The 144,179-nt window shown below is 43.2% G+C and overlaps 1 protein-coding gene across 2 annotated transcripts; it reads left to right on the top strand.

The window, feature by feature from the left end:
• Positions 1 to 28,633: 28,633 nt before the first annotated feature.
• Positions 28,634 to 138,361, top strand: cdh17 (cadherin 17, LI cadherin (liver-intestine)). 2 transcript variants are annotated; one of them, XM_078540754.1, is made up of 18 exons: positions 28,634 to 28,743; positions 32,559 to 32,628; positions 58,553 to 58,654; positions 63,281 to 63,415; positions 73,617 to 73,755; positions 81,111 to 81,269; positions 84,282 to 84,472; positions 89,630 to 89,767; positions 90,819 to 90,969; positions 92,735 to 92,965; positions 94,027 to 94,103; positions 95,678 to 95,869; positions 97,678 to 97,922; positions 104,404 to 104,531; positions 126,888 to 127,118; positions 134,066 to 134,185; positions 137,840 to 137,956; positions 138,079 to 138,361. In XM_078540754.1, the coding sequence occupies exons 2-18, from the start codon at positions 32,572 to 32,574 to the stop codon at positions 138,186 to 138,188; spliced, it is 2,523 nt and encodes an 840-aa protein (XP_078396880.1). In that variant the 5' UTR covers positions 28,634 to 28,743; positions 32,559 to 32,571; the 3' UTR covers positions 138,189 to 138,361. The 2 variants fall into 2 exon arrangements, with proteins under 2 accessions (XP_078396880.1, XP_078396879.1); XM_078540753.1 differs by lacking the exon at positions 28,634 to 28,743 and adding an exon at positions 28,752 to 28,883.
• The last annotated feature ends 5,818 nt before the right edge of the window (positions 138,362 to 144,179 follow it).

Here is a 144,179-nt window from a genome sequence, read left to right as displayed (position 1 = left end):
GCAATGCATGCAGCATTGCTGCTGCTCAGAAGATTCAGGTCCATATGCCCAACAACAGTGCCAAATAATTTTTTTATTTTAATAATCAAAAAATGTAACTAGATCCGGGTATAAGATCACGCGAGATGACGTTGGTCAAGCGTCCCGACATCGCGAAGTTGCGCGATATTTCGCTCGGTGGGTGCACCCAAAAGTCAGAAGAGCGCCTGCCGACAATTAAACGGGCAATTAAACCCATTAACAGCCCAACTGAAAGCGATTTTTTGTGGCCGGTCCAACCTTACAGGCCAATCGGCCAAGTGGCCTTTACATTTTTGATGAAACCTCATCCAAGGGAGGGATGAAATCTCTGTTAGGATTAAAACTAAAAAGAAATATCCAGGGACTGTTTTTTTTATGAGGTCTGCTTTCAGGTGCTTGATTGTGCTGCATGGACATTTTTTGCAGCATTTTTGTGCTTTCTTTTATTATTTGGAGGTCTGCAGCTCCCTGAGCAAGCTGTCTGCCTTCAGGGAGCTCAGTGGAAGCGCTCACCAGCACCCGCAGTGATGTCGGCGCCCGCCATCTTCCCGCCTGTGCCGGCAGTGCTGAGCCTTTCTGCGGGCGGGTTTCACGCTGACCGTTAATTGGCCAGACAGCGTAAGATCGCGTTCACAGCGCAATCTCGGCCAGGAATAGGTTTTACACCTGCTTCCGGCCGTGTCAACCTTCGGGTGCGCTCCGTGGATAAAATTCAGAACCATGTGTACAACAGGAGTTTAATTTGCACCTGTTTTTAAAATCTCTGCTCTTATGCTTAAGCTCCTTCTTTCAGGTTAGTTTCTCTTTCTCAGTGTAACCACACCTAGGCTTTTCTAACAGCACATAGAATAGAGAAGAGTCATACATAATCAAACATTGAGCAATTTAATATTACACTAGGAGTTATTTCAGAATTCTCAGGAATGATATATCCTAGTGAGAAAGATTCCAAGGGAAGGGCGTGCCATCCATGGTTAACTAAGGAAGTTAAAGATAGAAACTTCCCTATATAAAGAAAAATCATATAATTCTGCAAAGATGAGTGGCATGTCAGAAGATTGGACACAATATAAAGAACAGCATGAATGGTGAAAAGATTAATAAGGAAGGAGAAATTAGAATTCGAGGGAAAGTTAGCTAGGAATGTAAAAACAGATAGTAAGAGTTTCTACATGTATTTAAAAAGGAAAGCAAGCATTGGGCCTCTGGAGAGTGAGTCTGGGGAGTTAATCCTTAGTAAAAAAAAGAAATGGCAGATGTATTGAACAGATATTTTGCACCTGTCTTCACTGTAGAGGATACAAATAACACCCAAGAAATAAATGTGAATCAGGAGGTGAAAGGGAGGGACGAACTTAAAACAATCACAATCACCAGGGAATGGGCACTGAGAAAATATTAGAACTAAAAGTTGACAAGTCCCCAGGTCCTGATGGACTTCATCCTAGGGTCTTAAAAAAGTGGCTGCTGAAATAATAGATGCATTGGTTTTAATTTTCCAAAATTCCCTAGATTCGGGAAAGGTCCCATCAGATTGGAAAATAGCAAATGTGGCTCCTCTATTCAAGAAAGGGGGGAGACAAAAAGCAGGAAACTACAGGCCAGTTAGCTTAACATCTGTCATCGGGAAAACATTGGAATCTATTATTAAGGAGGCTATAGTGGGGCTAGAAAATCTCAAGACAATCAGGCAGAGTAAACTTGGTTTTGTGAAAGGGAAATCATGTTTTACTAATTTATTAGAGTTCTTTGAGGAAGTAACAAGCAATGTGAATAAAGGGGAACCTGTGGGTCTGTTGTACTTAGATTTCCGAAGATAATGTGCGACATCAAAAGATAATACACAAAATAAGAGCTCATGGTATAAGTGGTAACTTATTAGCACGGACAGAGGATTCGTTAGCTAACAGGAAGCAGAGAGTAGGTGTAAATGGATCATTTTTGGGTTGGCAAGTTGTGACGATTTGAGTGCCACAGGGGTCAGTGTTAGGGCCTCAACTATTTATAATTTATATCAATGACTTGGATGAAAGGACCGAATGTGTGGTTGTTAAATTTGCTGATAACACATAGATAATGTCATGAAAAGCCAATTGCAGCCACAAATTACTTACGGGCATATTGAATTTTTTAAGGAAGATGTGTGGGTTTTTAAAGAAATACAAGCAAGGACACTAAGCAAAAGATGGCTGATAATGTAAAGTGACCACTTTCTGGAAAATTCCTATGTGGATTATACTGACAGACCTGTCCTGAGAGAACATGGAATGTCACACATGACAAGGTGTTATGCCCTTCTTCAAGCAGAGACACTTAAAAGGGAGATAGGAAAGATGCAAAAGACTGAACTTTAATCTCCCGTGGTTGCAGAGACAAAAGACTGATTACCATGTCTCAGCAGGCATCAAAAATCCATCTCCTGATGATTCATATCTCATAATGTGTAAAATGGTCAGAGATCAAAGAAAACTAGACCCTTAGGGCAAGACATGGATTTTTTTTCCCTTACAGGAATACCCAGGGAAAAAAGGGTTCAAAAGCTAGCTACAGAGCAGTGCAATGTGTGCTAGTGTGTTGGTGCGCTCTGTGTGTGACAGCAAGAAGACCAACTAGTCACCCCTGCAGTTGCAGGCGAAGTCTCTCTCTCTCTCTCTCTCTCTCTCTCTGTCTCTCTGTTCCTGGAGGGAAGGCTCAGCAGAAGCCACAGTCAAAAATGAAATAGGACAGCTTCTTCAGCTATCCTGCAGAACCAAGTGTCTCCAAACCCACTGCTCAACTGCCAAAGTCAGCTCTATTGGAATCACCCAACTTAATGGTTGCAACGTTTCACCATTGACACCTCACGGGCAAGCCAAAGACTGATTTGATTTATTTTTAAACTTTTATTTGGACTTCTAACTTCTCATTTCTGATCTGTGTGTATGTGTTTTTATTATTTTTCTCAGGTTTTTAGTTACTAATAAACTTACTCTTTCTTTGAATCAAGAAAGCCTGGTTAAATTGGCTCCTTCTAAAAAAAATACATTTGGACCGGGAAGAGGTATCACAGGGGAAAGGATCCCTTTTAAATTAACCTTGTTGCGACCAACTGAGGGGGTTGAACAAAGAACAGGAGCCAGCTCATTCCTCCTCACCTGGGAGCATAACAAACTTGGGGCCCCATTCGGAAAGTTAAAAAATTGGGGGACTTTGCCTGGGGATCAGTTGTAAGAATGGGTAGGAAAGTAAGATGTAAAGAATACATAAGGAGTCTGCAAAGGTACTTAGGTAGGTTAATTGAATGGAAAAAACTTTGGCAGATGGAGTATATTGTGGAAAAATGTGAACTTCTCAATTTTGACAGGAAGAATAGAAAAGCAGCACATTATCCAAATGGAGAGAGATTGCAGAACTCTTGAGGTACAGAGGGATCTGGGTGTCCTGGTACATGAATCACAAATTGTTAGTATGCAGTTACTGCAAGCGATTAGGAATGCAAATGGAATGTTGTTGTTTATTGCAAGGGGAATGGAATATAAAAGTGGGGAAATTTTGTCAAAGTTGTACAGGACACTGGTGAGGCCACAGCTGGAGTACTGTGTACAGTTTTGGTCTCCTTATTTAATGTATTTGACATATTAGAAACTTATAAACGTGTTAGAAGCAGAGAACATTCACTGGACTGGGATATGGGTGGTCACCTTATGAGGAAAGGTTGGACAGGTTTGGCCTGTATCCATTGGAGTTTAGAAGAATGAGAGGTGATCTTATTGAAATATCTGGATCCTGAGGGGACTTGACGGGGAGGATGCTGAAAGGTATTTCCGCTTGTGGGAGAGGCTAGAACTAGGGGACACAGTTTAAAAATAAGGGGTCTCCCACTTAAGATGGAGATCGAAAGAGTCTTTTCTCTCAGCAGGTCGTGAGTCTGTGGAACTGTCTTCCCCAGAGAGCAGGGTCATTGAATATTTTTAGGGCAGAGGTAGATAGACTCTTGACCAACAAGGGAGTCAAACGTTATTGGGGGTAGCCGGAATGTGGATTTGAGGCCACAATCAGATCAGCCATGATCTTATTGAATGGCAGAGCAGGCTCAAGGGGCTGAATGGCCTGCTCCTGCTCCTAATTTGTTTGTTTGTATGTTTGTACGTTTATTCCACTGTTCTCAGGTGTCCTCACCTAAGTAGGTATTCTTTATGTGTGAACTCAGTGTAACAGTTGGCTGTTTGACTGTGGAAAACATAAGAGCTGAATCCAACTCTGTCCTCACCCAACATTCACACACCTGAACATTTCAGCTGTTGTCATTCAATAGCAATTGAAAGATTAGAATCTCGCTGATTTTTCAAATGTCATCTTTAATCCCAATAAGCTGATGGCAATTCTAGTGTGCCTGCTAAATTCACCTAAAAAGTGTTTCTCGCCATGTATAAAAGGTTCAATTTCCAAGAAAATGTACCAAATGCAGTAGCTGAAAACAGCTAAAATTACTTTTATGTTGAGATGGCATTAGGAAAAGGAAAGTGGGCAATTGTAGTAGTGATGGTAAGTCTTTAATAAATCATGTCAGTAACTGGCATAGGTACTTTGATAGATTTGTCAGGACAGGCTAGGAATGGAAATGAAGATAAGCTAAATAGATATTTTGCAATAGTCTTTACTTATGAAGCCAATGGCACATTTCCAATTTTCTATGAGCAGCTTAAATCACTTCAGTAGAATTAACAGAAACAGTTTTAGCTAAGATTAACGTGCTTAAACCTGATACTGCTGCTAGACCTAATGCATATATATCCCTGAGGAACTGGGAGTTCATATGTGTGATGCTGGCTCATTAAGGTAGTTCCCATGGATTAGAGGATGGCTTAGGTGGTCCCATCATTTAAGGACGGGAATAAGTTGGATCCTGGAAATTAGAAGGTCGTGTGTTTGACTTCATATATATGCCAGCTGATCGAAATTCACATTGGCATTCAGTGGTTTGGGAATGACCCACACCTCAGCTTTTGCTGACAAAAATCAGTGTCAGCCTTGCCTCTGTTCCTTGAACACTGCTCCTAACAAAACCCTGCTTTGAAATGATTCCCACAGTGGAGATGGAAACTCTCATGAGAACAGATGTTTACTATCCATTGACAATATTCCTTCTGCAGCAGCAGTCAGACCAGTTTTCACAAAGAGGTGAGGTAAAGAGAAAAATGGATAGCGAGGAAGGGACGGAAATACATTTCAAAATGCACCCTGGAGAGTTGAAGGAGGTGAAGGCATCTCTATGGAATAGTAGGGAGTTTAATGGGCTGCATTTTTAAAAATTAATTCATGGGACTTGGGCATCGCTGGCATGTCCAGCATCTATTGCCCATCCTTAAGTGCCCTTGAGAAGGTGGTGGTGAGATGCCTTCTTGAACCGCTGCAGTCCATGTGGTGTAGGTAAACCCACAGTGCTATCAGGGGTGGAGTTCCAGGATTTTGGCCCAGCGACAGTGAAGGAACGGCGATATATTTCCAAGTCAGGATGGTGAATGGCTTGGAGGGGAACTTCTAGCAGGTGGTGTTCCCATATGTCTGCTGCGCTTGTCCTTCTAGATAATGTAAGGAACATATATTTTTATTTCTGTGCTCAGCAGGTGCTCAACCAGTTGAACTAATTACTGAAAGTGCTGGGAAGACCACCTTGTGTCATCAATAAAGAACTGAAAGGAATTTGGAAGACATCTATCAAAATCAACCCATCAAATCCTGTACTCTGGAATTGGTGCTATTGAACTGTTTTATCCCACCCTTAAAATCCATAACAAAAATAAAAATAGCTGGAAAAACTCAGCAGGTCTAAGAGCAATGGCGGAGAGGAATACAGTTAATGTTTCAAGTCCATATGACTCTTAATGTTTTGTGTGTCTAATGTGTCTTGTATGTGTTTGGGGATTTAAAAAGGGGGTAGAGTTTAGGTTATTATGTTAGAAGGTAGCAGCTCATTTTTTATTTGCCACTGGTTAAAGACAATTTGTTCAATAAACAGTTATTTACTTATTAAGTTTACAAACCTGGTGCTCATATTCTGTTAACCTAAATTAAACAATTAGGTAGAATTGGAGCAATCTGGTGGTTTGGTCAAACTTTTCACATTTGTGGCGGTTCGGGGAACAGTGGGGCTTGATATTACAGCGCACTGTCCCAGTGAGTCATGACAATAGTAGCAGTCGTGGGTTTGAAAGTTGCTACCTAAGGAGCCTTGGTGAGTCCCTGTAGTGCACCTTGTAGATGGTAGGTACTGCTGCAACTGTCCATCAGTGGTGGAGGGAGTTTTTGGATGGGGTGCTAATCAAGCGGGCTGCTTTGTCCTGGATGGTGTCAAGCTCCTTGAGTGTTGTGGGAGCTGCACTCATCCAAACAAGTGGAGAATACTCCATCACACTCCTGACTTGTGCCTTGTAGATGATGGACCAGCTTTGGGGAGTCAGGAGGTGAGTTACTCGCCACAAGATTCCTAGACTCTGACCTGCCCTTGTAGCTACTGTATTTATATGGCTAGTCCAGTTCAGTTTCTGGTCAATGGTAACCCCCAGGATGTTGACAGTGGGGGATTCAGCATTGGTAATGCCACTGAATGTCAAGGGGCGATGGTTAGATTCTCTCTTGTTGGAGATGGTCATTGCCTGGCACTTGCGTGGTACAAATGTTACTTGTCACTTGTCAGTCTAAGCTTGGATATTGTCCGGGCCTTGCTGCATTTGGACATGGACTGCTTCAGTTTCTGAAGAGTCACGAATGGTGCTGAACATGGCTGAATTTGCCATTGTTGTTACCGGTGTCTGGGTCAATGCCGGGTGGTCCAACTGGTTTCATTTTGGATTCATTTTCTAGTGTTTTGATACATCTGAGTGGCTTGCTTTAGAGGGCATTTAAGAGTCAACCACGTTGCTCTGGATCTGGAGTCACATGTAGGGCAGATGAGGTAAGGACAACAGGTTTCCATCTCTAGGGCATTAGTGAACCAGATGGGTTTTTACGGCAATGATTTCATTTTTTAAAATTCCTTTTAATTCCAGATTTTTATTAATTCACTGCAAATTCCACCATCTGCCATGGTAGGACTCAAACCTGGGTCCCTAGAGCACTTGGACGTGGGGGGGGGTGTCTTAATGACTACATGAAGGCTGAATGCTTGATGTCACTTTTTATTATTTTTCTCAGTTTGAGTGGTTAGTAAATTTGCTCTTTCTTTGACTCAAAAGAACCTTGTTTGATTGGCTCCTTATTGCTCACAGCTTTAAATAGTTAAATACATTCTGATTCGGAAAAGGAATATCCTTGTAAAAAGAAGCTTAAACCTTTATTGTGACCAGCTGAGGAGGTTGAATAGGGGGGAGCCAGTTCACCCCTTCTCACCTGGTTATAAAACCACCAATTTCCACCTGCAGTATTTGCATTCCCCACTTTAGAATTTTATGTACTGTGTGTTTTTGTTCATCCAATATCAGTGCAGGATTGACAAGAGAATATGTTGCAAATATTGAGCAAATCAGGCAGCATTTGCAAAGAGGCAGATAAGTTCATAATTCAGGTGCAGGTAAGTTTTTTTTCTACTTGTTTATACAAGTGAGAGAATGTTGTGTTTCATTACTGCCTAAGTTACAATATCCTTGTAATGATGTGTTTCGACATGTTGCAGGTTTACAATCAAGGCAAGGTTTTTTGGGTTAGCAGCAATTTTGAAGTCTGCTGCTTGTACAGGCCCAGCTCTGTCCTCCTTCCCCAGCAAAGTCACAGGGATCTGGAGGGGGGTGGGGGTGTTGGGTGTGGGAGGCAATCTTAAAGGGGCAGAGACTCAGCAAAAAGTATCCACCCTTTTATTATGGACTTTGCTCCGTTGAGGAAACGAGTGCTTCTTGCTGAAAGGGTCAGGAATCCACCCTTATATCTTTTCAATTATACAGAGACCAAAGACTGAACACAGTGCTCATGGTAGAGCCTCATGAAAACCAGGTGCAACTTCCTTGGGTTTATAAATTACAGTCTTAGTTACTTAATAATTTATAGGTTATAACCCAAACTTTTATTTGCTTTCTTGACTGCCACTTGAACTTATCTCTATCCTGCTCTGTTATTTCAAGCATATTCACACATAATCCACATATCACTTCTTCAACCTAATCTCAGGATTTCACATTTTGGATTCTCATTGGTTAGTTTAATTGATCACTGCAATCAATTTGGTATTATATGAAAAGTTAGACATCTTGCATAATATTCCATCCTGCAAGATTACAGGTGGATCATCCTCTTCTAAACATGTAGGATAAGGTGATTCGTGTCGAGGAAACCAATTGGTGCCAGTAATAATGCTGGAGGTATAAAACAAATTGCAGCAATTGAAATAAAGGATAGTGGCAGCCTGAGGTAACAGCACAACAGTAAATGAAAACAAGGATGTTATAAAATGACTGAAATACATTTTTTAAACTTAACGGGCAGAATTTTCCCGGGGCGGGCCCCGCACACACGCGTGTAAAATGATGTGCGGTGATGTCGGGCAAGCGTCCCAACGTCACCATGCGCCATCGCGATATTTCATTGGGCGGGCACACGATGCTCTCCGATGTGCGCCTGCCATTAATCAACGGGCCACTTTAGGCCCTTGAGGCGCCAATCAACCACGATTTTTCGGCACCCGTGTAATCTTCGGGTCGGTGCACGGGCGCAATGGGCAGGCGGGTAGGACACATTTGTATAAACCTCATCCACGGGCGGGATAAGGGGGCTCAGTGGGGTCGCGAGTGTGCTCTGTCAAATATTGATGTTTCAAAGTTACTGATACTTGCCTGTGTGACCTGCAATACTTCAAAACTCATACCAGTTGCTTGGTCTGAACTAGAAAAAAAACACTTATTGATTAAAAAACATTTAATATATTGAAATTCCTTCATTCCTTATGAAAATAAACATTTCACTTAAATACTTAATCTCTTATGAAAAGAAATCTCATCTTGTGCTGTCAATCAAACTGCTCACTTAACAGGCACCCCACTGTGATAATGTTAGATTGCAAAGTCAATCATGCAGCACAAATCCCATAATGATGACCCTCAGGCTTATGTCAACAGAATGAAAAAGCAGCAATTAAAAAAAAAACTCCACACATTCTTTTTTTAAAATTTAAAGCCCAGCAGAGTTAAATCCCTTGATGGCTTTGACAGTTCTTTGGAACTGTCAAGCTGTCAATGGGTTTATACACTTTTTTTTACACAGATTTGTGGCTACTTTTAACAATCTCAAAGGGCATCTGACCTCTCCCAAAGGCGTCCCAGGGCCATATCTAAAGGGTTACCTTACCTCTCCAAAAGAGTACTGTGGCTATCCAAATGAATCCACAAGGTTCAGACTTGCTCCTACCAGGTCTAACATGCACACTTCAGGTTTCAGGCACCAACCTCACCAAAATCACACATGAGTGGAGGCAGCTCTTTATTTATAAGGGCAGCTGCCTCCGGGAAATAAAATGTGTAGTTTAGAACCTCCCCCCATTCCCCCCGGCCCCCAAACCCCCATGTGAAAATGACAGAGGGCTGGTTTGGGGGCAGGACTTCTGATTTTTGGCCTCTGGCATCTTTTCCTTCTGCGTGAAAATTCAGGCTGTAGCGATTGATGAGATGCTTCACAAGATCTTAGCTTGAAATTCGATTGGTCAGCTAATATCTGCCCTGATGTAGGCTGTCCATGCAAATAATTCTCTTCAAATAGTTTCACGTTTTCTGTGCACTTGAATGAAGAGTTCAGGAGGGTATGCCATGAGCAGCACCAGGCATACCTAAAATGAGGTGTCAACCTGATGAAGCTACAACACAGGCCTACTCATGTGCCAAACAGCATAAGCAGCAAGTGATAGACAGATATAAGCAATTCCACAACCAACAGATCAGATCTAAACTCTGCAGTCCTGCCACATCCAGTCGTGAATGGTGGTGGACTCCACAGATAACCCCATTCTCAGTGACAGGGGAGCCCAGAACATCAGTGCAAGAGATAAGGCTGAAGCATTCACAACAATCTTCAGCAAGAAGTGCCAAGTGAATGATCCATCTTTGCCTCCTCCAGAAGTACCCAGCATCACAGATGTCAATCTCCAGCCAATTTGATTCACTCCACGTGATATCAAGAAACAGCTGAAGGCACAGGATACTGCAAAGGTTTTTGGGCCCTGACATCATTCTGGCAATAGTACTGAAGACTTCTGCTCCAGAACTTGCTGCACCCTTAGCCAAGCTGTTCCAGTACAGCTACAACACTGGCATCTACCCGGCAATGTGGAAAATTGTCCAGGTATGTCTTGTACACAAAAAGCAGAACAAATCCAACCCAGCCAATTGCCGCCCCATCAGTCTACTCTCGATCATCAGTAATGTAACGGAAGGTGTCATCAACAGTGCTATCAAGCAGCGCTTGCTTAGCAATAACCTGCACACTGATGCTCAGTTTGGGTTCCACCAGGGCGACTCAGCTCCTGACCTCATTACAGCCTTGGTTCAAACATGGACAAAAGAACTGAACTCCAGAGATGAGGTGGGCATGACTGCCCTTGACATCAAGGCAGCATTTGACTGAGTGTGGCATCAAGGAACCCTAGCAAAACTGGAGTCAATGGGAATCAGGGGGAAAACTCTCTGCTGGTTGGCGTCATACCTAGCACAAAGGAAGATGGTCATGGTTATTAGAAGTCAATCATTTCAGAACCAGGCCATCACTGCAGGAATTCCTCAGGATAGTGTCCTCGGCCCAGCCATCTTCAGCTGCTTCATCAATGACTTTCCTTTCATCATAAGGTCAGAAGTGAGGATGTTCGCTGATGATTGCACAATGTTCAGCACCATTCACGTCTCCTCAGATACTGAAACAGTCCATGTCCTAATGCAGCAAGACCTGGACAATATCCAGGCTTGGACTGACAAGTGGCAAGTAACATTCGCACCACTCAAATGCCAGGCAATGACCATCTCCAACAAGAGAGAATCTAACCATTGCCCCTTGACATTCAATGGCATTACCATTGCTGAATCCCCAAATATCAACATCCTGGGTGTTACTATTGACCAGAAACTGAACTGGACTAGCCATATAAACACTTTTGTTACAAGAGCAGGTCAGAGGCTAGGAATCCTGTGGCGAGTAACTCACCTCCTGACTCCTCATAGCCTGTCCGCCACCTACAAGGCACAAGTCATGTGTGTGATGGGATATTCTCCACTTGCCTGAATGAACGCAACTCCAGCAATGTTCAAGAAATTTGACACCATCCAGTACAAAGCAGTCCGCTTGATTGGCACTCCATCCACAAACATTCACTCCCTCCACCACCGGCGCACTGTGGCAGCAGTGTGCACCATCTACAAGATGCACTGCACCAAAGTTTCTTCGACAGCACCTGACAAACCCATGACCACTACCATCTAGAAGGACAAGGGCAGCTGACACATGGGAACACCACCACCTGGAAGTTCCCCTCCAAGCCATTCACCATCCTAACTTGGAGATATATAGGCCATTTCTTCACTGTCGCTGGGTCAGAATCATGGAACTCCCTCCCTAACAGCTCTGTAGATGTACATGGACTGCCGCGGTTCAAGAAGGCAGCTCATCTCTACCTTCTCAAGGCAATTATGGTCAGACATATGATGCCACATCCCATGAATGAATTTTAAAAAAGCAATACCTTCCAAGCAGGGAGAAGGGCTTTCAACATGGCAGAAGTTTCAGAGAAAATTCGGAAAACCTTTTGACATCGCATAAGACCAGCAGAGATAAATTTCAATCCTGGGGATTTAATATACTATAAAGGAGAAGGTCAGAAAGAGTGGAAAAGTCTGGGTGAAGCCATAAGGTGTGATGTGAAAACAGTAGTTCTCTAACATGGTAGTCAAACTATTAGGGTACGTTCATTTAGGTTAATTATAAACTTGGAGAATCTGAGCAATTAGTAGGGGGTGACAAGGCATCCTGCATTTCACATACTCATGGCCTGAATTTCACACTTGGCGTGTGCACCAAATCAGTGGGTTGGGAAGCAGACACAAAATGTGCTTCCGCCCGCGATCGGCCCCCTGAACGCAATTTCATGCTGGCTGGCCAATTAACAGCCAGCCAGCGTGAAACGCGCACTGTGAAAGCCTCTGTGCTGCCAAGGGGTGGGGGGGGGGGGGCAGGAAGAAGGCAGGCTCTGAGAAAAGTGAGATGTGCGCGGGCAGACAGCTGCTGCGGAGCTGCCTCAGGGAGCTGCAGACCTGGACAGATTAAATGACAAGAAAAAGATGCACCAAACTGTATCTATGCAGCACATTAAAGCACCTGACAGCAGAGCACAAAACTACCTCAGTCCCCAGATATCTTTTTTATTATGTTTTATCCTGGACATTTCATCCTACCCTTGGATGAGGTTTTGTTAAAAACGGGCTGCCCACCTGCCCGTTTTGCCCATGCAACGAGCGCGAAATCGCACAGGCAACGTAAAATTGTGGACAATATGGTTTTCAATAGCCTTAATTGGCCCTTTAATTGTTGGGCGCAGCTGTGACTCCTGCACGCGCCCGCCGACATTTCATGCAATTTCACATGTGTTCAGGTCAGCCGCTGAATCAACGTCAAATTCTGGCCAATGTATTTGACAGTTATGAGGAGCAGAAGATGGTAGATAAGGGGCTGGGTGACAATAGACAAAGTAATACCGATACACTGGATATGGCTATTTATCCCAAAGGACAACTACCAAACATCGACTCTAGGATAACATACGTGCCAGCAGAGTCCAGTGAATGGAGGAATGTAACCATTGTAGGGAGAGCGGCAAAAATCACCAACAAATTCAAACATTGGCTAAACGTTCAAGATGATGGACAAGAGGTAAAACTATGGACTGGCAAAATGAGATGAAAATGTGGAAAGCAAGAAAACGCAATGCAAATTCCCATAGAGGATCTGGAAGTGACTCTGGCCCTAGGAAAAGATCATGTACTGGCAACAGACCTCTGATCGTGGGAGGCAGAGGTCATGTAGTAGTAGTAGTAGTAGTCCAGAACAAGATAGAAGGGCAAGTAGAGGCCATAGTTTAACTAGAACAAGGACTATAGAGCAAACCACAATGCCACTAGAAGCAGAAACCCTAGTCAGGTTGTTTTGATGGCTACAAACAAATTAGAAGATAATTCGATAAGAGATGCGAAACAAAAAGAGTTGGATAGTTGGAAAGAAATTGGTGTATACTCTGAAGTGCAGATAGGGTACACCCAGCCTTATCACACAGGTGGATTTGTATGAAAACAGTATTTCCTGATGGGACATATGAGGCTAAAGCTTAGGCTTAGGGTTCAGATGAGATACTTAGTGATCAAGATGTTAGCGTGGACACCCTCAATGCAGGAAAAGTGATCTTGAAGATTTTCTTAGCTCCCTTAGCCACATGTTCTTTGGAATGCAAGTTGATTAATATAAAAGCTGCTTCAGGGCGGGTGAAAATTTTCAAAGAGAAGTGCTTTTGAAACCATCCAAAGAAGCAGGTGATGTGGAAGGGAAGCTATGGAAATAAATCAAATATATTTATGGATTAAATGATGCATCAAAGCTATGCTATTTCTTGGTTAGCTTCATCTTGCTGAAAGTAGGTTGTATTCAGCTGTAAACAGACTCAGCAATAATCAACTGGTATCACAAAGAGAAACTTGCAGACATCTTTATGATGCATGTTGATCATTTTCTTGAGGGAGGTTCTTCAGATTTTGAGCAATTTGTTATAGATAAGATAAAAGGTAAATTTAAGATTGGAAGTCATGATTTGGGGGCCTTTAAAATATATAGGGTTAGACATTAATCAGACTATCTGGAGTAACCTTGAATCAACAATCATATCTAGAAAGTGTTAAATGTATCCCGATAAATCGGGCCAGGACCTCACAGAAAGATGACCTTGTATCCAAGGGAGAAACAGAACAGTTAAGAAGTTTGATTGGACAGTTAAACTGGCTATGCACTCAGACAAGTCCTGATGCCAGTTATGATGTATTGGAACTTAACACTGTGATGAAACACACTGCAGTTGAGGAGGTTTTGAGGTCAAATAAAACCATAAATATTACATTTTGAGAGAAGTGCGCTCAAGTTTCCAGCCTTGGATGATCTGAATGATATGAAGTTAATCCTTTTCAGTGATGCTTCCCATGCCAATCTTGCAGATGGATATACAAGTATGGCTAGGTTTATCGTATTTTAGTGGAGAAAAATGGAAAGTGTTGTCCCTTGGCCTGGGAAACTAAAGGCAAAATTTTTAGCTCAGCAGGCGAGTGCGTGCCCAACCCACTCAAGAGTAAAATGATGCACATTGACATTTGGCGAGCGTCCTGACATTAATGTTGTGCGGTATTTCATTTGGTGGGTGTGACCTGGAGTCGGCAGTGCACCCACTGGCAATTAAAAGGCCTGTTAAAGCCATTAAAAAAAATCAACAACCTTACGGTTGGTGGGCAGGCGAAGAGGTCAAGCAGCCTTTGTACTTTTTAGGAAACCTCATCCATGGGCGGGATGAGGTTTCCTAAAGAAAATAAAAATAAAATTAAAATTTTCAAACTTAATTAATAGCATTTCCCTGCTCATGTGACAGAGTCACTAGGGGACGTGTTTTATAACATCTTTGATTTCTTTATTCTTTTTTAAAACCCTGGGCCTCAGGGAGATTATGAAGCAGTCGCTCACAAGCATGCGCGAAGGTTGCACTTGACCCACTCGCACTGCCCCCTGCCCTGCCCGCACAGGCAGTGCTAAGCACTGCTGCTCGCGTTTCACGCTGGGTGGGCCTTAATTGGCCCGCCAGCATGAAATTGCCTTCCGGCCTCGATCATGGGCAGTGGTTGGCTTCCCGACTGCCCCTGCCGAGCCCGCCCGACAACGGCAAGATTCTGCCCTAAGAAAATAAAAAGGGTGCTGTTTCTGCAGAAACTCTGGCGCGAGTAGAAACAATTGAAATTGGATTGTATTTATCTAAGATTCTGAAAGAAATCCTATTCTGAGAAAAGCTTACCCATAAAATGCTATGCGGATAACTGTTCTCTTTGGGATAATGTTCATTCAACAAAGGGTGTCACCTTTGCTAGTATAAAGGAAATGTTGGAAAGAAAAGAGATTTCTAAAGTAAAATGGGTCAACACAAGTCACCAATTTTCAGACTGTTTTACAAAGGGAAATGCTTGCTCCAAGGAATTATTGGATGTCCTAGAAGAGGGACATCTTGTGTTATGATGAGTTGTAAGAATTATGGAAAACCAGTTTTTTATCTTTGCTTTGTATCTTAAGTATATTATAAAGTTCTTTTGTTTAAAGGGAAAAAAAGGGAATCTGTTAGTGGTTGGTTGATTATGTTAAGATACACAAGTGATGGGCATTGTTTGATTATGGGCTGGGATCACATACAACGCGAGTCAGCTGGGACACGGGGGTAGTAGTTACGAGGCATCGATCTATAAGGCTGCATCCTGTAAATAAACCTACTATCAAGGAAAAGAATTGTATCTTGTTTTGTACTTTACTATGTGACTTGGATCCACTTAACACCCCTGATTCCATCGTAGTGAATTTTGAACAAGAGCTTTTCATGAGGAACTTGGGTGAAGGCAATTGCTATGAAAGTAGTTTAATTTCTTTCGAGACTTGAAGCTAGGTGAATAGGGTCTAAAAACTGTAGATCTTTTGGTAGATCTTTTGGACTGAAAATCATGCTGGCTATCTTCCACTGCCTTGTAACCTTGAGCTGCCAATTTACATGGGTATGATGATCTTATCTGGCAATTGGGCAGATCCATTCTGTTTCTCTATTTATCCATCTACATAGCTGTCTCTGAGTAATGAGGCTAGATTTTAACCCCTGAGGGCAAAGTTGAAAATCTCCACAGAAGGACTCAGCTGATTTTAACAAGCAGGCCTCATTTACAATGTGCTGGTCAGCTGCTTGCCTGCAACAGATGGAGAAAGGCAGCTAGCTGGATTCAAGGAGGTCAAAATAATGGGGCAAGATTACTGCCTGCCAGCACCAAGGTAGGCTCAGAGGTAGTGAAGCAGGTGGGGAGGGGGAGGAAACATGAGGCAGCAGAGGTCTGCACCTTTTATTGTGGTACCTGGAGGAGCACTTGTCTGCCTTCTGACCCCACTAAAGTTAAGTGTCTGACCTATCTTAGAGTGCCTCCTATCCCCCACCTTGCCAGGTGTCCATAGCATTAGGCTGTAAATATTCCAACAAGGTCCTATAGATGTCATAATAGTCCAAGTAGCATATGCTAATGAGGGTTTCATTCATCAGACAGATGCTTCAGCAGCTTAAGAAATGGGCCTGGATGAAATGGCAGCACGTGGAAACCAAACAGGAATGGGCAGAAACAACTTTTGTAACCAGATGCGGTGAGTTCAATTTTCCTCCATGCTATACACGATGGGCGGAGTGACCTCCTTCTGTGCCGTAAATGTTTCTACATTTTCTAAATATCTTGGAGGGGGGAAAGAGCAGGTTGTGGGATGAGGGCGGGGTGAGTGGCAGTATGTGAATTGCTCCTTAGGCGAGCCAGCATGGACATGATGGGCCAAATGGCTGCTTTCTGTACTGTCACAATTCTATAATCCTATTCTATCTGATCTGAAGCTTACCAGTTCGCAGTGTACAGTAGCTTATCTGGGAAAATACATTTTACTGTTGGTTTCAAATAACTGTGTGGAGATGTATCCTTCCAATTTAGGCAGCCTGCACCTTGTGCTGACAGGATCTCATTCATGCATGAGAGAAAATTCTGCGAAGGCTGAGTCTGTGCCACCTCCCTGCAGCTAACAGATTAATAGCTCTGTGTCAAAAGAAAGTCATGGCTTTTGAGAAAGGTTGAGGGCTTCATAGAAAATATAGTTAATGAAGCTATTTAAACATATGAGAGACAGTGTTATAGATAACCTTAATCAGGCTCCTGTGAAATAATTAGTAGTCAAAAATCCTTGCAGGTGGTGGGAGGCATATCCAGATGTAAGTGGCGGAATGCTCCCAATCAGGACCTCGGAGGTCAATCCTACCTAATTTTCAAGAATGGGGGGATTAGTTTAAATGCCTGGATTCATTGTCATCACAGTTGATCTTGGGTGGCTGCCTACTTGGGAGAGGCCAGAAATTCTAGTTTATGCTGACCACTCTGGGAGGGGTGCATTGCAGCCTTCCCAACAACATGTTAACAATGTCCTTCATTATTGGGCCCAAAAAAAATCATCTGATTTTATCTGAATCTTCAGGCGTTCAGGACTCAAAGGTGGGCCTTTCCTCGAGGCTGATATGCTTTGTGCTTTTGCTGCATCAGATCCTCTGACTTACATTTCACAGGCTGAGGGTACAGGATCTCCCAGACAGAGAGTACAAGCTCTTAGCCTTACCTCCTCCCATGCTAATTGCCTTTGTTTAGGACAAACAGAGACTTGCCTCGAACAAAACCAAGGGTGGGTTTTGAACCCTATAATTATTCATGTTTTTGTTATTAGGACCTTTGAGACTGAAATTCCTGAGGTTTAGGGAGAGCGCAATGCTGGTGGTCCTTTGCCAGGGGTGGTCTGGACTTGAGGGCGGGAACCAAATCAGCTGAATTTCTGCCCCAATTAAATTACATCACAAATTTTACTGGCAGTGAGGGCGGAGAGTAGATATGACACCTCCCTGCAATAAATTGTTCAAGGGACCAAGGGAATGAACTCGCTTCTCCTAAGTTCCCAACCTCCTCCTAAGGAGCACCTGTGTAAAACAAACATTGTTGCTGGGACCAGCTGATGAAGACAGGACTATAGTCCCAAAGGCATTGTTACACATATGAGTTCTGCCTCTTAAATATTGGCCCTGACCTTTTCAAGGAGGCAGGCAAGGAGCAGAAGGGGCGGGGCTGAGGTTTTAGTGGCCAGGAAACCTGAAAATGAGGGTAATGCAGAGGCTCTGTTAAAGAAACTCATTTTAATTTTTTGTTCCATTTCCCAGCCTGTGACCAGGCAGCCAGCCAGCCATATTGAGAAAGAGACCATAGTTAGGGAGTGGAAAGGAGAGAATGAAGGACGGGAAGGTGGGGATTAGCATTACAGAGGGAAGATTGCGGGTTGGTGAGATTGTGGAGCAGGGTGGAGGGGCTTCAGATCCTGGTCCTAGGCTGGGGAAGAAATTGCTGTGGAGGGAGCTTCAGGTTTTGAGACCAGGGGAAGATTGTGAGCCTGCCTGGAGATCAGGGTAGGGGAGGGTGGGGTGTGTGGTGAGGGGTAAGCAGGGTGTGGAAGACGGAGCAGTCAGCTCATTGCAATTGTATGGGGTCACCGATCACGGCAATGTAACCTGGAGGCTGGGGGAGAGGCACTCCTGCTCACCTGGCCCACAAACAATACTGGAAAAGTACCTTCTTATGGATCCTGTCTCTCTCACCTCCACTCAAACACTGGTAAATAGGACCTGCAGCAGTTAAATTCTATACTCAGCCTGCTGCAACGTTCCAATGAAGCTCAAAGCAAGCTTGAGGAACAGTGCCTAATTTTCCAATTGGTCCTTCTGGACTCAACATTGAGTTCAACAATTTCAGACCATGAACTCTGTACTCCATTTTGATCCGATTTTTAAATCATGTGGCGGTTTCAATCTTGATTTCATGCTTTAGCTTTTGGATAGAGCTGTTCATTATTCTGGCATTTACACTCACTCTGGACAAAGGCTCTGTTGCTTTACTACAACCCTTCACATTTTGTTCCATGACATCTTTGTCATTTAACCTTTCCTGCCCTCTATGCTATCCCAGACCTTCCCTTTTGTCCTTCCTTCACCTCCCCCACTTTCAACGACATACAACCCATCACATTTCTACCCTCCTCCAATTCTGAAGAAGTCACATTTGACACAAAGCATTAACTCTGTTTTCCTCTCAGGATGTTCCAAGTTATGTCACAGCCAATGAATTACATTTGAAATGTAATCACTGTTGTAATAGAGGGACATTCAGGAACTAATTTGCGCACAGCAAGATCCAACAAACATCAATGCTATAAAAGATGTGAGACCAGTGATCCAAAGGTTGACACCAGTGAAGACCCCAAGTTTCAGAGACAATGGCTACCCTGAGCCTTCATGGTTCATGACGTCAGAAGAGAGATACAATGTTTATCATATAAGATCAAGAATTCAAAGAGAGCAGTTAATAGGCATTATTAAGGACAGGAGGGCATTTAATTTAAAGCAGCTCTGATTTCTGCTCTCACCACCCGTCCGTAAACAGAAAGGTGTTTTTTGAGTTTTGATTTCCCCCTTTATAAACGATGGCATATTTCCCCAACACCACAGTTTGGAGTGGTTCAATCCTCTATTAATATCCCCACAGCAAACTCGAGATAGGGTAAAATCAGAGGGTTAGTTTATTTTGCACACACTCAAAACATGGGGAGGGGGTGTCATTACATAACCCAGGTACTTTCACAATAAAAGAGGATAACAGAAAGAAAGAGGTACAGGACAAAGACCACAGACAAAATAAGAATTATGGTTTCACATGAGCCCAGAGTCCAGAATCAAAAGTCCAAAATCAAAAGTCCAATGCTGTATTCCTTAAGAGAGGTAAACTGGATGAATCTAATGCATGATGATCCACTTTTCCAATATCGCTGAATTCCACGATGGGAGAGGCATGCAGAGATGAATCAGTTTTGCAGTAGGCACTGGTGTGGAAGTTCAGACGTTCTAGTAGAAAACTGTGGATGAGGGCCAGGTAATTTAAATCTGGACAGAGCTCTCTTTCTGCTACTTTGTTGCTAGAAAATGGCAGGCTGCCTGGGTTACACTCCACAAGGCAATATTACAGGTTCTAGCAGCTTGGGGAGGTGTCATGTGACATAACTTGGTTTGGACAAAGGATGTATATTCCCGGTCTGGGTTCCTGAGATGGTTCATGTTGCATCCATTTATAAGTTTCAACAGTTTCAGGGCCTTTCGTACTCGCAGGCATATCACCTCCACTTTGCCATTAAGGGTCTTCATGCGTTTCCTTGGAACTTAATTGCTGCAGTTACAGGGGGCATTAGCACCTCATTAGAGATAACAAGATCCTTGCTGTTTTCTGAAGGCTAGACATTCCTTTCGTGTGAGCTGTAGCTAGTCAGGCTTCAGTCTGCTGAAAGGAAGATTCAGTTTCCTATATAACCCGGGGGCTGTTATACAGTACGTTTCCATCTTTTCTCAAGAATTATTCCAGCCTTGTTGTGTTCTCTTTGTTCAGAAAGGAGGAGATATTATAAAAGCAAAATACTGTGGATGCTGGAAATCTGAAATAAAAACTTAAATGAGTGGGAAAACTCAGAAGGTCTGGCAGCATCTGTGGAGAGAAAACAGAGTTAACATTTCGAGTCAAATATGACTCTTCATCAGAACTGAGGAATAGATATTGATAAATCAGAGAAGGAGGAGGAGGGAAAAGCAGATAGAGACTCCGTAGAGGCGGATCCTTCGGCAGAAGAAGTAGTCAACAGTAAGAGCAACAAGAATACTGCTAAAGATACATGCAAAGGATACCTTCATGAAGCCTACAGTTCTGCTGGTCAAATCATTTTTCTCTTCATAGGGAAGTCCTATTTTGACCCACCAGCCTTATTCTAACATCATTCCATTGCTTCTTTTATGTAAATGTATGCAAAAATCAAAGTTGACACATTACAGTCACCACAAAGGAGTTATCCCTTTATAATATTTCCAGAAAATCATCAATTTGCAATATTAATCTGAGGGAATGACAGTGCCGCAGAGGCAAACACTGTACATTGTTTTCCCATTCATATACCTTACTTCTATTCAGAGGTTACATTGCCCCAGCAAATGCATTCGATCTATGTGCAAATATCCTTTTCACGGATCACTAAGATTGTCATCCACACACTTCGCAGCCAAAGCTTGACATCCCTTTAATCTGCATTAAGTAGCATCAGATTTGAATTCCACACAGTCATCCTCTGGTTCCCCTGTGCTTCACCCAGTGACATTTTCTCTTATAAACTATTTTGATGATCCCCCATCTAGGCTGGTGATTACAAGAGGAAGTGATATGGTAAGCAAGATTCTATGTGCGAGAACAGATGTAGATGGATTTGATATCTCATCACAAACTATTTCCAGTGCTGCTTCTTTGTCTGCTGATTTGGAAGATAAAGAGGATAAACAAGTGCTATCAAAGGTCTGCGATGGATGCACAGAATGCTGCTCCCCTGGTTTTGGTTAATCCGCTGCTTTATTCTGTTCCTGCCACATGCATTTGAGAGCATTGCCTCCCTTCCTCTGCCAAGATTTCTGAGCCTGCTTTGGTAAACCTGCCCTATTTATGAGAGAATTCATATCTTGTCCCGTGCAGCTATATTTGAATTAGCTGATCCCGAGATTTCTGATGTGGGTGCCCATTTTTAACAGACCAAGACAAAAAAGATGACATTTTTTCAAGTGTTTTGACAGACCTGTTTATATTCTTCCCTTTGTTGTTAGGTTCTCCTCAATATTGATTGATATGAGGATCGTTAGCTATTTTGAATCTTTGGTAGCTTCCTATTAGTGGGTTTTTTTCTTGAATAGTCACTTTTGATTTAAATATTACGGGCAGAATTTTGCCATCGGCCAGCAGGGGGCGACGCGTAAAATGATGCGGGGTGATGTCGGGCGGCACCCCCGATGTCATCCCGCACCATTTAAATTTTCAGGAAGGCTGGGGTGCAGCAAAATCAGCAATTGAGGCCATTGACAGGATCATTTAAACAATGAAAGGACCTGCCCGACCAACCTTAAGGTTGGCGGGCAGGTCAGGAGCCCCGGCAGCGAATAGAAAAAACATGAAACCTCATCCACCAGTGGGACGAGGTTTCATGCAGGGTTTTAAAAAGTTTAATAAAGATATAGTATAAATTATGAACATGTCCCATCTCATGTGATATTGTCACATGAGGGGGACATGTTAGGGTTTTTTTTTCTATTTTTAATCTTTTTCAAAGTGGAAGCGATCTGCCTGAGACAGCACTTTGCCTCAGGGAGATGTGCTCTATTTCGTGCGCATGCACAAAAGACGCACTCTCGCTTTTGGGGATACCCCCCCCCCCCCCCCCCCCCCCGCCCGCATAGGAAGCGCATAGTGTTTCCTGCCGGACGTCACGCCTTAATTGGTCTGCCCACGTAAAATGGCGGTGTGGCCCGTTTCTCCGGCGGTGATTGGCTCCCCGCCCGTCGGAGATTGGGTCAGCCCTGCTCGCCTGGCATAAAATTCTGCCCTACTAATTGAGTTCTGAATTATATGAAAGTGAAACTTGACCCAATGAAAAAGTGCAACAGCAAAATGTAACACTAAATTATATTTCCCAAAGTGTGGTGCCCAAAACGTGATGTCAGATTCTGAGCCAAAAAGTATGACATGCTGGACAGTAAATGTGGATCACTGTACTAGTTGTAATACATTCACAAGAATGGATTTCCTGTCGTACTGCTCATGGTAAGTCACAATATGTGCAACTTTAGAAAGACAGGAGAATTATAACATTTAATGCAAAATCTTGCTGCTAATGTAGGCTTGGGCTTGGTTAAACCATAATTGTTTTATATTCTTAAAGTGGTTACAGGTCAGACTGCCATTGTTTGTCCAATTTTAAGGCTGTAAAGTTTAGTAGTTATTAAGTAAATGAAAATGGATCTGATTCAGAGTTTAATTGGTGAAGCTACATGGAGATTGGAATGCGGTTGTCAGTTTCAGGCTGCAGCTGAGAAACACGTAACATTGTAAGTTGCTCTGTATTGGTAACAGAATGTGACATTTTACTTGAACAGGCAATCCACAATGAGAGCCTTGAAGGTAGTAAAACCACCCCTTTAAAATTTAGTTGCTGTGCATGGCCGTTTTTTTAAAGTATGGTGGTATTTTAAAATTGTTTACGCAACTGCAAACATGTGTTACTTTTTACAGAACAAGATGTGTGCTGTACCTGCCAGGCTGCCGCATGGATGTGCACCTGCATAGCTTAGCGGGAATATTAGTCCCGAAGCACTTCATAGAAATGTTCCAAACAAAATTTGACATCAAGCCACACAAGGAGATAATAGGACAGATGATCAACAGCTTGGTAAAAGAGTTGTGTTTTAATGAGCGCCTTAAAGGAGGAGAGAGAGGCAGCGAGGTTTAAGGAGAGAATTCCAGAGCTTAGAGTCCAGGGGTAGAATTTTCCCCCCATCGGGGGTGGGGGGGGGGTTGTGCGGGGGCGTGCGCGGGTGGGCGTGGACCCAATCAGCGCCCCCGATAGGGTTCGCACCGCCATTTTACATGGGTTGGTCAATTAAGGCCCGCCCAGCGTGACACGCGCCCGGAAGCACTGGGCACTCCCTGTGCGGGCAGGGGGGGTTTCCCTGAGTTGGGAGTGTGCTCTTTCGTGCATGTGTGCGAAAGAGCGCAGAAATCTCCCTGAGGCACCCCAGTTTAAAGTTTCTAAAGTTTAATAAAGGAGAAAAAATTCTTTAGACCATGTCCCCTCATGTGAAACTGTCACATGAGCTGGATCATGTGTATTAATTTTATTAAAAATTCTTCCAAGGGCAGGACTTTCCCCCCCATTGGGGGCGAAGTTGAAGTGTGGGCGCGCCTCCGATCGGCTCCCCCGATTGGGGGCGCGGCACCATTTTACATGGGTGGGCCAATTAAGGCCCGCCCAGCGTGACATCCGCAGCAAAGTTCTATGCGCTCCCTGTGCGGGTGGGGGGGGAATCCCTAAACCTGAGAGTGCATTCTTTCACGCATGCACATGAAAGAGCGCACTGATCTCCCTGAGGCTAAGTGCTGCCTCAGGGAGATTGGCTCTACTGTCAAAAATATTAAAAATAGAGAAAAAAAAATTCACTGACATGTCCCCTCATGTGACACTGTCACATGAGTTGGGACATGTCCATAATTTTTACAAAAACTTAAATTAAATTTTTAAAAACCTACTTGAAACCTCATCCCACCTGTGGATGAGGTTTCATGCTTCTTCTAATTCCTGCCAGGGCTCCTGGCCTGCCCGCCAACCTTAAGGTCCATTAATTAGTTAAATGACTCTATCAATGGCCTCAATTGGCCATTGACAGGTCGGCGGGCACACAGCTGATTTTGCTGTGCCCCCACCTACCTGAAAATTTAAATGGGGCGCGGTGACATCGGGAATTCTGCCCGACGTCACCGTGCGTCATTTTACATGCCAGCGAGCGGGTCCTGCCCCCGCTTGCCAATGGGAAAATCCTGCCCCAAGATCTCAAAAACATTCATGAAACCTCATCCCGCCTGTGGATGAGGTTCCATGAAAAATGCGAAGGCCACCTGGGTTCTTCGCCTGCCCACCAACCTTAAGGTTGGACTGGCAGCTTTCTTAATAGGGTTAATTAGTTAATTAATGGCCTTAACAGGCCTTTGACTTTTTGGCGGGCGTGCAGCTAAGTCGGCTGCACACCTGCCAAACTGAAAATCTAAGTGATGCTCGGTGGTGTTGGGACACACGCCCGACGTTACCCCGTGTCATTTTATGCCACGGCGAGCGAGCCCTGCCCCTGCTCGCCGAGCCAAAAATTCTCCCTCAGGTAGCTGAAAGTACGACTGCCAATGGTGGAGCAATTAAACTCAGGGATGCACAAAAGGCAGAATTTGAGGAGTGCAGAGCTCTCAGAGGATTGTAGGACTGGTGGAAATTAGAGAGATAGAGAGGGATGAGGCAATGGAGGGGTTTGCAAGGTGAGGATTTTAAAATAAAGGCATTGTAGGGTAGGAGCCAATGTAGGTCAGTGAGAGCAGGGGTGATGGGCGAATGGGGCTTAGAGCAAGTTAGGTTGCAGAAGCAGAATTTTGGATGAGTTCAACTTTCTGGAGGGTAGAAGATGGGAAGCTGGCCAAGAAGGCATTATATAGTCAAATCTAGATGTAAAAAAGTCATGGATGAAGGTTACAATAAATCATTTTACAGTGGGTGCTGCTCAGTGAGCTATAAAAGCCTTGCAGACCACACTCAGATTAGCATGAGTAGTTCTGGGCACCAGTACTTAGGAAGGATATATTGATCTTGGAGGGAGTTCAGCATAGATTTACCAGAATGATAATTGGACTCCAAGGGTTAAATTATGAGGAGCGATTACACAAGCTAAAATTGTATTTCCTGGAAGTTAACGGTTTGGAGGATGATTTGATCAAAGTTTCAATATATTAAGGGGAATAAATAGGGTAGATTGAGAGAAACTATTGCTACTGGTTTGGGAGTCTAGAACTAGGGGCCATAGTCAAATAATTAGAGCCAGGCCTTTGAAATATTTCTTCATGCAAAGGTATAAGTTTGGAACCCTCTTACGCAAATGGCAATTTATGCTCAATTATTAATTTTAAAACTGAGATTAATAGATTTTTGTTAGCCACAGGGATCAAGGGAGATGGGGCAATGAAGGGTATATGGAGTTAGGGGCAGAATCTTTTGTTCTGCGTGCAGGGGGGAGGCCCTGCATGCCGACACGTAAAATGACACGTGGTGTGCGTCCCGACCTCACCACGCGTCATTCTGATCTTCCGTTCAGCCGGCAGGCACCGGAGTCAACTGCGTGCCTGCCGAACTGTTAAAGGCCTGTTAAAGGCCTGTTAAGGCCATTAATAAAACAATTAACCAATTTGTCAGGGCTGCCCGTCCAGCCTTAAGGTTGGCGGCGATCACATCCTCATTACCAGGGTAAGGGAAGGCTGGCTGATACCTGGAAGGGCCCACACGGTCTGAATCCTTTGGGGGCCTGGCAGACACCAATGAGTCCTGAAATGACGCCTGGAAATGCTAAGAATGAAGCCCCAAACAGAGATGAAGCTGCCAAGTATCTTCAAAACTCCTCACTACTTACACCGGCAATGCTGCTGACCCTTTTTATCCCGCCCTTGGATGAGGTTTGTGAAAATTTGGCAGGTGAAGAGCCCAGGCCGCCTTCGCGTTTTTCATGAAACCTCATCCACAGGCGGGGTGAGTCTTCATGAAGGTTTTATTAAATTAATAAATATTTTTTAAACATTTGATAAACATGTCCCAGCTCATGTGATGCTGTCACATGAGGGGACATGTGTAAATGATTTTTACTTTTTTTTATTTTGAAGTTTGAAATTAAACTTAATCTCCCTGAGGCAGCTCCTTAACTGTCCTGTCATTAATTGTAAAATGGCGGTGCATAGCTGATCGTGCCTGCTCCCGATCAGTCCGCCTGATGGGGAGAAAATTCTCCCCAGGTTGCAGATCAGCCATGATCTCATTAATGGCAGGACAGGCTTGAGGGGTTAAATGGTCAGTTCTGGTGCTATGTTCCAAGGATATGCTGTTTTATACAATTAGGGAAATTATACCAATTATGTGTCCCTTTAAAGTTAGAGTATAATTGTTAATTAAACAATGAGTACATGCAACAGTCAATTGCGAGGCTGATGCTGTTAAGTTAACAATGGGTGAGTTTAGAGAAATATTCATTTAGATAATAAAAACAGGGATTGAAAATCCAGCAGAACTTTGAACGTAGAATAAATGATGAGATCTGCCTGGCTGTGATCTACAAAACTATCATTGCAATGGTTTGCAAGAAGAATAAGAAGTTATCCAATTGACATCTGACCACCCTATTTGATAACATTGCAAGTTTCTGACCTCATGTGCCCTTCATCCCACTATTGGTGGCTGTTACATCAGCCATCTGGACCCTCAATTCTGTAATTTCCACATTGACTCAATCCATCTCCCATTCTTGCTCCTCCATTAAGAACCTCCTTTAAATTCACCTCTTTGACCAAGCTTTTAGGATCACACTGTCCAAATATCTCCTCCTTTTGATGGTTTGTCGTATTTCACTCCTGCAAAGCACCTTGAACCGTTTCTCTATGTTAAAAGGCAAATTGTTGTTATAATTGCTATAAATGAAGGTTACCTTAGATAAAACTCATCAAATATTTGCTGATATGAAAAGTGAATATATGTATATGTGGTAGTGCCAAGTTGGAAGATTCCTTCACAAGACCATTTTCAAGGCCAGTCAAGATGTCACTGGGAGATCTCAGAAATTAATTTAATATTGAACATTAATATGGAACATTCCAGCTGCTCAGATCTCCATTATGTGCACAATCAGCGTCCAGGTACTGAGAAACTGCTATTAGTTTGATTAATTACTATTCACTCACTCCAGTCTCTGCTTACATTGGCTTTAGTCTTGAGAGCATTATTTAAAAAGATCAATATTTTGAAGCTCCGCTATCTCGTATCTGGCCTTTTGTGTTGACTTGGCTGGAATTGATTAATCCACTGAGAGCAGGGTGACCCCCTCTTCTCTCTCCCCCACCTACAATTCACTTCTCCCAACCAGAGATTAAGGTGTACCTTGAAGTAAATCAATGATGTCAGTCATGGGCTGCCTTTCCTCACACTGTTGACCAGCTTCCAGGTTTGCCATGGGACCAATCATCCCTCACCAGACTTTCCATTTGTGTGTTGTAGAAAAGTGAAAAGTGGCTGCTTTTGAGGATTTTTCTTAATACAGAATCAACCACTTTATAGACCCTGAAACTTTTAGGGCTGGGCAGTATGGTTTGCCATGCCACTGGCAGCAGTGGGACCGAAACTTGGGGCGGACCTATCAGTGTTCTGCCTCTTTTCAGCTCCATTAGAAATTGAAGGCACTTTCACGAATGAATGTAATATAATGTAATTTAAATGAGGGAAATACAGCATGCAACATAACTTATCATTTATGCGCAAATATGAGTGATTAGAAAGCACACTATCCACCGTCTTGAAGTATACACACTTGCTGGAATAGTAACTGGCTTGGACTACAGCTGCAAGTGACATGGAATTGAAAACCTCTTGACTGTAGTGACCTTAGGAAAAGACCAATTTCCAGTCTTCAATTTGGAGTTATAATTTTCTAAGGCATAATAACTAATTAAGATATGATGACATTTTTCATTCCCAGAGACCCTTTGAGCTCAGTGATGTTGCATTAAGGTATGACAGCAAGTTTTCTTCTACGTAACTTCCATTCCCCCGGCCTAATTCAGACCCCAATCCATCCCCTCAGGTGGGCACTTAAGTTATGTGAACAATGGCTCAGGTGCCTACCCAAAGTATTTTGATGATGCTGACCCCAGGATTTCAGACTGAGCAGGGACATTGACAGTAGACAGGAAGGAATTCTTTGCTGCCCCAAATCTCCCCGTGTTCCCCATGACGACCCTGGAATTTGAATGCTATGATTTTTTTTTGAATGAATGGTAGATAGGAAACTCTGTTAAACAAAACAAAAACAAGGTGAGTGCTATAAAAAAAAGGAGATGAGCCTTTAGATAAAAAGGAGATGGGAAAATGGCTATTTTCATTCAGGAGAAAAGAAACTGGCTTTATTTGCAAAAAAAATGAAGAGTATTATTTGTTATTTTACTTAGGTTAAAGGAATAATGCAAATTGTGCAACTGTGTTTGCAAAGTTTTGAATAGTTAAGCAATATGGAAATTCAAAGGGGCATGGTAATAGCAAAGGGGCGTGTCTTAACATTGCTTAATATTTGTACTGTGGGGTTTGGCGAGACTGTAGATTGACTGTTGCTGCACTTTTGTATATGACCGAAATGATTTGAATCAGGAATCTTTCCGCCCTATTTGTTCAAACGCTCCAGTTGTGTTTTATGAGGTATGGATTGAGAAATCATTAGCTGCAATATAGTGACGGTTAAAGTTTGACAAAGTCTATTTGGTATCAGGTTCTCATTTTGTTACTTTCAGTCTCTGAACTATTGAAGTTAAAGGAAAAGCCAACAGCTTGATTGACAGGTAACCAAAACTTTACTTTAAATATTGCAGCTGCTGTTTGTGTGGTATGAAAATTTAAGATTTTCTGTGAGGTAGTGTTTGAACTTGTATTATCTGCTTCTGAAACACAGCCCTGTATCAGGGTAAATGGTTTTCCAAAGCGCGTAGTTCTTGGTTGATGTTATGCAGTTGACAGCTGGTGGCAAGCTTATAGTACCACCTATGTTATATAAAAGAATGTTTGTCTCTGTTTTGGACTAAAACTGTATATTTTAAAATAATTTTATCTAACAATGTGGAAGCACACACTGCAAAAAATAATCATTTCACTCATTTGTCTCAGTGATATCTTCAGTAATTTATTTGTAAAGAAGAAAGTTAGTTCCCTACAGTCTTGTGACCGATTTGTGCTTTTGTTCAGTTTCTTATTGAGGTTTCATTGATTTGACGGCAGACAGAGGAGCTGATTTGAATAACAGAATCTCCAAAGCTCTTGTACGATGTAAAAATGGTGACTGTCTCAGGCTTTTAGTGAGACCCACCCAATTAATGCAACCTGTTACAATCAGGTCTAACAGGTTCATTGAAGTTTGCTATGCTTTTGCATGGACTCTCATAAAACATTCATTTATATAGGAGTGTATCATCCACAAATTGCTCTGTTATAAAGAGTGCTGCTTGCTTTAATCTAATTATGAGGTACAATAATATATTTGAGAATAGTTTCTGTGTTTTTTTGTGCTTTAAAAGCAAATAGTCCAGAAATTATTCTGTATGCTATTATATTTGCATAAACAGGTTATTATCTGCCACAAAGTAGCAAACAGAAGGCTTTGTACAAACATTGAACACGAGAGTGTTCTGAGTTAGGACAATATTGCACAGTGTAATTTCCATGTGACAGATCAATTAAAATGATTTTAGTTTTTATGCTGTCACTGTTTTTAAGCACTTTTCAAAATGGCCCAGTTTTTAAACATTAAATAATTTGTCAGGAGCCTGACTCTTTTTGATTGATTTCTTTAGAAACTGTGTAAAATGTATTCAATTGCGTACAGAAGTGTGATAGGTTTTCTGAATAGGAACAAAAGAATGGCTTAAAATTTAGCACCTATTAACATTGGCAGGACTGGCCTCTGATATAAAGACGCTGAAGGTGAAGGTGACACAATCAGTTGGTCTATTTACTAATATGGATTGAATGCAGAGCTGCCATTGTCAATGAGTTCTTGATTTTTGTACATTGTCAGGAAAAGGGAAGAAAAATTAGAATCCAGAAAAGATTTCTGTTTTCTTCTCCATAAAAACAACTCATCAATGAAACTGTGCATCAATGCCATGTATTAACTATTTCGTTAGTCAATTTTTAAGTAGAGAGAAAAGCAAGCTTCCTCTCATAGCTGGTTTAAACATGGGACTTCAATTCCATCCCTCCGCATCCCCAAGGAAATCAACCTGAGGCTGTCCTCACACACCTCATGGTGATTTAAAAATTCACTGAGACCTGGGAGTAGTGACTCCAAATGGCCATTGTTATCTGGGATACGATGTGCGGCAGGAGAAGCCTAAAGAAAAGGTAAAATTAATTTTAGAATTTTCTGTTGTTTATTTCCCGAAATCTGATCTTGACAAAATATGTACTCAGTATGTCATGCTTTGAGTTAGATAGTGTAGATACATTCAGGTCTGACATCGCTTTTGTTTCCATATCTCACTGCCACCATGTTTATGCACAACCAATTGATTGGAGTGAAAGCATTGAGCAATATGTTTGGTCACCTTTCTGCGGTAAACAGGAATCTGTTATTGTAATTAAACCAGGCCCCGTTCAAACAGTGAAAAGATAATTTTGTCAAGTCGGCCCTGCCAGTTGATTCTGTTTATATGTGGCATTGCAACTAGTGTTGTATCCTGCTGTGTGAGGGTATCTTCCACGGTGTTGAAGAATCCATATCACAAAAATGAATTGCAACTCTCTGGTTCGTTGGATGTGATGAAGTAGCTGGGAGTTACCAGGCAGATTCTTTAACAATGTCATTACACACAAAAGTGAAGGGCAAGCAATTTGCAAATAGTGGTAGTTCCTTAGAAAGGTTAACTGACTTGTAACACAATGCCACTGATTTATTATTCTTGTAATTAATATCAGGTATAGTATATTTGTGTTTTAACATAACTGTTTTTGATTCTAAACTAATCATAGTAGATGAAATGCAAATTAACTTGAAGAGTTGAGGGTGATGTGCGAATTGAAGGGACATTGGTCTATAAGTTCAGCCAAACAATGACTATTTTTCAGGATCTAACTTGCCTACCAATACCCCAATATGGCAAGAAGGAAATGTGCATACATTTCTGCTGGAAATGGGCTATCCATGACATTGGAAAAGGACAAAAAATAGGCATTGATCAACACCCAAAGCAGGCTTTGGGCCTTTTGTATATCAAGTAAGGATCTAATTCCTGCTTGAGGCCTCCACCCTAGGATCAGTTTACCATGAAGTAGCCAGTGGTTGAAGCCAGAATCACTGGCTGGGGAACCATCCATTCAGATCACCTGCCAATCAAGAAAGATTTAGCTGAATGTGGAGCCTCTCCCAATCACAGACCCCCAGCATCCTCTGTCAAATTCCAAATCTGCACCTGTGATTCTCAGACTCCTGTGCCCAGTCCAACATGATCGTGGGCCTGACTCCCAGCCTGATCTAATCTCAGCTTCAACCCCCAGACCTATGCACCTGAAGCCGACTAACAGTAGCCCAATGATGACTAACTCTTTGCTGGCAGCCATCGCATTGATTCCTTTATAGAGACCTGTTGATCAAATATCTGGGGAGCCTCAGGCCTCACCATTCAGGAATCATAAATGTCCCATTTGTGCCCAAAAATGGGCACTTCCAAATTTCTGGGCCTTGACTCTGTTCACCTTCTGTTTATGTCCCTTCTGCTTATATTTCATCTGCATCACTTACTCATTGGCTCCATGTTCTTGGGCTATTGAATACAAACACTTGTCCTTATTTATAAATTATATGACATTATTCTACAGTATCTCTACAATTTCTTCAGCCCTATGTTTAAGCTCACATCCCATCTCTACATTCAGTAGCAGAGCCTTCACTCCCATCACATACTCATGTTCTACCACTCTTTTTAAATGTTCTTGTTCTGGCTTGTTCTATCTCTATTAATCTTTAAAAGCCTTTCCACATCTCAACTCTCCTCCTTTTAACTCAAGTTTCTCCATTTGTCTTTGTTCACCTTTTCGCTTGTAAGGTGTCTTGGCAATTTTGTATACATGTTGAGTGTTATCTGTATTGTATATAACATAATATGATTTGTAGTTTAAAAATAAAAGGGTGGATATTCGTCTTTTGAACCTGGTTGATAATCTGGCAAGATAATTACATACTCTTTTCAGAACCTGCTTGGTTTCCTTTCCATTTATTTCAATGGAATGAAAATCAGGCTAATTCTATAAAGAGGCTGTGATACATCCCATCAAATAGAAATGGAAACCTACCCCAAAATTATTTTCAACCAGCACAAGACAATAAATTGTGCATGTTTTATGCAGTTTTGGCGTAGAGTATGCAGAATTTGTTTTAAACTATCCTGATGAGATGTAGAAGATTCTTTTACCATGCTATCCTTTTTTTAAAGACATTTTATTATTCATTTACATCCATGTTACAGACACTGAGACATCATGAGGACATCCAATCACCAGCACAATGGCAAACTGCTTTTATTTTTTATTGCAATGGTAAGTTTTCATATTGCATCAGTTTTTATTTCATAATTTATATTATTAATTAACATTTAATGATCTCTTAATGTGAATTGAATTATATATTTGATGTGACAAAATTTTATTTTTGTTGAGTGGAATTGTAGCTGAGTACTAGCTGTTCTAATGTTCTCGGGATTTATTCGCAAAGTAAGGTGGCCGATCCCCTGTTTCTAGTATTGTAGTGAATGTTTCTTGCACAAATATTTACCGACTTAGCTTTTGCCACACCTTCAACACTGGGAGCCAGGAATACATTGCTTAACTGGAATTTGAATTCAGAGACAGACTTCTTTGTTCAGATACAGGAAAGCGGCAATTGAGGAACAGTTTGCCTGAGGAAATAATTTAAAATTTCAGCAGCTAACAACCGGCTGCTGGGATGACTCATTGGACCCCACCAGCTAAAAAATTGACACAATTTCCCTTTTCAGATTGCTTATGTCACCTTTAGTTGCACTTAAATCAGCAAGGAGCAGTAGGTATTTTATTAAGCACTGAATTTATTGGTAGGTGGGAAAGTTATTAGAAAGTTTGAAGCCATAAACATACTTATACACCTGAGAAAACTAGCAAAAGCTGCTCAGTTGTTTCAAAAGAGCTGACAATTCTGAAAAACAGTTCTAACTATAGACCTATTAACTATAGACCTATGACATTCATAAACAAGTTGTTGCAAGTGACTCTTTCACAAATTAATGCCAATAACATGGTTATGTAGAGAAGTAGCAATTAGTCAACGAATGACACAGGAGGACAAAGTATTCTCAAAACAACACATTATGGAACCTACAGGCTATTCTGGACCTGGTACTGTGTAATGATTCAGGATTAATTAAAGACCTCAGTAAAGATTCATCAAGGCAAGGGTGATCATATCATGATATAATTTCACATTCAGCTTGAGAGTGAGAAATGTGGGTCCATAGTTAGTGTCTTAATCATAAAAAGGCAATTACAAGGGTGTGAAGACAGAGTTGGCTAAAGTGGACTGGCTACATAGGTAAAAGGGAAGATGGTAGAGAAGAAGTGGCAGACATTTAAAGAGATATTTCAAAACTCGCAAGAAAGATATATTCCATTGAGGAAGAAAGACTCTACCAGAAGGATGTTCCATCCATGGCTAGCTATGGAAGTTTAACAGTGGAATCAAACTGAAAGAAAAGGTGTGCAATTCTGCAAAGATTAGTGGTAGGCCAGAAGATTGGAACATTTTAGAAACCAGCAAAAGATGACTAAAATTAATGGAGGGAGAACTTGGAGTACAAGAGGAAACTAGCAAAAAATGTAAAAACAGACTGTGAAAGCTCTTACAACTGTTTAAAAAGGAAAGGAGTAGCTAATATAAGCACAGGTCCCTTTGAGAGTGAGTCAGAGGAAATAATGATGGAAAATGTGGAAATGGCAGAGGCTTTGTACAAGTATCTTATACCATCCTCACAGCAGAAGACACAAAAAACATCCCAAGAAGAGTAGAAGATCAAGATGCAAAAAGGGAGGGAGGAACTTAAAACAATCACTATCACTAGAGAAAATTTAATTGGAAAACGAATGGAACTTAAGGCTGACAAATCCCTTGGACATGGTAGTCTGCATCTTGAGGTCTTAAAATAAGTGGTTGCAGAGATAGTGGAGGTATTGGTTGTAATCTTCCAAAATTCCTTAGATTCTGTTCAAGAAAGGAGGGAGACAGAAAGCAGGTCAGCTAGCCTAACATTTGTCATTGGGAAAATGCTACAACCATTATCTAAGTAGCAGGACATTTAGAAAATCAAAATACAATCAGGGAGAGCCAACATGGTTTGTGAAAGGGAAATCGTGTTTGTCAACTTTATTAGAGTCATTTAGTTACAAGCAGGTTGGATAAAGGGGAAACCAGTAGATCTTGTGTATTTGGATTTCCAAAAGGCATTTGATTAGGTGCCACATCAAAGGCTACTACAAAAGATAAGAGCGTTTGGTATTGTGCGTGATATATTAGCATGGATAAGATGACTGGTAACTAACAGGAAACTAGAGTTTAGATAAATGGGTTATTTTCAGGATGGCAAACTGGAACTAATGGAATAAAAGCAAAAAACTGCAGATGCTGGAAATCTAAAACAAAAACAAAAATACCTGGAAAATCTCAGCAGGTCTGGCAGCATCTGCGGAGAGGAGCACAGTTAACATTTCGAGTCCCTTCCTTAGTTCTGTTGAAGGGTCATTCAGACTCGAAACGTTAACTGTGCTCCTCTCCGCAGATGCTGCCAGACCTGCTGAGTTTTTCCAGGTATTTTTGTTTTGGAACTAATGGAATGCTGAAGGAATCAGGGCTGGGGCCTCAACTATTTACAATCTATGACTTGAGTGAAGAGACTGACTGTACTGTAGCCAAATTTGTTGACAATATGAAAATGGGTAATAAAGCAAATTGTAAAGAGGATACGAAGAGTCTGCAAAGGATTATAGATGGGTTAAGTGAGTGAGCAAAAATTTGACAGGTGGGGTACAATGTGGGAAAGTGTGAGGTTGTCCACTATGGCAGGAATAATAGAAAAGCAGAATATTATTTAAATATACAGAATGCTGCAGTACAGAGGGATCTGGGTGTCCTTATACATGAATCTCAAAAAATTAGCAGCAGGTACAGCAAGGAATTCAGAAGGCAAATGGAATGTTGCTCTTGATTCCAAAGCGAATGGTGTATAAAAGTAGGGAAGTCTTGCTACAACTATATGGAGCATTGGTGAGACCACATTTAGAGTACTGTGTACAGTTTTGATCATCTTACTTAAGGATGGACTTAATTGCATTGGAAGCATTTAAGATAAGGTTCATGAGGCTGATTCCTGGGATGAAGGGTTTGTGTTATGAGGAAATTGAGCAGGTTGGGCCTATGCTCATTGGAGTTCAAAAGAATGAGAGGTGATCTTATTGAAATGTACAAGATTCTGAGTGGGCCTAACAAGGCAGATGTTGTGAGGATGTTTCCTCTTGTAGGAGAATCTAGAACCTGGGGACACAGTTTCAAAAGAAGGGGTTTCCCATTTAAGATAGAGATGAGGAGGTATTTTTTTCTTTCAGAGGCTCATTAGTGTTTGGAATTATCTTCCTCAGCGAGCAGTAGAGGCTATATTTGAGGCTGAATTAGATAGATATTTGATTGACCAGGGAGTCAAGGGTTATGGGGGGCAACCAGGAAAATGGAGTTAAGGCCACAATCAGATCAGCCATGATCCTGTTGAATGGCGGAGCAGGCTCGAGGGGCCATATGGTCTACTCCAGCCCCTATTTCTCATGTTCTTATTAGAAGTTCTCAATACTGTCAGATTACCCTTCATTCCAGAACAGACAAACACGTGTATTTAAGATTGATGAAACCTGCTTATGAAATCTTTACATGATTGGGAAAGGTGGATGATTCTAATTGTCAGCAGCTTGCTGATTGCATTGATTTCAGTTAGATTCCCACACGCATAGCAGAATGGACAATGATATGAACTACAGGCCACTAGACAACTTGCTGCATGGAATGAGCAGGGAGCAGCGCTGGCCTTTAGAAATTTGGGTGGCCCTGAATGTCCATTAGCACTCGGGTAAGAGTGGGGACCTGGAGCTTGATTTTCAGTTTGGGGTCGGGAACCCGATGCCCAGATAATTTCCAGGTCTTAACCATGCCACATCTGCATTGCTCATGGGACGCCATCTTCAAATGTAAATACCCCAATTGGGCTGGCTGTGTGCTCAGTGCCAACTAGCAGTACCCAGCATTAGCGGGGGCGAGCGCTGCCTGCAGAGCATGAACCGTAAAGGCAGACGGCAGCCTTGATACTGCTTTGCAGAAGAGAGGAGGCAGTACCTCCTGAAGGCTGTGCACAGAAGTGAGCAAACGGCCTATTGAAAGGTACAGCAGCCGATACCAAGCAAAATCCCCGGTTACTAAATTTTTTCAACTTAAGAAAAACCTTGAACTTCAGAGCACATTGAACCCAGTTCCCACATTGACTGTTCGAGTTTGGCAACTTATAAATTGAAAATCATTCTCTTGCACTCCCTGGCCTGTTAACAAGCTCCTCAAGGGGCTTAACAGGCTGTTGTAGGATGGCTGAGTTGTATTATTAGTGATAGAGTTGAACTGCAGGCACTTCTTAAGTGGAAACATTGGCCAGAATTTTGACCTTGATGGGCGGGCGGGCCCCACCGGCTCGGCGGTGGGCGGGCAGCCGAACCCCGCTGCCAATTAAGGCCCGCCCAGCGGGTTGCCTGACAGGAAGCGCTATGCACTTTCTGTGCGGGGGGTGGAGGGATTCCTTATCTGTCAAAGTGCGCTCTTTTATGCATGCCCAGGAAAGACGCACATCTCCCTGAGACGAAGTGCTGTCTCAGGGAGAGCGCTGAATGTTTAAAAAACTTTAAAAATAAAGAAAGAAAAACATTATTAACATGTCCCCCTCATATGACACTGTCACACGAGATGGGACATGTTAATAAATATGAGTGAAACTTTAATAAACTTTTTAAAAACTGAGATGAAACCTCATCCCGTCAGTGGATGAAATTTCATGTATTATCAGAATTCCGCTGGGGCTCCTAGCCTGTCCGCCAGCCTTAAGGTCTTTCAATGAGCTTAATGATCCTCAATTGGCCATTGACATGTTGGCGGGCGAACAGCTGATTTCGCTGTCCGCCTGCCTTCCTAAAAATTTAAATGGACAGAGATGACGTCGGGGGTTCCTCCCGACGTCATCCCGCGTCAATTTCCGGTCGGCAAGTGGGCCCCGTCCCCAAATCTGGCCATTAAGTTTATTTACAATACACTCAGCAGCAACTACATGTGTGCTTTCACCTCCAACTCTATCTCTACACTGTCTGCTGAGGTAGCCCATGCTACTCTCCTGTTGGTTACTACAGATCATGTGATCTTCCCTAACAAGTATTATTCTTAAAAGTACATTACACATTAAATAAAACCATGATTACTACATCTCCCCCTTTAACTCAGCTATACATATTATATTTCCAAGTACATATTTTTTCAAGTCAACATAATAATTACACTGGGTAAGGAATTTACAAGTTCAGTCTTTCAGGTGGTTTCCTGGTACGTGTGGAAAGTCACAGCTCCACAACTTCAGATTCTTTGTCAGGAACCTCCTCTTCCAGAGTTGCTTGAACATCAGGTGCTTTGGTGGGCACTTGCAGCTCTGTATCCTCAACTCTTATGGGAACATCAGACATGTCAGTCCTGGGTTGAGTATCTTCAATTGGAAACACAGACCCAGTCATGGTCACTGGTGGAACCATATCTTGATAATTTGTGTCTCCCTTCCTTAAATGGTCCACATGTTTATAGATGATCCAGTGCCTTCCACCTTCACGTGGTAAGATAGAGGTCCAATCACCACACTTATTTCACCCGGTAACCACTTTGATCCTTCCCTGAAGTTTTTCACGTATACCGGCTCTCCCATGGTAAATTTCCTTTTGCGACTATGCCAGTCGTGTCTAGTTTTCTGGTTTCCCTGACTCCTTTCCACCCTTCCCCTCTAAATTCAGCATTATTAGGCTCAATCTTAACAATAACTCCACAGGTGTAATACCGGTTGTTGTATGAGGGGTAGTCCTGTAATGAAAAAGGAAGTGTGCTAGCTTGGTTGCCAAGGAATCAGCAGTTAGCTTTTTCATGCCTGTCTTGAACGTTTGAACCCCCTTTCGGCCAGTTCCTTTGATGAAGGGTGGTACGATGCATTTTTTACATGAATGATACCTTTGAGGCTGATAAACCGTTGGAACTCAGCACTCATAAATGCCATGCCGTTATCAGAAATGACTACTTCTGTTGTCCATGAATGGCAAAATCCCGACATGGTTTCTCAATTGTAGCGCCCGAGGTTGGTGAGTTCACCTTATATACGTCCAACCATTATGAATGGGCATCGACAATGAGCAGAAACACTGTTCCCAGCAAAGGTCCAACATAGTCAATGTGTAACTGCACCAAGGGTCTATTTGGCCACTCCCATGGCAATGGAGCTGTCACTGGCAACTTTTACAGTGGCTGGCATTGGACACAATGCTTTACCATACTCTCTATTTCATCATCCATCCCTGGCCACCATAGATAGCTGCGTGCTAAGGCCTTCATTTAGGAAATTCCTGGATGGGCACTGTGTAGTTCAACTAAAAGAGGCTCCCCTTTGGAAGAACTATCACTCGTGCACCCTACAATAAGATGCCATCCTGACTGGTTATTTAATGTCTTCTGTTGAAGTACAGTTTAATTTCACCAGATATAGGCCCCTGTGACCTACCATGAAGCACTTGTTCTCATACTTGAGATAGGACTGGGTCCTGACTTGTCCAGTCTCTGATCTGTCGAGCACATACTGGCGAGGAATCTAAGAAATTTAACAGTAAAACAAGTTCCTGTGGAACTGGGATGTGCTCATAATTTTCTTGTAAAGGCAAACAACTAAGAGCATTGGCATTTGCGATTTGATTGCCAGGCCTATATATGAAAGTGTATTTGTATGCTGTCACAATACTTCTGTATCTTCTTTCTACATGCCTTTTTCTTTCTAGCGCAGAATCTTGGCCTTCTTTTTGACTTCACTGTTGGCCAGACTTCTCTCAGATGCAAGCTCAACTTGTCTGAGCTCAGTGGCTGAGTCTCCTAAAACTTCATTGTCTGTCTGCTTCTTGGGAAATTCTGCGATTTCTTTCTTCCAAAACCTCTTTGGCTTCATTTAGCTGATTCTTCAGCTCTTCCATCTCTTTTTTGTATTTGTTTGCTGTCTCCTGGAGAATTAAACATTATTGTGTCTTTTCTGCCAGCTCATTCTTCAGTTTGTTCAGAGAGGTGCTAATTCCTTTCTGTTCCTCTTCATACTTTTCCAGAGGTACAAACTTTGACCTGAGGGAATCTTGTAGTGTGTGAAGGTCTTTCAACAGGTTTTATTTTTCCCTGTGAAGGTCGCTCGCCTCATCTCGAACTCTGTCATCAAGCTGGGTCTCTTCAAGTTTCTTCTGCTCTTCTTGCAAGGTTTGGCTCAAGACAGCCTGCGTTTCTTCAGGTTGTTGAGTCCTTACGCGCTCCTTTTTCAAAACAGGAACACTTCCAATCGATGTTGCTTTCCTTTAGCCAATTTTGCCCTAGAAGGCTTGGTCCTCTGCTTCTCAATACCAACACTGGTAGCTTTGCCGATTGGCTTCCATAATGGACAGTTATTCTGATTATGCCTTTTACTTGAATGTCTTCACCCATATATGTTTTTAGCTTGGCAGCTGCCTATTCTAAACTTAATTGATGTTCACTATTATTCAATATCTGAACTGTTATGAAGAGATATTAACATGTATAATGTTATTGGAAATTATTTTTAAATTGGACTTGTAGTAGGGTCTGTGTCTGTGTGTGGCTTAATTTGGTTTAAAGCCAGCTAGTCTGGTGCTTTGATGTATAGTAGTTTGAGATGTTAATTAGATAAATGGAAGGCTAGAAAGTAAAGAGTGCATTTGCATTTGTTGAATGAACCATTCAAAAGAAGTGAGTAAAATCTTGCAGGGAAACACCAAGAAATGTGTTTATACTAATAAAATTTGCGCTATGAAAGGGGTTTTATTGTTAGAAGAGGTGGAGTTCAAAAACCTAGTGATACAATGAGAATTTACATTCAAAGAGAAGGCTAGGTATAAAGAGAAAGGAGTTTTGTGTGTGGAGGTCAGAGGCATCTAAGATCTAACCAACCTGTAAGCCAACAACTGTCTGCAAAGGAACCACATTGCAAGGGACCTCATTTTGAATTTGTAAGGTTAAATGTGCTTTGCCTGATGTCTGTTTAAAGTCTATGGGTTATTGTTGTCTTGGTGAAGATTTACCTGGGAGTGATTAATTTGCGGATTTGTTTAAAAGTTATGGTAGTAATTTGTAGATATCTGTATGTGTTTAATTTCTTGTTAAATTAATAAATGTTTAGTTTAGTTTATATAAAAAACTGTTTGAGGCTTGGTGGTTTCATTTCTGAATCACAGCTGCATCTCAAATATACCAATTGAAAACATAGGTCATGACAGTTGTTCAAGTTTCCCTCTGAGATTTAACCAACTCAGCCTTTATCAACTGCTGTGTCATATCAGAACGTATGTTCCCCAATTACTATAGTGGAAGCTCCCCTGTCTACTCCCATTTTAACAGGTTTGCCATTTACTTTCACTGTGACAAATATTGGTTCTGTCTTTCCAACTTTCAGATTAAACAATGAGTAAATGTCATAATTTGTTGTTTCAGGCTCTTCTACATTGTAGATTTCATTGGACTTCTTCTTCTGTTTACAAGCCTGCTTGAATCTTTCCTTGCATTGCCTCATTATATGTCCATTTCTGTGATAATCGTAGCATTCAATTTTTTAAACTGCCAATTAAAAGACTGCTTGCTTCCACCGCTATTAAGATTATTCTTCGATCTCACTGCTAAGTTATTTTTCTTTATTCTTTGGCTAGCGGGGCTGTCTCCCGCTTCCTGGCTGAGTCTTGCTTTTTCGCACCCTTTTTGGCTGAGGTTTCCCACCCAATGTGGAAGATGGTGCCATTTTGCACACCCTGTATTGTTTGTAAATCTCTTACAGTGCATTCCATGGCCAGCGCAATCTCTAGCGCCTCCTTGAAATCCAAATTCACTTTGGCAATAATCTTTTCTGAAGAGTGTCCTCTTTCACACCACACACTAAACAATCTCTGAGCATGTTGTTCAGAGTCATACCAAACTCACAATGTCCCATTAGCTGCTTCAAATTTTCCATGTAGCATGCAGTTGTCTCACTTAGAGCTCTATTTCATGAATTAAACCTGAACCTCTGCATCGTGACTGAGGGCTTGGGTTAAAAGTGACCCTTCACAAGGTCCACCAATTCATCAAAATTTTTTGAATCTGGGGCACAGAGTGCTGTCAAACTTCGAATCATAAGTTTTGCTCCCGCAAGTACTCAAGAGGATTGCTCGCCTCTTCTCTTCTCCCATAATCTCATATGGTTGAAAAAAGAATGTGAGGCATTCTATGTATTGAGACCAATCATCTGTGGCTGGTTCAAAAGGAGCAATTCTCCCAAATTGTGGCATTTTGAGAGAGAACTTCAATTCTAACGGAGCTTGCTACTTACAATCATTGGGTGAGGCACAGTGCCGATTTCTTTTTAATTTGATTTCTTCTGTTAAATCCTGTTTTATCCTTGTCACCAGTTTGTTGTAGGGTGGCCGAGTTGTACTATTAGTAATAGAGTTGAACTGCAGACACTTCTTAAGTGGAAACGTTAAGTTTATTTACAATATACTCAGCAGCAGCTCCACATGTACTTTCAACTCCAACTCTATCTCTACACTGTCTGCTGAGGTAGCCCGTGCTACTTTCCTACTGGTTACTACAGATCATGTGATCTTCCCTAATAAGTATTATTCTTAAAGGTGCATAATGCACTAAATAAAACCATAATTACTACACAGGCTGTGAATTTGAGATAAGCGAATTCCTGACTCCCACCCTGGCCCTCATTTTGAAAATTCCAACATGTTCCAGAGATGTTGGAACACTGAAACGCCATCCAAGAACAATATTTTCAAAGTGCATCTGCTCCAGTTCTTGCCCTCACAAGCAATTGAAAACCTTGGGTTCTAGGAGGGGTCTGGGGCATGGCAGTCCTGCTCCTCCTGCCCCCACAAGTTAATAAGTTAGCTTAATGGCTCCTTCTACTTCCGATTATTTTCTCATTTTATTTCACCTGGCGGGAAAAGTTGCAGTGGTTTCCCTACTCACTCCAGGGTTAAAATCATTGTTAGATCCCACTGACATCATTGCACACCAAACTTCATATTTAACTGACTTCAGATGAATGCTTTAACTGCCTGTACAGAAGAGCTGGCTAAAATTTAAGCTGGTGAGACCCAAGTGAGACATTGGTGGGTAAGTCACCCGATTGATTTTAACTGACCACCCGCCCAGTTCCTGTAGTCAGGTTCAAATTTGCCCCTATTAAATTAATATTCCCGCAGTTATTCAATTTAATTTCCCTGCATGAGCCCTGACGCGTTTCATTCCTCGAACATAAATGAAATGGAAACTTCATTATCCTTCCTTTCTGCTCCGTCTTCAAACTGTTCAAAATTTGAAACTCCTCCCCTTTTGAAGATTGTTATTTCCACCTTTTTTTGCACTTAACCTAGCAAGGGCTGTTTCTATTTATAGCCAACAGACATTTTATCAAGCTTTGGATTTATTATTAGGTGGAAAATTGGTTAGAATGCTTGCTAAACGTTTGTCCCCTCTCCCCCTAAGCTGATTCATCTCTTTGTGACAGTCCTTCAATTAAAGGGTCATTCTCTGACTCAGCTTCCATGTCTTTGCAGCCTGATTAGGCTTTCTTTGCCTCAAGCAGTACAATGATTTGAATTTCCCTTCTCAGCACGATCCTGAATTTTGCCCCCAGCCCTAGTCTCTTTGTCTGTTCAGTGTGCTCCACCTACTGCACTCTACCAATAACTTGGAATAAAAACTTGCAAATATGTAGCACCTTTCACAACCTCAGAACATCCCAAAATGCTTTACAGCTAATAAGGTAGTTTTGAAGTGCAGTCATTATTGCAATGTAGGAAAATTATGTGCATTCCTTTTTACACATTATAGTTTTATTCATATTCTGCATTACATTTTTGATTTCTCAATATTGCTGAAGTTTCACACCCACTGTTCACTCTCACATGTCAAATTTGCTCTAAATGTGGGGTAGAGTTTCCACTTTGAGCACATTTGGTGATCCAAGTGCAAATCGTGTCCAACATTGTGCTAGTTTTGAGAGGAGTTTTCTTTTATTTGAGTTTCTGCTCAAACTCATATGTATACCCCTCCGACACAAAAGCTGCCATGAACCCATGCAATTGGGCAGCATTTTAAAACACAAGTTATTCAAAATAGATTGCTTGAAAATATGTTTATTGATACATTTAAGAGCGGTAACTGGTGCAGTTGCATTAACATAGTTGCAAATGGTTATGCACGGAAAAAACCCTACAAGATTGACTATAATGGACCATTCTCCAAAAGGATGGAAGACTAAAACAGTATCACAGTCCAAAGGATAAAATCAAGATTTTGTAAAAAAAAAACCTCCATATTCAATTAAATAAAAATAATAATCAAAACTATGATTTTTTTTTGGGATGTGGGCATCATTTACTGCCCACCCCATATGGCCCTGAGAAGGTGATAGTTGATATTCCTTTTGAACTTCCTATATTTCTTTTGTAGTGGTTTGTTATAACTGATTAGCTTGCTAGGCCCCTCCAGTGGGCAGTACAGGGCTGAATGTTACCTATGTTGGGCGGGCTGGGCGGGGGTGGGCGTGGATCGGCTGCGCCCTGCCATTTTACGTGGGCCAATTAAGCCCTGCCCAGCGTAACGCGCAGCTGGTAGCGCTCAGCACTACCTGTGCAGGCAGGGGGAGTAGGGAGAGCCGGGGCCTGTGCTCTTTCACACATGCGCACATAAGAGCACAATTGTCTCCTTGAGGCATGGAGCTGCCTCAGGGAGATTAAGTTGATAGTAAAATTTTTTAATAAAGGAGGAAAAAAATTATTTAAACATGTCCCATCATGTGACACTGTCAAATGAGCTGGGATATGTTTGTGAATTTTGCAAAATTTAATTAATAATTTTATGAAACCTCCAGGAAACCTCATTCCGCCCATGGATGAGGTTTACTGAAAAATGCAAAGGCTGCTTGGGCTCTTCGCCTGCCCACCAACCATAAGATTGGATGAGCAGCGTTGCTAACAACTTGAATTGGTTTTTTAATGGCCTTAATAGGCCGTTGACACTTCGGCAGGCGCGTAGCCGCCTCCAGCGTGCGCCCACCGAAAAAAATATCTAAATGATGCACGATGACGTCGGGCGCATGTCGGGCCAGCCCCTGCACGCTGACCGCAATATTCTGGCCTAACGATGTTGATGTGGGACTGGAGCTACACAAAGATAGAGCAGCTAAGGACAGCAGAATTGTGAAAATTCTGGAGAATATCGACATGTTAAAGGAACAGGCAGACAGCTGGCAGATGTGACTTAATGTGGATAAGAATGAGGTAATATGTTTTGGGACTGAAGACAAAAGGTAGGAATATATATGAATTGAAAATATGTTGGAGAGTGCTCATGAAAGAGCGACCTAGGAGTTCACATATATAATTCCCTGAAGGTACAAGTGCAGCTAAATGAAGCCATAAAAAATATAAGCAACATTTTGGCTTTATAAAGAGGGACATGGACTACAAAAATAAATAAATAAAGATAAATTTGTATAATACTTTGTGCAATTCTCGGCATCTTATGAAGAAAATATATTAAAGCCATAGAGCACAAACAGTCTGTTGATGTTTAGGAAGGGTAGCTGATGAGATTAGAGGTATTTAGACTATTTCCACAGGAGTAGGGAAGACAAAGAAGAGATTTAATAGTTTTTAAAATTGTGAAGGATTTTGATAGAGTGAATAAGGAAAGATTATTTCCTTTAACTGAAGAGTCCGTAATAAGGGCTTATTTGCTTAAAGTTATCACTTACATGAGAAGAAAGGTCAGGAGAAATTTCTTTTTTTAAATTGTTGGATTGTTGAAGCATTTGCTACAGAGAGTGGGAGAGAGAGTGATCTTTATCTTTATCTGCATCTTTATGGGAAAATTGGATAAATATTTGAAGCAGAAAAAGGTGTAAAGCGAGAGGGAAAATTCAGGGTAATGAATGAGAGTTGGATTGCTCTAACATAAAGCTGACATAGGCATGGTGGGCCAAATCTCCTCCATCTGTGCTAAAAACCTCTATGCTTCTATGAAGTAGGGGCTGTTTCAGGTTTGCTGATTTTCAGCAAAGATAGTTGACAAACATGCATACTCACCTGCTGTATTCATTGCAAAGCACTAAAATCGTATTTACAAGAATCTATCGTTGATCTCTTTGAAATCAATATCCTGTTTGTACTTGTAACTTGTGTGAAACTGAGGCAGCACCTGCAGTTGCCAGTTTGAAAATGTTTAATGTAATGACTGAGATAAATATGGTATAAGAACTTGTGTGATTAGTGATTGTTCACTTATCTCTACCACCTACATAGAGGTAAGTCCTAAAATATCAATCTATATATCCTTCCTCAATTGAAGTTGTGATTCATCACAATCTCCTCCTCTAATTCATCCTTTTCTAAATTTTTGCCACCCTAGTCTTTCCATTCTCTTACAACATTCAGGCACTTGAAACCCATGATAGCTCACCCACTGCCAGCACTTCCAAAACTTGTAAAGGTGATGCTTTTCTAATGTGTACTGGCAGCAAATGAAGTTCTCTGCTGCCAGCTTGTACTCAGAAAATGACCCAATCTGACTTATCTCAAATTCCCTCTTACTACTTTCACCACTGTGGGTCCTGCACTTTTGGTCCCTGACAACTTTTCCTGGTTTGAAGTAAAAGCAACATGGCTTAGGTGAAAGCATAATAAAATAGTAACATGGGCTTCTGAACAAATATGGAATCAGTTACTGACATGTATCTTCAAGTTCTACATCAGTGTCAAGGGCAGTTAGGTTATTTTAAGCCTATAGTACTAGGGCATAAGACCAGGAACTAATTCCTTCATTAAAATATTTGCCTAATGGACAGCAAATTGCAGATTAATGAAAGCTAAAGTAGAAAAGTCCGATGAGATATTCCTTAGCAGTGGAATAGTATACCATGTAAAATGCCTCCTTGTAAAACATTTTAAATCCGTCCAGTAATAAGAACAGGAGGTTTTGGAAATTATCAGCAAGTCTGGCAGCATCTGTGAAGAGAGAAATCAAGTCAACAGGCGGAATCTTGTTGCGGGGGATCTTGCAAGAGACCTGTGCTGCCTCTTTTTTGGGAAGGCCTGCGAACCACAAGGCAACCTGGCAGTGCTGAGGCCAGCAGCGTGCATTCCCTTGGAATCAAGACCCTGGGAGCCAGAGCAGCTAACCAATCAGATGCCTGTAGTTCTTGTGCTCAGCTGTGCCACTGGGCAAGTGGTGGCTGCTCATGGAAGCACAGGCACTGGAGTCCCAGGATTACGGAGCAACCCAGGCCATGCGTAAGTAATGTAGGTGGGGGATGGTTGTGGTTTTGCCAGGTGGGGATCGTAGGGAGAAGGGTGCTGGATGGGGTGGGCTGGCAGCAAAGGCAGTGAGGTGGCTCTCAGCAGGCACCCCGTTACCAATGCCCAGTCCCTCGATCAGGAGCGCTTTTGATTGAGGGACATCTCTCCTTCCTGGAGGTGACAAGCTGGTTGCCTGATGACAGGTCCACCCGCAGCTGGGTTAATGCCAACAGCAGTGGGATGAGGCCCTTATGTGGTCATTAATGGCCATTAAGGGCCTCAATATGCGGAGGGGTGGGAAGGTTGACAAGGGCCTTCTTATTCAGAATTCTGGCAGAGGCTGGAAGGCGGCAGGATTTTGGTACGCCACCATCCTGCCTAATTACATACACTTCACGCCTCCAAGCTCACCACCAGCGAGACCAGGTGATTCTGTCCGTTTAGTGTCAAATATGACTCTTCTTCAGAACCATTTCTTGATTTAAGAACTGTCTGAATGAGCACTTCTTGATTGAGGGACATCTCTCCTTCCTGGAGGTGACAAGCTGGCTGCATGATGACAGGTCCACCCGCAGGTGGGTTAATGCCAACAGCAGTGGGATGAGGCCCTTCTGTGGTCATTAATGGCCATTAAGGGCCTCAATATGCATAGGGGTGGGTAGGTTGACAATGGGCACCTTCTTGTTGAAGTGCCCTCCCAGATACATACCTTGTACAGCAGCGAGGTGCTTCCCTGAAGCAATTGTTTTTGGTCCCTGCCCCAAACGCTGTTCCCTAGCTACCAACTCCATCCGTCTCCCCTGGCAATAATCCGAGATTAAGTCAAACTGCTCAATACCTTGGTGCTACATGTGATCCCAAAATGAGCTTTCGACATTGTGGCATCAGTAAGAACGCAATTTTCCACCTCTGTAACATTGCCCAACTTCTCCCCTGTCTCAGCTCATCTGCTGCTGAAATCCTCATTCACGCCTTCATTACCTGAAGACTCGACTATTCCAACCTACTCCTGGCTTGTCTCCCACATTCTAGCCTCCGTAAGCTTGAGGTCATCCAAAACACATCTGCCCGTAACTTGCAGCAAGTTCCATTCCCCTATCACCCCTGTGTTTGCTGCCCCACATTGGCTTCCTGTCAATGTCTTGACTTTAAAATTCTCATCCTTGTTTTCAAATCCTTCCATGGCCTTGCCTCTCCCTATCTCTCTACTCCCCCCTCAGTCCTACATACCTCCCAGATATCTGTGCTCCTCTAATTCTGGCCTTATGTACATTTCCAATTGTAAATGCTGCACCACTGGTTTTTATGCTTTCAGTTGTCTAGGCCCTAAGTTTTGGAATTCCATCCCTACACCTCTCTGCTTCCCTACCTTGTTTTCCTCCTTTAAGAGGTTCGCTGTCGCATTTTGTTTATAATACTCCCGTGAAACGCCTTGGGATGTTTCATTATATTAAAGGTGCTACATAAATATAAATTATTGCTTTTGTTGTTGGAAGACCTCTGATTGGCCCTTCAGCTTCAAGAACCTGCCTACTGCCCTTAATTGGACAGGAGAGATGTCTCCATATCAATTAAGGGCTCACCCATGTGAAAGTTTGAGTTTAATCAGTTTCCCACTGGACGAAAACAGTCCTGACTGCTGTTTCCTGCCTCCCTGAGGAAAATTCAGCATGTGTATCCACTCCTCATATAAACCATCTATATCTACTGAGTGCCTCTGTCTGGGGCCGAGAGTGACAGTGAGAGCATGAAATATGGCATGGGAAATTCCTGTGTTTGAAGGTGCTGCCATTGGACAATTATCTATCTCTGCTTCTTTCTTGTTTCCTGCTCTTATGGAGAGAAATGGTCCAAGAAATGCAACGAGTTTCCTGCTATCCATATTTTCCTCACCCTTCTCTTTGGACTCAGAAAACAGAAAATTTGATTGTTGATCACTAGCAATTAATTTGCACAAACCATCTGCAGGTGCAGTCTTTCCTGGTGTGAAATTGGGCATTGTAGTGCATGCTTTTTGGTGCTGTTCAGGGACCAAAGCAATATCTTTGGTCAGACCACATTTAGAATATTGTGAGCAATTTTGGGCCCCGTATCTCAGCAAGGATGCGCTGGCCTTGGGAAGGGTCCAGAGGAAGTTCACAAGAATGATCCCAGGAATGAAAGGCTTAACATATGAGGAACGTTTGAGGACTCTGGGTCTATACTCGATGGAGTTTAGAAGGATGAAGGGGGATCTGATTGAAACTTACAGAATACTGAAAGGCCTGGATAGAATGGACGTGGGGAAGATGTTTCCATTAGTAGGAGAGACTCAGCTTCAGAGTAAAGGGAAGACCTTTTAGAACAGAGATGAGGAGAAACTTCTTTAGCCAGAGAGTGGTGAATCTATGGAATTCATTGCCACAGAAGGCTGTGGAGGCGAGGTCATTGAGTGTATTTAAGACCGAGATAGATAGGTTCTTGATTGGTAAGGGGATCAAAGGTTACGGGGAGAAGGCGGGAGAATGGGGTTGAGAAACTTATCAGCCATGGCTGAATGGCGGAGCAGACTTGATGGGCCGAATGGCCTAATTTCTGCTCCTATGTCTTATGGTCTTATGGTCTTATCTGCAGTGTACATGGACACTTTGTCTTTGAATCAAGCTGGATACCTCATTGGTGAAAGCATTCATACATGTAAAAATAAGTAGAGCAAGTAGATCATGACATCAGTGTGCAAGGCTGAATTAACAATGCCACTGTCATTTTAAAGCTCCATGCTCCAGTCAATGCTCTCTTTTAACCTTGCACAACTGAACATGTGTTAAACAGTATGAAGAAACACCCACCAGTGCAGTTTAAAAGGGTCTAACCATTTACAGGTTAATTGGCTGGTTGATTTTTCTTCTGCCTGTTGGTACAATTCTACAAGCATTTGGTACTTTCCATTGTTGTTTAGAGTTGCAAAGGTCTAAAGAGAGTGGCGTCACAGGTGCTGTAGGATGTTTTGCTGACATAAAGGCTTTGCTACTGTTCCCATAGAGATCGATAACAGATGCATTTTCCAGTATCGCAGGACAAGAGTTCATGTTTTAAGGCTAGAGTTCATGTTTTAAGACTTTTTTACTTTTACTGTAGGAAATAACCTAAAGACAACATGGAGTAAATATTACTTGACAGTCAACTAAGTCATCAAAGTATAGAAAAAGTACTTCCTATTAACTAACTAACACAACAGGGATACTTTCTGACACTGTATGCCACACTCCCAACAGATTTGTAGCCTTGAAGATTAAGTTCCAGATTCCCCCCAGCTTTTCAGTTAGCCCCTTTCTCCCTGCCACACTGGAGTGAATCTTTCACTGTCCTTTGAAAGCCATTCCCCTCAGCCTACTGAGTATCCCTGAACTGACTTCTAGCAGTAAGGCCTATTCCAGCAACTCCTTGGCCCTTAAATCTGCACAAGTCTCACCTCTTTGAATAGCGAACTAGTGCTCACCAGCATTTTGCTTGGCGGCTAACAAAAAACAGTATCTCTGCTTTTCACAGCAGCAGCTGTTCCTGTCTCCCTGTCTGTGTCTTGGTGCCTTGGTGTCTGTGTGTCCTGAAGACCATCTGCCTCTCTTTTGTGTCATGATGTGAAAACTATCACTTGACTTTCTATAAGTTTTGGTTACAGATCACATGGGCCAGTCTCCGGGCAGAGTTTACTATGATCACCATTTCCTTCTTCAGGGCATTTTATTTTGCCTTGAGTTAAAAGAGACATTTTAAAACATAACTGTCTTGCAAAGTCTCACATTTGTAACAGCTTCTACTCAAATCATTTGTTCCTAGGGATGGATGGCCTAGTAGGGATTCCTTTTGAGCATGACTGAGTTAACAAACAGAGGCTATGGGAGCAGGACAAATTGCTAGAACAGAGAAGAGGAGGCAGGGGGTAAGAAGGGCTTTGAGTTGGAGGCCATAGTGACAGAGGGTCTTTAGGGAGCAGATGTTTTGGAGAGCAGACTGCAGGAGTACTGTGAAACATTGGGAACCTCTTTTCACCCTCATATCTGGAGCCATGATTGAAGAAGTCTGAGCTTCCACTACAGCACTCAAATGCTGCTTGTATTTCAGTAGAAGCTGAGACATTGGCTATTAAATGCTGCACCATGGTTGGGTCCACAGGTCTGCTAATGGAGTTGGCCGTTTGACCCATTGAGCCTGCACCGCCATTCAATAAGATCATGGCTGATCTGATTGTGGCCTTACCTCCTTTCCTGCCTGTCCTCCATAACCCTTGATGCCCTTGCCAATCAAAAATCTGTCCATCTCAGCCTTGAATATACTTAATAACCCAGCACCTATTGCTCTTTGTGGCAAAGAATTCCAAAGTTAAATGATCCTTTGAGAGAGGAAATTCCTCTCTGACATCTGATGTCATGAGCTCTCCTGTCTTAAGTGGGAGATCCTTTATTTTTAAACTGTGCCCGCTAGTTGTAGACTCCCCCACTAGAGGAAGCATCCTCTCAGCATCAAGCCCCCTCAGAATCTCCTATGTTTCACGACATCTACCATCCAGAAGGGCAAGGACAGCAGATGCATGGAAACACCACTACCTGCAAGTTCCCCTCCAAACCCCATGATATCCTGACTTGGAACTATATCGCAATTCCTTCACTGTCGCTGGATCAAAATCCTGGAACTCCCTTCCTAACAGCACTATGGGTGTACCTCCACCACATGGACTGTAGTGGTTCAAGAAACTGGCTCACCATCACTTTCTCAAGAGCAATTAAGGATGGGAAATAAATGCTGGCCTAGCCAGCGACGCCACATCCTGTGAACAAATATAAAAATTTTTTAAAAAATGTTTCAATACGATCACCTCTCGTTTTTCTAAACTTCAACGAGTATTGGCCCAACCTGCTCAACCTTTCTTTTTAAGACCACCATTTCATCCCAGGAATCAGCTGAGTGAACTTTTTCTGAATTGCTTCCAATGCAACTATTTCCCTCCTGAAGTAAGGGGACTAAAGTACTCCAGGTGCGGTCTCACCAATACCTTGAACAGTTGTAGCAAAACTTCCCTACATTTATACTCCAACCCCCTTGCAATAAAGGCCAACATTTAATTTTCCTTCCTAGTTGCTTGTTGTGTCTGCATGCTAACTTTGTTTGATTCATGTACAAGGACATCCAAATCCTTCCGCATCATAGCATTCTACAGTCTCTCTCCATTTAAATAATATTCTGCATTTCTATTCTTCTTGCCAAAATGTACAACTTCACATTTTTCCACATTATACTCCATCTGTAAAAGTCTTGCCCACTCATTTAACTTGTTTATATCCCTTTGCAGATTCTTTGGTCCAGGTTTTGTTCCCAGGTTGGGTGTGCAGAGATGGGACAATTTCTGGCTCTGTGAACCCAACCTTTTAAAAATGGCTGCCAACTGTTGGGATTTTCATCTGGGGCTGGTGGTGGGAGGGGAGGGGGGGTGGGGGGGTGGTGGTAAGGTGGCTGGACTGGAAGTTGGGCCTCCCGCCCCTGGAACGAGTGTGGAGGCAGGCTCAGGCTGGGTAGAACATCTGGCTCTGTGTTCCAGCACTTTGTTTAAAGTATTTAAATAAAGATTAAAACAAAAAAGCCCTCCAGCCCTCAACCCCCACACACTCGCCATGCCCAATCTATGCCATCCCATGCCATCTTTTTCCCCACATTCCTCCATTGCCCCCTCATACCCTGATGCTAACCTATCACCCCACAAACCCTACATGCCAACCCATGCCCCCACCTACTCTCCATGGCTGCCCATGCCAACTCATACCCCCTCTATCCAGCATAATGTCCCTCATACACCCTATTCCTCCCACATCTCATGGCCCTTTATAGCTTCAATGCCAACTTAGTGCCAACTCATGCCAACCCATGCCCCCATCTACCACAATTTGACCTTACGCACTTCATGCCAATTCACCTAAAATCCTTTGACAGTTCCTCAACAGCTTTGGCAGTTCTTTAACAGCTTGACAGTTCTTTGACTGTTCTTTGACAGTTTGACAATTCCAATGAGTTTATGCACTTTTCATGCACCATCATGTTTACTTTTAACAATCACAAAGGGTGCCTTACCTCTTCAAAAGGTGTCCTGGGACTATATCAAAAAGGGTACCTTACCTCTCCAAAAGGGTACCCTGGCTATCCAAATTAATATACCAAGTTCTGGTCTAATCTGCACACTCTGTATTTCACACTCCTAGCTTACCAAATTCCCATTTCAGCGGAGGAAGCTGGTGATTTAAATGGCCAGCTCCCTCCATTAACTGTGCATGCACGAATCCTGGCCCAACCCAGTCCTGTCCCTGTGAAAATGGGATATATCATGTTCAGGAGTGGGACTTAGAATTTCTGGCCATTTCTGGGATTTTTGTCATGACGGAGTGAAAATCTGGGCCTTTGTGTCCTCCTCACAACTTGCTTTCCTATCTTCGTATCATGAGCAAATTTGGCTCTTTATCTATCCTGCTTGTTACATTCTCAAAGAACTCTGATAAATTTGTCAAACATGATTTCCCTTTCACACAATCAGGCAGAATCAACATGATTTTATTATGATTTTCCAAATGTCCTGCTACTGCTACTTTAATGATGGATTCTAGCATTTTCCCAATGACAGATGATAGACTAACTGGCCTATTGTTTCCTGCTTTCTGTCTCCCTCCTTTCATGAACAGTGGTGTTACAACCACATTTGTGGTTGTCCAGTCCACTGGGACATTTTCAGAATCTAAGGAATATTGGAAGATTACAACCAATGCATTTACTATCTCTGCAACCACTTCTTTTAAGGCCTTAGGATGCAGGCCATCAGGTCTAGGGGACTTGTCAGCCTTCAGTCCCATTAGTTTTCCACAAAGTTGAGCATGTGGTTGGGGGAGGGAGGAAAGTAAGAGGTGCATGTTGACACCACCTGCAGCTAGTAAGTCAGAAGAGATTGTTGGGGGAGGGATAAGTGGGATGTGAGGAGGGTTAGGTATAGGGATACCATCATCTTCAATGGTATCAGCTCCTCCATTAACCACTCCTTCAGCAAGGGCCATTCCAATAATGCACAACATCCCCAGGATTTCCTTGGGGGTTGGGGGCAGAGGGTTAGCATATAAAGGTGCACTTGTCCTTCTCTGATTAGTTCCTGCTGCCTTCAATTTTGCTCCACCTTGTCCTGCAGGACAGAGGGAAAATTGTCAGTGAGTGTTGTGAAATCTTTTTGGGTGATGTGGTTGCCATGGTTAAACAGCTGGCAGTAAGAACATGTTGTGCATTGTGTGTGTGTGTGAGGCTTGCAGCAGTCCTAAAAGTATGAGGGTGCAGTGGAGTACATGCATGGGAGGCATGAGTCCTAATTGATAGCGATTGTTGGTAGTTGAATGATGGGGCTGTGATGAATTAAGAAGTGACTGAGGTTGGTGGAGCACTTGATAGGATATGACAATTGAAGATTCATTTACTGACCTTCTCCATTCGTGTGAGGCAATTGAACTTCTTGTGCCACTGCATCTTTGTCCTCGGGGCTTGACTCCTGACATTGACCTCCATGGTTATCTGCTCCTACTCACTGCCATTTGATCGTTAGTCTCCTGGCTATCTGTGGACAAAGGATATCTTTCCTCCTTTCCACCTCCTCCACCAACACCTCCACTGAAGTGTCAGAAAACCTTGGAGCCTGTGCTCTCCTATGTTGAGTCATTCTTATTGTTTTGTGGGTCTGATTCGCTACCTGCATGACTCCTAGCACTTGCTGCAGCCACAACACACTTCCCCTTTAAGAGGTGTGAGCTAGCTTTAAGCAGTGCTAGGAAGTAATAATTCTGAGCATCCTGCAAGTTCATATAGCCAATGAACAGCACAGTTAGTACTGGCTGCAAATAGAAATCATTTAAGCAGGCAGCATGAGAATGCTGTTTTCAGGAGATATCCAATGTATGTCCCTTGTCCCCTCTCCTACTGACTGCACTGAATGGGATCCCAGTATCTCTATCACCTCCTTCTCCTACAGCATTAATAGATGAATGGATAAAAGAGCTTGCATTTATGTAGCACCATTCAAATCTGTCAGATCCACTCCCTCAAAGTTCTTCACAGTCAATTAACTTCTTTGAATGTAGTCACTGTTGCTTTAAAAGGAAACATTGCAGTTAATTCTTAGACATCAAGACCACACACAGCAATGAGATGAATGACAAGTTAATCTGCTCCTATTTTTTTGGTGTTGGCCATAAATTTTCCATTGCTCTACAAATAATACCATGGGATCTTTTATATTGACTTGAACAGGCATTTGGTGCCTCAGTTTAATACTGCATCTGAAACCTCCAACAGTGAATACCAGTCTTGGCTCAGTGATACAATCAGCAGTTCATGTCTTACACTGGGACTGAAGCTTAAAATTCAGCTAACACTGCAGTACTAAAGAAGTGCTGCACTGTAGGAAGAGCCATCTTTCAGATGAAATGTTCAACTGAGACCCTGTCTGCCCTCTTGGTAGAATTAACATTTTTATGACACTATTCTGGCATGGATTCGATGGCGCGAATGGCCTCCTCCTGTGGTGCAATGACTTTATGACTATCCAAAGAAGAGCAGGTTTGTTTTCATGTGCTCTGCTAATGTCTACTGAAAGAGATTAACTGGGGTCAGTTATCTCATTATTGTCTGTAAATCCTTCCTTTACAGAAATTGGTTGTCATGCTTGCCTATGTTATTGCACTAGATTATATACTCAGAGCCAGGAACAGGGGTTGAACCCATTAATTTTTGATTAAGAAAGCTACAACTAAGCCAAGGCTGAAACTTGTCTCAGCGATGCCAGTTGTATGTTTCCCTGTAACTTGTCATTCATAGGAATTATGTACCAATTATTCTTCTGGGAAGATAGAAAGCTTGTCATTTTCAAGCGTAGACAAGTTTATTTCACAACTATTGGAAAACTTATTACTTTTCTCATAGAGCTTCCATAGTAAAAGATATTGCCTCGAGGGGTTTACATGCATTACAGGATTCTACAGACATATACTTTACTTCTTTGGTGTGAAGAAGTTTCTATGGTAGGGTATTAGGGTAGTGTTGCTATATGGATCTTTAGTGTTAACAATAGATGAGTAGTAGCTTGCTGTCATCACATTTATCTTTGCCGACCTTGTGAGATCATTAAATTTCTTCCTGCAATAGAGAAGGGCTTTTCAGGGTTAGGGAGTATCCACCTACTGCCTGCTTGAGTTCCTATTGTTTACAACTGTTATAAAAGACTTAGTTTACAACTGTTATAAAAGACTTAGAGGCAGGAATTGTATCCGAAATGTCCAAAGTTTCAGAGAACACAAAATTGAGTGCAATGGCAAATGATGAATACCAGTATGCAAAAATGCAAAAAATAGGCCTTGATGAGCTTAATCAGTGGTTGGAGAAATTGCAGATACAATTTAATGCAGGAAAATGTATGGTTGTGAAATTTAGCAGAGGAAAGGTTAAAGTTAATTATGTGTTCTAAAGGTGAATGTATCAGAGGAGAAGATGAGCTTGAGATTACCAGGCTATTAACAAAAAAGCAACAGAATGTTTAGGTACAAAAAGAGTGCAATGATATAAATTAAGAGAGATCATTTTAAAACTGTCCTTAGACCTGGTGAGACCACATCAAGAGTACTGGGCTGAATTTTACAGCCCATCCAGGAGCGAGGTGGTGGGGGGGTGTGGGGGGGCGGAGGTGGGGATGTGTAAAATTGGGTGCCATGGCAACAGTGTCGTGCCTGACGCTTGTCTGGCCCCGTCCACCTTGTGTGCATTTTACTTATGGCTGTGGAAGTATGGGTGGCCCGTAATCAAAGCCCTTAACTGGCCAATTTAGCCGCTCAGATTTTACTCGAGGTGGAGCGGCCAGTACCAAGCATCCAGCCTGGCAGCATCATGCCCCACGCCAGGCGATTGTCTCCTGTTTGGGCACCTGTGCTTATCAGAGGCCCCAACACCAAGCACCCCTCTCCTGCGTTTCCCCTTCTCCCCACCCTGTCAATCCTGGCACCCACCCACCCAACTCAATCCTCCCGCCAGGTTATTAAATGACTGGGGGCCATGCTGGTCAAGCACAGATGGGCTACTCTCAACTTTTACATGGGAAACCCTGCCCTTGTGTAAAATTCAGCCCACTGCGTGTAGTTTTGGTCTCCCTATTAAAGGAAAACAGGAAATGCAGGAAGATTTCTTTTGATAAAAGGCTGGTAAATATGTGGAACAGATTACCAGCATATGTGGTGGCGCAGTAAACTTTAATGGTTTCAAGAAGAAGCTAGACAGATTTTATCAACAAACAGTCAACAGTTCAAGGTTATTAGAATTTCCCTATACTATGGTTCCAAGACTTAGAACATGAGTTGAGGTTACATAAACCAGGCTTGTACTTCCAGAAAGTTAAGGGGTGATTTAATTGAGGTTTTTAGAATTTTGAAAGGAATAGAGGGAAACCTTTTTTGCTGGGAAAGTCGAAGACAAGGGCACATAACCTTAAGATCAGAGCCAGGCCATTCAGACAAGAAGTTAGGAAACACCTCTCTGTGCAAAGTGCAGCTAACATTTGGGACTGTCTCCCACAAAAGCAGTAGATACTAGATCTATTAATAACTTTAAATCGACAAAAATATTAAGGGATATTGAGCCAAGGCAGGTGGATGGAGTTAAGACATAGATCAGCAATGATCTCATTGAATGGTGGAATAGGCTTGAGAGGCTGAATGGCCTACTCATGTTCCTATAAGTGGGCTAGATGGACCCTCTGTGCCAGAAACTGTTATTTTGTGTTGGTAAGTGTCTTGTCATAGCCACAATTCTATCCCTTCCATGCCTTGTTTCATTAAGAAGATTATTGAATGTCACTCTCAGAAGGTTGCTGTTCTTCTTTTAGTAGTTTCCATTAATAGTTCTGCGTTTTTTGCTTTAAGGGCAGTTCGGCTTTAATTCCTGCACCTACACCTTCAGAACAAACTCCTCCAATTCTGCACTGGCTCCCCTCCATTAGCCAGCTCAGTGGCGATTTCCCTCAATTGGTTCCACTTACCTATCTAATTTTAGCCAAAGCATCTCCAGTAATGGCTTTTCTTCCTAGCCCATACTGTTACCTCTTTGGGTCCCCCTAAGATCTATCATTAGCTCCCTCCTCTTTCCTATTTGTATTTGATGACCATTTGTTGGACATTCAGTCATGGGAGAGCCACAATTTCCTTCAACTTTCTGCCAGCTAATGCAGCTATGACAATAAACTGATGCCATTTTACCCTCTTGGGTGGATGTAGAAGAGCCCATGGCACCATTCAAAGTTGAGCAGGAGAGTTACCCTTTGTGTTCTGGTAATATTTATCCATCAAGCAAAATCAGTAAAAGAAATTGCCTGGTCATTTACCTCATTGTCGTTTCTGGGACATTGCTCTGTACAAATTGACTGCTGCATTTCTGTATAATACAACAGTGAGTACACTTTAAAAGTTGTTGACTGTGAAATGCTTTGGGATGTCCTGAGATTGTGAGCGGTGCTATATAAATGCTAGTCTTTCATTTTTTCCTAATTTAGCTTCCCTTGGTGACTTTCACAAATACACCTGCATCCTAAAGTGACATGGCAAAAAATCTATTTTATAAAAAGGGTATACACTTGACAAAATAAGATGGTCTGATTTTTAGCAGTGACATTTGGATTGACATTGGCACTTTGGTATAGAAATAGCTTCTGTACATGTATAATTTCATTTCTTTATATTAACTGCAGGTTTTAACGACTGGAAATAGTGCAAAGCCACGCAAAGGCCCATTGCAGCCAATAACACTTACGTCTACTGAGGGAGCTGATGTTCCTATTTATTTTTATGAGGTAACACTCTTATAATTTTGGTTGAAAATGTTTCTAATCATAATAATGATTAAAAATAATTCTAAACAGCAAATAGTAAACAAAAGGTTTAAGATTTTATGTAAAAAAAAAATAAAGAGCAAATATGTTTGCTGGCAATCAGGAGCTGACATGTTTTACGCCTCTCCTAAGCTACGCCAGACCCCACTTCCAAAACTGCATCTCATGGTTTCCTTATGACTGGTGTCACCACGTATCACTTACGCTATTTGTATTGCCTTAAGTGAGTGCCTAGGTTCCTGAATCCAAGGTAAAGGGTGAGTGACTGGGTGGGCAGGCGATTGCTGGTGTTTCTAAAAGTATGATGGGACTCATTGTAAATTAGGGGGTGTGAGTTGGAGGTGATGGTGTAGTGGTACTGTCACCAGATTAGTAATCCAGAGGCCCAGGCTAGTGATCTGGGGATATGGGTTCAAATCTACACCACAGCAGGGAATAAAAATCTTGAATTAAAAGTTAATAGTGACCATGAAACCTTGCTGTAAAAACACATCTGTTTCACTAATGCCCTTAGGGATGATCCCACATGTGACTCTAGACCCACACTAATGTGGTTGACCCTTAAATTGCCAAGCAAGCCACTCAGTTGTATCAATCTGCTAACAAAGCCTAAAAAAGGAATGTAACCAGATGGATCAGATGCATAGACCTAGGCACTGACAACAACAAGGGCACACCCAGCTCTGTCAATACTGCAAAGTCTCCCTTAAGAACATCTGTGGGCTTGTGCCAAAGTTGGGACAGCTGTTCCATAGACAGCTCATAGATATAGTCATACTCACAGAATCATACCTCTCAGACAATGTCCCACACACCACCAACACCATCCCTGAATATCCCTGACCCACCAGAGGTGGCGACACAGTGGTGTACAGTTGGGAGGGAGTTGCCCTGGGAGTTGCCAACATCACCTGTGGACACCATGAAGTCTTATGGCATCAGGCTAATCGTGAGCAACTGCTGCACCCTGCCCCACCTCTGCAACTGATGAATCAGTGCTCCTCCATGTTGAATGCCACTTGGAGGAAGCACTGATCATGGCAACGGCACAGGAGACAGGTTAAGTGAGTGGGCAAAAATGTGGCAGATGGAATATAATGTGGGAAAATGTGAGGAAAGAATAGAGGTGCTGAATATTATTTAAATGGAGAAAGACTGCAGAAAGCTGCAGCAGAGGGATTTGGGGGTCCACGTGCATGAATCACAAAAAGCTAGCATACAAGTTCAACAGGTAATAGGTAAGGCAAATGGAATGTTGGCCTTTATATCAAAGGGAAAGGAGTCTAAAAATATGGAAGTCTTGCTAAAACTATACAAGGCACTAGTTAGACAACACCTAGAATACTGTGAACAGTTTTGGTCCCCTTATCTAAGGGAAGATATACTGGCATTGGAGGCAGTCCAGGGAAGATTCACTAGGTTGATCCTGGGGATGGAGGGATTTTCTTATGAGGAGAGGTTGAGTAGGTTGGGCCTGTACTCATTGGAGTTTAAAAGAATGAGAGGCGACCTTATTGAAACATATAAGATTCTTAGGGGGCTTGACAGGGTAGATACTGAGAGGTTGTTTCCCCTTGTGGGAGAGTCTAGGACCAGATGGCATAATCTCAGAGTAAGGGGTCACCCACTTAAAACAGGGATGAGGAGGAATTTCTTCTCTGAGGGTAGTGAATCTGTGGCATTCTTTACTGCAGAGGCCTGTAGAGGCTGGGTCATTAAGCATATTCAAGGCTGAGACAGACAGATTTTTAACCAGTAAGGGAATCAAGGGTTATGGGGAGAAGGCAGGAAAGTGGAGGTGAGGATTATCAGATCAGCCACGATCTCATTGAATGGCAGAGCAAACTCGATGGGCCAAATGACCTACTTCTGCTCTTACGTCTTATGGTCTTAATGTACTCTGGGTGGGTACTTCAATATCTATCACCAAGAGTGGCACGGTAGCACCACTACTGACCAAGCTGGCCAAGCTAAAGGATATAGCTGCTAGACTGTGCCTGCGGCAGGTGGTGAGGAAACCAACAAGAGGGGAAAACCTACATGACCTCGTCCTAACCAATCTACTTGTCACAGATGCATATGTCCACGACGGTATTGGTAGGAGTGACCTCCGCACAGACCTTGTGGAGCTGAAGTCCCACATACACATTGAGGATACCCTCCATCATGTTGTGTGGCACAACCATCATGCTAAATGGGATAAATTTCAAACAGATCTAGCAACACAAGACTGGACAAACATGAGGCACTGTGGGCCATCAGCAGCAGCAAAATTGTATTCAACCACAAACTGTAACCTCATAGCCCAGCATATCCCCACTCTACTATTACCACCAAGCCAGGGGATCAACCCTGGTTCAATGAAGAGTGCAGGATGGCATGCCAGGAGCAGCACCAGGCATACCTAAAAATGAGGTAACAACCTGGTGAAGCTATAACACAGGACTACTTGCATGCCAAACAGCATAAGCAGCAAGTGATAGACAGAGCTAAGCAATCCCACAACCAACGGATCAGATCTAAACTCTGCAGTCCTGCCACATCCAGTCATGAATGGACAATTAAACAATTCATTGGGGGAGGAGGCTCCACAAATATCCCCATCCTCAATGATGGGGGAGCCTAGCAAATCAGTGGAAAAGGTAAGGCTGAAGCATTTGCAACAATCTTCAGCCAAAAGTGCCGGGTGGATGATCCATCTTTGCCTCATCTGGAGGTCTCCAGTGTCACTGATGTCAGTCTTCAGACAATTCAATTCACAACATGTGATATCAAAAACGGTTGAAGGCACTGGATACAACAAAGACTATGGGCCCTGACAATATTCCGGCAATAGTACTTAAGACTTGCGCTCCAAAACTTCCCGTGCCCCTAGCCAAGCTGTTCCAGTACAGCTACAACACTGGCATCTACCCACCAATGTGGAAAATTGCCCAGATACATCCTGTACGCAAAAAAGCAGGTAAATCCAACTTGGTCAATTACTGCCCCATCTACACTCAATCATCAGTGAAGTGATGGAAGGGGTCACAAAAAGTGCTATCAAGCAGCACTTGCTTAGCAATAATCTGCTCACTGACACTCAGTTTGGGTTCTGGCAGGGTCACTGACCATGGTTTAAACATGGACAAAAGATCTGAACTCCTGAGGTGAGGTGAGAGTGACCTCCCTTGACATCAAGGCAGCATTTGACTGAGTGTGGCATCAAGGAGCCCTAGCAAAACTGGAGTCAATGGGAATCAGGTGGAAAACTCTCCACTGGTTGGAGGCATACCTATCACAAAGGAAGGTGGTTGCAGTTGTTGGAGGTCAGTCATCTCAGCTCCAGGACATCACTGCAGGAGTTCCTCAGGGTAGTGTCCTCAGCCCAACCATCTTTAGCTGCTTCGTCAATGACCCCGCCCCCCCCAAATCATAAGGTCAGAAGCGGTGATGTTCGCTGATGCTTGCATAGTGTTCAGCACCATTCGCGACTCCTCAGATGCTGAAGCAGCCCATGTCCAAATGCAGCAAGACCTGGACAATATCCAGACTTGGGCTGACAAGTAGCAAGTAACATTTACGCCACACAAGTGACAGGCAATGACCATCTCCAACAAGAGTGAATTTAACCATTGCCCCTTGATATTCTATGACATTACCATCGCTGAATCCCCCCACTATCAACATCCTGGGGGGGGTTACCATTGACCAGAAACTGAACTGGACTAGTCATATAAATACTGTGGCTACAAGAGCAGGTCAGAGGCCAGGAATCCCATGGCGACTAATTCACCTCCTGACTCCCCAAAGCCTGTCCACCATCTACAAGGCACAGGTAAGAAGTGTGATGGAATACTCCGCTTGCTTGGATGAGTGTAGCTTCAACAACACTCAAGAAGCTTGATACCATTCAGGACAAAGCAGCCCACTTGATTGGCACTCCAGCCACAAACTCCCTCCATCACCAATGCACAGTGGCAGCAGTGTGTACCATCTACAAGTTGCACTGCCGAAACTCACCAAGGTTCCTTAGACAGCACCTTCCAAACACACCAAGCACTACCATCTAGAAGGACAAGAACAGCTGACACATGGGAACACCACCGCCTGGAAGTTCCCCTCCAAGCTTCTCACCATCCTGACTTGGAAATATATTACTGTTCCTTAACTGTCGCTGGGTCAAAATCCTGGAACTCCCTCCCTAATAGCACTGTGGGTGTACCTACAGCACATAGACCTCAGTGGTTCAGAAGGCAGCTCACTACCAACTTCTCAAAGGCAAGTGGGGATGGGCATTAAATGGTGGCCTAGCCAGCGACGCCCACATCCCATGAATGAATGAAACAAAAGTAATGCCGCTTCCAGCGTTTTGCTGAGGGACAGCCATTAGCTAGTGGGTGGGCTCCCCCCAACTTTTAACTGGGGAGAGTGCGGGGACCAAGGCACCCTGTAAAATTCAGCCAATTAACTACTAAGCTACTCTTATAATTACAATAGAGTTTTACTTTATTTATTTGTAAGTTAGAGTAAGATAACCCATGACTGTATATTTGATTGTAATGCACACAAACTAGATCTTGTATATAAAATTTCCTTTCATTGTAGTTTACAGCAACCAACAATGCTGTGAAGTTGTTTAAAGTGACTGGTGAAACATACGGGAAGTTCTCCATTTCAGATGGATGGTTGACTTGCAACAAGAGCCTGGACCGTGAAGAACAAGCAAATTACAAGTTACAGGTAAACAGAAAAGAGAAGAAAATTCCAATATGAAGTGAATTATGACAATTGTATCTGATTATGCAGTTTATGCAGATTTGCAACTTTGAAATTTATAGTTTTGAATACAGTGCAATTTTTTTCAATTAAAAATTGAGAACTTTGTGTGGCTGCAAACAACAATTTAGAAAAGCAAGAGATAAGGTACCAAGTTGAATTAAAACTCTGAACTCGCCCTGACAGTGCAAAAGATCAGCCTGAAGCATCTGTTACAATCCTCAGCCAGGAGTGCTGAGTGGATGATCCATCTTGGCCTCCTCTGGAGGTCCCCAGCATCACAGATGCCAGTTTTCAGCCAATTCAATTCATGCCACATGATATCAAGAGACAGCTGAAGGCACTGGATACTGCACAGGCTGTGGGCCCTGACAATATTCCGGCAATAGTACTGAAGACTTGTGCTCCAGAAATTGCTGCGCCCCTAGCCAAGCTGTTCCAGTACAGCTACAACGCTGGCATCTACCAGGCTATGTGGAAAATTGCCCAGGTATGTGCTGTACACAAAAAGCAGAACAAGGGAAACTAGTGATGGGCAATAAATATTGGTCCAGCCAGCGAAGCCCAAATCCCATGAATGCATTTTAAAAAAAATTGGTTTACATGGTAAGTTCCGCTAAGTTCTCAAGTTTAAGTGGTTGTTGGAGGTCAGTTATCTCAGCTCCAGGACATCATTGCAGGAGTTCCTCAGGGTAGTGTCCTCGGCCCAACCATCTTCAGCTGCTTCATCAATGTCCTTCCTTCCATCATAAGATCAGAAGTGGGGATGTTCGCTGATGATTGCATGATGTTCAGCACCATTCATGACTCCTCAGATACCGAAGCAGTCCATGTCCAAATGCAACTAGACCTGGACAATATCCAGGCTTGGGCTGACAAGCAGCAAGTAACATTCGTGCCACACAAGTACCAGGCAATGACCATCTCCAACAAGAGAGAATCTAACCATCGGCCCTTGATGTTCAATGGCATTACCTTCAATGAATCCCCCACTATCAACATCTTGGGGGTTACCATTGACCACAAACTGAACTAGACTAGCCATATAAATACTGTGGCTACAAGACCAGGTCAGAGGCTAGGAATCCTGTGACAAATAACTTACCCCCTAACTCCCCAAAGCTTGCCCACTATCTACAAGGTACAAGTCAGGAGTGTGATGAAATACTCCCCACTTGCCCGGATGAGTGCAGCTCCCATAACACCAAGAAGCTTGACACCATCCAGGATAAAGCAGCCCACTTGATTGGCACCACATTCACAAACGTTCACTCCCCCCATCACCGACACACAGTAGCAGCAGTGTGTACCATCTACAAGATTCATTGCAGGAACTCACCTAGGCTCCTTAGACAGAACCTTCCAAACCCATGACCATTACCATCTAGAAGGACAAGGGCAGCAGGCAGATGGGAACTCCACTACCTGAAAGTTCCCCTCCAAGTCACAACCACCCTGACTTAGAAATACATCGCTGTTCCTTCACTGTCACTGGGTCAAAATCCTGGAACTCCCTCCCTAACAGCACTGTGGGTGTACCTACACCACATGGACTACAGCGGTTCAAGAAAGCAGCTCACTACCACCTTTTCAAGGGAAACTAGTGATGGGCAATAAATATTGGCCCAGCCAGTGAAGCCCAAATCCCATGAATTAATTTATTTAAAAATTGGTTTACATGGTAAGTTCTGCTAAGTTCTCAAGTTTAAGGCTGGAACTTTCCGGTCCTGCCAGCGGTTGCAATCGTGGCAGGTGGAACCAGAAAATTTGGAGTTGAGTCAAATATCAAAAATCAAAAATCCGCTGGCAGGAAAACATGTTGCAACCGTCCCCTCAGCACGTCCATGGCGGGTTAGCCGTCCCGCTGGTGAACGTTGGAATTGTAATCTGCAAGTGATGAATGCTCACTAATAGGGCTACAGACCGGAATCTCCCACCCTGCCAATGGGGAATCAGGCCTTTCTGTTTCCCGATCTGCAAATCTGGTGTGCACCCGGCACGGGAGATATCTTTTACTTACCTGCCACTAGATTCTGCCCTTGCCATTCGCATCACCCTTCTCCTGGGCGCTAGCAGTACATCGAGGGAGGGGGGAGGTTTGAACACACTAAGGAAGGGGGGAGGGGACGTGAGGTCCAAGGGGCGGGGTGGGGGTGGCATCCCGGGGAATGGCAACTCTGCAGGGGTGTGGGTCCGGGAAAGGGCAACTCTGCAAGGTGGGGGGAGGTTGAAGGGGAAGGGCAACTCTCTGTAAGGGGAGGGGCTCCACGGTAGGGCAAGTCTGCAAGTGGGGGGGCAGGTTTGAAGGGAAAGGGCAACTCTGACAGGGGGAGAGGGGTTGAAAGGGAAGAGCAACTCTGCACGGGAGGGGTTGAACGGAGGGTATGGTGGGTTAAGGGTCGGGTTGGTGGAGCCGACATCGATGTCCTGGTGGGGGGGGGAAGTGAGGGCGCCATGGTTTGGAGGGGATGGTCACAGTTACAGGGGAAGTTGGACGCAATAGCCTGTCTGTAGACTCCCCAGGGTTATGTAGGTAAGAGTACTAGCATGATAGGGTGCCTTCTCAAACAAGGCTGTCATCAGCCTTGCCAAAAAGCCAGGGATCCATGCTCATGCATGTATAAAGGACAGGGAGACCCATCCTTTGTCCCCAAAATTTCCTTCACCTGGAAGAGATAGAGTGTACCAGGTACCTTAAAGCAACTAGCAGCTACAAAAAACCCTGAAAACTTTCAAACAGCGCAAGTGGACCTATGTTTACAAGTGCCAAAACTATATACAGTGGTTGTACACCTGTGCCACCAGTGTTCATTCAGAACTTCGTATCTTTTCTAACCCCACCACTTTGTCTCCGCACATTCCTGACATCTGTAGCAGAGGTATAGGCAGCTTGCTTACTACTATGCCCTCTTGTCTCTGATGACTTTGGCAGGCATCCTCTGGAGGGCTGAAGCCTGGAGGGTCCTGGCCTCCTTTGGGTCTCCTGCTCTGGTGCAGGTGCACCCTCTGTGGTCCCAGAGGCTGGAGCTGAGGGGGTCACAGCCAGAGGGGACTCAGAACACTTGGACACCCTTGGAGAGTCCTGGGTGGAAGCCCCAGGGGTATTCACTTGATGCTTCTCCTCCCTTTGGGTGCCTGACGGCCCCTCCCTGACTCCTTGAGGGAAAGAGGCACCTGGAGGAGGTTGAAGTGCCCCGTCCTTCTCTTGCATAGTCACTCAGAAGATCACCCATGGCTACAGTGATGGAGTGCAAGTCTGAGCGCATCTCTGGCAGAAACTGGGAGTTCTGCTGGACAAGGCTCTCCATGGTGTCGCCATTCTCCCGTGGAGCTTTCCATGCGCTCACATGTCATAGCCGCAACTCCAGAGAGCACCCGCACGAACTCCTCCGCCTCACGTGCCACTCTTTTAAGGGCCTCTGACACCTCTACCTGATGTTGCTCTGTGTCTCGCTGATACTCCAGCATCTTCTCCATTACCACTTCCAGAGGTTCATCATCTGACTCAGACTTAGCAGGGGCCTTTTCTCCAGCAGTCTTCTGAGTGCCGGGGACCATGGCTGTCACTGCCTCCACCTGCTGTGGACATGTGTCTGTGCAGTGACCACCAGAGTGTGAGCCCGAGCCTAAATCAGATCTATGAGCCACCGAGGGTGAGCCTCCGGGCCGGCAGAGGGTGAAGGTGAATTATGTGATGGCTCTACAGGTGAGAAATCGTCCTCATCCTCTGCTGAGGTGTCATGTGGGCTGGGCTGATTTCAGGTGTGGGGGCTGGCCTCACCCTTTTCCTGCTGGCACCTAGGACAGAGAGAGGAGAGAATGAACGACTGCCTAGGCTGCCTCCTACATTGCACACTGCCTCATGCTCTGGCTCTAATTTGCGGAGATTAGCATGCTTCCTCACTGGAAGCTTGGGGGAGGCCAACCTCATCACCGGCATAGGCACTGTCTTGTCCCCTATGAGTTCTACTGTCTGCTGCTCAAATTGAGTGAGGGGTCACAGCATGAGCTGTGAAAACCGCATGGAGTAAGGGGACACACACAGATGAGACTATACCAGAGTGGGACACAAACTGAGTGTGAAGTTGGGAATTTGGTTCGCGTGGGAATTCAGTACAGAGGGGCAAAGAAGTATCCCTTCTTCCAGCTCCTTCAGCCTCCAGTAGCTATAGAAGATATAAGTTGCTTCCCAGAAATAAAGGGTAACCTAGAGACAGTGGCAAGAGTTGGAAGAGCTGTGGCAGAAAGGGTGGGTGAGTGTCTGGGTCCAGGGGTGGGTGAGTATGTAGGTCTGAAGAAAATCAAAGTGTGATGTAACAGGAAAGAAGGTAAGTGATTGATTGGTCAGAGAACATTTTCTCTTTTTCTCTTATCTAAGTTAGGGAATTTTAAATGGGGTAAGTATAATATTAATTGAAATAATAAGAATAAAAGCACAAGCAGGACTGAAGGCATTAATTAAAATTTAATTAATAAAATTAATTCATTAATTAAAATACAATAAGGATGGCAGGACAGGTGATGTGTTGCAGCTGTAGCATGTGGGGTCCCATGGACCCCAGTATGATCCACGGCAACCAAGTCTACAGCAAGTGGCTGCAGCTTGAGGACATCTGGCTCAGCATTAATGGCTGGAGGCCAAACTTCAGACACTGTGATGCATGAAGGATGGGAACACTTTGCTCTAGAAGGCAGTCACACCCCTTAGGCTAGGGTCTTCTGATTTGGTCCATGGTCAGGGACAGGAGAGTGTGATTGCGAGTAAGGCAGGTATGGGGATCAAGAAGGTAGAATTGGAGGAGCCTTAGCCCTTGCAATTGTCCAACAGGTTCGATCATCTTGCAGCTTGTATGGTTGATGGACGAACTGAGCATGGCACCTTGGTGCAGGAAGCGTTCAAGTTGGGAGAGTAACTCGGACTGTAGTGGTAGTAGGGTACAGTATAGTCAGGAGGATAGACACAGTTCTTTGCAGCTGAGGGCATAAGTCCAGAAGACTATGTTGTCTGCCCAGGTTCAGGACATCTGCTCAGGGCTGGAGAGGGCTGAGACATCTGCTCAGGGCATGTGTGGTCCACATGAGGACCAATGACACAGATAGAACTAGGAAATAAGTTTTGCTTTGGAAATATGAGCAGCTAGAGGCTAAATTTAAAAGAAAAAGCAGCCAAAAAGGTAATAACCTCTAGATTACTATCTAAGTCACAAGTGAATTGGAGTATGGTGAATAAGATTAGAGAGTTGAATGCATGGATCAAAGATTGGTGAGGAAGAAATGGGTTTTGATTCATGGGGCACTGGCACCAGTACTGGGGAAAATGGGAGCTGTACCATGCAGCGGTTTTCACTTGATCTGTACTGGGACCAGTGTTCTGGCAGGTTGTATAACTAGGGCAGTAGAGAGGACCACTAGATAGTGGGCGTGAGGAATTGTATGAGGTAATACATTTAAGCAGATATGTATTCCATTGAGAAAGAAAGGCCCTATTAGGATGATGCACCATCTGTGGCTAACAAAGGAATTCAAGGATAGTATCAAATGAAAGAAAAAGCATACATTAATGTGAAGATTAGCGGTAGGTCAGAAGATTGAATAAATTTTAGAAACCAGCAAAGAACGACTAAAAAATAACAAAGAGGGAGAAATTAGACTATGAGGGAATGCTAGCTAGAAATATAAAACAAATGGTAAGGGGTTTTACAATCCTACAAGTATTTGAAAAGGAAAAAAGTAAAGTGCACATTGATCCCTTAGAGGTTGAGACAGGAGAATTAATAATGTGAAACAAGGAAAAGATAGAAATATTGGACAGATATTTTGTGTCTGTCTTCACTGTAGAACACACAAAATAATCCCAAGAATACTTGCAAATCAAGAAGTAAAAGGGAGGGAGGAACGTAAAAATTTCACAATCATGATGGAGAAGGTACTGGGAAAACTATTAGAACTAAAGTTTGACAATTCCCTTGGACCTGATGGCTTTCATCCTAGGGTCTTAAAAGAATTGGCTGCAGAGACATTAGGTGCATTGGTTGTGATCTTCCAAAATGCCTTAGATTCTGGAAAGGTCCCAGCGGATTGGAAAATCGTTAATATTATACATCTTCTCAAGAAAGAAGGGAGACAGAAGTCAGGAAACTATAGGCCAGTTACCCTAATGTCTGTCATAGGCTAGAAACCATTATTAAGGAGGTAATAGCAGGACATTGAGAAGACCATAATGCAATCAGACAGAGTCAGCATGGTTTTGTGTAAGGGAAATCTTGTTTAACTAATTTATTAGAGATCTTTGAAGAAGTAACAAGCAAGGTGGATAAAGGGGAACCTGTTGATGTGGTGTACTTGGATTTCCAAAAGGCATTCAATAAGGTGTGACATCAAAGGTTACTACACAAAATAAGAGCTCATGGTGTAGGGGGGTAACATGTTCACATGGATAGGGAATTGGTTAGCTAACAGGAGGCAGAGAGTAGAGATAAATGGGTAATTTTTGGGTTGGAAAGCTATGACTAGTTGAGTGAAACAGGGATAAGTGCTGAAGTGTCAGCTATTTATGAATATTTATGAATGACTTGGATGAAAGGACCAAGTATATGGTAGCTAAATTTGTTGATGACACCAAGATAATTAGCAAAGTAAATTTTCAAGAGGAGGTAGAGAGTCTGCAAAGGGATATAGATAGTTTAAGTAAGTGGGCAAAAAACTTACAGCTGGAGTATAATGTAGGAAAATGTAAGGTTGTCCACTTTGGTAGGCAGAGTAGAAAAACAATACATTATTTGAATGGAGAAAGACTGTAGAACTCTATTGTACAGAGGGATCTGGGTACACGAATCACAAAGAGTTATTATGCAGTTACAGCAAGTAATTAAGAAAGCAAATGTAATGTTGGCATTTATTGTTAGGGAAACTGAGCACAAAAGTATGGAAGTATTGTTGTAGCTCTACATGGCCTTGGTTAGACCGCATCTAGAATACATTATATAGTTTTGGTTTCCTTATTTAAGGAAGGTTATGATTGCAATAGAAGCAGTTCACAGAAGGTGCACTCATCTGATTCCTGGGATGAAGGGGTTATCTCATGAGGAAAGGTTGGACAGGTTGGGCTGTATCCATTGGAGTTTAGAAGAATAAGAGATGATCTTATTTAAACACATAAGATCCTGAGAGGACTTGACAGGATGGATGTTGAGAGGATGTTTCCCCTTGTGGGGGAGTCTAGAACTAGGGGACACAGTTTAAAAATTAGGGGTCTTCCATTTAAGACTAAGATAAGGAGAATTTCTTTCTGTCAGTGGGTCAATTTCCTCCCCAGAAAGCAGTGCAGGCTGGGTCATTAAATACATTCAAGGCTGAATTAGATAGATTTTTGATTGCCAGGAGTCAAGTGTTATGGGGGATGGACAGGAAAGTAGAATGGAGGCCACAATCAGATTAGCCATGATTTTATCAAATGGCAGAGCAGGCTTGAGGGGCCGAATGGCCTACTCCTGCTCCTAATTCTTGTGTTATTGTGTTCTTGTATCTGACCTCTCCTGAGGTTTCTGTTTCTGCACCGCCCTGCACCCCCAAGGGCACTAAGGTCAACATTTCAGGCATGTGACCTCCCCGCCTCAGGGCTTCCAATTTCCCTCTCCAGCCTGCTGTCACCTCCTTCTGAAGCATCTGACTCCCTATGTAGCCTCCCAACCCCCCCGCCCCGAACCTCAATTTCTCCTTTCATGCCTGTGATTCCCATACCAACCCACCCCATGAGTCCTCTTAACAATCAACCCCGAGGCCCCAACCTTCCTCCATGGAATTGACAATCCACTTGATAGACCCTTCTCGTCCCTTTCCCCCTCCTCCTTCTCTGCACCCCACCAACACCCCCACCCTCCTCCCCACCAAACTGACCGTCTGATCACAACCCCTGCTCCCCTGCCTTAACACAGGTTAACCGGCTCCTGTGGCCTTCATCGATCGGTTCTTTGACCAAGGTTTAGGTCATTTTCTCTACTTTATTGCCTGGTGTCAGATTTTGTTTTATATGTTAAAGGCACCATGTATATGTGCGCAAGCTGTTCTCTGACATTCTGGTCATAATTTTAAGAGAGCTTATACATGTACCTTGTACATGAAGCTCTGTAACTTTGGGCAGAACCATGCAGTTTATGCAGGGAGATGCATTCAGGCAGAGAGCCATGAAAGATTGAAGAGATTTGGGCATGTTGTATTTACATGTGTAGTTCATCTACTTCCAGAATGTCACATCTTTTAAGCTGCACAATTGGTTTGCAATCTGGTTCTGCATTGTGCCCAGCGACATGCACAAGAAATTCAAATTGATTTTTTGGCTTTAAATGAAGACTCTGTCATAATCATGAGTTTAATTAAATGCCTTCATCCTCAGAACACTGTGGTCATTGAGCTCGGAAAACTTGCCTTTCATTCAGTTCTTATAATAGTCTATCACCGATGCACTTCTAGGCCCTCACCCAAGGAAACCTTGGGCCTCTCCTGGCCTTGGCTTCCCCTCCCTTCCCTCATCACGACTGTGATTTCCCTCTCAGAACCCTCACAGCCACTTGCGCTGCAGACCATTTCCTGGATCACCCTCCAGCTTTTATCAATTTTAATGGGCAGCCACTGCTTTCCACTGACTTCCTGGCATTTTGATCAGAAGTCAGAAGTGACAAACTAAATAGGCAACAACACAAACTTGCATTTATGCAGCATCTTTACAGTAGTAAAATGTCCCAAGATGTTTCACAGTAGCCACATCAAACAAAATTTGGCATTGAACCACATAAACAGATATTAGCTCAGGTGGCCAAAAGCTTGGTGTGAGAAGTAGGTTTTAATTGACTTAACCTGCATTCTGCTCTTGGATGCTTGCTTTGCTGAATTCCTGCCCTTGGGTAAACATCAAGGCTGTTATTGTCCAAGTCAAGTTGAAATCTTGTATAACTATAGTAGATCCCTGATTAGTTGCTAGCCTTGTCATCCTATAGTTCCCGTTCATGGTTTAGAATCGCACTGGAGTCTAGAACATACCCTCAGTAATAGGTTACCTATGTTACTCTCTATTAATTCAACCAAAAATGGTTCTGTGTCTGTCACTTCTTTTTTTTAAACATCTCCCACCCACTCTCACTCTTGCTCTTTTTTTATTCTTTTGTGGCATGTGACCGTCGCTAGCTAGGCCATCATTTGTTGCCCATCCCTAATTGCCCTTGAGAATGTGGTGGTGAGCAGCTTTCTTGAACTGCTGCAGTCCTTATGGTGCAGGTACACCCAGAGTGCTGTAATGAAAGGAGTTCCAGGATGTTGATCCAGTGACAGTGAAGGAATAATGATATAGTTCCAAGTCAGGATGGCTGTGGCTTGGAGGGGAACTTGCAGATGCTGGTGTTCGTTGCATCTGCTACCTTTGTTCTTCTAGGCGGTTGAGATCGCTGGTTTCGAAGGTGCTGTTGAAGGAGGCTTGGCAAGTTGCTGCATTGCATCTTGTAGATAGTACACACTGCTGCCACTATGGAGAAAGTGAGTGCTTGAGGTGGTGGATGGGGTGCCAATCGAGTGGCTGCTTAATCCTGGATGGTGTTGAGCTTCTTGAGTATTGTTGGAGCTGCACTCATCCAGGCAAGTGGAAAGTATTCTGTCACACTCCTGACTTGTGCCCTGTAGATAGAGGACAGACATTGGGGAGATGGGAGGTGAGTTACCTGCTGTAGAATTACCAGCCTCTGACCTGCTCTTGTAGTCTGAGTTGCGAATGGTGCTGAACATTGTGCAATCATCAGCAAACATCCTCGCTCCTGGCCTTATGATGGAGGGAAGGTCATTGATGAAGCAGCTGAAGATGATTGGGCTGAGGACACTACCCTGAGGAACTCCTGCAGAGTTGTCTTGGAGCTGAGGTGATTAGCCTTGAACAACCTTAACCACATGTTCTGATACATAGAATTTTAAAAGTAGTAGGCAAGGTTGATAAAACTGTTAAAAAATGTGGTCCTGGATATTACAAATAAAAGGCAGGGGAATGGAACTAAGTGGACAGCTTTCCAAGGCATTTTGAGCAGGAGTGCCAGATTTGAATGGCGTTCTTTTATGCTTTTATCAATTGTAAAAAGAAGGATTTAACTTTGTAAATCACTGTTGCCTTTGATTTCTTTGTTTTTAGATAGAGGGCCTAAATGAAAATGATGAGACGATTGAAGGACCTGAATTTGTGACAGTAAAAGTTCTTGATATAAATGACAATCAACCTTCATTCACAGAAAATCAATATGAAGGAGTTGTACGCCAGAATTCCAGGCCTGGTATGTAACGTTTTGATAACTTAAGATACAATCATAAATTCTAATAAAGTTGCTCTGTTGTTAGGAGAGGTGGGATGGAGAATCCCAGGTCCAATTATGAATGATGAAGTAAGGTCATTGGCATCCGTCGGAAAAATCGGAGTTTGTGTGGAGCCCTGGAGAGAGACAATCATACTGAATATCATAACTCCACTCGAACTAAAGCTACTTATTAGCCCAAGCCTGAATGTTGTTCAAACCTTGCTGCATATGGGCACAGACTGCTGCAGTATCTGAATGGTGCTGAACATTGTGCAATCATCAATGATCTTCCCCACTATTGATAGAAGCAGCTGAAGATGATTGGGCCTACGACACTACCCTGAGGAGCTTCTGCAGTGATTTTCTGGGGCTGAGATGATTGACTTCCAACAATCACAACAATCTTCCTTTGTTCTAGATATGACCCCAATCAGTGGAGATTTTATCCCCTTATTCCCATTGACTCTAGTTATGCTGGATCTCCTTGATGCCATACCTCTTGAGTTCAGCTCTTTTGTCTATGTTTGGACCAAGGCTGTAATGGGATCAGCAGCTGAGTGGTCCTGGCAGAACCCAAACTGAGCATCAGAGAGCAAGTTATTGCTGAGTAAATGTCTCTTGATAGAACTGATGGTGACAATGCCTTCCATCACTTTGCTGGTGATTGAGAGTAGAGTGATGGGGCAGAAATTGGTTGGGTTGGATTTTGTCCTGCTTTTTGTGGACAGGACATACCTGGGCAATTTTCTACATTGCTGGGTGGATGCCAATGTTGCAGTTTTACTGGAACAGTTCTAACCAAATCAATCTGTCCTCGACACCTTGAAGATATTCTGTCTCTCCAATACTGTAAATTACCCTTGATTAATCCTGCTGCCCCTTCTCCTTTCACTCCTTCTATATCTTTCCTGAACACCTTGAATCCAGGAATATTTAATACCTCGTCCTGTTCTTTTTTGAGCCGGATCTCGTTATTGTCACATCTTCAACAGGGCCTACAGCTCACCAGCCTTATTGACCACACTCTGTGCATTGAAATACATGCATTGTAAAATTAAGTTAGACCTTATTTCATTCCCTCTTGTTCTGACCCCACATAATACTTTACTATTTTTCACTCTAGTGTTGTCTGTCTCCCCAAATTCTTTGTGAACCTTGTTTTTCCTCCCTCATATTATCTCTCAGTTTCCAACCCCTTTCAAGTTAGTTTAGACTCTACCCAATAATACTAGCAACTCATTCTGCAAGGGCATTGGTCCTGGCTCTGCTTGGGTGCGATTCATCTTGCTTATAGAGGTCCCGTCTCTTCCAGAACCAGTCCCAGTGTCCTCAGAATCTAAAGCCCTTCCTCTGCACCATCTCGCCCGGGAGAGGGAGGGGTGGGGGCACACTGGCATAGTGGTATTGTCACTGGACCAGTATTCCAAAGACCCAGGGCAATCCTCTGGGAACCTGGGTTCAAATCCCACTAGTGGAGGTATTTGGTCTTGCTGATGTTGAGTGAGAGATCAATCCTTTTGTATGTGCAGTTGAAGAGTTTGGAGGTGGTCTGAATGCTGCTTGCAGTATGGGGCACAACTGTGCAGTTGTCAGCATGTTGTAAGTCATGGAAATGCTGGATGGCCCCGTAGTCTTGGCTGTCAGCCTGTTGAATTGAAACTCAATCATAACTCCTTGTGGAAGTTGTCTACATTATCAGCTCAGTTCCATGACCAGGCTGAGGTTGGTAGTGAAGTGAATTGGTGCAATCACACAGTCTTCCTTAATGGCCATCCGAATACGAAAGGGCTTGGCCTCCAATCCATTGTAAAGGACCGTTGCTGTCATACTGTTGAACAAGAGTTGCAGGGTAGTAACAACTTTTGCTGGATATCCAAGTCTCTGGGGGACTTTCCAAAGGGCTTCCAAGGGTGACTAAAAGAGCAAGGAGGGCAGGGGCAGTAGAGGGTGGTGTTGCTGGTGAACATAAGAGCAGGGTTCAGTCTTCCACGGGCTGTCCTAGAAGGGACAAAAGATGTCCCTTAATGGACACAGGACAAACAGTCAAAATAAGGGACGATCCATTAAAAGTTGGTCATCCTGCCTTTGATAGATCAATAAAGGTCAGTAGAGCTCTTTGCTGTTGTTCTAGATACTTTTCTTGGATTTGTTGAGCAACAAATATCGTATCTGTGGTTCCCTTGAATGACTGGAAACCACATTAGGTCTGTGGAAGTATGACTTCTCTGATAGATAGGAGGTTGTTTAGGAGGATTTTTTTGAGAATCTTCTCCACAGTGGACAGAAAAGATATGCATTTATAGTTCCCATAAATTGATTTATCACCCTTGTTGAAAATGGAAGCCGAAAGGTCGTCCCGCTTTTTCCCAGATTTTTGTAAAAAGGTCCAAGGGTTGGAGTGAGAGTTCATGACCACCAGCTTTATAAGTCTCTGCAGGAATGTTGTCCAGACCACATGCCTTGTTATTCTTCATCTGTTGGATAGCCTTCGTAACTCAGCAAGTGTTGGCAGTATACCCAAATTTGATATCATGGATCTGCTGAGGGATTGTTTTGATTGTTTTGTCTGATACTGCAGACTCCCGATTCAGAATGTTTTGGTACCACTCCTTACAACGGTCTTGGATATCTGTTTTATGCTTGGGAAAAGTATTGCCGTCTTCAGCTCAGAGTGAAGAAGGACCATTTGTTTTTGGTCTGTAGATGGACTTGGTGACCTGGAAGAAGCTGTGCATGTTGTGCAGGATCACAGATTTGATCTTGCACCAAAACCTTTCCACACTGGCATCATTGGAGCCTGTGAGAGCAAGACAGGAAGAAAGTTATAGCTGGAATTGTTCTCATTTCTATATCCTGGCGAACATGGATGTCAAATCCACTCCTCGATCTCTTTGAGGATCTTCATTGTTTAGGTGCCAGGTGTATGCTCATGGTGGAATTTACAAATTTGCGATCTGTCCAGCAGTTGTTTGTACACTGACTGGTGCGGGCGATGTGCACATCCTTCCTATCCCACACCCAGACACTGGTGTAGTCCAGGAGGTGCCAATGCTTCGATTGGGAATGTTTGCATGTTCCTCTTCCAAAATATAGTGCCCCCACCCCTTTTCTCTTTAAGCTGGGCTTCCACAGGGAGTCGGGTTTCACTGAGAGCAGCAACATCGATGTTATATCTTGCAAGCTTCCACAACCATTCTTGTAAATCATTTTTTTCATCCTCCCCAGTGCCTTTGTAGCATCTTTACAATATGGCGACCAGATGTTTACCTTCTCTATTTCGCTATCCCTAAGGATTTTATCATTTCCATTCTTTAGTGGCCCTATTCTTATTCCAACTTTCCTTTCCTTATTTATGTGCCAGAAAAATATTCTGCTATTTTATTGTTTACACAAAATAATGGCTAATGGGGTTGAGGTAAGATATTAGCATTGATAGACGATTGGTTATACAACAGGAAACAAAGAACAGAATTAATCGGGTCATTTTCAGATTGGCTGGCTGCTGCTATTGGAGTGCCACAAGCATCACTGCTGGTGCTTCAGCTAACAACTTAAATGAAGGGACCGAGTACAATGTATCTAAGCTTGCTAATGAGACAAAGCTAATGCTTAATGAGGCTTGGCTGAGAGCCCAGGCTCCATTACATTGTTGAAACAGGTGCACAGAAGGAAAAACATTGCTTGATTGATAACTTTCCACCTTATTTCTGTGATTTTTTTTTGTCATTTGCTCAATGCTTATTTACACAAAGGTGGTGACAAGTGCTTATAGTTTCTGCTATTAATACTTTAAAGCTTTGGTTGATTGACACCTTCACTGAATTGCAGCAGGTTTTTTAAAAGCTTTTTTAAAGCATTTCCACACATGCCATTGTTACTATGGGGCTCACTGGTTCTCTACTGAGTGTATACTGGGTGAAAGGGCATGGAAGTTTTATGATTTGAAATGGAAGGTAATGAGAAGCCACTGGGGTGAGTGGGGGGGGGGCATGGGTTGGCATGCAGGGTATGAGGGGTCATTGGGGGATGGGTGGGTGATGTGGATTGGCATGGAAGGTGTGCGGGACTATTTGGGGTGGGAATTTAAAATCTTGCATTTCCCCTTTTCTCCTTTACTCTCCTGCTGCCATGCCTCCTTTCATTTCTTTGCCCTCAGTACTATGCACTCTCAAACCTCAATTCCTTCAAAAGTTTCGCATCCAGACTATGGTTCACAACTCTCCTAAGAGGCTGTGAACCATGGGTCCTTGAGAAGCTGGCCTGACTCCATGAAAATTGCAGGGGGCCAGGAGATGTTTACCCCCGCAATGGAGCCAGCCAGGTTGGGAATGCAGGGTATGGGCTTGCTGCCTGCACCCTTCTCCTGAGTCAGCAAAACTTGGGGACGGGAATCCTGGAATCTGGTCCTGTCTGCCATTTTTAAAGGTCCGTGGAGTCTCCACAACTCTGCCAAAAGTGGGGCCCATTAATTTTTTTTGAGAATTTAAAAATTAAAATTTAAAATTTAAAATTTCGCATTTCCCCTTTTCTTTTTAACTCTCCTGCTGTCATGCCCCCTTTCATTTCTTTGCCCTCGGGTAATGTACACTCTCAAACCTCAATTCTTCAGTACTCATTGTCTTTCCTACTCTCATGCTGCTAGGTTTGACCCCCTCATTTATAACTCTGCAGCTCCCCTCTGTGCCTATCTTGGCAATGTCAGAAAAGTCCATTGAAACACTTGTCACTGCCTCTTAACGAGCAACAGTCCCAATTGCCCTATCCCATTCTCTCCAAGCCCCAACTGACCTGTGGGCAATTTTTGCCAACCTCCTTTCTATCCCTCTCATTGCTCCCAGTTCTGTCCTGGTGGACTAGAAGGTTGGCTATCAGTATTCCCTGCCTCACCTCCCTCCAGAATTAATATTCCCTTGTGAATAAATCCCTAGCTATTCATGAGCTTATTGTGGAGGATCCCATTGACATTATGGCCTTGAGGAAACATGGCTGAGAGATGCCCTTAATGAAGCTGCCTGGCTATACCTTCTACTACTTGCTTCGTTCAAAACATTGTGGCAGGGTTAGTGTGGCCCTTATCTCCATATCACACCTTGGACTGTCTGCCTACTCCTCTGGCAATTTCTCCTCCTTTGAGCATCTCAGCATGTTCTGTCTTGTGCCTTTCATTTAAAATCTTTGTTCTGTGCTGTCCACCAAAATATAATTCGAAATTTCTGAGAGATATTTCCTCTGCTTTTCTTCCTCAACCTCTCCAGTGAGGGGTTACTCAACTTCTCACTCTTGATGATTTCAATCTTAATCTCAACTCCAATTGTTCCCTTGCCTCTGAATTTATTGCCCTACTTTCCTCCCTAAATCCCACCCTTCATATAAACTCTTCTACCCAGTTACACAACAGTTTCGATACCCCTTTTGTTGATATCATTGATAAGCCCATCTCTGATCACTTCTCCCCGTTCCCAAGCCCACTTACCACTACTCTCAAATTTCCAACCATTTAGCATTTGGCCTTCAATTCATCGTGACACCTCAGCAGCTATGGATTTGATAAATCACATGCTCTCCATCACTTTTCAATGCCATTGTATACACTGGAACTATTGCTCTTTCTCACCCTAATCATTCCCCGGCATACCCATCATCTCCACTCCTTTAAGTCCAAGGGACACAGACTAGAATGTCTTTCTTGAACAACTGGTTTAACCATTCATCGCCAGAGCTGGCTAGACCACTTGAAGCATTATTGGGCCATGCTCTCTGATTTATTATCCAAAGATCACCCAGGAAAGCAAAGAATAGGGCCACTAAAGGATGGAAATGATAATGATAACCTTCTCTTCTCTATTACAAATGGTCTTCACACTCCCCTGCCTCTTCCACCCTTACCTCTGACAGTAAATGCAAGGAGCTTATAAATTTTTTTGACACAAAGATAGATACAATCCATTCAGCTGCTGCAAGCCCACTGGGACAAATTTCCTCCAAAATTCCCCACTGCCCTAGCCTTGTACTCGAGATCAAATCTAGAGAAAGACTTATGTCCTGAAATGCTCTCCCTGACCATATCTTATCCATGAGATCTATCTTCTTTCTCGATCCTATTCCAAACCGGTGCCCACTCAATTTCCCTTACTGGGCCACATTCTAGGTGAAATTATCAACAGCTTCCTTTCCTCAGACCCTTCTTCCCTTCAAATTTACTGTCATCACCCCTTCTTGAAGCCTCTGCAACTGCAAACTACCACACAATTTTCCAACCTGTCTTTCCTCTCCTTGTTGCTTCCCAAATCCATAACTATTTTGAGCTGAGTAAGATCATTTGCAGTCTCAGTGTTGAATTTGACCCCAACTTGCCGAACTACTTATCCATATCTTAACCAAGATTGCCTACTTCCACCTGTGTAACATCCTATGACTTCAACTTTCCCTCAGCTCATCTGCTGCTGAAATCTTCATCATACCTTTGTTACCTCTAGATCTGAATATTCCAATCCACTCCTGGCTGGCCTCCCATCTTCCACCCTACATAAACTTGTGTTCATAAAAAACTTTTCTGCACATATCTTAACTTGCTCCAAACCTCATTCACCCATCACCCCTTTGCTCATTGGCCTTCAATGTCTCTCAGTCTGACAGCACCTCAATTTTAAGAACCTCTTCCTTGTTTTCAGTTTTGTCCATTGTCCTCTCTTCCCTATCTGGGTAGCCTCATCAGCCCCAAAACCTTACAAGGTTCCTGCACCCCTCTAATTCTGTCTCTTATGCATCCCCAATTTTAATCACACCACCATTGCTTTCAGGTGTCTAGGTCCTGAGGTCTGGAATTCCCTCTCCACCGTCTATCCATTTCTCCGCTTTTAAGATACTCTTTAAAAACTACCCTTTCTATCAAGCTTTTGGCCATCTTTTTTGATTTCCCCTTCTATGGCTTGGTGTCAAAAAATGTCAAAAATGTTTTTTTTAATTTATATTACACTTGTTGAGGATGTTGGGACATTTTACTACAATAATGTGCCATAAGTTGTTGTTGGTGAACTAAATAGTTGCTTGATGAAGAGGGAAGTGAGCACAACAGTGGGATTAAACTACGGACTGACTTTATAAATGAATGCTGCCATGGAGATCCACAGTCATTGGCCATGCACATCAGCAAATTGCAAGCCTGGCACCCACCATACTCCATTCAGATTTTCGCATGATGAATGGCCACCTGGATGAGGTATTGGTGAGGTCACTGGCATCTGTGAAGCTGTACAAAGTGGAGCTTTCAAAGGGGGTGGGGAAGTAACATTTACACATTTATTAAGTAAAAACAAATATTTTTCTATTTACAGGAAGGCCTTTCATGTATGTAAATGCTATTGATTTGGATGACCCTGAAACTCCTAATGCTAAAATTGAGTACAGCATCTCACAGCAGGTACCAATCAGTCATGGTGCAGTGTATTTCCAGATTGATAATGAAACTGGGGCAATCTCCACAACTGAAGACGGTATGTTGACCATAAGATGAAGTATTTCTTTTACAAACATGGCAATTTGAATCTATATCATCGTTTTTGAGAATGCCATCTTTACATTTAAATGTAGACTGTTTCAAAAGATACTGTGATATCAGAATGTATTTGCTATTGTGCTATCACATTTAAAATATGAAGTTATTAAAGTATCATATCAGTTCAATAAAGTCATGTTAAAACACACATGCATGACATTGTGTATGCAAAGTACAATTAATCAATACTGTGTTAATTATTGCCTGAAACACTGTAACTAGAAATAACGTTGGTTAATCTCCTGTAGATCACAGGTAGTGGAAATTTTAAGGGTAGAAATTCATCTTGGGCAGTGGTGCAAAATGGTCGGTATCCCATCAAACGCCTGTTATATACCCTGCCTGATGGTGAAAACAATAGGGCCAGCCATGGCTCAGTTGCATCTGAGCTTGAAGGTTGTGGGTTCAAGCTTCACTCCAGAGACTTAAGTACAAAAATCTAGGGGAGTGCTGCACTGTTGGAGGTGCCATCTTTCAGATGCAACATTAAAGCAAGGCCTGCACTCTCAGTTGGACATAAAAGATCCCATGGCATTATTTCAAAGAAGCATAGGGGATTGTTATCCCTGTTATTCTGGTCAATGTTCATCCTTGATTTAACTTCCTTAAAACAGATGAGCTTGTCATTATTACATTTCTGTTTGTGGGAATCTGCTATCTGCACATTGGCTGCTGCATTTACCACACGATTACAGTGACTGCATTTCAAATAAGTACTTAATTGGCTGTAAAATACTTTAAGACTTCCTGAGGTTGTGGAAAGTGCTACATAAACACAATATTTTTCAATGTAACTAAATGTCAGGCGGATTAATAATGGGTGGCTGAGACAATGTGCCCTTCCCATAACTTAAATATGACAGCAGTTTGTGAAACTGCAAATGCAACTGACTCAGGTTAAGCAAATAGTACACCTTCCAAATACTGAAATGCAGTAAAAATATTATGTTTTATTGTTCATTCACGGGATGTGGGCTTCACTGGCTGGGCCAGCATTTATTGCCCATCCCTAGATGCCCTTGAGAAGGTGGTGGTGAGCTGCCTTCTTGAACCGCTGCAGTCCATGTGGTGTAGGTACTGCGACAGTACTGTTAGGAAGGGGGTTCCAGGATTTTGACCCAGTGACAGTGAAGGAATGGTGATATATTTCAAAGTCAGGATGGTGAGTGACTTGGAGGGGAGCTTCCAATTGGACCTTTCCTACCCAAAACCATTTCTGTCTTAGTTGTCTACATGCATTAACAACCTCATAGATTTATAATATTTGCTTAAGATGCAATTATTTTATTTATTTGTTTGTTCTTCCTTCCTTCCTCCATTAAACTTTCCTCCCATAAGACAGAATTGCTAACTTAGTATATTGAATTTACTTTTAAATGTTTTTCCACCATTTACTCTTAAGCTATTTTCTTCTTTCTTTCCTCCTACTTTTCACCTCCATCCCTTCTTACCACTCTGCAATCAACCCACTGTACTATATTCTATTCTCTTCACTCTTGGCTCTCCCTCTTTCCACCCTCCTCTCCCCTTTTCTCTCCTCTCGCCTCCTCACCACCTCCGCTCCTTATCTCCAACTCCCTTTTCTCTACCATCTCCCTTCCTTTCCCCCACTTTTTCTCTTTCCTTACTCTTCTGCCTTCCCCACATCTTACCTTCCTTGTTACTCAGACCCTCCCCACAGCGCTTACCCTTTCTGGGATTCCTCCAGTTCTCTTTCACTCTTCTATATTCTCAGCCCCCTTTTCCCCTTCTTTCTAAAGTCTCCTCTCCTTCCCCTTCCCTATCATTTTCACTCCCTTTCTTTTCACTCCTTTCCATCATCATCCCCAACTTCCTGCCCCCAACCCCAGCTCCTATGTATCCCATCTCTCCCCAGGAGATCCTATTGATGCTTATCATGTGATGTGATGTGTTCTGGTACATTCTGGATATTTTTGTTTCAGAGCAGCAGAATGTTTTTTTATCACTACCTGCAACTCAGTTATGTTCTGCTTGGTTGTTATAGTATGCTATTTCAATCTCTCTCTCTCTCTCTCTCTCTCTCTCTCATGGACACTCATCCATGCAGTTGCACACATTGAATTTGTCCATAGCAGTTGGAAATCATCAGCATCGCAATAAGATGAAATTGTTAATTTAAGTCTCAGGCTTTGGCTAGAGGGGCAGGAAATGTGGAGGCAACATGTTACATTCATTTCTAACATTAAATAATTGACTTTCTAGTTAAAATTTGCAATACATTTTCAAAATTGTTGATATTTTTTGTGTCACAATTTACGCTAACCCAAGTGAAAAAGGAAAATCATTAACACAAATTGTGGAAGAATTTTTTTGAATAATTTATTCCTTATGGGCACCTAGCAATTGAATCAAACTGCTTTCCATTAGTTCATGTTTAATCAAGTTCGTCTCCAAGCCACACACTGTCCCGACTTGGAACTATATTGTTGTTCCTTGACTGTTGCAGGATCAAAATCCTGGCACTCCCTCCCTAACGGCATTGTGGATGTACCTGCAGCAGTTCAAGAAGGCGACTCACCACTAGCTTCTCAAGGGCAATTAGGGGTTAGCAACAAATGCTGACCTAGCCAGTGACGCCCGCATCCTGTGAAAGAATAAAAAAATCAATTGTATATTTGCCAACTGCATGTTTAAGGCCATCATTAAATAGACATTTGTAAGGGTACAGAATGTTACACTATTTAGATATTGAGACAAATTTTTGCCATCAGATTTTAAAAGTGTTGCCTTTATGAAAAAGTTTTCACCAAACATTTTATGTTTGTTTGCAAAAGCACAATGCATTATTGTGCCACTTGCACATTGTCACTGTGAGGAAAAGATCCATTTACATCTTTCTATTCCGTTGAAAGCAAGAGATTATTGCCAACTGGTCTTTCATAAAGATGTCATGAAGAGTAATGTTTTATTAGAAATATATTTTTTGCAGGATATAACTCACTTGATCCAACAGTGGAAGGTGCCTACCAGCTGATAGTTAATGCAAAAGATTCAGCTGCCTTGCCTCTGACCACAAGCTCTGTGGTAAAGATTACTGTAAAAGAGAATTTGTGGAAGTCACCTGGTAAAATAGAAATTACTGAGAATTCTACAGACCCTCATCCCAAGATAATCACACAGGTAAGACTTTCAAGTACTGTAAATAACAGAATTATTTTGTGTCTATCCCTAAGTCCAGCTGAAATGCACTTTATGCATAAATGAGTGGAAACTCTACATCACAGGTCTCCAGCCCTTTTTCCCGACTGTTATGCCCTATGTACTGAAGCACTTTGCTGTGTAATCATTATTAAAACTGAAATAGATTACTGTAGTAATATTAGCTCAGATTTTGCTGAAAAGATAATGGTGCTTGAATGGTACGTGCCATTATTAATGCACAAATTGGCCAGCAACCTGAGGCGAGGAAGAGGTGCCCTGTGAATTGTTACAAGGTACTTTACGAAAACTGCATCATCCACTTAACCTCCCTGTGATTTTCATGAAGTTGCTGCATTCATACATTAATTATCTATTAAACTCACTCAGTTGTCTAGTTGTCCAGTAATTTACAGCATAAGTACCCTTATCAACATGGTAATTGTTAATGATTGCCAGTCAAAATCCTTTGCTCAAAAAGTAAATAATCTTCAGGTTTTGAATTGTTGGTGATTTACAAATGTCAAATTTTAAGCTTTTATTTCCTTAACTTACTTTTCTTATCATTTTTCCCTCTCTCCTAATCCAATTTTTCCTTCTCTTCATTTTTCTTTTCATGCATAATTTGGCATTGAATTCACCTACTCTAATTCATTCTCCTTTTCAGTCTTTCCTCTGTTCATTCTTCAGTCCTTTAGTCTTATTGGTTAAGAAGTTTGACCCATTGTTCACGAAGGTCCCAGATCGCCCATTCTGCACCATTGTCAGCTTCTAACTACAGTAACTGTGTAAACTAAATTTGTTAAAACCTAAAAGTGCACGAAAAAGTCGAACAACCCAGGGCATGCTGCAAGATGCCCTACTCCAGCAAAATCTGGGCCATAGTTTTGGTCCCTCTTGCTTGAAATGCGCTGAAACTGCACAGGAGTTCTCCTGGTCGCCAAACATAATTCCAACCATTTACACTATTTTCCTGGTGAATCTTCCAGAATTACAATGGGCCATTGGAGAACACTTGCAGAATTTTAGTGCTATTGTTTTTCAGTTGCTGTGATTGTCTGAGAAACAGATCTACAGTTTTCCCTGTGAAGAAATCCTTGGAAATACATAAGTGTTGCAACATAGAAGCACTCCATTTGGCCCAACAAGTCAATGTTGGTCTTTACTCTCCAGGAGAGCAAATATTCTTAAATACATTTACCACTCTGTTACATATCACTTTCCTCTCTTTTTCTTCATCCACCTATCCAATCTAATTTTGAATATTGGTATAGTTTTTCCATTGATCACTAGCCCTGAAAGTGAATTCCACAGCTTCGAGACTCCCTGTGTAAAGAAACATGTCTTGCTCTTTGTCCTGAATTTCTTATTTTCAGCATTATGTCTATGAGCCCTTATTCTAAGACCTCACAACTACTGAAAACAATCTTTTATCTATGGTTTTTCCTTCTTCTCATAATTAAACATTCCTACCATATCATCTTGCAATCTGTGATGCTCTAATAGAAACAACCCCTATTTTTCAATTTTGTGTTTATATTTATATTCCTTATAGCAGGCTGAATCCCATTGAATCTGCATTGTACCTTCTCTAAAGACTCAATATTCTTTCTATAGTGTGGAGCCCAATACTGTACACAGGATGAATAAAACACTGAGGCCTTAAGGTTTTATTTAGATTTACCTATTGGCTTATATATCCCATACCTCTTGAAATAAACGTAGGGTCATTTTAACTTAAATGGAAAGTCAAGTCAAACAGAGTGTTAAATGAAAAGCTGTTTTGATTCCATCAGTTTCCTGCTGGGTGGGTTGGGTTAATTATTAACTCCCTAGACTTCCATTAATTTTTTTTATGACATTATCTGTTGAAGGTAATGTCTGGCAAATCTAACCCCAAGAGCCTCAGTGTTCCACTGCACCAAGTCTAATTCAGAGCATAATTGCAACTGTTGTCTATAACCAAAATTTATTATTACGCACGCACATACTGTAATTGAGCTACCACTTTTTAGATCATTGCTCCATCTCATAAATATTCCCTTTGTAGTTTACCTCAATACACCCAAGACACTACTTCTAACCCGCCTTTGCAACACACCAGGAACTCTCTTTTCAATAAAACTACTGAATTTCTCCTTTGGGAAAAATGTGGTAAGTGTGGGGATTGGTTAAAACAGTGAGACTTCGGGAGAGAGAGGTTAAAACAGTGAGACTTCGGGACAGAGAGGTTAAAACAGCGAGACTTCGCGAGAGAGAGGTTAAAACAGCGAGACTTCGCGAGTGAGAGGTTAAAACAGCCAGACTTCAGAACAGAGAGATTAAAACAGTGTGACTTCCGGAGAGAGAGTTTAAAACAGTGAGACCTCGGGAGAGAGAGGTTTAAACAGAGAGACTTTGGGACAGAGAGGTTAAAACAGTGAGACTTCTGGACAGAGAGCTTCAAACAGTGAGACTTCAGGACAGAGAGGTTAAAACAGCGAGACTTTGGACAGAAAGCTTCAAACAGCCAGACTTTGGGAGAGAGAGGTTAAAACAGTGAGACTTCGGGACAGAGAGGTTAAAACAGTGAGACTTCGGGACAAAGAAGTTAAAACAGTGAGACCTTGGGAGAGAGAGGTTAAAACAGCCAGACTTCAGAACAGAGAGATTAAAACAGTGTGACTTCTGGAGAGAGAGTTTAAAACAGTGAGACTTCGGGACAAAGAGGTTAAAACAGAGAGACTTCGGGACAGAGAGGTTAAAACAGTGAGACTTCGGGAGGGAGAGTTTAAAACAGCAAGACTGTGGAACAGAGAGGTTAAAACAGTGAGACTTCAGAACAGAGAGCTTCAAACAGTGAGACTTCAGGACACAGAGGTTAAAACAGCCAGACTTCGGGAGAGAGAGGTTAAAACAGTGAGACTTCGGGAGAGAGAGGTTAAAACAGCGAGACTTCGGGAGAGAGAGGTTAAAACAGCGAGGCTTCGGGAGAGAGAGGTTAAAACAGTGAGACTTCGGGAGAGAGAGGTTAAAACAGCGAGACTAAAGCCTGCTTGCTCCTGGCCGTCTGGATGACCATGTATGCAGGAGGTGCCTCCAACTGGAGCAACTCGAGTTCCAGGTTTTGGAGCTTGAGAGGTAGCTGGGAGCACTACGGTGCATTCACGAGGCTGAGAGGTTTGTGGATAGCACGTTTCAGGACGTGGTCACTCCGCAGCTCAAGGAAGTGAAGCAGAGAGGGAATGGGTGACCGCCAGGCAGAAGAAGGGGACCAGACAGGTAGTGAGGGAATCCCCTAGTGTATCTCACTCGTATACCGTTTCTCGGCCTTGGAAAATGGTGAGATTGACGGTTCCTCTGAGGAGGCCAACCAGAGCAAATGCCATGGCATTTTGGGTGGTTCAGTTGCTTGGGGGGGAAGAAGTCTGGAAGGGCAATAGCAGTAGGGGATTCATTAGTGAGGGGAGTGGACAGGAGCTTCTGTGGCCGTAGATGTGACTCCAGGATGGTATGTTGCCTCCCGGGTGCCAGGGTCAAGGATGTCACAGAACGGCTGCAGGACATTCTGAATGGGGAGGGTGAACAGCCAGAGGTCATGGTTCATGTTGGGACCAATGACATAGGAAGAAAGAGAAATGAGGTCCTGCAAGCAGACTTTAGGGAGTTAGGTAGGAAATTGAAAAGCAGGACTTCAAAGGTAGTAATCTCCGGATTGTTCCCAGTGCTGCACAGTGGTGAGTATGGAAACAGAACGATAGAACAGATGAGTGTGTGGCTGGAGAGATGGTGCAGGAGGGAGAGCTTTAGATTCCTGGGGCAGGTAGGACCTGTACAAGTTGAAGGGGTTATATCTGAACAGGAACGGGACCAGCATCCTCGCGGGGAGGTTTGCTAATGCTGTTGGGGCAGATTTAAACTAAATTGGCAGGGGGATGGGATCCTGGAAAGTAGTTCAGAGGGGAGAGAAGCTGAAATGGAATTAGAAGTTAAACTGCTAGTAAGTGAGTCTGGAAGGCAGAGGAAACATAGGCTAGAGTTTAGCAAGGCTAAATGGAATATTTTAATGCAACGAGCCTGAGGAATAACACAGACAAGCTGAGGGCACAGGTAGGCATGTGGGAGTATGATATTATAGCTATGACCGAGGCTTGACTCAAAGAAGGGCAGGATTGGCAGCTCAACATTCTTGGGCCTGAATCTTCCGGTCGGCGTGCGGGGGCGAGCCCCACTGACCGATGCGTAAATCGATGCGGTGTGCGTCCCGAGATCACCGCGTGTCATTCCGATCTTCAGTTCGGCGAGCGCGGGCAGGAACCGGCTGTACACCCACCGAATTGTCAGAGGCCTATTAAGGCCTTTAATAATCTAATTAAGCTGGTTGTCTGGGCTGCCCGTCTAACCTTAAGGTTGGGGGGCAGGGCGAAGAGCCCAGGCGGCCTTCGCCTTTATCATGAAACCTCATCCACGGTCGGGATGAGGTTTCATGAAGGCTTTATGAATTTAATAAAATTTTTCATTAAAATTCATTGACATGTCCCAGCTTGTGTGACACTGTCACATGAAGGGACGTGTCTGAATAATTTTTTTAAAATTTCAATTCATAATAATCAAACTAATCTCCTGAGGCAGCTCTGTGTCTTAGAGAGATTTCTGCGCGCAGGCCCCGACTCTCCCTCCTCCCCCTGTCTGCACAGGGAGTGCTTAGCACTTCTGGGTGTGCATCACGCTGGGCGGGTCTTAATTGGCCCGACCACGCAAAATGGCAGCGCGCAATCGATCGCGGGCAGTGATTGGCTGCACGCCCACCCACGCCCGCTCCTGCTCAGCCCCCCGTGATAGGGAGAAAATTCTCCCCTTGGTTATAGAGCATTCAGATGAGATTTCACAATGAGATCACCAACTCTTCACCAGCAACTCAATGGCATTTTATTAGCATTAGATATCTGAAATGAATATTACTATGACTGGCTTGTTTTGTATTGTTCCTTCTAAATAATTCACATTTTATGAAAATACCTGGCAGTAAACCATATGGACTGGCAGCTGTTAAAATGTATATACAAAATTATAGGTCTATTTACTACTTTTCCACCAATGAAGAAAATATGGGCAATAGTTCCTTAAGTTTTATGGCCCTGCATTATTTCTCTAATTTAGGTGGAGTGGAATGAACCTGGTGCAATATTTGAACTCAAGCCAAAGAACAAGATGGCTTATCCCAAATTTCCATTTGTAATCGATGCCACTGGTAACATTAGTGTAACAGAACCATTAGACAGAGAGGAGATTAGTGAGGTAAGTTCCTGTGTTCACAGGTTACAAAACATACTTTCTTCGAAGGATGGTACTAAGATTTTAAAGGGGGTTGAGGAGAGAAACCAATAGGTGATTTTGTATCTAGAAATATGGCGGGTAACTTTCACCTTCACTGCATGTGTGATAATATGGCAGAGAGAATTGCTGGCTCATCTTAGAATCTGCTTGATTTTCACTTCATTGATTTCAACATAAAGACTTTGAGTGTCCTATTCCAAGAAAGATATAAAAGCATTGGAAAAAAGTTGAATGATTTTGAGTAGGGCACCGAGGTGTTACAAATGTGACATTGCCCTGAGAGCATGTCCATCATCAATGCCATCTTCTGTCAATGCTTTCTATGCATGCTCTGAGATCTGTGAGGGAACAGGCATCTTGGTTAAAATGAAATTGTTGAAGGCAGCTTACCACCACCTTCTTGAGGGAAATTGGGGATAGACAGTAAATGCTGGCCTAGCCAGCGATGCCCAAATCCCATGAATGAATGGAAAAAAGAACTCTGCATTATGACTTTCTCAATCTGATTAACCAACTTTCTTGAATCAGGAAAAGAAAAAGCCCCATGTCTTCAGAGCTCCTATAAGTATTCATTATGGAAACTATCCCCACTCTTAGAACCTCAACCAAGGGCCCTTCACTACATATAAGACTAGAATGGACACTTTCTGTCTAATGGGCTGCATCTTGGTTAGATTGTCATCATGCATATCTGATACATGGCTTGGGGACTTCTCCAAAAGCTTTGTAGACAGCCTGGCACATTCTCAGATGACTGTATAAAATACTGATGCTGAACTAGCAAACTGTTCTGGTTGGCAGGTCCTAGGAGAATAAAATCCTTGGGCTTAGTAACTAAAGGAGCCTCCAGCCCAATATGTTGAAACTCCTGAAATGCAACCTCCATTTGCTCCATTAGTTAATCTATAGAAAAGTATACTGTGATCTGTAAAAGGCTATATTTGGTGATGTGCACTTTTCTATCTACTGGTTCAAATTTCCCATTATCTAGTATTTTTTTATGTGTGTTTAGTATGTACTGTTGGCGTATGCTCTGGATAAAAATAGAGAGCCACTGGAAACACCATTGGAAATTGTGATCATCGTAGAAGACATCAATGACAATCACCCAATTTGTAATGATGCAGTAACAATGATTGAGGTGCAAGAAAATGAAGATATAGGTGAGCATAATCACATTAGAAAATGTGAGGTATCATGTCTATATGGAAAAGGATTGGGCTACTATTAATCACATTCAAGCCCACTAAAATGAATAACTGAGTAAAAGAATAAACCATTTAAGAAGCTACAATTCTTTTTCCACTTTTTCCAATGATCCCTGTTAAATGAATAAAATATTTGAATGAAAGAGTGATTGATTGGGTGTAGTATTGACAGCAGCCACCGTCAGCCTCATGATACTGCCAAGCAATGAAGATCTGCCAGCCTCTGACTGGCCAGCAGCTCTCAGTGGCTGGGACTTGCAGCCGCGGGGTCCTTGAACCCAGGGAAGGCCCGCTGCTACTGTGTTTGGCACTTAATTCAGCAGGTTTCCCTGAAAATAGGCAATGTGGGGCTGTCTAGCCTAGAATTACCCCTGTCTCTACCTCTTTACATGATCCACTTGACCCCTGTATCCCTGCTCATCCTCGCTCCATTGTTATTCACCTCATTTCTACCCATTCACTCTCACTGACTGCCTCCAAGAATTGGTGCTGAGCTACAAGGAGCCCCCATATTCTTAATAACTTTCTCTACTCTCCTTCTTGGTAATCATTCCCGTTGACACCTTCTCTACATCAAACGTTTGTTCTTCTCCATTACCACTTCCATTTTCCTTGCACCAACATCGTTTTGTTATTTAATCTCTCTTGCTGTCTACTTTTTCATACATCTTCCCCTTCATTCTTTCCCTCTCCCACTTTCCCTGCCACTGTACTTGCATAAAATGTGTTACATCTCTAACTCTGCTATTCACTGGAGATAGGTTACTGACCTGAAATATTAACTCTTGGCTGAATAATAAGGCGCGGTGGGGGGGTGGTGGGGCATGGACGGCAGATGGAAAAGCCACCCATCCCCTCCACCCCACCCACCGAAATCATGTTGGCGTGGAGCCAACACACCCGATGCTGACCCGCCCTGCAGCCATAAAGCACTGAGGGGTTGACTATTGAGGGCTGAGTGGGACTCCCGCGGAAGTCCTGCCCTCTGCTGCCGGCTAATCTGATTGGCCTTAAGCTCTATAAGTCCCGGCAGTGCCAGGAGGGCATCACAGTGGCTGCTGCTGGGACTGCAGGTGAAGAGGGGATCCTAAGACTTTGGTGAAGAGGGGATCCAAAGTCTTAGGATCCCTGGAGCAGGTAAATCCAGGGTCTTGGGCTAGGAAGGTTTGTGTAGGTTAGGGAGAGGGGTAATGGTGGGTGGGGGGGGGGGTGGGGGTAGGAAGGAGGGGTGTGGTTCAACCTAAGAGGGTGCAGCCCCATGATCAGAAAGGGGCAGCCCCTGAAGAGCAATACCCCCTTCTCACCCTTTAACAAGTTGATGTGAAAAATTGGGCTCCCTGCTGCCCCTGCCAAACATTTTATGGTGTGGCCAGCCTATTATCAGGGTCAATTGGCTTGATAACGAGCCTAATTGACCCTTAATTGTTCATTTAAATATGGTGGGTGGCCTACTGATTTCAGCACCCACCTGCCCGCTGTATTATGGGGGTGAGCTTGGGGGTTGGTGGGAAGGTGGTGAGATGGGCGCTCGCCCCATTTTACATGCCACCCCCACCATAAGAAACAGGCCTGCTGGAGGCACATAAAATTCAGGCCTCTTGTTTCTCTTCCCACAGGTGCTGCCAGGCCTGCTGAGAATTTCTAGCATTTTCTGTTTTTATTTCTGGTGAACTTTAATGTATACATTTCTTTATGTCACTGATACACTTTCTAAATTCAGGAAGCTTTATCGGAGCTGTGCTTGCAACAGACGAGGATGAAGGGGGAACATCCCATTCTTCATTGAGTTATGCAATTGTTGACCAAGACCCGAAGATTCCAGATGACAACATGTTCACTATTGATCAGTACAATGGAAAAATCCAACGTTTCAAAGGGCATCTGCAGAAGCAAAATGCACCAGAATATATTTTAAAAGTCCGAGTCACAGACCAACTGGGGCAGAAAGGAGGTCTGTATAAATCTCACCAATCCAAAAATTATATGACATGGTATCTGTAGATATCCACAGACATTCAGAGGATCTCAAGGCCCATTACAAATGCTTTGCTTTTATTTGTTTCATAAATGCCTGGGCATATTGGAGACGACTCAGGCCATGCCTTCCTTCCTTTTTAAACAACAACAAATGGGATGATTTCACTTTATGCAGTGAGGTCATCATTGGATATTAGGGGCATCAAGGGGTTTGGAGAGAAAGCGGGAATATGGCGTTGAGATAGAGGATCAGCCATGATCATATTGAATGGTGAAGCAGGCTCGAAGGGCCAAATGGCCTACTCCTGCTCCTAGTTTCTATGTTTCTGTGCACAGGCACATGGGGTGTAATTTTATGGCACTGTCGCGGCAGGGGCGGGGCCGGAAAACATGGTGAACCATTCAAAAGCCCATTGACTTCAGCAGGACCAGAAGATCCTATTGGCAGGAGGGGCTGTAAAATTCCACCCCTGATGTGGTGTTCCCAGCTCCATTTCTGAATCCTGTTTTAATTGCCAGTTTCTTATCTATCCCTTGTTCTACTCTGGGCTCCTGTGGCTCTCAGTTCAATTGGAATTTTTTTCTTCTGGGCAGGGTTAGCAGTGAATTGAATTACTTTTGTCTTGTATATTCTTCCACAGTGTGGTAAATATTCCTGACTAAGTCACCCAGTTTAGGTAAGAGAAAGGGGGTCAGGTTAGAGTCACACACAGAAATAATTCCTGATGTCTGGATAGCCGCATCACAACTGGAGGCTTTGGGTTAGGTTTAAAAAAAACTTGCATCCTGCATTTGATTCAAAATTCAATAACTGTTCAATACTTCACTCCCTGTCCTCTGTGCCCTTTGCCACCTATATCCTAGCCCTGCCCTTTATTCCCAAGTCCTTCTCCTTGTCTAAAACTTGAGTGCTCAAGTATTGGCAAGGCAACATACTATACCAGACACAATTTGCTGAAATTTATAGTTTATTGATAGTCATTCAAATCAAAGTTTGGACTATTTCATAATTTAAGCTTTTTGTTTCTTTTATAGGACTAACCACTGAATGCATGGTCAATATCTCTGTTATTGATATCAATGACATGATTCCTATCTTTGAGAAATCAGAGGTAAAAGTAAAGTAAATTTCACCACGCCTGTAATATTTGAAGAACTCAAAGGATATGTGTTGCTGATGCTTTATGCAGCATAATGTGGGACAGGGCCTGATTGTGAATTAGAGTTTGTTTATATTTATGTTTGCGGATATACTTTTGTCAGAGTGTTACAGCAAATCATTATGGTGTTATCCTACATACATCAATGTGACTATTGAAGTACAAGCTGTTGTTCTTCACATTTGAACCCAGGCAGTAGATGTCAGCTATTCAACTGTGATGAACTTTGCAACTGAGGGTGATCCTATCCTCACTTGTACACATTTGGGTTGAGTAGCGACTGGGGTCAACAAATAGCAAGGACATGAACTTTGGCTTGTTTTTCTTTTCCTAGTCCAAAGACCAGAATTTTACGTCCTGCGGGCAGGTGTGCACCTGACCCGTCCGGCCACGAAATAGTGCGAGATGATGTTCGGTGAGCACTCTGACGTCATCGCACACTCGCATGATATCTCGCTCGGCGGGCACATGTGGTAGTTGGGAGGGTGCCCGCCGACAATTAAGTGGCAAGCCATTGAAAGTGATTTTTCGTGGTTGGCGGACGAGCCATTCGGGCAGGCGACCTTTACATTTTTGCTCAAATCTCAATCCAGGGCAGGATGAAATCTCCGTGGGGAAATTAAATTAAAGGAGGTATCTGGGGACTGTTTTTTATGAGGTATGCTTTCAGGTGCTTGGTTGTGCTGCATAGGCATATTTTGCAGCATTTTTGTTGTTTTGTTTATTCCGTGGACATCCGCAGCTCCCTGAAGCAGCTGTCTGCCTTCAGGGAGCTTAGTGGAAGCGCTCACTAGCACCCGTGGTGACGCTGCTGCCCGCCATCTTTCTGCCCCCACTGGCAGTGCTGAGCCATACTCGCCAGCTTGAAATCGTGGTTGGGGACCGATCACATTAAGTCCGCTCCCAGGCCCGCCGATCACGCATGCCTGACGAGCGAAAAATTCAGGCCAAAGAAACTGAGGCCGGTTGCATTTTCCCCGTGGTTGCTTTTGATAAGGTCATTGATCAATGTTAAGACCTTGTTCTTTGCTGTCACACTGCATGGCATGTTCACCCACTAAACAATCAGAGCTACTCTCAACATTTCTCTCGATAGTGTTTACCATTCCTTGGCTTAAACAAATTTGTAATATTTGCAGCTTGGATTCTTAAAAATGTGTTATTTAACAAATACAACCTTATGCGGCAGTTGGTTGACTCATATTTAGTGGGATTGCTTCTGAAGACTGATGTTTTTTGCCTGAGAATTGTGGATTATGATTGAGTCACCAGTCATAAAGCTCATATGTTCTCTACTAGGTAGCAGGGCAGTAGTCTGTAAGGTCCAAATGAGTTTCTTTCACCACAAAAAAAAAATTGATGAAGCTCATTAAAATAGTTCATTCATAAATCTTTCAGTTGAGAGCTATCTCATTCAGGCTTAATATACCCTGGGACAGGGTGTAACATATTCATAATTTTCAATGCTAAACCATCCTTGTAACTGTGTCCTTACCTGCCATTGTTTTGTGTTTCATGTTTGCCAGTATGGCCCCATCACCTTAGCTGAAAACACTTCATTGGATACGGTACTGATAGAAATTCAGGCAACAGACAATGATGAGCCTCTCACGGGCAGCTCTGAGATATTGTACACTGTTGTAGAAGGTGATGAGGAAGGAACTTTCAAAATAATAACTGAAGAAAGTACAAATAAAGGAAAGGTGCAGCTGGCTAAGGTAAAGTTTTGAAAAATTATCATAGCTTCTGTGGTTGCAAAGTAAATTGGGTTTAAAAGGCTGTATTCCTAGAATGTTGTATTATCAATGTTTTCCTGATAATCAACCCTTGAATAAACCAAGTCCTACATTGTAATACGTGAACCAAGGTTAGGTAGTACAATGTAATACTTTAAACCTTTAGCTCTTGAGTAATATTATCTTTTTCTCTTTTGCATATTTTGACTTATCTGTACCACATGCAGTGCACAAAAAAAAAATCAAATAACAAACACACTATGCAACATAAGCACTATCTGCAAAAGCAGTTAAGCTAATTAGCTTCTTCAAGAACAAGCTCGTCCAACTGCTGGCCTAAGGTCCAGATCTGGCCTACTATGCCCCTCTATCCTGGCCCGTGGACACAGTGTTCAAAATGCCAGGAAATAGAGTGGAAGGTTCTGCAAGGAGCTGTTCCTGCTCCTCTAATCACAGGTGTATTATCTCTTACGTTGGCTGCTGATGGGCTCAGAAGAGTGCTACATTCAGCCTGAGGCCTAAATATTGGTGGCAGCTGCGGGTCTGGGGAGAAAGGGATGTTTCCAGGGGGCCGGGGGGAGGTGGAGAGAGAGAGACAGAGAGAGATACTGGCTGCTGGGCTAAGGGGAGAGAGACTGGCTGCTGGGCGGGAGAGGAGAGAGAGACACTGGCTGGGAGGGGAGAGAGAGACACTGGCTGCTGGGTTTGGGGGAGAGAGTGATACTGGCTGATAGGCAATGATGAGGGGAAAGAGACTGACGGCCGAACAGGGTCGGAGAGGGAGACTGGCTGCTGGCTGGGCCGGGGGCGGGGGAAAGAGAGAGAGAGACTGGATACTGAATTTGGGGGAGAGAGAGAGATTCTGGCTGCTGGGCGGTGTTGGGGGACAGAGACTGGCTGCTGTGCAGGGTTGAGGAGGGAGACTGACTGCTGGTCGGGGACAGCATATGTGATAAGGTGCTATATAACAGAAAATATTTCTTAAACAAGTGTATCTCCATGTACCATGTAATTTATCAAGTAACATGCACTTGTATTATGATTTCAGAAGGTATGTAATCTTTTTACACAGCACAAAAATAAAATAAAGCAAAGAATAAATTTAGGGCTGACTTCAATGAAGATGCAAAGTACATTAATCAGTTAGTCTGGTATAGCTGACCTTAATAATAAAATCAATCTAACAGACTGATCTGAAATGATGTTGGATAAAATATTTTGTGCCACTGAAATCATGTGTAGATCAGACAGTGCTTATACAATCAACACTTCTTAATGTAATTCTTCTAAAATGTTAATCTGCATCTTTTATTTTAAATCAAGGGTGATATATACTAACTTATACAGCACCACCAAGTAAGCCCTCGGTGCCAAGTGTATCTTCAGGGTGAAAAGCCAAGAAGCAGGTAGAAACTCCTCCAGAGGAAAATCACGTAATGAATCACTGATCTTTGCTTGTGCATTTCCTGGTTGCCAGCTATGGAAAGAGAATGGCAGTAGTTGAGGGACAAGTGCCTTATCCAATTCTTTAGATAGGGATCGTGTGTGGTACAAGGACATTCAGATAGAGAGAATATAAAGTTCAAAGATGCAAAGAATTAGGTAAAACCTATGCTTGTTTTATCAATGAGTATTGGTTATACTTACTGAGTAAAACACATTAAATGAACCAACATAAAATTTGATATGTGAACTTAAAAGACATCATTAAAATTTACTTCTCTTTAAGAATGAAGAGACTCATTCTGTCTTGAGTCATTTAATTGTTTCTCCTACATCTGTTCCCTTAGCCACTAAACTTTGAAGATTATTCAGCTTATAAATTAAAGATCAGTGCCACAAATCCAGAACCACTAGTAAAAGGAGTGGAGTACAACTCAAGCTCGTTCACCTACTTGTTCGTTAATGTGACCAATAATGATGAACCACCACAGTTCTTAGAGTCTTCATATCAAAAATGGATATTCGAGAATGCCTCCAAGGGTGCTATCGTGCTTAAAGTGGAAGCCAAAGACCCTGAAGGTGCTGGAGTGAGGTACTAAATGAACAAAGTCTGTTTACTAAAATGTATGTAAAAGTACACACAAACACAATGCAAGTGGTTATTCAGGACCACAGCCTTGTAGAAGTGAACACAGTTGGTTAAGAGTGGACATTTTAAGAATTATTGTTGAGAAAGTTAAGCAAAGAGCCAAAGCCTTAATAATAAGGCTAAGAGAGACATCCCTCATTAAAAGTAGTCCATGATACATTAACTACTTTGTTACAAAGGAGTGGAATTACTATCAATATTGTTATGATCCCAATTGATGTTAATACTGGACAGTCAGACCCCAGAGTGAAACCTGGCTTGATAGATCCTAACTTTTTTTTAGGAATCGGAATGTACATAACTGCACAAATTCACAGGAGTCTGCAGATGACCTTTTAACACAAAGAATAAAAAATTTATTAGACAAGAAAAATGAACTATATTATACCAGACAAAAAGGTTGGAAAGATCTCAATACAAACACAAGAAAACGATTCAAACATTCATTATTCCTTCACCCCAGCTATATCTTTACAGACACATACAAATCTGGAAAGATAAAACAATTTACCATATCTATTTTATACTTAATATTCAGGTTAAGTATGCTGTACATGTGATCCAACTAGCAAACTGTGGTCAGACACTCCACACTCCAAATAAATGACAGATGCGACCAAAGTAAATTCTGTGGATTTCTCAACAATCCACCCAGATGCTTGTCACACCTTGAGCCAACCGGTCTCACTGAAACTGTCTTTCTCACAAGGGTTTCCAATCTCCATATTTGAAGAAATCGCCTTGAAATTCTCTCCAGAAGTTGCTCCCACTCGGACAGCTTCAACAAGGATCCACCTCCAGGATTTCAATCTCGCCTTCTGAGATTCCTTCGCCTGGATCTCCGCGTACACTCAAGCTTCACCATCAAAGCATGCTTTCAGATCTTCAGCCGTGCCAAGCAGAATACTGCTCCAAAAGGCCTGCAGCATGGAATTACCAACCTTTGGCTGCCTGCTCAGATCTTCAGGGCTTGTATCGAGCCAAGTTTGCTTAAAGTCTGCTGCTTGCAGCTGTCTTTAATTTGGAGCCTATTTCTCTGCTCCTTTCTTTCAGCTTTAGTTAACAGGATCTGTTTCCGATCTCTGCCTTTGTCCTTTACCTGGGACTGTCTTCTAGGACCTTTTTTCTGCCCCACTCCCTTGTTTGGGACATTCTCCCTGTCCCCCTCCCCGTGTCCTGCTCTCTGGGACACCTTCTCTGCAATGGTGCTCCTCTTCAGGTCACCTGACCTGCAGTTTCACTTTTCCTTTTTCTCCTGCGGGTGCGCAGGACCGGTTACCGGCCTGAAGAACGATAAAAGCACTAACTGCATATGTGTGGCCATCTCCTGGCTGGTGCATGTGCAGGGGGCCCAGGGCCTGCTGGGAACTGTAGTTCCTGGCCTCCGAACTCTCAGACTGCCAATTAATGTAATGATCGGAGTTCGTCATAATATATACATAGCTTTGAACATTATAGGAGCAAGCATTGGGAGGCTGTCCAGGGAAATACCTGTTTAGAACACTGTCTGGGTAAGGAAGCCAGATGGTTCAGGGCATGTTAGAGGGTGCAGCATGTCATCCATGTCTTGGTCCTGTTGTTGGGCGGATGAAGGTGCCTCTGGGTAGTGACAACATTTTCCAGCTTCTCCAGGATGAGCTGGGGCAGCAAGGACTTGGAGGGTATCCTATGCTGGTGGCATTGAAGATCACCGCAGCCTTGAACTTTTTTTGCTAGTGGATTCTTCCAGGACTCTACTGGGGACATGTGCAGCATCCCCCAGTCAGCCGCACACCAGGGTGTACAGGAGATCAGCGACGCCCTGCTCATGGGAGCACAATTCCACATGGATCCCGAAAACCAGGTTCCCAGAGTGCTGGATTTGCAGCAATCTCTGGTTTCCTGCAAGTGCAGGGCGCAATTGGCTGTACATATGTTGCCTTGAGAGCTCCATGGTAACAGCCTGTGACATTCATAAATTGAAAAGGATTCCACGCTTTGAACATTCAGCTAATTTGTGATCATAGGAGACAAATCTTGCATGTTTGTGCTCGGTACTTACGGAGCTCTCCCAACTCTTACATTCTGAGCCCCTCGCAGGTGCCACAGGTTTTTAAAGGACCCCGATGATTGCACAGCTGGCTCCTCTGGGACAAAGGATACCCCCAGAAAATGTGGCTGATGATGCCATTTCACCATCCACAGAGTGCTACTGAGGAGAACTACAATGCCGCACGTGCCTCCACAATATTCGTGATAGAGCAGATGATCGGTCTCCTAAAGATGAGATTCAGATGTTTGGACTGCTCAGGTAAGGCTCTCCAGTACTCACCACAGAGTGTCCCAATCAACGTTGTTTGCTGCACCCTGCACAACCTTGCACTGCAAAGGGGAGTTGTCTTGTCTTGTCTGAGGGAGATATGGAGGAGCAAAATGTCTTCTCCAAGGAGGAGGACATTGAAGAAGATGGAACTGACTAGGGCCAGCATGTTGCTAATCCACATGCAGAGGCCATAGCCAGAGTAAGATGTGGCTGACATGCCTGTGACAATCTGATAGCTACCAGATTTCTGGCAGAGTAAACTGCCGACACATTTGTTGAACTTTTTGGTTTCCTCTCCTTTGCTGGCTGGAAGGCCTCAGCACCTTTTTGTTCACAGGCATTACTTCTCTCCAATGTTCCATTGTTTTGAGAGATGAATTAAATAGTACTACTTACCATCAGCCCTGATGTTGGTTTGATCATTTGAATGCTGTTAGGAAATAGAGAGAGTTTATGTAAGTTATATGTTTATTTGGGTGCGTTAGGAAAAAGGTCTATCTTTAAGTTAAGTTTGATTTGTATTTTTGTATTTCTGTGTTAAGAAAAGGAGAAGTTGAGTTTTAGTTTCACTTTAAAAGGCGCCGGCATTCTAATGAGATTTTTACGACTCTTGAAGAGAAGTCAAAACAAACGAGTAGAAAAAAAACTCTGCTGTTGCCTAGTAACAGGGGCCCAGAAAGGGAGATCGAACACACACACGCACACACACACCAAAGAGCAGTTTGAGATGAGTTAGAAGCCGTTACCAGCAGAAGAAGGTTCCAGAAACTAAAGAATAAAGTCCCCAAATCTAGGAGAATGGAACAGGAAAGGTCCCATGAGGACATTCTAGTCAAAGGACAAGAATCTGGCAAAGATTCTGTGGAAGTGACAGTGAGGAGCAGAGAAGAAGGCTCAAGTTTCAAGCTTAAAGAGATGAAAGCTGCAAGACACAGTTTAAAGCAATATAAGCATGCGAGAAGCCAGAAGGTCCAAGGAGACAGCTAAAGGTCTGTAACTCTTTACTATGGGCATGTGAAGCAATGATGTTCTGTTGATGGCTGAGTCAGTGAGAGAGAATGTGTGGTGATCCAGAGAAGCGGACCATCAGAAAGAGAGTTCTAAACCCAGGATGTGGACCCTTGTGGAAGGTGTCTGAGAGAAAGCATCAGTTTGGTAGAAGATTCCAAAATGAGTTCTTGGAAAGTGTAGATTGGAAACCCTCATGCGAAAGACGGAGTTCCGTGAGACTGGTTGGCTTACAGTGTGACAAGCATCTCTGGGGAGTTGATGTGGAATCTGTAGCATCTGTTTGGGGTGGCTCGGTTTCAGAGTGTGGTGTGTCTGACCACAGATCGCCTATTGGTTTACATGGACTGTGTACTTACTGTGAACCTTAGAGTATAAGGTAGCTTTTGTAACTTGTATTATCCTTACAAATCTGTATATATCTGTAAAGTTATAGTTGTGTGCGAAGGAGTATTGTGATATAATTCATCTTTTCTGGCTTAATAAATGTTTTATTCTTTTGTTAAAAGTTTATCAGCTGACTCCTGTGACTCTGTTCAGTAGCCACTCTCAACGTATCTAAACAAAAAATAAAAGTTAGGATCTACCAACCTAGGCTGCACCCTGAGATCAGACTTGTCCTGTAGTAACATCAGCTGGGATCGTAACAATGAACAAAGTTATGGGAAAATGCAAAGCCCTGGCTGCTTTAGAAGTAAATGGCTGCTTTAGAACCTAAACAGCTCTTGCTACCTCAGGCACCTGTAAGTGGAATAATGATTTCACCCATGTCTTCACAAAGGCCTTGTACATGACAACTAAGAAGCTATTTGAAGTCAAAACTCACCAGGGATACACTCATGTGGCCCTGACACCTGCCCCCAAAGAGGGGGGGCAACCAGGCAGAGAGTTCTTTCAAGCAGAACCAGATAGGTGCATCCACAGAGAGGTGCAGCGAAATAACACCATTTTTCCCCTTGAGATCAGCCTCAATGCAGATTGATGAGGGATGATCATGGTCCTGCCCCCCCGATTTGCACTTGCACTTGCACATCATAAACCCATGTCGCTTGACATCTTAATCATTGAGAATTTTCCAGGTAAATTTATAGTCCACTCACTGAGAGTGCCTCACCTACACTGTGGTTTTGTGAGGTACAACCACTCTGGACCCTTAAATCGCATCCTCTGAGGATTCTGAGGCATTCTCAGCTTGGGGCTGGGCCTCTGACTGGTCCAGGTTGCTGTCCTCCCCTGTTTCTTCCTGGTACCTGGAATAGAGAAAAGAGAGATTTAGTGATCGACTAAGCAGACTCGTAAATTAAAAAGATCTCCCAGCCTGCACATGCATATGGCATCTGCAGATAGGATGCATCCTCACTGGCTTTCTGGGGGAGCCCGATCTCACCTTCAGCACAGGCATGGTCACGTCCCTCCCTGGCTAGCTCAGTGGTCAACTTCCCAAATGGGGTGAGGACCCAAATCTCTGCCATACCCACTCCCACCTTGGCCTGCTCCCTTTTGTTGTGGGCATTTTGTCCTGCAGAAAGACAAAAGGATTGATTGTGATCCCAATGGTTGCATCAGTTTGCCCTGCAACTGGTATAAGATCGAGAGCTTATGGTGCCTGGCACTCATTTAGTGCTGATATCCAATCTACTGGCCATGTGTGACATCCCTGTGTGTTCTAACGCTTAGATTGTCTGATGCCATTATGAGAGTGTCAGTTTGCAGTGAGTAGATGGTGCACTTACCCTGGTGGAGTGCAGCAGATTATTCATTTTCTTGTGACACTGCTGGCTGGTTATTTTCTGCGTCACCTGGGCGCTAACCAGTCCCGTGACCTCCTCCCAGGCTGCTGTGGTCAGACGGGAGGGCCTCATGCTGCCATCCTGGGGAAACAGCACCTCCCGTCTTTCCTTGACAGCCTGGAGGAGGATCTCCAGGGAAGAATTGCTGAATGGTGGGGCCAGAAGTTGCTTTCTTCTCTTAGACATTGCAGTTGAAGCACAATCAGATCTCCCGGCCTGCAGTGAGTGAATGGCTGCCCAAGTGCCCTTTAAATAGGACGCCCAGACCTTCAACCCCATGAGACAATGGTGGGGCAGGTTACTTCCTGCCCATCACTGCCACAAGTTTCGCCATGCTCCGGATGGATGCATAAATGATGAGCTGAACAGCATAAGATTACACTTGCTCAGCCATACCCGCCGCCAACGGGAATCGCTTCCTCTTCCGTGCCTGCCACCCGACTCAGTCTTCAGAGCAGAAGAATTCTCCAACGGTCATTTCTACACTTAACATTGGAAGATCTTCACTACATTATAAGATTGCTATTCTGGATCAATGTGTTTGAAATCTGATATCCTTGAAAACTGCATTTGATATCTGAAGGTCAAATAGTTAAACAGTGACTCAGGCATATGGGGGTATATTCTCAATGCACAACAGGTTGTCAGTGGGCGGAACAGTCGGAACACTCACCCGATATACTATTTTAGAACTATTTTAATATTCATGCCAACAGACAGTGACAGGCAGCTTAGCAAAGGGGAGGAGCAAATTCTCTGTGGACCCAAGTAGGTATTTTCCAATTAAGGAGTTGGCATGCATGTCAATGAGAAGTAAGATATGAGTCATTCTTCTGTGACAAACTTAATAATACTTTATGTGAGTCAGGTGACATTCCTGTACACTGGTGATTTTGATCGGCCAGGCTGCCTCATTGATAGGACCTGGTGGGGTAGACCTGTCACTGAGATTTGGAATTCTTCCCATTTTAATCCTCCGGAGGCCAGTGCCCTAATAGATAGAACTGGAAATGTCCTGGGAAGCTTATTGGTGGTCTGTGCTGGCAAACTGCCTGGATTTTGTTGCTTCTGCAGTATATAATATTATTAAAAATAAGGGAAATTGTAAATAAGAGAAATGTTTCAAATTGAAGTATTACTCATAGTAACTTTTATCATAAATCATCTTATCCTTTGGCTATTCATTTGTTGTCAGAGTACCATTTCAGACTAGAGGGGAAAATGTACACATAGCTGTTTTAAATTGTACAGTTTGACTGATGCTGGCAGATGCACATTATTCTGACTGAGGAATAAGACTAATGATCTGCTTCTGATTGATTAGCTACAAACTATATGATCCAGATAAACGATTCAAGATTGACTCTGAAACTGGAGAGATCTCCATTGAAGGTGAATTGGATGCGGAGAAGAAAAACCGTTATGAAATTAATGCCATTGCAATGGAGAAAGGTAAGCACCGTAAATTGATTCTTGAAAGTGGAAAGAGTAATAAGAATATAAGAACATTAGCACTGGATCAGGAGAAGGCCATTTGGCCCTTTCAGTCTGCTCCACCATTCAGCAAAATGATGGCTGACCTTTTACCTCAACTCTACCATCCCTCACTATCTCCGTATCCCTTCCCTTCATTTCCTTAGAAGCACGAACAAATTTGGACTTACACTCGAGAGACCATTCTGCATTCCTAATCAAGGATAACATTATAGAGCAAAAATAGGGAATTAACATAAAAATAACAATGTTCTATGGCAGTGCATATATAAGGTAGAAGAAATTTCAAAGCATGTTGATTTTTGCATTTTATTCAGATTTCTGCCCCTGCCACAACCAAAATGGCTCTTATCAAAGTCACAAATTCTCATCCTTCATTTCAAATCCCTTCATGGCTTTTCTGTTCCATCTCTGTAATCTCCTCTAGCCTCACAACCCTCCGAGACATCTGTGCTTCTCAAATTCTGGCCTCTTGTACATTTCTCATTGTAAATGCTCCGCCGTTGGTGGCTGTGCCTTCAGTTGCCTTGGCCCCAAGCTCCAGAATTCACACTACATTTCTCAGCTTCTTTACCTCACATCCCTCTTTTGATCCTTAAACCCTCCCTCTTTGTCCAAGATTTTGGTCATCTGACTTAATATCTCTTTAGTGCCTCGGTGCCATATTTTGTTTTGTAATGCTCCTGTGAGGCGCCTTGGGACATTTCATGGCGTTAAAGGTCCTATTTAAATATAAGTTGTTGTTTTTATTCAGTTTGTCCAAATATTCTTGATTAACACAAACAATTATCTGTTACCTAGGATTAATTGATGATCTCACAGTGAAGGTGCCCCTAGGTAGCAGCGATCATAATATGACTGAATTTTACATTCAGTTTGTGGAAAAGAAGAGTGGGTCCAAGACTAATGTTTTAAACTTAAATAAGGGTAATTATGAGGGCATGAAAGCAGAGCTAGCTAAAACGAACTGGAAAATTAGGTTGAGGGATAGGCCAATAGAGATGCAGTGGCACGCATTTAAGGGGCTAGTTCAGAATGTGCAGAATAGATACGTTCCAACAAGAAAGAAAAATTTCAAGGGGAGGACCCACCATCCATCAAGCTTAAAGAAAAAGCATGTAATTGTGCAAAGATGGGTGGCAGGTGGAAGATTGGACAGAATGTAAAAAACAGCAAAGAATGACTAAAAGATTGATAAGGAGAGAAAAATTAGAGCAAGAGACAAAGCTAGCTAGAAATATAAAAACAAATAGTAGGAGTTCCTACAGATATTTAAAAAAGAGTTACCAAAGTGAGTTTTGGTCCTATAGAGAATAAGTCTGGGGAATAAGGGAAAATAAGTAGATGGCAGATGAATTGAACAGGCATTTGCACTGGTCTTCACTATAGAGGATACAAGTAACACCTCAGAATAGCTGTAAATCAGGAAATGGAAGGGAGAGAGGGACTCGAGGAAATGACAATCATCAGGGAAGTGGTACTTTTGGAGCTGCGGGCTGACAAGGCCCCCAGGTCCAGATGGACTTCATCCTAGGGTCTTAAAAAAGTGATTAGTGAGATATTGATGCATTGGTGATAATTTTCCAAAATTCCCTAAATTCAGGGAAGGTTCCGTTAGATTGAAAAATAGAAAATATAACCCCTTTATTGAGAAAGGGAGGGAGACAGAAATCAGGAAACTACAGGCCAGTTAGTTTAACATCTGTCATAGGGAAAATGTTAGAAGCTTTTATTAAAAGGTACAGCAGGGCACTTGGAAAAATTCAGGATAATCAGGCAGAGTCAACATGATGGTCTTGTGAGAGGGAAATCATGTTTAGCTAATTTATTGGCATTATTTGAAGAAATAACATATGATGTGGATAAAGGGGAACCAGGGAATGTACTGTACTTAGATTTCCAGAAGGCATTTCCAGAAGGCCACATAAAAGCTTATTGTGGAAAATAAAAGCTCATGTTGTAGGGGGTAGCATATTGGCATGGATAGAAGATTGGCTAGCTAACAGGAAACAGAAAGTAGGCATAAATCTGTCAATTTCCTGATTGTCAAGATGTAATGAGTGGTGTGCCACAGGGATCAGTGCTGGGGCCTCAACTTTTTACAATTTATATAAATGACGTATATGAAGGGACCGAAGGTATGGTTGCTAAATTTGCTGATGACACAAAGATAGCTAGGAAAGTAATTTGTGAAGAGGACATGAGGCTACAAAGGGATATAGATAGATTCAGTGAGTGGGCAAAGATCTAGCAAATGGAGTATAATGTGGGAAAATGTGAAATTGTCCATTTTGCCAGGAAAAATAAAAAATAAGCTTATTATCTGAACGGTGAGATGTTGCAGAGCTCTGAGATGCAGAGGGATTTGGGTGTCCTATTGCATGAATCACAAAAGGTTAGTTTGCAGGTACAGCAGATAATTAGGAAAGCTAATAGAATGTTATCATTTATTGTGAGGGGAATTGAATGTAAGAGTAGGGAGGTTATGCTTCAGTTATACAGGGTGTTGGTGAGACCACATCTGGAGTACTGTGTATAGTGCTGGTCTCCTTATTTAAGGAAGGACGTAAATACATTGGAAGCAGTTCAAAGAAGGTTTACTAGACTAATACCTGGAATGGGCAGGTTGTCTTCTGAGGAAATGTTAGACAGGCGAGGCTTGTATTTGCTGGAGTTTAGAAGAGTAGGAAGCGACTTGATTGAAACTTATAAGATCCTGATGGGTCTTGACCGGGTGGATGTGGAAAGCATGTTTCCCATTGTGGGAGAATCTGGAACTAGGGGTCACTATTTAAAAATAAGGGGTCGCCCATTTAAGACAGAGATGAGGAGATTTTTTTTCTTTCAGAGGGTAGTCAGCCTTTGAAACTCTCTTCCTCATAAAGCAGTGGAAACAGAGTCTTTAATTATTTCTAAGGCAAATGTAGACAGATTCTTGATTAACAAGGGGGTGAAAGGTTATTGGGGTAGGCAGGAATGTGGAGTTGAGGTTACATTTGGATCAGCCATGATCTTATTGAATGGCGGAGCAGACTCGAGGGTCCTAGTGACCTACACCTGCTCATAGTTTGTATGTTATATGATGGAGCAATTATGTTTCAGTCTTTCACGCATGTATTTAAAAAGAGAGATTTTTGTTTTTAGGTTTTTACTTTAGATTATTTTCTTAGGTTCAGTATTACTGTTTAATCTAAATGGAAATTACATACTCATGAATCCAAATGTGTTTTTAATTTCCCAGCATGTAGAGTGCCCATTTTATATCAAGTTTTGGATGAGTCATAACTGTCGAATTGTCCTTAAAAACCCAACTGGTCCTTTAGAGAAGGAAATCTGCCATCCTTACCTGGTCTAGTTTCAGTGTGACTCCAATCCTACACCAGTGTAGTTGGCTCAGCTTCATGCTAAAATGGCTCACCATGCCACTCAGTTGTATGAAACTGGTTCACCATCTTTTCAGGGTAACTGGGGAAGGACAATAAATGCTGACTTTGCCAATGATCCGGCAATCTGAGAATGAATAAAAGCTTGGCCACATAATAAACTAGTTTTACCTCATTGTCATAGCCTTTTACAATGTTAAATGTCCCGTGTTGCATTACCCATTACCAGCTCTGCATTTAATTACTCAGAATCAGCTTGCAGAACAATTACAAAGGCACCCTTCTTCTTACTGCCTTGTCATTCCCCACAGTGGCTGGGACCTAATGGGGGTGACGGGGGTTTCGTCTACCGTTTGGAGAACTGGTGGGAGCCCTGACTTGCTTTACTCCAGGAGGCCCAATGCTATACTGAGGTAATCAGGCACCTACCTGTACAGCGTCAGACCTTGCACGCAATCAAGCCCCACCCAGTGTGGCGGAAATCCCACCCCGAGAACTGCTGGAAGGGGAAGTCAGTTCAAAATGTTCAAATCCCAGTGAAAATCACCAATGCTGGCATCAGCAATACTGGAGTTCCACCTTAATGTATACAAGACCAGTTCAGACACGTTTTACTAGTATTGTTCTATTCCAAGTTTTACTGGTTTTTCATTTTGGAGGTTAGTGACATGTCTGAATGAAATGAAAATGGTGGAAGTGGCCGAAAATCGTTAAATCTCATCCACGAACACGGCAATTCCAATTTTCATGGGAATGGGGTGTGTTTCACGTATGCACGTTTTATGGAGACAGTTGGCCATTTAAATCATCAGATGTCTCCACTCAAATGGGATTTTGATAGCATTGAAGTATGAAACCTGAAGTGTGCAGATTAGACTTGTTAAAAGCAGGGCTGAACTTTGTGGAGTCATTTGGATAGCCAGGGTACCCCTTTGTGGAGATAAGGTACCCCTTTGGATCTGGTCCTGGGACACCTTTGACGAAAGTAATGTACCCATTGGAATTATTAGAAGTAGACCTAAATATACAGAAGAAGTGCATAAACTCATTACTGTGAAGCTCACTGGAACTGTCAAGAGAGCTGTGCAAATCAGCTGTCAAATCTGTCAGAAGCTCCTGCCAAAGGAACCTGTCAAAAGGGTCAAGAGGAGCCATCAAGAGGAGTTGTCAGAAGCGTCAAGAGAAACTGTCAAAGGGAGTTGTCAAATGAAATTGTCAAAAGTATCCAACAAAGGGAGCTGTCAAGACATTTAAAAATACTGCCCTCTAAGTCTTTGGAAAAAATGTCTGGAGTGTTTAAAAGAATCATTGCTCGCTATTTCACTCTGTCTGTTGACATTAGATTGAGGGCTTGCGTTATTGGATTTCTGCTGCATGACTGATTTCATAACTATCCATTATCACAGTAGGGTGCTGTTTTGGAGTTGATTTTCCAGGCAACTTTTCCTGGAGGAAACATTGAACTTTATTTACAAGACAGCAGCAGCAGCTACATGTGTGCTTCTAACTCTATAACAAAAGAAGAACTCCTTCCTAGAGGTTCCCTGTGCTACAAAATATCACATGTGATCTTACAACAGAGGATTATTCTTAAAGCTACAGTCCTATGTTTATCAAAACTATAATTTCTACATTCCACCCCTTTAACAATTCTGTACATTTTGTATTTATAAGGATATTTATCTCATGACATCACAATAAATACTTACACAGGTCATGAAATTATAAGGTCAGTCTTTTAGGTGGTTTCCTGATCCGTGTGGAACGTCGTAGCTCCATGACTTCTGAATCTTTGGCAGGAACCAAATTCTCTGGAACTGCTTTAACATCAGGTTCCTCATTAGGCATAGGCAATTCAGTGTCGTCCACTTCCACAGAGACATTGGGCATGTCTATCCTTAGTTGAACAACTTCACCAGGGACCACAGGTTCAACAATGGTTATAGGTGGAACATCATTTTGTTGGGGTATCTCGCTTCTTCTTAAATGACCCATGTGCTTGCGGGTGATCCGGCCCTCCACTTCTACGTGGTACAGCAATGATCTGGTCACAGAGCTTACTTTACCAGGTAACCACTTCAGTCCTCCACCAAAATTCCTTATGTATACTGTTTCACCAACAGTAAATTGTCGCTCATGACTATGCAAATCATGAGTCGCTTTTTGGTTCCCTTGACTTTTCTCCACCTTCCCCTCCAAATTGGGAAGCATCAGGCTTAGTCTTGTTCGAAGATGGCGCCTCATCAGTAATTCAGCAGGTGTTGCACCTGTCATGGTGTGGGGGTTGTTCTGTAGTGAAATAGGAAATGAGCAAGTTTAGTTTCCAATGAGTCACCTGTTAATTTTTTCATTCCCGCCTTAAAAGTTTGTACGGCTCTTTCCGCCAGTCCGTTAGATAACGGGTGATATGGTGCAGTCTTCACGTGGTTGATACCATTTAGGCTGACAAATCTTTGAAATTCAGTGCTAGCAAATGCAGTACCATTATCCGAGATGATCACTTCTTGCAATCCATGTATAGAAAAGCTTTGGCATAACTATTCTATAGTAGCAACTTGACCTCATATATGTCTAACCACTTGGAATGAGCATCTATAATCAGTAGAAGCATGGTTCCAAGGAAAGGACCAATGTAATCTATGTGAATCTCACCCAGGGCCTACCAGGCCACTCCCCTGGGTGTAATGGGGCTGCCAAATGACATTGCATAGAGTTTAACCACCTTCTCAATATCACTATCCATTCCCGGCCACCAAAGATAACTTCACACGATCATCTTCATTCTTGAAATTCCCGGATGGGCACTGTGCAACTCTACGAAGAGCACTTCCCTGCCTCGTGAAGGAACTACTACTCGCGCACCTCATAATAGGATCTTGAGTGCCCATCTTGTGTCTTTGGTTGAAAAGTGGCTTCAATTCATCAGAGACTGGTTCCTGGGACCATCCATTTAATGCTTGGTCACTCACTCGAGACAGGACTAGATCACGATTCGTCCAGTTTCTTACCTGCCTCGCACAGACTGGTGAGGAATCCAGGAAATTCATCACTAATATGATTTTTTGAGGAATTGGGACATGTTCATTGGTCTCTTGCTAAAGGAAGGTGATTTAGGGCATTGGCATTGGCTATATGCATACCTGGTCTATGCACAAAAGTGTATTCATATGCAGGTAAAATTAGGGCCTGTCTTTGAATTTGTGCAGGAGCTATGGGAGGTACGCTATCGTGAATTGTCATCTATGAATGTATTGGTGGAACTTTTTAACGCCAAAAATAATTGATAGGCCTTCCTTTTCGATTTGTGAATACCCTTTTCGGCTGTGGCAAGTGTCTTGGATACATGGCCTATCGGCCTCTCTGCACCGTAGTCTATCTTGTGAGATAGTACGGCTCCCACTTCATAGGGGGATGCATCGTAGGTTAGCACCAATTCCTCAGTTGGGTCGTAGTGCACCAACAAATTTGAAGAGTGCAAGAGCTGTTTGACTTTCATGAAGGCTTCTTCTTGGGTGACTTACAAACCCAATGCTGGTTTTTCTTTAGCAGTGAGTGTAGGGGGGCTAGGACCATTGATAAGTTGGGTTATAACCGACCATAATAGTTTACCATCCCTATAAATGATTTAAGTTCAGAGAAGTTCTTAGGTGCAGGTGCCTCTCTGATAGCTTTAACCTTCTCTTCAACAGGGTGTAACCCTTGGGCATCTACCCAGTGGCCCAAATAAATGACTTCATTTGCCTGAAAAGTACATTTGTCTTTCTTTAGGCACACTCCTGCTTCCAAAAATCGTTTCAGGACTTCCTCCAAATTAGCTAAGTGCTCCATTTCCATGAATCTAGTTATTAGTACATCGTCCAGGTAGACCACAACTTGAGGTGGTCTTTATAGCAAGCTCTCCATCATCCTCTGGAAAATGGTACAGGCTGAAAAAACACTGAAGGGCAGGTCTGTGTATTGATATAACCTTTTGTGGGTGTTTTATGATCACAAATTTTTTGGAAGCATCATCCAATTGCTGATATGCATGACTCATATTGAGCTTTGTATACGTTGCCCCTCCTGCTAGTTTGGCATAGAGGTCTTCAATCTTGGGAAGAGGGTACCTGTCCAGTTTTGGCTGTTTGTTGACTGTTAGTTTATAGTTCTCACAGACCCGGACGGTCTGATCCGGTTTTAGGACAGGGACTATAGGTACTGCCCACTCTGAGAACTGAACCTCTTTTATGACACCCAGTCTCTCGAGCCCGTTCAACTCAGCGTCAACCTTCTCTCTCAGAGCGTGTGGTACCGGTCTTCTTTTCAAGAAGCAAGGTGTTGCTACTGAGTCAGCCTAAACGTTGGCCTGTAGGCATTTGATTTTCCTCAGTTCATCCCGGAAGACGGTGTCATTTCTTTTAGCAGCTCTGGAAGCTACTTGCAACTGGAAGATTTCAGACCAGTTTAATTTAATCTCTTTCAACCAATCATGACCTAGAAGGCTTGGTCCTTCACCTTCTACCACCATCACTGGGAGTTGTGCTGTTTGGTGTCTATAATAAATTGGTACACTGGATTTCTTTGCCTGTGTATGTTTTTAACTAAACTAGAAAGTGGGGGGGGGAGGGAAGGGTAAAACTCCAAGAAGTATGACCAATGGGAAACAAAGCAGCAGGTTAGCGTGTGGGGGGGTGTATTCAACTTCATGGAAAATTATGAAAAAACTGAAAAGAAAGGAGAGCCCAGGAGAGGCTATTAAAGTCTCCAGAACACAAAATAGGACAGAGTGTTTGGAAAGGGCTAGGAATCTAACTTCAAGCACATCAGATAAAGGGACGACAATGAGAAAGGGGATGGGAAATACAGGACTGAAGGTGTTGTATCTGAATGCACGCAGTATACGAAATAAGGTAAATGAGCTTGTGGCGCAGATTGAAATTGGCAGGTATGATGTGGTGGGCATTACGGAGACATGGCTGCAAGGGGATCAGGACTGGGAGCTAAATATCCAAGGATATACATCCTGTCGAAAAGATAGGCAGGTTGGCAGAAGCGGGGGGGATGCTTTGTTAGTAAGAAATGAAATTAAATCGATAGCAAGAAATGATGTAGGGTCAGATGATGTAGAATCTGTGTGGGTAGAGTTGAGGAAACGCAAAGGTAAAAAAACCATAATGGGAGTTATGTACAGGCCTCCGAACAGTAGTAAGGATGTGGGGCACAAGATATGCCAGGAGATAGAAAAGGCGTGTAAGAAAGGCAAGGTTACAGTGATCATGGAGGATTTCAATATGCAGGTAGACTGGGAAATCAGGTTGGTAGTGGATCCCAAGAAAAGGAATTTGTGGAATGTCTACGAGATGGCTTTTTGGAGCAGCTTGTGGTGGAGCCCACTAGGGGACAGGCAATTCTAGATTTAGTGATGTGTAATGAGGCAGATTTGATAAGGGAGCTTAAGGTGAAGGAACCCTTAGGAGGAAGTGACCATAATAAGAATTTACCCTGCAATTTGAGAGGAAAAAGCTGGAATCAGATGTAACGATATTACAGTTGAATAAAGGCAACTACAGAGGCATGATGGAGGAGCTGGCCAGAATTGACTCGAAGATGAGCCTAGCAGGAAAGACAGTGGAACAGCAATGGCAGGAGTTTCTGGGAGTAATTTGGGAGACACAGCAAAAATTCATCCCTAGGAAGAAGAAGCATACTAAAGGGAGGACGAGGCAACCATGGCTGACAAGGGAAGTCAGGGACAGCATAAAAGCTAAAGAGAAAGCATACAATGTGGCGAAGAGCAGTGGGAAACCAGGGGATTGGGAAGCCTACAAAGACCAACAGAAGACAACTAAAAAAGAAATAAGGAGGGAGAAGATTAAATATGAGGGTAAACTAGCCAGTAATATAAAAGAAGATTGCAAGAGTTTTTTTAGATATATAAAGGGTAAGAGAGAGGCAAAAGTGGACATTGGGCCAGTGGAAAATGATGCTGGAGAAGTAGTAGTGGGGAACAAAGAAATGGCAGAGGAACTGAATAGGTACTTTGCGTCAGTCTTCACAGTGGAAGACACGAATGACATCCCCAAAGTTCAAGAGAGTCGGGGGGCAGAGGTGAGTATGGTGGCCATTACCAAGGAGAAGGTGCTAGGAAAACTAAAAGGTCTGAAGGTGGATAAATCACCTGGACCAGATGGATTACACCCCAGAGTTCTGAAGGAGATAGCTGAAGAGATAGTGGAGGCATTAGTGGTGATCTTTCAGGAATCACTGGAGTCAGGGAGGGTCCCAGAGGACTGGAAAATCGCTAATGTAACCACCCTGTTTAAGAAGGGAGTGAGGCAAAAGACGGGAAATTATAGGCCGATTAGCCTGACCTCGGTCGTTGGTAAGATTTTAGAGTCCGTTATTAAGGATGAGATTTCAGAATACTTGGAAGTGCATGGTAAAATAGGGCAAAGTCAGCATGGTTTCATCAAGGGGATGTCATGCCTGACAAATCTGTTAGAATTCTTTGAGTAAGTTACGAGTAGGTTAGACAAAGGAGAGCCAATGGATGTTATCTACTTGGACTTCCAGAAGGCCTTTGACAAGGTGCCGCACAGGAGGCTGCTCAGTAAGATAAGAGCCCATGGTGTTAGAGGCAAGGTACTAGTATGGATAGAAGATTGGCTGTCTGGCAGGAGGCAGAGAGTGGGGATAAGGGGGTCCTTCTCAGGATGGCGGCCGGTGACTAGTGGAGTTCCGCAGGGGTCAGTGTTGGGACCACAACTTTTCACTTTATACATTAATGATCTAGATGAAGGAACTGAGGGCATTCTGGCTAAGTTTGCAGATGATACACAGATAGGTGGAGGGACAGGTAGTATTGAGGAGGTGGGGAGGCTGCAGAAGGATTTGGACAGCTTAGGAGAATGGGCAAAGATGTGGCAGATGGAATACAACGTGGGGAAGTGTGAGGTCATGCACTTTGGTAGGAAGAATGGACTAGAAGAAGGAAGCATGGACTATTTTCTAAATGGGGATAGAATTCAGAAATCTGGAGTGCAAAGGGACTTGGGAGTCCTAGTCCAGGATTCTCTTATGGTTAACTTGCAGGTTGAGTCGGTAGTTAGGAAGGCAAATGCAATGTTGGCATTTATTTCGAGTGGACTAGAATATAAAAGCAGGGATGTGCTGCTGAGGCTTTATAAGGCTCTGGTCAGACCACATTTAGAATATTGTGAGCAATTTTGGGCCTCGTATCTCAGGAAGGATGTGCTGGACCTGGAGAGGGTCCAGAGGAGGTTCACGAGAATGATCCCAGGAATGAAAGGCTTAACATATGAGGAACGTTTGAGGACTCTGGGTCTATACTCGATGGAGTTTTGAAGGATGAGGGGGGATCTGATTGAAACTTACAGAATACTGAAAGGCCTGGATAGAATGGACGTGGGGAAGATGTTTCCATTAGTAGGAGAGACTAGGACCCGAGGGCACAGCCTCAGAGTAAAGGGAAAACCTTTTAGAACAGAGATGTGGAGAAACTTCTTTAGCCAGAGAGTGGTGAATCAATGGAATTCATTGCCACAGAAGGCTGTGGAGGCCAGGTCACTGAGTGTATTTAAGACCGAGATAGATAGTTTCTTGATTGGTAAGGGGATCAAAGGTTACGGGGAGAAGGCGGGAGAATGGGGTTGAGAAACTTATCAGCCATGATTGAATGGCGGAGCAGACTTGATGGGCCGAATGGCCTAATTTCTGCTCCAATGTCTTATGGTCTTAACTTGGCAGAATTGTGTTCCAAATTTAATTGTTGAGCACCTTTATCTAAATATCTGAAAGTGTGCCTTCCCACTACAGTGGTAGAAGCACCAGTGTATACTTCAATTTTTAAGAGTTTCCTGTTCACCTGTAAAGTGACAGTGATTGACTCTGTCTTTCCTACTTTCATGTTGAATAAGGAATAAATGTCAGAATTGGTTGCTTCTGGTTCTTCCACATTATATACTTCATTTGACTTTGTTTGTTGCCTGGAAGCCTGTTTTAACTTTGCTTTGCAATGTTTCAATTTTTGCCCTTTTTTATGGCAAAAATAGCACTCCATCTCTTTAACTTGGCAATCGCTAGAAATATGCTTGTGTCCACGTCAATAATGTTTAGTTTTCAAATTTGCTGCTGAGCTGTTTCCACTAAATTTTCGGGTAGCGGGGCTGTTTCTCGCTTTGTGGCGGAGTCCCAGCTTTTTGTGCCACTTTCAGCTGACCATTCCTGCACAACTAGGAAAACAGCACCATTTTGTGCACCTTGAATCGCTTGTGAATCCTTTACAGCACTTTCCATCGCAAGTGCTATTTCCAACACTTCTTTAAAATCAAGATCCATTTCAGCCAACGATCTTCACTAAATAGCATAATCTTTCACACCACAGACCAGATGATCCCTGAGCATATCATTCAGGGTTTCACTGACATCACAATATTGCATTAGTTGTTTCAATTTCACTACATAGGTAGCAATGGTCTCCCCCGGGGCTCTCTTCTGTGAATTGAACCTGAACCTCTGCATTGTGACTGAGGTTTTGTGTTGAAAATGTCCCTTAACGAGGCCTACTAATTCACTGAATGTATTTGAATCAGGGGCACAGGAGACCGTTAAGCTTCAAATTAAACTATAGGTCTTGCTCCCACAAACACTTAGGAGAATTGCTCTCCTCTTTTCCTCCCCTGTGATTTCTTTAGCTTGAAAGTAGAACCCAAGAGGTTCTATTATTGAGACCAGTTGTCTGTGGCTGGCTCAAAGGGATCGATTCTGCCAAGTTGTGGCATCTCGGATGAGTATATCTTCCTTTCTTTTTAATCATCTCAGATACTCACAATCGCTGGGCGAGGGACAGCAATAGACCTGATTTATCCTCATCGCCAGTTTGTTTTTGAGTTGATTTTTCAGGCAACTTTTCTTGGTGGAAATATTGAACTTTATTTACAAGACAGCAGCAGCAGCTATATGTGTGCATTGAACTGAGGTTCCCCATGCTATAAACTGATTGGTTTGCACAGATCATGTGATCTTACAACACAGGATTATTCTTAAAGCTACAGTCCTACATTTATCAAAACTATAATTACTACAGGTGCCTGCCCTTTCACAGCCTGTTTGACAGCTACAAGTGATTAAAGGCTCTTTGAAGTGGGGCTGTGAATTCCAATGCTTGTTGTTATAAGGGATTATATACTTGAATTAAATGTTTGTTTTTATAAGGTTTTATTTAGTTTAAGGAATATAAATGTAGTGAATGAGTTTTTGAGAATGAATATTTTTTCAATATAGTTAACTCTGCAATGGACACTTAGAATTTTATTTTATAGAACTTTATTTTATCTCATTTCTACATGGTCCTGAGGCCTGTCCATAGTGGACATTGGAGGCATTGGCATGCAAGGTGTAAGGGCAAAATGTGGTGGATGGGTGGGGGCATGAGCTGGCATGAGTTGGCACTAAGCTGGCATATGGGCTATAAAAGACTATGGGGGAGGGTGGAAGGTTGGAATGGGGTTATGAAGGGCTATGGGGAGGAGTGGGTGGAGGGATATATGTTGGCATGGGGAGCATGAGGGGCCATGGGGATGGGTACAAAGGCATAGGCTAGCGTGGAGGGTATGAGGGGCCATGGTGGTGGATGGAAGGGCATGTTGTCATGAAGGGTATGAGGGGCATGGGTCTATGTGTACAGGAGCATACATTGGCAAGGAAATTGAGGGGCCATGCAGGGTGGGTGGAGGGGCATATGCTGACATGGAGGAATTGAGACACTATGAGGAGTTGGGCAGCATGAGGTGGCATGGAGGGTATGAATGGAAAATAGAGAGTGTGTGGGTAGTGAGGGGGAAGTGAGGGGTTAGGGTTAAAGGGATTTTTCATGTTTTCCTCCTTAATTTTAAATTTTGGGTGCAGTGCCAGATCACCGAGGCAGGCCTCCCACCCTGCTGGCCTCGGCAGCCTCCTCAGTTCTTCCAGGGCCGCCTGTCCTGACTTAAAATCCAACCCGCCCTCCTGGACTGAAAATCCGATGTCTGGGCAGCCATTTTTAAAGGTTGGGTTTGTGGAGCCAGGAATTCTCCACGAGAATTCATACCCAACTCGCAGAGGAACATCCGGGTTTTAGTTTTGGGGCCATTTCTCACAGGCCACATTGTCCAAAACTCAGCCCAGCACAAACATTTCTAAACAACCCTCTGGGCTGAGATGGATCATCCACTCGATACCGCTGGCTGAAGATTGTAGCAAATGCTTCAGCCTTATCATTTGCACTGATGTGCTAGGCTTCCCCATCACTGAGGATGGGGATATTTGTGGAGCCTCCTCCGTTGAGTTGTTTGATTGTCCACCACCATTCACAACTGGATGTGGCAGGACTGCAGAGCTTAGATCTGATCCTTTGGTTGTGGGATCACTTAGCCCTATCTATCACTTGCTGCTTATGTTGGTTGGCACGCAATTAGTTCTGTGTTATAGCTTCACCAGGTTGACACCTCAATTTTAGGTATGCGTGGTGCTGCTCCTGGCATGCCCTCCTGCACTCTTCATTGAACCAGGGTTGATCCCCTGGCTTGATGGTAAGGGTGGAGTGGGGTATATGCCGGGCCATGAGGTTACAGATTGTGTTCGAGTACAATCCTGTGCTGGTGGCCTAGAGTGCCTTATGGATGCCTCGTCTTGAGTTGGTAGATCAGTTTGAAATATATCCCATTTAGCACGGTGGTAGTGCTACACTCTATACCAAGCCATGCGAAAGAGGAAGAAGTGATAGTCCACACAGTCCATCCACCATTCACCCACCAGTGGAAGCATTCTTTCAGTATTTACTCTGGGTAAAATACCAAGTTTCACTCATCTCTTTAGTGGCTGCTCCTCTCAGTCACTCTCCCTCCGACTTGGCTGCTGCTGCTTCTTCTGGATCTGCAGAAAATGATGGGCCTCACCCTCTTCCCATTCCCCAGTTTCCCTCTTTCCACCCAGCTGTAGTTAATTTAGTAATGCATTTGCCTCTGAATCACAAGGTTCTGGGTTAAAATCTAATTCCAGGGCTTTGCAGAAGTTCCAGTGCAGTACTGAGGGAGTGTTGGAAACTCAGAGGTGTTGTCTTTCAGATAAGAGGCTAACTTGAGGCCCCATCTTTCTCCTAGGGCGGATGTAAAAGATCCCGTGACATGACATTGAAGAAGAGCAGAGGAGTTAATCCGGGTGTGCTGGCTATTACTTACCTGTCAATTAAAGTTCCTTCATTATAACAGTGACTACACTTCAAGAAGTATTGGTTGTAAAGCACTTTGACATGTCCAGTGGTTGTGAAAAGCAATATATAAATGAAGGCCTTTTTCTTTCTTTTCACCTGGGGCAGGATCTTTAGGTCGGTGAGCAGGGGGCAGGACCCGCTCGCCGATGTGTAAAATGATGTCTGGGGGAACTCCCAATGTCACCCCGTGTCATTTCAATATTCAGGTTGGCGGGGGCGCAGCCGAATCAGCTGTGCACCCGCCGACCTGTCAATGGCCGATTGAGGCCCTTTAAAAAGTAATTAGACTAGTTAATGGACCTACCCGTTCAACCTTAAGGTTGGTGTAGAGGCCGGAAGCCCTGGTGGGCTTCAGGAAAAGCCTGAAACCTCATCCACGGGTGGGATGAGGTTTCATGAGGGTTTTAAAAAATTTAATAAAAGTTTACTTAAAAGTGATGGACATGTCCCCACTCATGTGACAGTGTCACTTGAGGGGGCATGTCAGAGGAGTTTTATTTTTGCCCCTTCACCATTTTTAAATTTGGTGCCGATCTCCCTGAGACAGCACTTAGCTTCAGGGAGATGAATGCGCTCTTTCGCGCGCATAGCACTTCCTGGCGGACGTCACGCTGGATGGGTCTTAATTGGCCTGCCCACATAAAATGGCAGCACACCCCCGATTGGGGGCGCCAATCGGAGGCACACCCGCACACGCCCGCTCCTGAACTTCCCCTCCCGACAGGGGGAAAATTCGTCCCCTAAGCTGCAATTCTCTGACCCCCATCCAACAATCTCCCTTTATCCCCAGACTGAGCCTCAATCGCCTGATTTCCATTCCTCAGTCGCTCTCCCTCTCGCATTCTCTTTCTCTCTTCCTCAGACCCATTTCTTGATCCCATGCCCCAGTGTCACTTTCTTTTCAACCGCCATATTCAAGTTGCTCTAATTCATCCCTGAGCCTATGCCCCTGCCTTTCTCCCTCGTACCACAATCCCCCCCCCTTCCCCCACCTCCTCCTTGGGTCACTGGTCAATCACACATCCCTTCCTCTCTCCCGCGCCTCAATCTCTGATCCCAGTTCACCCTAGCCTGTCTCTCTCTTCTCTCTCCGCAGACTCCCGACAGCCAGTCAGGCCCATTTTCCCTGTTACCCATAAGCAGGGGTCTGTCTCTAAACACTGGTGGGAAGGTGATGTTATCGAGGGGATGCTTCTCCTGGTCCAAAGCTGGTGCCTAGGAATGTTGGGTGGGAGGACGAGGGGGGAATGGAGGAATGGCGGGAGGATGGTGGAGCAAGATGTGGAATTCCCAGACACAGAAAGTTTAAAGTGCAAAGTCTCCACGGCTGCTAGCAGCTGCTAAGAGACTCTTGTGAAATCCAGGAGTGTTGCCAACCTTATCACTGACAGTTACTAAAGATTATTACAGCCCATAATTAATAGCAGAGGGACTAGTGTACCCGTTACCATGGTGTCTACTGATATGAATGTTGGAAACATGAGTCATCCATGATGTACCTTTTTTTATTCCCTCATAGGATATGGGTGTCACTGCAAGGTTAGCATTTATTCCCCATCGCTAGTTACCCTTGAGAAGGTCATTGTGAGCTGCCTTCTTGAAACGCTGCAGTCCACGTTATAAACCTACCTTTGCTGCACTGTATTTTGACCCAGCAATAATGAAGGAATGACATTATACTTCCAAGTCAGACAGGGTGCATTGTTCCAGTGAAGCCCAACGCAAACTGGAGGAACAGCACCTCATCTTCCGACTAGGCACTTTACAGCCTTCCGGGCTGAATATTGAATTCAACAACTTTAGATCTTAAACTCCCCCTCCCCCCATCCCCACCCCGTTTCTTCACCCCCCCCCGGCTTTTTTTTCAATAATTTATATAGATTCTTCTTTCCCCACCTATTTCCATTATTTTTAAATCTAAAACTAAAACCTTGTTAGCCTTTCCACCCCACCCCCACTAGAGCTGTACTTTGAATATCCTGTCCTCCATTCTTAATTAGCACTTTTCTCAGACAAAACACCTCTTTGACCCTTTTGTCTGTGACATCTTTTTATTATCTGCTCATCTCCACAATCACCACACCCTCAATGTGTCTCTCTCTCCCCCCCCACACCCCCCCCCCCCCCACCCCCCACCTTAAACCAATTTATATTTCTCCCTTCTTCTAACTATGCTTCAGTTCTGCCGCAGGGCCATGAAGGCTCGAAACGTTAACTGATTTCTTCTCCGCCGATGCTGCCAGACCTGCTGAGTTTTTCCAGGTAATTCTGTTTTTGTTTAGGGTGTGTCTGTGACTGGGAGGGAAACTGGCAGTTGGTGATGTTTCTATGCACCTGCTGCTTTTGTCATTCTAGGTTGTTGAGGTTGCGGGTTTGGGCGGTGGTGTCGAGCTGCTGCTTGGCAACCCACCTCCTTTGCCTCCCAGCCCACTTTCCGGAGCCAGGTAAAACTTGGACCCATCTCTCTCAATCATTAATCCAGGCCTCTGGGTTACTCCTCCAGTAATGCAAACACTATGCTATCATATACAAGTTAATTCAAAAACTTTGGATGGGCTCAGACCTGTTCCTTAACTTAAATAAAAGCAAAATACTGTGGATGCTGGAAACAAAAACAAAAATAGCTGGAAAAATTCAGCAGGTCTGACAGCTTCTGCGGAGAGGAATACAGTTAACGTTTCGAGTCCGTATGACTCTTCATTAGAACTGTAACTGTTCCTTAACTTCACTGTTACGTTTCCTATTGCTCAACATCTTTATATTTATGTAGTGGGTTCTATTTTGTTGTAATTGCAGGCACAATGAGTTCCAAATGGTGGCATATTTATTACCTTTTTGAGTTCAACTGTCAGGAAATAAGATCATTCCTGTCGAATTGAATAAAGACCGATTCATCAGTTAATAATTGACCTTAAGTTTATTATATTTGGCTACTGTCCCTACTTATTAACAAAAGGAAGCTCAGAGTATAATCAAGGCTTCTTTTATGTGGGATTTTTTTTTCTTTTGTGGACGTGGGCATTGCTGACAAGGCCAGCAATTTGTTACCTATCCCTAATTGCCCTTGAAATGTGTGGCTTTCTTGGCCATTTTAGAGTGCAGTTAAGAGGCAACCGCATTGCTGTAGGTCTGGAGTCACATGTGGGCCAGACCAGGTAAGGGCGGCAGATTTACTTCCCTAAAGGGCATCAGTGAACCAGATGGGTTTTTACAACAATCGATGATAGCTTCACCATTACAGAGACTAGCTTTATTTTCTAGATTCATTAATTGAATTTAAATTCCACCAGCTCCCATGGCCGTGTTTGAACCCAAATTCCTGCACATTAGCCTGGGCCTTGGGATTACTAGTTCAGTGATACTGCCACTACGCCACTATCTTCCCCCATGAGGTAACCACAATACTTTAAAAAATGGACAAGCTCCCTGAATACAGGCAAACACAAGGCTGCTAACAAATAAACATGAGCATATGAATTAGGAGCAAGGGTAGGCCATTTGGCCCCTTGAGCCTGCTCCACCATTCAATAAGATCATGGCTGATCTGATTGTGCCCCAACTCCACATTCCTGCTTACCCCCAATACCTTTTGACTCCTTGTTAGTCAAGAATCTATCAACTCTGCCTTAAAAATTTTCAATGACCCTGCCTCCACCACACTCTGGGGAAGAGAGTTCCAAAGACTCATGACCTATTGAGAGAAAAAAAAGTCTCCTCATCTCTGTCTTAAATAGGATACCCCTTATTTTTAAACTCTTAGTTCTAGACTCCCCCACAAGGGGAAACATCCTTTCAGCATTCACCCTGTCAAGTCCCCTTGGGATCTTATATGTTTCAATCAGATCACCTCTCATTCTTCTAAACTCCAATGGGTACAGGTCCAGCCTGTCCAACTTTTCTCCATAAGATAACCAAGCCCAGGTATCAGTTCAGTAAATCTTCTCTGAACTCTGAACTTCTAATGCATCTATATCCTTTTTTAAATAAGGAGTGCAAAATTGTACACAGTACTCCAGATGTGGTCTCACCAATGTTCTGTGCAACTGTGGCAAAATATCCCTACTTTTATATCCCATTCCCCTTGCAATAAATGACAACATTCCATTTGCCTTGCTAGGCAGACATAACTACCTATTCCCTGACTCAACCCTTTTATGGGAACCAAATCCAAGCAAATTGTTTCACCCCTCAAATATGAATTATTTTGAGCCTACATATACCCATGGCAACACTAATGCAGTGTACTATGCCAAAGCATTGGGCAATCAAAAGGTATTTGTTGCTACACAAAATAGTAACTGCATCATTCCCTTCATAATTCTTGAGATAATTGTTTCTTCTTGCTAAATGGTCATAATTTCATAAAGCTCAGTTTCACCTTAGCAAACAAAAATGTTCCGATCATGCTATCTGCCGTTATAATTTAAAAGTAAATGCTGGAAATCTGAAATAAAAACAGAAAATTCTGGAAAAGCTCAGCAGGTCTGGCAGCATCAGCGGAGAGAGAAACAGAGTTAAAATTTCAAGACTCATCTTCCACAGATGCTGCCAGACCTACTGAGTTTTTCCAGCATTTTCTGCCCTTATAATTTAGCTTGTTTAGCCCTGGTATCATTCTGGTAAATACGCGCTATATCCATCCAAGGTGAATATATATCCTTCGTGAAGTATGGTGCCTTCATACTCCATGTTACTCCTGACCAAGGCTCTGTAGGACTGAACCATAACTTCCTCCCCTTCATACTCCTATTGAGATTATGAAGTATTACAAGGCATTTACAGCACAGAAATAGCTTATTTGGCCCAACAGAGATCAGAGTTCATAGTATTCCAAGTGTGGTTTAACCAAGCTTCTATACTAGCCTAACATAGTCTCTCTACTTTTCAGCCTATCAGTCTGGAAGTGAACTCCAGTGATTTGTGTTTTTTTATGGTCTTAGCAACCTGTCCACTATTTTTTCTGATTTGTGGGTCTAAATCCCCAGTTCCTACTGTTCCTCTACCCAATTTAAATACTTAGGGCTGGATTTTGCTGCCTGAAATGGGATCAAGCAGAGGTGGGATGTCCAAAAACTTGGCTGCTGAGCAGCGCTGGTGGAAGTCCTGCCTCGATTTCCACTGGCGGCTATTTTGCATAGTGAGGGAAAGGATGCAGAGCGGGAAGCTAGCCTGCCCCTATTGATAGGTCCAAGGTGTCTCATTTTAGGATTTTCACAGGGTTTGTGGGCTTCAGAAGCCCTCTGCGAACCTGCCTAGTGAGAAGAGATGGGAAAGATCATGGAGGCATGAGAGAAGGGCTCGAAGCTCAAGATAGGTAAGTTAAAGGATTTTTAGGGGCTTAAGAGCCCCAAAAGGAAAAAAACAGTAAAAACTGGGAAATAAGAATACTGGTCCGAACTGGTCTTGTATACTTTAAAATGGAACACCAGTAAAAACTGGGAAATGAGTACTGGTCCGAACTGTTTTTTATTTCTGGGGTGGTATTGGAAGCATGTTCATGTTAAGGGAGGTCAGTAAGGAGGGGGTAGAAGGAGAGTGGCTGGCAGGGGGGAACGACAGGCGACTCCGTAGAGGGGCTAAATTTTGGGCAGACATTGATTTTGATGGACCCTTTCTCAGAGGGCCCAGGAGGATCATTTCTGCAATTTTAGGTACTGGTGACTCAGGCTCAGATCGGTTGCAAGCACTTACAAGGGATCATTCGAACTGTGTAAACAAAAATGGCAGCCTGCTCCGGGCCCGTTCCACCTCAGCTCCCACCTCATATCTGCCAATTAATATGGAGGACAACACTCTGTTCCACTGGGGTAATCCCGTTTCCTGGCAGCTTAGCGATGGGAGTGGGATTGCAACAGCGTGTTAGTCCCGCCTCCCGATTCCTGACTCCTACATGAAAATCCAGCCCTTATTTTCTAAGGAGTATATGATCTCCTTCATATCAAAATTCACTACTTCACACATGTCTGTATTGATGTTCATTTCCCAATCACATGTCACTTCTGCAAATTTAATAATGTCTTACAGCGCTCCGATATATTAACTGTATCTCCCAATTTGGTGTTCTCTGCAAGTTTTGAAATTGTACTTCCAACCCTCATGCCCAAAACATTGAAGAAAATAGTGAACAAGAGTGGTCCCTGCGCTCATCCTTATGGACCAACTCTTCTCACCAACACATCTCTGCCAATCTGAGTAACTGCCTTTAACCCCTATTCTTTGTTTTTTTATTTTGTAGCCAGCTTGCTATCCTTTCTACTTATCCCCAGATTCCATATGCCCTGAGTTGGTCATGAGTCTATTATGCAATACCTTGTTGAAGGCTTTTTGGACATCCACATATAATACGTCTATTGCATTACCCTTATTTACCTTTCCTTTTACTTCTTTAAATAATTCAGTAAAGGTGATCAATTAGGACCTTCCCCTTTGAGAGAAAGGCCAATATTCCATTAGAGTTTTTATAACATTTTCTACCTGTGCACTTGCTTTTATTGGTTTGTGTACTTGAAGAGCCAAGTTCCTATCCTTCTCCATGGCTCCTATTATATTGATATTAAGAAAACATTTGACTTTCTTGGATGCAAAGTGAATGGCCTCAAATTGCCCCACATTGAACTCCTCAGTGTTGTCCGATCTTTGCTTGTCAACGGCCAGTCTGTTACCTCCATCGTTATCAGCAAGCAGCTCACTTTTGGCATGTTAATGAGGCCTGGAAGTCAAAATATCCCAGACCTCAAAATGATACTGCTACGGATAGGGCAGTTGCTGGTGTGGAGGAGGTTGACGATGAGCTCATGCCCTGCCCGCCAGTAATTTGCTATTGTTTAAAATAGCCCCAAAGCTATTTTAGCATTTTATTTGAATCTTGGAATCTACAGCCAACACCATGGTAATTTGTTTCCTAAATGCACCACATTCGCTCATGGTAAACTCCCAATCAACTCTTTTTCATTACCTGAAGAAGCAATGGTAAGAAATTTCATCACTTTCTCTCGATTTTCATTTCATTAGTTCTACAAAAAGCAGATGATCTACTCTGCCAGGTTACTGCCCAATTGGCAAAGGGTAAAATTAAACAAGTGACTCAAATGTCTCTACCATTCTTACACTTCAACTAATCTGTGGCTCTACATAAAGCTCAGCACATCAAGTTCTTCTGGCTTCCATGGTTCAGAATTCATTTTCAGGGTTTCCGTTGTCATCTTTAAGTTGTAGTACCCTTTGTGGAAAAGTATTTTTAATCCTGTAACTCAGTATGATCCTCCATTTTGCTCACTCCGAATTGCTTCTTACTGTTTGTTTCTTACCCTCTCTCACAATCAGACATGATTCTTCCAGCCACTATGCCTCTATTGTTTAGAATTCTTTCATAGCTTTCCTAACTTTCTGCTTTCAAAAGTCATTTTAAAAATTTGCACATAGTTTTGTGACTTACCTCTAAATCCATTTATGTCTCGTTCAAAGTCCGCTGCATTCTTATCTTAAGGAACCTGAGATATCGTTGAAATGGGGGTCAATATATTAATGTTGGCTGCTTTTGTTACTAAAGATTAAGAGAATATTTTCAGAGTGGTACAAAGCTATGTTTGTTGTTTGTAGGGTTGTTCCAATTTTGCTTTGATTAACCTCACACATAAAATGCTCTTCAGTGTTAACTAAATATTTGTTTATGTTTTCTCATAGATAATCCTAACAAGAGATCCACAGTAAAAATCTCCATTTACTTACAAGACATTAATGACAACCCTCCTAAATTAGCAGCAGCTTCCACTTCGTTTTCCATTTGCCTCCCAGTTAAAGAAGAGGAGAGAATAATAATTCAAGCTGAAGATTATGATGTACAATTTGGCGCTCCATTCAAGTTTTCGATCTCTAAAAATCCAGGCAAAAAATTCAACATTGAACACATAAATGGTAAGTGAAGACGGTAGCTTAAGTTTATTTAAGTGTAGTACTAAAATCCAGTGTCTCAGATGATAGGTTTTTCTGTTCCAAAATTGCATCTAAACTGTATTTTAAAGCCATTTGTTTTATGGATAATATATTTTAGATTATAGGAATTTTAGAGATCTCAAGCAGTGAAAATACTTAGGTGGCTCATTCTAAATCACCACCTGTTGCTAATAACTGTTTTTTAAACTTGCATGATGACACACGGCCTAATGTTGATCTACCTGAAACGGACCATGTCAGGGATGATTACCAGATGCACTATTTGACGTCACTGATTTTGTTTTATAAATAATAATTTGCGTGTTATTTCTTTGCATATACAATAACGTCGTTGGGGTGAAATTTTGTCCTCATATTACTCTGATCATGGACACAAAGAGGGGTGTATAATATCCAACATAATTCTGGCCCTGCTGTGGGACCAAGTGTCCAACTCTAACATCTTTGATTTTGAGGCAATTGTTTTCGTCTGTTCTGAAGGAATAACGGCCTGGATCTTGGGAAGGCATGAACTGGTTGAGTCGAATGATCTGTTTTGTGGAATATATATCCTAAAAAAGACGTCCCACTCCACCTAACATAACTTCAACATGCTATAGAGTCACTTATGTCATAGAAGAAGGCCATTCAGCCCACTGAGTCTATGCTGGCTCTCCATAGAGCAATTCAGTCAGTCCCATTACTCTGCTACAGCCCTATATTCCTGTAAGTTTATTTTCTGCAAGTGCCATCCAATTTCTTTATGAAATCATTCACCACCTTCATGGACAGCAAGTTCCAGGTCATTATCACTTGCTGCGTTAAAAAATTCTTCCTCACATTCCCCCTGCATCTCTCATCCAAAACATATCAACCTATCCCTTAGTCGTTTTCCATCAGCTAATGGGAAGTTTTTCTTTGTCTACTTTATCTAAAACTGCCATTTGCTTTTGCAAATCTCCCCTCAATCTCCTTTGCTGCAAGAAAAATAACACCTGTTTCCCCAAACTAACCTTGTATCTAAATGCCCCATCTCTGGAACCATTCTCTGCACCCTCTGAAGGACTCTCACATCCTTCCAGCAGTCCAATGAAACTCAACCTCCAGCTCCGACGATGGTACAGCAGGTCAGTACTGCAAGCACCGAACATATGCTGCAACTTCCAGCCAACGCGCCAAAGCCACAAAAGATGCTGGAACCTGCTAGCCGCCTTCATTGCTGACAGTAAAACACAGAGGTGAACTAGTCACAGGAATGCTCATCCCCCACCACAGAGGATATTGCCACGACCCACACGATGACAGAAGAAGCAAAGGAAGGAAATGACAGGGAAAGGAGCACACTGTTCGTCCACCCTGCAAGAAGCTCGTCAGGGTAGCAAACACCAATTAGCACAATAGCCAAAATGACCAACTGCAGTTCCAAACAAAAGAATGAAAGAAAAGAATGAAGACTTACCTCACTGCCAAAACAAACTGCAAACCGACAGGAAGAACCAGCAGTGATAGAGCTTACCACTCCTCTGACAGTAGTACGAATGAGGTATGGAAGGGTTAGAAGACCTCCAAACCGCCTGAACCTTTGAATTCAAGGACCTGAAGGGGGAAGATGAGGTAGTAATAGTGTAGTAATGACAATGTAAATGTATAACAATGCAAGACATAAGGTAAACTTTAATCACTTTAAATTCATTACATAGGCCAGAAGTTTCCCGTTCGCGTGCAGGGACGGGACCCACACGCCGACGCGTAAAATGATGCGGGGTGACGTCGGGCGAGTGTCCCGACGCCACCGCGCGCCATCATGATATTTCGCTGGGCGGTCGTGCGATGATCTCCGATGCGCACCCGCCATTAATTAACGGGCCACTTATGGTGCCAATCGACGGCGATTTTTCGGTGCCCATGCAATCTTCATTTCGGCGCATGGGCGCAATGGGCAGGCGGGTAGGACACATTTGTATTAACCTCATCCACAGGTGGGATAAGAGGGCTCAGTGGGGTCACGAGTGTGCTCTATCAAATATTGATGTTTCAAAGTTACTGATACTTGCCTGTGTGATCTGCAATACTTCAAAACACATACCAGCTGCTTGGACTGGACTCACAACCTTCAGGTCAGCACTCTGCAGTGAGGAATCTTTTTTTGGGCCTGCATGTTTCAGGAAGTCTTCCCTTAGCCTGGGAATGGGAGCTGAACTCTCCACTGGAGGCGAGGTGCTCTGAGGAGGAAGGGAGGGCTAGAAGGGGGAGGAGGCCAGGAATGCACATTCAGACTCCAGGGGAGCCACCTTTGGGAGGACAGGTGCAGGCACAAGGGGTGCAGGGCCAACAGGTAGGCCAAGGTGGAAGGGGCTGCAGAAGACGCCACTATCCTGCTGCCAGGTATACAGGCAGCAAAGCAGCTACCTCAATATGTCTGAGGTGCAGTGCCGAAGGAGGCTCCGTCTCTCAAGGTAGACAGTCAACTCTATCTGTCAGATGATTGGGCCTGAGATCTCCGTGAACTGTGTGGGTGGACACCCCATGCCAGTGGCTCTAAAGGTCACAGCTGCCCTCAACATCTATGCCTCTGGATCCTTCCAGGGGTCGGTAGGTGATCTTTGCGGTGTCAGCTGTCCACACTTGTGTCAAGTAGGTTACTGACGCTCTGTTCAGGCGTGCATTGACCTTCATCCACTACTGTTGGGACCAGGCAAGCCAGTCACAGCGAGCCAGAGACTTCGCGGCCATTGCTGCCTTCCCCCGCGTCTAGGGTGTAATAGACTGCACACATGTGGCCATCAAGGTGCCAGCAAGTGAGCCCGGTGCCTTCGTCAACAGGAAGGGCTTCCACTCCATGAACGTGCAGATAGTGTGTGATCACAGGATGCTGATTCTACAAGTCTGTGCCAGGTACCCAGGCAGCTCCCACGAAGCCTACATCCTCAGACACTCCCAGGTGCCGGGGCTCTTCAGTTCTCTGGTCCGGCTGGATGGACGGCTGCTGGGCTATCCCCTCAGAAGGTGGCTCATGATGCCTCTCCGCCATCCAAGAACAGAAGCTGAGCAGCGGTATAATAGGAGCCACGCCTCCAGAAGGGCTGTGGTGGACAGAGCCATTGGTCTTCACAAAATGCGCTTCTGATGCCTGGACCGTTCCGGGGGACGCACTCCAGTAACCCCCCAGATCGAGTGTCGCTGGTAGTGGTTGCATGCTGCACTCTGCACAATCTTGCACTGGAAAGGGGGGGGGTACTGTGGACGACGAAGATGTAGACGCAGTGACTGCGAGTCCCAGCAGTGAGTCCGAGGATGAGCACGCACAGGGAAATGCTGAGGGGGTAGACGCTGACCGGGGCATACTCCAGAGAGGCAGGGACACCCAGGGAGGCTTTAACCCAATGAACCTTTAGCTAGAACACCACAGATGGATCACCAGGACAAGCCTGGGCTGCAGACTCCATACTTGATACCTAAGTGCAAAATCTACCTGGTTAGGAACATTAACTAAGGGCCTTGTTAATAAAGCTGAATGTCCCACAAAACACTCATAACATTATTGGTAACCATCTAAGTGCAGAAGAAAAGAGGCACCCTCAACCATGATGACATGTCTGAATTTAATATTACAACCAAAGGAACTTAAGAAAACAAAATGACAAAGGTGTTAAAAATCACATCAACTCATAAAGACCTCATTACGGGCCAACACAAAAGCACCAGTGATAAACCTGTGGTGTGCCTAAGGCGCCTTGTGTTTTACATTTTCGGGTGCTACGTCTTGGTGCTGCCCATCTCTCGGAGTGGCATCTGAGGCAGCCTGCTGACTCTGCTGTCCTGTTGGCCTCGATGACCTCGGTGGTCGTTCTCTGGCCCGTGGAGCCTGTGCTGGCCCCGCTTGGGAGGGAGCTGCCAGTTCCACAGCTGGCATCTCCCCAGTCATCGCTGCCTCATTGGATGCAAGGGTCACTGGCAGAGGGACTGCCGCCCTCATCCGGAGCACCCTGAGAGATGACAGGCAGCTGCTGTACCGATGTGAGGTCGCTTTGGACCTCCCTGCTCACCGTGGATGGATGGGCACCATGCTGGGAAACTTGGTGCCCAGACCATCTCCCACACTGGCAATGACCAGCTGAGGTCAATGCCGATGTGAGGGCTTGCTGGTCAGAGCACATCCCCAGGAAACCCTCATGGGTCTCCTGGAGGAGCCTCTCCACGAGAGTCGTCACTCTCTCCATGGAGGACGCATGGCACTCGGACATGAGGCTCATTCCATCAACGATTGTCCGCGTGGACTCCTCCACCACGGACAACAAGCCAAGCATAGCCACGTGTATCTCCGCCAGATCGTCCCTCACGCCCGGCCGCATTTCCTGCAGCTGCTGCATTGTGGATGACTCCAGAGGCACATCATCAGGCACCGACTGAGCATGCACCTGGTTCCCTGCAGTCCTCTGACTGCTGGAACCATGGGCACTCTCTGTTTTTGCCAGCTCCTCCAGTGACTGTGAAGTGCCCTCACCGCTGTGCCCCGGGATAATAGCCGATGTTCTAATTCCCACCGAGGTGCTAGTATCTGGGCTGGTACATGCCTGGCAGAGATGGCGTGACGCTGGTGAGTCCGTGACTTCAGGGCCCTCAGGTGTGAGAGGGGGCATCTGCTGCTCCTCCCCTCGGCCCTGCTCCACTGATGCTGAAAGGAAAAACAATGACATTGGATCAGTTAATGTGGAGACAATGTCAATGTGCATCCCTGTCTCCCGGATCATTATGCGCTCACCCTTCCATAAGCAGTGGTCATGTTGCAAACTTCAATCACTGAACATTCAGCACTGCCATGGCTGTTGAGAGAACAATGGTGGCCTCACTGCTGGGCAAACATACCTGCCCGTGGCACCTCAGCCTCACCTGTGGATCTGGGTGCTTGGCGCCTCTCCAAATCTAGGGCCTCCTGCTCAAAGTGGCTGAGAATCGCCAACTCTGCCGGCCCGCCGCCAGTCCTCACCCGCTCGGCGGCATTATGTGCATTCATCTCCTGAAAAGGAGAGAAGAGCATTGATTAGTGCTACTTGTACCTGGACTCTCTTCGCGGGCGGCCCACCCCAACCAGAGTGGGGCATTGCAGGGCTCCAGTACCTCCTCACCCCGCTGCTGCCGAACACTCACACAAAGATGCTAAGCCTGTCCCTACCCCCACCACGCCCCCTCTTGGCCAAATGCTGCCTCCAACACATTTGGCACCACATGGTCTAACCTTCCATAGCAAGGAGGCGCAAGCACGTGGAGCGCAGAAGACAGCAGATCGATCGGTGCCACAGCACCTTGAAGCTCCCCTCCCAGCATGTCATCACCCTGACTTCGACCTGTCCTGGAGTTCCAGCTCTGCACCTGGTGCAGCTCCTCCAGGTTGCCCCCAAAACAGTAATGTGGGTCTCAGTGTACCACAGGCTGTGGGCGCAGAACACATCTCTTCACCACCCTCTCAGGGTGACCTCGGTATGGGCAACATCTGCTGACCCACCCAGTGAAGGACACATGCCGTCAATGATTCAATACAGTCACTACACTCAGACTTGGTGGTGACGGGGGGGCACCAGGGGGAAAGCCGACCTGCTGGGTTAAGTGACCAATGCCAACATGGTAATCATCCTTCCCGAACGCAACAGGTCATTGAAGCGCTTGCGACACTGGATCCAGGTGCGCCGCACCACATCGCGGGAGCACACCACCTCCACCACCTCCACCACCTCCTCCCAGGCACGTTTGGTCATGTGGTGGGGCCTCCTCCTCCCATCCTGGGGAACCAGCACCTCCCACCGTGCTGCCACCTCCTCGAGGAGGGCAACAAGGCAATCATTGGAAAAATGAGGGGCACAATACCCCCTGCCCTACCCTCCTGCCTGGCCTGCTCACCAGCAACTCTCTGGGGAGCCCTTCCACTGGCCATGATTCACAGCCTTTGAAAGGCTGCAGCAACTTTTTAAAACAGGCGGCCGGGGTTACCATTGGACCTGACAGTCATTGCAGTCCTGCCGCTGCCCACCCATTCCCGCTGTCCTGGGGAGCCGTGATTCATGCTGGGCGGGCCTTAATTGGCCTGCCTGTGTAAAATGGCGGCACGGACCCAATCGCCACTGGCGATCGGGCTTGTGCCCACTCCCGCACCACTCACCTGACAGGCAGAAAATTCTGCCCATAAAGACTTGAGGGGAGGTGTAGTATAAAGGTCTGGCACATACAGGTTAATATGGGACTGAGTACAGTACTGCCGACACAATGAGTAAGGGAGCACATGATCCACAACCAGGGTCAGTCTAGTCTTGGACAGAGTTGTGTGCATACAAATACTGTATATTTATAAATAATTCTAAGAATCAATGAAGACTTCCAGTTAGCCTACATATTACTACAAAGACTTCTTTAGACCTACCGCACTGTATTTAACACCCTACAACATCAACACATCACCTTGAGGGGAAACACAAGGATTGATATGTGAGGAGTGAGAGAAGGCCTTCAGAATCTGCAACAGTGGCCAATTTCTTCCTCTAACGGGCTGGTCGGTTGGCTATGGGGAGCATATTTCAAACCTACAGCTCATGCACAACTAGGGGGCAGACTGCAAACTCAGATGGCTGTCCTCTGCCTCAGCTGAAGGCTGACAATCTCACCTCATCCATCTCTTTCTGGATTGTTGTTTAGAGCCCAAAATCAGGCCCTTTTTGTCCTAAAGCGCTTCTAATTTTAGGAGATGAATCTAAAAGAGAATTCAAAAATGGCACATAGTTACAGCATTACAAAAATTATCTAACTAGAATTTTATTTCAATATAACAAACATTTAGGATTGATTAATAGTGAGGTGAAATCTATTTTTGGAATCCCTTCAATGTATTTGTGAATTCTTGTACCTAAACAATGTCACTACAGCACTGATTGTCTTCACAGGTACTCATGCCTCTGTCACCCTGGCCTTTGGTTCACACACTGAAGAAATAGAGTATAAGATTCCTTTGACAATCACCGACAGTGGCTCTCCACCTCTAGAAGGAAGCAGTTTCTTGGAAGGTAATGATTCATTAGTATCATCTTAAAATGCTAACTAGTTCTTAGTGCATGATTATATTAGGTATTACAGGTTACTTTTTTGTAAGTGAATCAGTTTGTTTTGTCTCATGATCCATGAACCCCATCCATGAGTAAGGGAATAACAAAAACTCTGCAATTTATCTGGTCAGTCCCAAAAGTTAATATCTCTCAATTGTTCATTCCTTCATATGTCTCTGTTATTTTTTTCCACATTGTCTGTCTCCAATGTCTTTCTGGAAAGTTTGCTCCCCACAATCACGTTCTATATAGTTAAATCATAACAGTTGTGCACCTTCATTTTTCAAAGCTTGAGCCTCTATCCCCAGTCCTAGATTTTGCAGCAATCTTGAACATATCTGGGTTTAATTTATATTTTTCCCTCAATTTCCCAATATTACAACAGTGAATACAATTTAAAAGTACTTTGTTGGCTGTGAAATGTAATGTAGCAAATGTGGGTTCCTTCTTTTCCTTTGCTCTATTTGAATTCTATTTCCCCAAATTAAGCAATTGCACTCCTTCTAACCGGGCATAGAGGGTCATGAGGGTACATGTGCACAAGTCATGGAAGGTGGCAGAGCAGTTTGAGAAAGTGGTTAAGAAATGTGGGATCCTGGCTTTATAAATGGAAGCATAGAGTACAAGACCAAGCAAGTTATGGGGGGGGATTTTTCCCTCGTCAGATGAGCTCGGCGAGGGCGGTTGGGAAGCTAATCACCGCCCGCGATTGGGGCCGGACTGCGATTTTGCACTGGTGGGTCAAGTAAGGTCCATCCAGCGTGAAATGTGAGCAGCAGCGATCAGCGCTGCCTGTGTGTGTGTGTTTTGGGGGGGGCGGGGGGCTGGTGGAGGGCGAAGGGCGTGTGCGAACTTCGTGCATACACGTGGGTGGGCACTGGAAGGGCTCCCTGAGGCACAGAGCTGCAAAAGTTGCTTGGCCTTTTTGACAGGCTGCCACCACAAGGTTGGAGGGGCAGCGAAAAATTTCATTCAATTACCCTTTTAATGGCCTTAATAGGCCTTTTAATTGTGTGCGTGCGTGTTGCTGACTCTGGTGCATGCCCGCCGACCGAAATATTGCACGAGTGCACGATGACATTGGGACTCCTTATTTGAGGAAGGATGTAAATGCATTGGAGGCGGTTCAAAGGAGGTTTACTAGATTGATATCTGGACTGGGTGGGTTGTCTTATGAGGAAATGTTGGACAGACTGGGCTTGTTTCCACTGGAGTTTAGAAGAGTGAGGGGTAATTTGATGGAAATATACAAGATCCTGCACGACCTTGACAAGGTGGGTGTTGAAAGGATGTTTCCTCTTGTGGGTGAGTCCAGAACTGGGGGGCACTGATTTTAAATTAGGGGGTGCCCTTTTAGGATAGAGACGAGGAGAATTTTTTCTCTCTGAGAGTTGTGTGGCTTTGGAATTTGCTTCCTCAGAAGGTGGTGGAGGCGGGGTCATTAAATATTTTTAAGGCAGAGCTAGATAAATTCTTGTTAGACAAGGGAATCAAAGGTTATTGGGATTAGATGGGAATGTGGAAATCGAAATTCAAGATCAGCCATGATCAAGGAAGAATGATTTAAACATGCGACACATTACTTTATAATCTCTCCCATGCTAAAATTCTCCCTCTTATCAGTTTTTGCCTTTAATCATACTAATCTGAAATCAGTCTACCTGTATTTGTGAGGCAATTTTTCTGTGTTGCACTCTTCACTTGCAGCTGAAACCGATACTCAGTCTGCTCCGTTTAGTTCAATGTCAAACAAAATTAAGTAAATAAGTTTTATTGTACAACATTGGTTTGAGAAATTATCCAAAAATTTAATATGAAAGTGGTTGTGTTGGTCTGTGTGAGTCAATAACTGTAGAAATGGTTAGAGTAAGCAGAAATGAAAGATGGGGGATAAATACAATTACTGGAAATCTGAAATATCAAAAGAAAAATAAATATGCTACCTGTATTCATATTAAAGAAAACATTGAAATAGCATATAGAATGAAGCCTACCTATCTTCAGTAATTTCTGCTTTTTGTATTTGATTTTTCTTATGAAAAAGTATATACATATATTTAATGAAGTCACTGTATAATTTGTCATTTGTACATTGGTACATTGGGGTTGGCATATCTCTTGGATACAGCATAGTTTGTCAATGGCCTCTTTAGCTTGGTTGGGTCATGAGTTTGGGTGGTCATTGTCTTAATAATACAGTGATAGCAATGGTAAGGTTTGGGATTTGATCTTTGTGGTGTCCCAGAAAAGGGCTCTCAGTTTTGGCTCCCATTTCACTTTCTTGGGGAATGGCCTGGGTCATTGAGGGAGGTTTTGGTCATATTGGCTTTTGGACTGCCTGATAATTCCAAAAATTTAAATTGAGTCCATATATCACTCTTGGTGAGTGGCATATGTCACAGTGGGGAACTGTATCATCTTTTAGCTAGCAGTAGTATGTTGCTAGCCTACATGCTGCTGGTGATATTTGCAACCTCATAGGTGGACCCAGCAGACATGGGCTTGGATATGAAGGGATTGTAAAGTCGGTGGACTTTCTGTCATTTGCGAAGAATGGCTGAATAACAAGGGCAGGTAAAGAACAAGTGCAGCAAACCTTCCAGCATTCATTCCCTCAAACCAGATATGAGGTGTGGCATGCCAGGAGTGTAACTTGCTAGACGAAAGGATATGAGTCCATATTTGTTTTTAATTTATTCTCAGAATGTTGGCGATTCTGGTAAGGTTGCATTTATTGCCCATCCCACATTAGCTTGAGAATTGAATTGGGTGTTGCGCTTAAGTCTCAGTTAGGCCTCTTTGTGAGGCTTCTAGTATGCTGTGCACTGCCCCAGTGTATAGATATGTGAATATATCAGATGTTATACACAAAGCACCATGATGCGGGCATTTAATGTCATGTTATCTATCAATATCGCGGAGGTTAATATTGACCAGAAACTGAACAGGATTAGCCATATAAATACTCTGGCTACAAGAGCAGGTCAGAGGCTAGGAATGCTGTGGCAAGAAACTCATCTCCTGACTTCCAAAGCCTGTCCACATGGCATAAATTAGGCATGTGATGGAATACTCTCCACTTGCCGGGATGAGTGCAGCTCCAACACACTCAGCTTGACATCATCCAGGACAAAGCAGCCCGCTTGATTGGCACCCCATCTGCCACCTTCAACATTCACTCCCTCCACCACTGATGCACAGAGGCGGCAGTGTGTACAATCTAGAAGGTGCACTGTAGCAACTCACCAAAACTCCTTTGACAGCACCTTCCAAACCTGCAACCTCTACCACCACGAAGGACCAGGACAACAGATGCATGGGAACAACACCACCACCTGCAAGTTCCCCTCCAAGCCACACACCATCCTGATTTGGAACTACATCACCGCTCCTCCACTGTCACTGGGTCAAAACCCTGGAACTCCCTTCCTAACAGCACTGTAGGTGTACCTACATCACATGCACTGTAGTAGTTTAAGAAGGCAGCTCACCATCAACTTCTCAAGGGCAATTAGGGATTGGCAATAAATGCTGGCCTAGCCAGCTATGCCCACATCCTGTGAAAGAATAAAAAAAATGTGTATTTTATAGGGTTCTCTTTGTTTTCCTCCTCAGTTAATATCTGTAAGTGCGCAAAAGGAAACAAGTGTTTCATTCCACTAGAAGAGCAATCTGGACCATCAAGAATAGGTCTTGCAGTTGGATTACTGCTTGGAACCTTTGCTGTTATAGGTAGGTGCATACCAAGAACCAAGCCGCAGGCTCAATAAGAGCATCTGTTGCTAAAATGTCATTTAATTTTTTTTAGAGAAATGACTTAAATAATAACATTTATTCACAAAATGTTTCCATAGGTTTGATCCTTGCAGTGGTACTTTTAAGAACGAGACACAGAAAAAGTGATAAAATAGATCCCAAAGCAACACGGAATGAGAATGAAACTATACCTCTGGCTAATGCGTAATACTAGAAACTTGAATATCTACTGCACCCGAAGGAACTTATTTCACAGGGTCAACCTTGCAGTCTTTTGAAGATCCTTTTACAAATTCTTTTCTTCATGACGAGTGACAAAAGTTTTGAATACAGCCTAATTTGATGTTGATTTTACCAGAAACATTTATTTATAACTAGGATTTTACAGAATCCTTAAAAAATTAGAAGGCTTCATGCATAGAGTGCATTTATTACATTCTATTGTGCCATTAAAAGTGCTGTTTAATATTTGGAATGCCATTCATCAATCTCACTTTATAGAAACTTAATTTGAAGCTTATTTTGAGTGAATGTGGCTATAACATATTCATTTTTGGAGTTTTATTGTTAGGATCTGTTTGATCTTTTAAAAAATTGCAATTAAAATTTGTTTTATGATGGTTTGCAAATATTTCTTGCCAAAATACCATAATGATTATTTTTATTATTTTCTTTGCTAATTAATATAATATGTAAAAAGGGATGATTCTGAGTGAGTACCATATAAGCCAATTATATAGGTCAAGTTAGTGCACCCTGTGCACTTATCATGAATTATTTTTCGGCCTCCAAAATGAAATGGCTTAGATTTTCAAATTTTCCTTAAATGACTCAGCCTTAAGCCAGTCAGTTTATGCCTGAATCTTTGCTTAATGAATGATACAAGCCATGCACCATTTCTGATTTGACGAAGTCACATGTCAATGATGCAATGATATCTCATGACCTGAACCTCATTGTGTTTCATGTTTGCTAAGAAAAATACTTGATAAATACGTCTTCATAAATGTTCTGACAGATGAGCAGAGCTGATTTAGGTGATCTCAGCAAGAGCAGCATTGTAGGCACTGCACTTGGTAAAAGGGCCATTGGAAAAAAGAGGAGAAAAAGCAGCCAGGACTTTCGCTCCTGAAAATTAACCAGTGACCTCCCCTGCAAAAATGGACATGTGTGAACATCAGGTCAGGACATGGTTGGGAGTTGGCTGTGATGATCTCTGTGATGAACAACCTGACGGCATTTACCATCCAGGTTTGCACACAAAGGATGCTCCTGGGCAGAATATTGGATGGCTGCTGGCACTGGTGGAGCTGTATCCAGACAAACATCAGTGCTTTCAGGAAAAGATGAGAAAGCAGCAAAAAGAATTAGATGGGTGAGGGCGGGGGAGAAATAGCTGCTGTAAATATATCGCTTCCATTGCACTCTAGATAAATAGTCTCTGCTGTTTATTGAAATTGTTTGTGTTCCTAGGATATCTTTCTTCTCATATTCCTTCTGGGTCCTCATGCCAAAGAAAATGCTGTGTAAATAAGACTTATGTTTGAATTAAGGTGTTTTTCTGCCAGCTGTTTTTAAGCATCTTTCCATGATATTAATATTGAACTGAAATGTTAATAGGAAAAAAAACAATGCTCCTGCTACAACTAGAGAGGAACAGAGGACAAGTTTTTAAGAAAAAGATCATTGTAATTGCTTTGTAATTTTGTGTGATCATGTTTAAATGGCAGTAGATTTATCGCTTATTTTGCATGTGGAAATATTTTTTGGCCTCAGTGTTTTCTCCTTAATGGTTTAATGTGATTACTTTAATATGAAAATATCTGCCAAGCTGACTTTTTGTGCTGTAGTTATCATTTTCTTCTGTGCATGAACTTCTCACGGGGCTTCTGATTATCAGTGCTCAGGGATGACTGGTGCTACCGACAAAATTATACAATGACAACAATATCATGCACCAGGACCTGGCTACTGGAATGACTAGTTAGTTAGAAATTACTGAAATGTTTTTATAATGCCACGCTATAATAGCATCTTTGAACTTCTCAAAACTCACCGAATGGGGCCTCTTCTGTCTGGTTGTCAAATTAGCAGATTTACTTCATGTCAGAGAGAAAACCTCATTATAATGGTTTATAAAGATGCATTCAACCTCTGAAAGCAGGTGCAAACAATCACTGTACAATGTCAGCATAGAACCTTCTTATGTAGCATATTTATCTTATGTGAGAGCAAATATTCTGCAAGATCTACATTTGAAATATTTTGAATGCGACATTTTCCAAATTGTGAATTGCTTTTGAGGATAATGGTGCTAAGATATTGTAAATGTTGCCCTGAGAGAGATTGAAATGTGGTTGAGTGTGTTTATAACATTCAAATAAAGGTGTGGCAGCTAAATAATGTATTAGCTTTTCCAGCAGGGCTACAGGAAATTAGAGTAGCAGATTCTATAATGCTTTGTACCCAGAAACACATTTAGCATTTTAAATGTATGGAAAGAATCCCCAATATACAACGTCACATAACTAGAAAACCATTGTCAGTCTTTTTTTCTTGTAGGGTCAAATTTAAGTAATTGAAGTTGTGCTTCACTATTGATTCAGTAGATGATGTGGCGTTAAACATGAACCATGGTTCTACATGAACCAGAAAAGCTGAGACTGGAACATATAGTCTGTGTTGTTAGTGGATCTTAGTCAGGATGATAATAGGCCTCTACAAATGGCCTCAGCATTGATGGTCTTGGGAGGGAGAAAACTGATCAGGATTCCTACATCCAGTGACTTGAGATTAAATCAGCACTCACAAACCGTGGATATTTGTGGTTAGTGTATCTCTGTTCCAAATTGACCAGTGAGCCATTGGAAGAGCACAGATGAAAGATTAAAATACTGAATTGCAAGTACTGCACTTTTATATCATTGCTACTATATATATATTGGCACAAGGTGGTGCAATGAGTTAGCACATTATCCTTACCTCTGTGGCGTCTGGGTTCAAATTAATGGGATGAAAGTTTCCTCTTTCTACTGACTTTAAGGATCTCATGTTAAATAAGCTTGGACAGTCTTAGCTCCTAGTGCAATACAAAATGGAAAATCTCACAGAGAAAATGGCCACAAGGATAGCTGGTGTGAGTAAAGGGATAAGCTAACAGCTGCAATAGGCATATTATTGGGCAGAGTAGGGGGACTGTTGCTCTGCATCAGACCTGAGACTTGGAAAGTGTTCTGCACTGGTGCTGGGTGCCAAGTTGGAAGCAGTCAGATCCTTCCTGTTGAATACAAAACTCACTAAAGTAGAGTTATATTCAAAAATGGGATTGAACTTTTTTTTACAATCCAGCTTTATTGTGCTGCCACTGTTTTGTTTGTACTTTTATATGGATCACACAATTCCAAGCTGTAGTATTTTTATACTTGGTCTATCCTCATTGCTAAGGTTGATGAAAATTGCAAAGAAATAAAAAGCACCAAGCTACTCCAATGTAATATTTTTGTATGGGCTGGATATTAAAAAATGAATTAAAACTGAGAAAAAGATTACAAGTTTTTTTGGAAAATTTATTTAAAAAGAAGTCTTTCAGCTAGTGTAAACTTGGGTCTTTGTATTTTCCTTGTTGGTTTTCTGTATACATCCACTTTGTTACTTAATATGGTGATGCCTTAATTGTTTCATTGCATTCTTAACTCGGTGTGGGTGTTGGGGGGTGTGTGTGCACGCTGATGGAGAAAAATGCAAAAATCAGTTTAAAAGAAAAAAATGTTGATTTAGCAAAAATAAAGGCCAGAATTTTCTGTTCGGCGTGCGGGGGCGGACATGTAAATTACCATGTGTAAAATCAAAAAGTCACTATTTCAGTTCATGATGCATTGTATGATTTCAGCTTGTTAACTGAGTCTCTGGTGACAGGCTGGTGACATTAAATATTGTTCTCAATAAGACAACTGAGATAATTATAATTGGCATGTGAAGTGACTGTACAGTGGACCTGGAATAAAGTACACTTAGAAGGTAATTTCACTATAACATCACATCAGCTATAGTTTAACTATAATATAAAATGTTCCCAGATTGGCTTCCTGAGTGGCTCAGGGAGCAGCTGTACAAAACAGACCCAGATTTGATCTGCAATCTATGCTGATTCCAGTCAGGAGAGGAAAGAGGTATGAGGATTAGCCTCAGTGCCCGTCGATTGGAGAGGGCAAAATCTTCCAGGTTCTCACTCCTGATCATTGTGTACAGCTGTTAGGTGGCTGAGTGAGGCTGCAATGTTCCCCATAGTTGAGAAGCATGTTGACATTTGCTGCAAAGGCACACAGACAGGTAATGACAGGGAATCTGGGAACATTTTATATTATAGTTAAACTATAGCTGATGTGATGTTATAGTGAAATTACCTTCTAAGTGTACTTTATTCCAGGTCCACTGTACAGTCACTTCACATGCCGATTATAATTATCTCAGTTGTCTTATTGAGAACAATATTTAATGTCACCAGCTTGTCACCAGAGACTCAGTTAACAAGCTGAAATCATACAATGCATCATGAACTGAAATAGTGACTTTTTGATTTTACACATGGTAATTTACACGTCCGCCCCCGCACGCCGAACAGAAAATTCTGGCCTTTATTTTTGCTAAATCAACATTTTTTTCTTTTAAACTGATTTTTGCATTTTTCTCCATCAGCGTGCACACACACCCCCCAACACCCACACAGAGTTAAGAATGCAATGAAACAATTAAGGAGACATCTATCAGTGGAATTGTACCTGGGCAACAGCCTGTGCCTTGAGAAGAGAAGGGAGGGAAGGTGGAGGACAAGTGGTGAGAAAAATACAAATAAAAATTCCTTAGGATGTCGCTGAAGCACTTAAAATAAGGAACTGGTGCATAGTATAATATTTGTATTTAGGTCTTTTATAGAGATGGTAATAAAGTGTATTGAGGCTGAAAGTTGGAACATAAGTTTTTACTTTGTGTTTTTTCTCCTTTTTGCAATGGGTTTAAAAACCTGTTCGCATTAGTTTTGCATTTATATGAAAGAGATAAAACAACTTTGTGACAAGTAGCTACGATGCAATGATTACAAACACTGAAACAAGCATAATCAATATGATGGACATGAAGGTCACTGGGAAGGCATAATGACATTTCTTTTATTGCAGAATCAAGAAAACTGCATTCTCATGTGAATATCATTCTACCCTGCTCCACCCCCAACTCTCCTGACAGATCCTATTTACCTCTTGCAGCTTCTGGACTTGAACACTACTGCATGCTGAGGATGGAAATTATTGAGAGATAATAAAAATTTCTGTCCACAGTACGCAGCAGCGATTGACCCCTTGAGGCAGTACCTGCAGCCAACGGGAGATGAAACATATTAGGAAGGAAATGGCACAGACGTGGTTGGGGAGGGGTGAGGGCCGGAGAGAAGAGTGGCAGCTAGGGACTGATGGTGTTAAGGGGACAGTGCAGGGGCAAGAGAAAGAAAAATGGCTCAATGAACTGAGAAAGGAAGGAATTAATGAAGAGTTTTAGAATAAGTGAAACTATTTTAAAGCTAATTAACAATCACATTAGAAACAGGGGGTTCCAAATGTATACACATCACCCATGATTTTTCAGCAAAATTATAAGAAAATCCCCCACATTGTTGTCACCATATTCCATAATTTTCAGACCCACAATGTATCCAGGACACTGAATCTGATTGCTATAGTTGGTGTTGAAAGGTTGTACAAACATCATGGGCAGAATCTTCTGGCTGGGGTGCGGGTGGCGGAGCCTGCACGTCAGCGCTTAAAATGTCGCATGCTGACGTCGCACAAGTGTCCCGATGTCAGCGCCCTGCATCACGATATTTCAGTCGGCGGGCACGCTATGCAGCGCACCCGCCATTAATTAAAGGCCTTGTTAAGGCCCTTGACTTGCCAATCGTCGACGATTTTGAGGGGCCCATGCGAACTTCAGCTTGGCGCACGGGCCCAACGAGCAGGCGGGTAGGTGATTTTTTTTACAAACCTCATCCAGTGGCGGGATGAGGTTTGATAGCGGTTTTAAAAAAGCTTAATAAAGTTTTTGTTTATTTCATTAACATGTCCCATCCGTGTGACATTTTCACATGAGGGGGACATGTTAATGAATTTTTTATTGTTCTATTTTTTATATTTGCCAGCCTTTCAGTGAT

This window comes from Cetorhinus maximus, chromosome 4, assembly GCF_964194155.1.
Source record: "Cetorhinus maximus chromosome 4, sCetMax3.hap1.1, whole genome shotgun sequence".
NCBI classification, from domain to species: domain Eukaryota; kingdom Metazoa; phylum Chordata; class Chondrichthyes; order Lamniformes; family Cetorhinidae; genus Cetorhinus; species Cetorhinus maximus.
This window is presented reverse-complemented; position numbering and strand designations above follow the sequence as displayed.

Bases quoted from the DNA above. Each gene is read 5' to 3' on its own strand.
- cdh17 (XM_078540754.1), top strand. From the start codon at position 32,572: ATGAGGACATCCAATCACCAGCACAATGGCAAACTGCTTTTATTTTTT. The intron at 73,756-81,110 runs GTATGTAACGTT...TTCTATTTACAG, and splicing joins ACGCCAGAATTCCAGGCCTG to GAAGGCCTTTCATGTATGTA. The intron at 137,957-138,078 runs GTAGGTGCATAC...ATGTTTCCATAG, and splicing joins TGGAACCTTTGCTGTTATAG to GTTTGATCCTTGCAGTGGTA.